The 126,151-nt window shown below is 37.5% G+C and overlaps 5 protein-coding genes across 12 annotated transcripts; 4 read left to right on the top strand and 1 right to left on the bottom strand.

Annotated features, from left to right (window-relative positions):
• Positions 1-71,837: 71,837 nt before the first annotated feature.
• On the top strand, positions 71,838-75,562 carry spdya (speedy/RINGO cell cycle regulator family member A). Of its 3 annotated transcripts, XM_066671626.1 has the most exons (8): positions 71,910-71,965; positions 72,158-72,249; positions 72,819-73,118; positions 73,222-73,280; positions 73,752-73,837; positions 74,149-74,320; positions 74,687-74,963; positions 75,065-75,562. In XM_066671626.1, the coding sequence occupies exons 3-8, from the start codon at positions 72,854-72,856 to the stop codon at positions 75,124-75,126; spliced, it is 921 nt and encodes a 306-aa protein (XP_066527723.1). In that variant the 5' UTR covers positions 71,910-71,965; positions 72,158-72,249; positions 72,819-72,853; the 3' UTR covers positions 75,127-75,562. The 3 variants fall into 3 exon arrangements, with proteins under 3 accessions (XP_066527732.1, XP_066527741.1, XP_066527723.1); XM_066671635.1 differs by having other exon boundaries at positions 71,838-72,249; positions 74,723-74,963; XM_066671644.1 differs by having other exon boundaries at positions 71,845-72,249; positions 74,687-74,967.
• A 64-nt stretch (positions 75,563-75,626) lies between these two features.
• trmt61b (tRNA methyltransferase 61B) lies at positions 75,627-81,673 on the bottom strand. Of its 6 annotated transcripts, none has more exons than XR_010802658.1 (11): positions 81,447-81,579; positions 81,180-81,280; positions 80,359-80,762; positions 79,401-79,786; positions 79,109-79,211; positions 78,172-78,362; positions 77,657-77,748; positions 76,925-77,124; positions 76,634-76,793; positions 76,291-76,374; positions 75,754-75,801 (listed from the first exon to the last, which is right to left on the bottom strand). XR_010802658.1 is itself a non-coding variant. In XM_066671588.1 (10 exons), exons 3-10 carry the CDS (start codon positions 80,711-80,713, stop codon positions 75,767-75,769), a joined length of 1,446 nt encoding a protein of 481 aa, XP_066527685.1. In that variant the 5' UTR covers positions 80,714-80,762; positions 81,100-81,280; positions 81,447-81,579; the 3' UTR covers positions 75,627-75,766. The 6 variants fall into 6 exon arrangements, 4 of the variants coding, with proteins under 4 accessions (XP_066527685.1, XP_066527676.1, XP_066527694.1 ...); XR_010802661.1 differs by having other exon boundaries at positions 76,634-76,775; XM_066671588.1 differs by lacking the exon at positions 76,634-76,793 and having other exon boundaries at positions 75,627-75,801; positions 81,100-81,280.
• A 392-nt stretch (positions 81,674-82,065) lies between these two features.
• Positions 82,066-97,864, top strand: wdr43 (WD repeat domain 43). Its single transcript, XM_066671564.1, has 18 exons — positions 82,066-82,357; positions 84,593-84,727; positions 84,815-84,933; positions 85,865-85,985; positions 89,001-89,119; positions 89,452-89,554; positions 89,746-89,810; positions 90,097-90,271; positions 90,945-91,031; positions 91,225-91,353; positions 91,443-91,592; positions 91,865-91,951; positions 92,037-92,068; positions 93,040-93,103; positions 94,890-95,003; positions 95,363-95,432; positions 95,997-96,055; positions 96,202-97,864. Exons 1-18 carry the CDS (start codon positions 82,133-82,135, stop codon positions 96,361-96,363), a joined length of 2,016 nt encoding a protein of 671 aa, XP_066527661.1. The 5' UTR covers positions 82,066-82,132; the 3' UTR covers positions 96,364-97,864.
• Positions 97,865-98,633: 769 nt separating this feature from the next.
• gjb10 (gap junction protein beta 10) lies at positions 98,634-104,853 on the top strand. The gene is made up of 2 exons (XM_066671558.1): positions 98,634-98,736; positions 99,488-104,853. Exon 2 carries the CDS (start codon positions 99,601-99,603, stop codon positions 100,387-100,389), a length of 789 nt encoding a protein of 262 aa, XP_066527655.1. The 5' UTR covers positions 98,634-98,736; positions 99,488-99,600; the 3' UTR covers positions 100,390-104,853.
• A 12,820-nt stretch (positions 104,854-117,673) lies between these two features.
• gjb3 (gap junction protein beta 3) lies at positions 117,674-123,314 on the top strand. Its single transcript, XM_066671554.1, has 2 exons — positions 117,674-117,808; positions 119,632-123,314. Exon 2 carries the CDS (start codon positions 119,720-119,722, stop codon positions 120,572-120,574), a length of 855 nt encoding a protein of 284 aa, XP_066527651.1. The 5' UTR covers positions 117,674-117,808; positions 119,632-119,719; the 3' UTR covers positions 120,575-123,314.
• Positions 123,315-126,151: the final 2,837 nt, after the last annotated feature.

Here is a 126,151-nt window from a genome sequence, read left to right as displayed (position 1 = left end):
CTTGTAAAAACTTTATATTTACACGTAAATCATTCATTCATTATCGGTAACCGCTTATCCAGTTCAGGGTCACGGTGAGTCCAGGGCCTACCTGGAATCATTGGGCACAAGGCGGGAATACACCCTGGAGGGGGCGCTAGTCCTTCACAGGGCAACACACACACACACACACACACATTCACTCACTCACTCACAACTACGGACACTTTTGAGTCGCCAATCCACCTACCAATGTGTGTTTTTGGACTGTGGGAGGAAACTGGAGCACCCGGAGGAAACCCACGTGGACACGGGGAGAACACACCATAGTTGTGTTAACATATAATCTTTTATATTGCTAAAGTATGATTCAAAATCCTGGGGTATTCATTCAAAAGGAATCTTCCTTAAGTCTTTGTCTTGTCAAGTGTCATAAATTGGGTAGAGGAAACATCCAATCAGGAGCAAGAGATGCTCCAATCCTCAATCCCTGAGGACCAATCAGGCATTCAAGGCAGGTTTCCTAGAACTGTAAAAAACTCAGGCAGAAAGGACAGAGGAAAAGGAGAAAATAACTGAAAGAACAGAAAAGAAAGAAAAATGTAGAAACAGGAAAGAACAGGAGAACTCAGAACAAAAGAAGAACAGAAATAAAATATAGGAAGAGAAGAACAGAAGACAGCAGAACAAGAAGAGATGGAGAAGCAAGTTTTTTCAGTCAGTTCAGGCAGTTAGACTCAGTTAGAGTTAAGGGAGAGCCCTGGCTCTCTCTAGAGCTCTCAGTTCAGAGTTCAGCTCTTCAGCACTCTTCAGGTGTCTCTCAGGCGTTAGACTCTCTTATGGCTCTCTCTTAAATAGTCTTGGGCTCCTCAAGCAGGGTCCAGACAAAACAAACCCAAAACTTCCAAACAGAAGTTTTATTTTATTTTTATTTCTAGTAGATAACCTATAGTTCAAGAAAAGCTACAGTTTAACTTCATGCCCAGAGCATGAAGGAGACCTCAGACCTCTGACCCTCAAAGTGTTGACAAGAGCTTTAGGATCAGCAACAGAGAAAAAGGCCACATGCTCCCTCAGAATGATTTTCTGAGCAAAAGGCCCAGGAAAGATCTGCATGGACGTGTTTCTCACCAAGAGGCAGATCACCGAGAATTCCCACAGAGACCTTCAGGACACCACCAGCTCTGACAGAGTGGTTGCCGTGTCTCTGGCCCTCTGCTGCAATGCTACAAGGCCCGCATCTGCAGTGGTCCAGAAAGCACCGCGCGTCAGTGTCATACTCCCAGCTATCTCCACTCCATCTCCAGGGATATGTAAGGTCACATGGTGTCATTTCTTTCATGGCTCAGGAGTGGTGCTGAATGCCTTGCTGGGATAAACTATAGCCTTTTTTTAGAATTTAGGGTAATTATCATATAGAAATTCCCTGATATATTAATCTCCCTTGGTGGCACGGTGGCACAGCAGGTACTGTCGCGGTCACACAACTCCAGGGACCTGGAGGTTGTGGGTTTGTTTCCCGCTCCGGGTCACTGTCTGTGAGGAGTTTAGTGTGTTCTCCCCTTGTCTGCGTGGGGAACTGGATAAGGGTTACAGATAATGGATGGATGGATGAATTAATCTCCCTCCTCCCTCATGTATTGCTGTAATCCATTTCATTATATAAATGTATAATCAATATTCATTATTTGATATTACAATTAATAAACCAGTTATGTGATAAAAATCAATTCTTGGTTTTTTGTTTGTGCACCTTTTTTGTATGGAATTATTACTTTTAGTTCAGATTCAATTTTGTAGCCAATAAACTACAGCAGATCAATTAGCATAATTCATTAATAATATATACTAATAATAATTACTTCTAGCTAATTCTGCTGTATAATATGTAAAGTCATCGAACATGCTGATCTACATGTCCGAGCTAAAACATGGACAGGTGACGACAAGTCTCACAGATGTGGTGTGAAGGTAAGGAGTGTGACAGATGCTGGGAATGGAGGGCAGATATGTGGTCTTAAGGCCCTTTGGGGTCTAAGGACATTTTCTCAATTTTCTGAAGTTCGTCCTTAAAGTACTTGTATTATAATTATATTGCCCACATGTTTTATATCAAAATGTTCAGAACAATCTCAGCTCTCTCGTTAAGAGAGGCCCATGTGACATAGAGCATTTTATGACGAGATAATCTGTATCTAACCCTGAAAAACTTAAATCTGATTTTAGAAAATCTTTAGATTTCTTACGAAAACATGTGGATGAATAGGTTTGGTGATTGAACTAGTTTTATCAGAGTCTTAAAAACAAGCGAATCCACCAGTTAGCCACGGCAAGAGGCAGAGGAGGCGTGTCTCAAGCTTATACATAGGCTCATAACTCAGAATGTACAGTAATTCAGGATGTCGCGTAAGAAAGAGCAGTTTCTGCACATTCACGGAGTGTTTGAACTGTATTTCTGCGCTGCGCTATTGCTAAGGTATTAATAGAAACATCGCAAATGGTCGTTGACGCGCCGGTGCGTTCTTCGACCCCAGTTACCGCCACCTTTGCTTTAGTTTCCAAGCCTGTGCTTCTTGGTCAAGATGGTGTTTTGCGACATAATCGGCTACATTTTGATGCTGGGAACGGAGGGCAGATATGTGGTCTTAAGGCAGGTGAGCAAGAGCCGTCAGCAGCCAATCTTCCCTCAGCTGTCCTGCCGGGCAGGAGGGCATCCGTTAACTCAGAAGGAGTAGAGGGGTGGCATTAGTTCAGTTTCTGTTCATGGATAATAGACTATATGAATATTGTCAGAGTGTGGCGAGCGACTCCGGCAGGTTTAACTACAACAGTCAGCCTAAAAGGAGAGAACCAGCAGGTTACTCTGAAACACTGGCATCTCCCTGCTCCAGCATCAACAAACCCGAGTGATCGTTCATGAGCAGTGGGACAACAGCACCAGTACCTCAGAGTACCCTGTAGTATGGAGGTATGCGATTTCGGATGCAGCCGTCTACTTGGGGGAATTGACTATCCCCGAGCAATCACTAACCCTAGATTTCTTTAGGTTCTAAATAAAACACAAGGATAATTCGGTGTTTAAATTAAAAATGACCGTTGGGGCAAGATATTTATCCACACCCAGGCTTTAGTTTCCATCGTTTAATTTCCATTTGAGAAACTCAAATAGAGAACAAAGCCAATACAACAAGAAACGCCTACTATTCTGCGGTTCACTAATGTATATCTAGGGTTTGGTGAACACGAGTTTGCCATTTCTGTACATCTCTAAAGCGCTCATTCAGCCGTAGGGGCTCCCGGGCGCTTCCTCCCTTACCCAACCCCAGAGAGTGAGTGATCTCTGCACACAGTCTATCTTTGTCTACGCCGGAGTCCCTGCTATTGGTCTACAGTTGTTCAATCACCTCTGACCCGGCTGCTAAGAGCTGTAAGCGAATCCGTGCGGAGAGTGCTTCGAGGACAGCGGCACTCATTGGTCCAAAATTAACACTGGAATCTAGGAGAAAAAAAACACCCTAACCTTTGTATTCACGAAGCTATCACGCAAAAAAACCTTCCATTGTCTGGGCGTCTTTACGTAAAAAACGTTCCATTGCCTGGGCGCTAGGATTTCCGGAATATTTCGTTAGCATTCAACGGGTTCTAGGAGCTTTACACCGCTGCAGCACCTCTCCTGCGACTGTAAGTGTTTTAAAAACAATTTCCGAAGCGATCTTGCATGTTTATAATTTTTTAAAAGGTGGATTTTTAAATGCGGAGCTGCTCCCGACGTAAGCCAGAGTAAACAGTGTGCTCGGTTTGGTTTTTCCCGAAAGCGGGTCGAGTGCGGACGGCTGGAAATCCGTGTGCAGATAGTTGGATTACTTGTGAAAAACAGGAGTCTGTTTTGTTTAATGTATGATTAAAAACGTTTGACGTTACCAAGTAATGAATTCTCATAAACCTAAAAGCGGAGAGGTACCCTGTTGAATGATAAATGCGTGGTTTGACATTTGACTCTAATCAAGCTAAACTACACTATGTGGTGATGTCCAACACGTAAAGTAAAATAAATTATGCTGTGATTTATATATATTTATATTCGGCGATAGAGAAGAAAAGGGGTGGAAAAAAACAAAACAAAACACACAGGAAAAAAAAAAAAAACCGGCTGCTCCTTCAGCAACGGCGTTTGTTCTGAGAGCGTGGATAGCCCGCTGGTCAGCGTCCTAAGCTAAGGGCGCGCTGGGTAGGGGTCCTATACTAATGAACCCAGCGCGCCAGACGAGGCAGTCCGGTCTCGAACCCAGGAGTGTACCATCCACTGATCTCAGAAGCAGCGCCTTAGCCCACTGTGCCACGGAGCAGCACTAACCTAGAGGCAACTCCATGCCTTATGACGTGCATACACCGAGCCACTGCGGCTCGCCTCGGATCGTCTCTGAACCTGCGTGGAGAACTACACACTGTCCGTTACTTTGGTCAATAAGACGAGATGGGTGGCAATAGCATGGGCAGCTAGAGTGAACAGAAAGACGAAAAACTACTTTGAATATATTAGTAGAACAATAAAACACAGAAAGAAACGAATAAATGATCGATTCTAAGCATTAGGCAGGTGTCATCAGTGTTGTTTTAGTTGGGGAGACATACGGATCTTCCCTTACCAAAAATATCAGAGTGCACAGACTAGTCACAGCAGTCAAATGACCACTATAGGGACAATTTTTTAAAAATGTAAATAAATAAATAAACAAACATACATTACACACATTGACATTTTTTTTTCTTATGTAGGATTTTGATATTTTATTACTTTATATTTTAAACCTGACTTTCATATTGTTGAGAAGTTTAGAAAATGCCCTATGAATTAAGCTAAAACTGACATTAGCAGTCACTGTATGACCTCTATGGTCACACACAAACACAAGTGGGAGGTGGGGGTGCAGCCAGGTTTTGTTGAAATAAATGTCCCGACCAGGAAAATAAATTGAATTGGAAAATTGTTGTTAATAGGTTAACTCTAAAATAAAACTGCATTTGTTTTCTCTTCCTTTTAAACATGGCAGACGCACGGGAGGACTGAACCATGAAGATGGATGCGATCCATAATCCCACGGTGCAACAAGATCCAGTAGACGTGTCCATTGTGACAGAGGTCAAGCAACTGCTGAATGTGTGTGGAAAGCAAACCAAGGCATGTATGCTGTGGGTGGGATTGATTCAGGACCTCAACCTTCTGTATATCTACAAGCTCCAAACGTGACATGTGAACATCGCAGAGGGCTGAGAGAGCCAAGGAGGTTTGTCAACCTGGCGAAATGTAGAACTCTAGCACAACCAGCCACTGGGAGCATCTCCAAACGACAACAGAGACTTTAAAAATAATTTTGTCTTTTCATTTATTTATTTATTCATTTACTTATTTATTTATTTTTGTGAGCTACAAGAAACGAATAAAATCTTCTGCTCTGACTGGATTTGTACGCGGAGCTGCGTTCATTCCCACTTAATATTTTCCCGCTTAACCCTTCGGGGTCTAAGGACATTTTCTCAATTTTCTGAAGTTCGTCCTTAAAGTACTTGTATTATAATTATATTGCCCACATGTTTTATATCAAAATGTTCAGAACAATCTCAGCTCTCTCGTTAAGAGAGGCCCATGTGACATAGAGCATTTTATGACGAGATAATCCGTATCTAACCCTGAAAAACTTAAATCTGATTTTAGAAAATCTTTAGATTTCTTACGAAAACATGTGGATGAATAGGTTTGGTGATTGAACTAGTTTTATCAGAGTCTTAAAAACAAGCGAATCCACCAGTTAGCCACGGCAAGAGGCAGAGGAGGCGTGTCTCAAGTTTATACATAGGCTCATAACTCAGAATGTACAGTGATTCAGGATGTCGCGTAAGAAAGAGCAGTTTCTGCACATTCACGGAGTGTTTGAACTGTATTTCTGCGCTGCGCTATTGCTAAGGTATTAATAGAAACATCGCAAATGGTCGTTGACGCGCCGGTGCGTTCTTCGACCCCAGTTACCGCCACCTTTGCTTTAGTTTCCAAGCCGGTGCTTCTTGGTTAAGATGGTGTTTTGCGACATAATCGGCTACATTTTGATGCTGGGAACGGAGGGCAGATATGTGGTCTTAAGGCAGGTGAGCAAGAGCCGTCAGCAGCCAATCTTCCCTCAGCTGTCCTGCCGGGCAGGAGGGCATCCGTTAACTCAGAAGGAGTAGAGGGGTGGCATTAGTTCAGTTTCCGTTCATGGATAATAGACTATATGAATATTGTCAGAGTGTGGCGAGCGACTCCGGCAGGTTTAACTACAACAGTCAGCCTAAAAGGAGAGAACCAGCAGGTAACTCTGAAACACTGGCATCTCCCTGCTCCAGCATCAACAAACCCGAGTGATCGTTCATGAGCAGTGGGACAACAGCCCCAGTACCTCAGAGTACCCTGTAGTATGGAGGTATGCGATTTCGGATGCAGCCGTCTACTTGGGGGAACTGACTATCCCCGAGCAATCACTAACCCTAGATTTCTTTAGGTTCTAAATAAAACACAAGGATAATTCGGGGTTTAAATTAAAAATGACCGTTGGGGCAAGATATTTATCCACACCCAGGCTTTAGTTTCCATCGTTTAATTTCCATTTGAGAAACTCAAATAGAGAACAAAGCCAATACAACAAGAAACGCCTACTATTCTGCGGTTCACTAATGTATATCTAGGGTTTGGTGAACACGAGTTTGCCATTTCTGTACATCTCTAAAGCGCTCATTCAGCCGTAGGGGCTCCCGGGCGCTTCCTCCCTTACCCAACCCCAGAGAGTGAGTGATCTCTGCACACAGTCTATCTTTGTCTACGCCCGAGTCCCTGCTATTGGTCTACAGTTGTTCAATCACCTCTGACCCGGCTGCTAAGAGCTGTAAGCGAATCCGTGCGGAGAGTGCTTCGAGGACAGCGGCACTCATTGGTCCAAAATTAACACTGGAATCTAGGAGAAAAAAAACACCCTAACCTTTGTATTCACGAAGCCATCACGCAAAAAAACCTTCCATTGTCTGGGCGTCTTTACGTAAAAAACGTTCCATTGCCTGGGCGCTAGGATTTCCGGAATATTTCGTTAGCATTCAACGGGTTCTAGGAGCTTTACACCGCTGCAGCACCTCTCCTGCGACTGTAAGTGTTTTAAAAACAATTTCCGAAGCGATCTTGCATGTTTATAATTTTTTAAAAGGTGGATTTTTAAATGCGGAGCTGCTCCCGACGTAAGCCAGAGTAAACAGTGTGCTCGGTTTGGTTTTTCCCGAAAGCGGGTCGAGTGCGGACGGCTGGAAATCCGTGTGCAGATAGTTGGATTACTTGTGAAAAACAGGAGTCTGTTTTGTTTAATGTATGATTAAAAACGTTTGACGTTACCAAGTAATGAATTCTCATAAACCTAAAAGCGGAGAGGTACCCTGTTGAATGATAAATGCGTGGTTTGACATTTGACTCTAATCAAGCTAAACTACACTATGTGGTGATGTCCAACACGTAAAGTAAAATAAATTATGCTGTGATTTATATATATTTATATTCGGCGATAGAGAAGAAAAGGGGTGGAAAAAAACAAAACAAAACACACAGGAAAAAAAAAAAAAACCGGCTGCTCCTTCAGCAACGGCGTTTGTTCTGAGAGCGTGGATAGCCCGCTGGTCAGCGTCCTAAGCTAAGGGCGCGCTGGGTAGGGGTCCTATACTAATGAACCCAGCGCGCCAGACGAGGCAGTCCGGTCTCGAACCCAGGAGTGTACCATCCACTGATCTCAGAAGCAGCGCCTTAGCCCACTGTGCCACGGAGCAGCACTAACCTAGAGGCAACTCCATGCCTTATGACGTGCATACACCGAGCCACTGCGGCTCGCCTCGGATCGTCTCTGAACCTGCGTGGAGAACTACACACTGTCCGTTACTTTGGTCAATAAGACGAGATGGGTGGCAATAGCATGGGCAGCTAGAGTGAACAGAAAGACGAAAAACTACTTTGAATATATTAGTAGAACAATAAAACACAGAAAGAAACGAATAAATGATCGATTCTGAGCATTAGGCAGGTGTCATCAGTGTTGTTTTAGTTGGGGAGACATACGGATCTTCCCTTACCAAAAATATCAGAGTGCACAGACTAGTCACAGCAGTCAAATGACCACTATAGGGACAATTTTTTAAAAATGTAAATAAATAAATAAACAATAAACAAACATACATTACACACATTGAAATTTTTTTTTCTTATGTAGGATTTTGATATTTTATTACTTTATATTTTAAACCTGACTTTCATATTGTTGAGAAGTTTAGAAAATGCCCTATGAATTAAGCTAAAACTGACATTAGCAGTCACTGTATGACCTCTATGGTCACACACAAACACAAGTGGGAGGTGGGGGTGCAGCCAGGTTTTGTAGAAATAAATGTCCCGACCAGGAAAATAAATTGAATTGGAAAATTGTTGTTAATAGGTTAACTCTAAAATAAAACTGCATTTGTTTTCTCTTCCTTTTAAACATGGCAGACGCACGGGAGGACTGAACCATGAAGATGGATGCGATCCATAATCCCACGGTGCAACAAGATCCAGTAGACGTGTCCATTGTGACAGAGGTCAAGCAACTGCTGAATGTGTGTGGAAAGCAAACCAAGGCATGTATGCTGTGGGTGGGATTGATTCAGGACCTCAACCTTCTGTATATCTACAAGCTCCAAACGTGACATGTGAACATCGCAGAGGGCTGAGAGAGCCAAGGAGGTTTGTCAACATGGCGAAATGTAGAACTCTAGCACAACCAGCCACTGGGAGCATCTCCAAACGACAACAGAGACTTTAAAAATAATTTTGTCTTTTCATTTATTTATTTATTCATTTACTTATTTATTTATTTTTGTGAGCTACAAGAAACGAATAAAATCTTCTGCTCTGACTGGATTTGTACGTGGAGCTGCGTTCATTCCCACTTAATATTTTCCCGCTTAAGTCTAAGGACATTTTCTCAATTTTCTGAAGTTCGTCTTTAAAGTACTTGTATTATAATTATATTGCCCACATGTTTTATATCAAAATGTTCAGAACAATCTCAGCTCTCTCGTTAAGAGAGGCCCATGTGACATAGAGCATTTTATGACGAGATAATCCGTATCTAACCCTGAAAAACTTAAATCTGATTTTAGAAAATCTTTAGATTTCTTACGAAAACATGTGGATGAATAGGTTTGGTGATTGAACTAGTTTTATCAGAGTCTTAAAAACAAGCGAATCCACCAGTTAGACACGGCAAGAGGCAGAGGAGGCGTGTCTCAAGTTTATACATAGGCTCATAACTCAGAATGTACAGTGATTCAGGATGTCGCGTAAGAAAGAGCAGTTTCTGCACATTCACGGAGTGTTTGAACTGTATTCCTGCGCTGCGCTATTGCTAAGGTATTAATAGAAACATCGCAAATGGTCGTTGACGCGCCGGTGCGTTCTTCGACCCCAGTTACCGCCACCTTTGCTTTAGTTTCCAAGCCGGTGCTTCTTGGTTAAGATGGTGTTTTGTGACATAATCGGCTACATTTTGGGGCTGGGAGTCTTTATTGGGTGAAAGCCAACCAGGAACCACAAAGGTAGAGCAGAGTCCAGTAGAGCAGATGCAGTGCAGGGGCAAGGTGTATATTGTGACACAGAATTGTTTGATTGATTTATTTATTTTTTATTTTTTGTTAACTTCAGAACAAATTTGAAAATTTACATCATCGCCTACATTAAACCTTGCTTCTGTGTTGTCTAATGAATGATGAAATTTGACAAATTTATTCAGAAAAATGAAAATTTTTAAAGTAAAGCTACTTACAGAAACCTACAGCTATTTCTGAACATTTAATCATATCCCCAAACATTGTAGTGTAGAACTACACACTGTCCCTTACTTTGGTCAATAAGACGAGATGGATGGCAATAGCATGGACAGCTAGAGTGAACAGAAAGACGAAAAACTACTTTGAATATATTAGTAGAACAATAAAACACAGAAAGAAACGAATAAATGATCGATTCTGAGCATTAGGCAGGTGTCATCAGTGTTGTTTTAGTTGGGGAGACATATGGATCTTCCCTTACCAAAAATATCAGAGTGCACAGACTAGTCACAGCAGTCAAATGACCATTATAGGGACAGTTAAAAAAAAAAACACACATTGACATTGACACATTGATAAAAACTGGATTCCAAATTATTAAGAGAGTTTATTTTCCATTAAAAAAAGACTGAAAGAGGGCAATAGTCTTGACTCTTATGTTACATTGTTCCGTGTGAAGTTGCATTTTTAGCGCATCGTAGGTTGCACAGATCCATGCTTGTTTGTTCAGTTCACTTCACTCAAAACTGCCCCTGTCCAAATATAATGGAGCCTGCAAATAAAGAGAGAAAATATTTTAGGTGACACCTTTCCAGAACAACACGTATGAGCACTTTTTTCATTTTTAATTCCCCATTTGATCAGTACTAACAGGTCATGACTTTGTAATTGCAATAAACCAAACAGTCATGGCACATCCATCTCTTCAATATTCTAACCAGTTTTCACCAAAGTTTGCTATGATTGTCAGCAATTTCTGCATATTGTTAATTATATAAACTTAGTGTGGAACTGTAATAAGCAGCAATCACCAACAGCTTCATAAACATGTACTGTCAAAAGTTTTACAAAGGTAACTGCTACCTGCCATAAGAGGGGAATAATTGAAATAATATTTATATTTACCTTGACTTACAGGCAGTAATGGAATCACCTGAGCAAATTTAAAAAAAATAAAATAAAAAACATCCAATACTGATCAATACCACATGTAAAAGTTTAAGGACCAAGATCAATAAGAATCTTATTCTGGCTGTGACAAATAATTAAAAAGTGCCAAATTTAGTTTTCTGTCTGGTTGTGTCTCTTAATATTGTTAGTTCTTTGGGTCCTTAAAAAAAAGAATTTGAGGTTTTTACAGTAGTGAGCCTTTCCCTTTTTCCCAATCACTGCCAGATGTTTTAAATGATCAATGTTTAATGTAATTCGTCCTGTATTTTGAAAATGTTCATGTGTATTGTGTTACAGAACTTCTGTGGTGAACATGTCAGAGAAAAAAAAACACGAGAGACAAGATGGAGCACAGAGAGGGCAAAAAAAAAAAAAAAATGCAGAGGGCCAAAGTTTCCACAGGCCAGTTTGTGCACATGCAGCTGTCCTGAGAGTGAAAAAACGAAACTGTGAAGAGCTTAACACAGTGGGTGTGAGGCTGCTTTCTCTGCTCAGAAAACCTTTACTCCACTATACATGTTCACTGAAATTAGTTGTTTGCTGCTACATTAATGTGTAAAATGTTGGACTGTGCACATTAAATTAACTGAAAGATTTCTTCAGAGAAACCAAGGTTAGCTGCTTTCTGGTAATAAAATGTAGAAAAACATGAACTAGCTGTTCAAAGAAACTAGTATTATTTCTGAATGAGATTAATATATTCCAGTCTTTGGTGATATGGGCTTGCATGCCAGGTAAGGGCACGGGGGAGATAACATCTTCAATACATGCCAATGTCTACATTGAAATTGTAGACACTTATTCCATCGGTTGAAAGAATATTTGATGATCAATTTTTCAAGATGCTAATGCATCTTGCCTTAGGGCAAAAGATGTGAAAACTTCAAGAAAGACATATAAGGTCAATGGCATGGCCTGCAAATAGTCCGGATCTCAATCCAGTTGAAAATCTCTGGTGGAAATGAAAGAAAATGGGCAATGACAAGGCTCCAACCTGCAAAGCTGATCTGGCAACAGCAATAAGAGACAGATGAAGCCGGAATGATGAAGAATACTGTTTGTCATTAGTTAAGTCCATGCCTCAGCGAATTCAAGCTGTTACAAAAGCCAGAGGTGGTGCACAGTTGCAAAATGGTACTAAAAGTTGCAGTGTTTTTCTCATTATTTCATAATATTTTCCTCAGAATTGACTGATTCCATGTTTTCTTTCCCTCTACTTGGTCTAGAAAAAACATTTTTGACTGGATAAAACAATTATATATTTTTTTTTTTGTTGTTTGATTTTCGTAATGGCAGAAGATCTGAATTTAAAAAAAGATTTTTGTGGCATGTCTCTGAATTGAAAGGACATCCTCATATAGTGTTGATTCCATAATCTTTGCCATACACAATTAAAATGCAAATAAAAATGTCCCTATCTGTTCTCAGTGCCATTTCCAAACTACAGCTTACGGTAACGAGGAAGGCAGTAGAGCCTTCAAATGTTTGTAGGTTTATACCTGCATTAAAATAAATAATTACTTAAATTATTTATATTTTATATTATTTATATGTATATGACGTTCGTTTATCCACAGCCCCAAGTCTACCCAGAGTGAGGTAGCAGCCTTATTTTTATAAACATTTTTGGGAGGTTTTGAGAGAACCCTTTTATCTAATGTTGACGGAAGCTATGAATAATTTATTCTTTCCTGCCACTATGAAGCAAGTTGTTATAACATTTATTCCTAAAACTGGTAAGGACCACACTATTTTAGACAGTTTAAGACCCATTTTTGCTGAATACTGATTACAAAATTATTACTTTGATATTTGACAATAGATTAAAAACTAATTATTGTTGATAATTGCACCCAATTATCAGTGACGCACAATCTGGTTTTATGAAGGGGAGGTCTGTACACAATAATACTCGCTTTATACAGGACCTCGTTGATTATAACTACCTTATCGACGACGGTTTTATTCTTTTCCTGGATTTTGACTCTGTCGAGCATGCTTTTATTTTCGACAGCTTGAAATCGTTTGGTTTTGGGATTCGCTTTCAAAACATCACTGAATGTTTATATGAGAACACAATTTCCTCAATTTTGCTGCCGAGAGAAACATCACCCCAATTCTTTATAAAATGTGGAATTAAGCAAGGGTGTCCCATCTCTCTGTTTCTTTTTGTAATAGCTACAGAGATGCTCTCTATCTCTGTTAAAAACTCAATATCGCTGCTCTTAATGTGTCAGGAAGACCGTTCATCATTAGCCAATTTGTGGATGACACCACTATTTTTATGAAAGATGTAAGCGAGACTCCAAAAATTCTTCAAATTATTAGTAGCTTTTCGAAAGCCTCAGGTCTTAAATTAAATCTGAATAAATGTGAAATTATGTCAATCTATCTTACTCACTTGACTGAGGTGTATCACATCCCAATCAAGAACTCTATTAAATATTTGGGTATACTTATTTCTAAATAAATAATGTTTTGTGAGAGTGAAAAACAAAATGTATGGAAATTTATTGAGAAATATCAATCCAGACTCAATTTGTGGTTGTTAAGACACATTAGATTGTTTGGTAAAGTTCGGTAGAGCTTTTCTGACTAAAATGGAATCAATTTCAAAGATGTATCTATCCAGCGTACTCCTTGACCATCCCAAAGAAAGCTGTTAAAAAAATTAATCAGATTAACAGAAAAAAAGTACACCACATCAAGAAAACAGATATGACTAAATATTATAAAGATGGGGGACTACAGACTATAGACTTTGATTTCATGAATGGAACTCTTAAAATAAATTGGTTAAAAATGTGTATAAACTCTGACAACTTGTAGATAAAATATTCCCCAAATTTTGTTTAAAAAAAATGGGAGGTTTATTTTAAGATGTGACTTTGTCATTCAACGTCTTCCAATCAAACATTCACAGTTTCTCCAGCAAGTATTGTTATATTGGAAACTTTTGTACAATCGCAACTTCACTCCACATATCTCACCTTTCTGGAATAATCATTGTGTTACAATAAAGAATAAATCATTGTTTAATAAGGACTGGATGGAGAAGGGCATTTGGTCAGTGTTACATTTAATTGATAGTAATGGTGGCCTATTGCCGTATGATGCTATATGTCATCGGTATAATTTGAAAACAAACTTTAAAACATTTAAATCTATTATTAATGCTATTCTTAAATCTCTTGGTTGTTTGATTGCCGGTGCTTCAGCTTATTCATCCGTTGTTCCCGCATTTACCACAATTAATGATTGGAAACTATTCATTTAAGGACTCCAAACATTCCAGTAAGGTTATCTGGCACACGTTTGACAATATTCTGTATCCCACTCTTTCATTCATAACTCCATTAGTATAATTTACCCAATACAATCAATTTATAAGTTACGCACCAGATACCTCATATATCCAATTGTTCCCGAAAGCCAAAGAAGTCCACTTGGTATATGCTCTTCCAGTCATTTTATTCTGCAACGGTTTGGTTTTGAAAAAAATAATTGTGTTTTTTGTGATGATGTTGAAACAACTGAGCATTTATTTTTTAATTGTTTATATGTTGAAACTTGGGCGGCACGGTGGCGCAGCAGGTAGTGTCGCAGTCACACAGCTCCAGGGATCTGTAGGTTGTGGGTTCGATTCCCGCTCCGGGTGACTGTCTGTGAGGAGTTGTTGTGTTCTCCCCGTGTCCGCGTGGGTTTCCTCCGGGTGCTCCGGTTTCCTCCCACAGTCCAAAAACACACGTTGCAGGTGGATTGGCGACTCGAAAGTGTGTGAATGTGTCTGTGTTGCCCTGTGAAGGACTGGCATCCCCTCCAGGGTGTATTACCGCCTTGCGCCTGATGATTCCAGGTAGGCTCTGGACCCCCCGCAACCCTAAAATTGGATAAGCGGTTACAGATAATGGATGGATGTTGAAACTCTGTGGTTTGATATCTTGGGCTTGGTTTTCCAAAGTTCCTTCCATTGAAGTATTTATGGTCTGAAGATAAAAATGTTTCTTTGGACCGTTCTCAAAGTATTTAAAATTGACCAACTCATGAGAAAATAACAAAAAGGTCCAAAATACACTCTCCCTCTTCGGGGGAGGCATGTCCGTTACGAGAGAGTCGCAGACACCAGTCGAGTGAAGTTCAAAGCAAATCAAAGTATTTATTTACCAAAATACTGGATCCAGGAGAATTTACACATTGAGAACAGTGTGATACCCCTCCCAAGTGAAACTCTGACCTCCCATCATCTGACTCAAAAAGTTATACCCATGATGACGTAAAGCCTGGTGGTGAGGCGTTTCTGGCTGATTAGCGTATATTAATATGCATAATTTCACGTGTTAGTACTCAGCTCTTCACGTGCAATATTCAGGTGCCTGTTGTGACCCTGAAGACATTCATTATCTGATCAGGCTTACAATGGGCCTCTCTTCTCAGCACTTTTTTTTCCCTAGAGACTAAAATTTAGGGAGTTAGAAATACACTTCAAGGCCACAAGAAGAAGCTACAGATCAGCGCCTCCATGCCCAACACTATGATGTCAGTGTGTTACAATCCTGGAGTGCACATCTGTTCAAGGTTAGACGTTAAGAATTAAAACTGTGTGTAAATATCAAGTTATCATGCCATATAGTGAAGTTAGCTTATAATATATCTTTAGGAGTAATTATCATATGAGTTAGTAGTGCAGAATCAAGCAAAAATGTTTAACTACATGTGTAAGTAATTCATAATGTAAATGCTGGTTAGTCATTCATATAAATGCATATAGGGTACAGGGTTTCACACCATGAGTATTCTAATTTAACTAATCATCATTTAAGGATATTTGTCAACAAACACAAAGTAATAAAATTGTTTTCTACAACAGGTCTTATTATGGACAATTATAATGATGACTTTCTCATAAAAACTATTATCATCCTGGGAAAACTTTTCATCCACAAAGGTAAATATTTAAAGTTAAAAATTAGTTTTTTTTTCACAATGACTTTATTTTGTATTACAAAGGTCTCAGACTGATGCACAATAAATACGCACACCAGCTCTGTTACTTGATTGAAAAGTATAAGCTACTATCTAATCCATAGGGTTTTTTGTTTTTTCTCTCCCCCTTCATGTTTTCTACAAACCGGATTCCAAAAAAGTTGGGACACTAAACAAATTGTGAATAAAAACTGAATGCAATGATGTGGAGATTCCAAATGTTAATATTTGATTCATAATAGAACATAGATGACAGATCAAAAGTTGAATCTGAGTAAATGTAACATTTTAAAGGAAAAATATGTTGATTCAAAATTTCACAGTGTCAACAGTGTCCCAAAAAAGTTGGGACAAGTAGCAATAAGTGGCTGGAAAAAGGAAATTGAGCATATAACGAACAGCGGAAAGACCAATTAACACTAATTAGGTCAATTGACAACATGATTGGGTATAAAAAGAGCTTCTCGGAGTGTCAGTGTCTCTTTGAAGCCAAGATGGTAAGAGGATCACTTATTCCACCATTGCTGCTCAGAAAGATAGTGCAGCAATACCAAAATGGTGTTACCCAGTGTAAAATAGCAAAGACTTTTAAGTTATCATCATCAACCGTGCATAACATCGTCAAAAGATTCAGAGAATCTGGAACAATTGCTGTGCGTAAGGGTCAAGGCCGTAAAACTCTACTGGATGCTCGTGATCTCCGGGCCTTTAAACATCACTGCACCTCAAACAGGAATGCCACTGTCAAGGAAATAACAGAATGGGCTCAGGAATACTTCCAGAAAGCATTGTCAGTGAACACAATCCACCGTGCCATCCGCCGTTACCAGCTGAAACTCTACACTGCAAAGAGGAAGCCATTTCTAAGCAAGCTCCACAAGCTCAGACGTTTGCACTGGGCCAGGGGTCTTTTAAAATGGAGTGTGGCAAAATGGAAGACTGTTCTGTGGTCAAATGAGTCACGATTTAAAGTTCTTTATGGAACACTGGGACGCCGTGTCATCCGGACCAAAGAGGACACGGATAACCCAAGTTGTTATCAACGCTCCGTTCAGAAGCCTGCATCACTGATGGTATGGGGTTGCATGAGTGCTTGTGGCATGGGCAGTTGCATGTCTGGAAAGGCACCATTAATGCAGAGAACTATGTTCAGGTTCTAGAACAACATCTAGACGTCATCTCTTTCAGGGAAGACCCTGCCCTTTTCAACGATATAATGCCAGACCACATTCTGCAGCAATCACAACATCATGGCTACGTAAGAGAAGGATCCGGGTACTGAAATGTCCAGCCTGCAGTCCAGATCTTTCACCTATAGAGAACATTTGGCGCATCATAAAGAGGAAGGTGTGACAAAGAAGACCCAAGACGATTGAACAGTTAGAGGCCTGTATTAGACATGAATGGGAGAGCATTCCTATTTCTAAACTTGAGAAACTGGTCTCCTCTGTCCCCAGATGTCTGTTGAGTGTTGTAAGAAGAAGGGGGGATGCCACACAGTGGTAAAAAACGGCCTTGTCCCAACTTTTTGGGGATTTGTTGACGCCATGAAATTTTGAAACAACGTATTTTTCCCTTAAAATGATACATTCTCTCAGTTTAAACTTTTGATCTGTAATTTTTGTTTTATTCTGAATAAAATATTAGACGTTGGCACCTCCACATCATTGCATTCAGTTTTTATTCACAATTTGTTTAGTGTCCCAACTTTTTTTGAATCCGGTTTGTATTTCTTTTGTTCTCTGGTTGCACCCTTCTTTTTTTTTTCTTTGCTTGCAGTACTATTTCTTAATTAAATTGTTCTTCTCTCCTCTTTTAATCCAATATTTTTTTTCTGAAAGAGAATGTTTCATTTGCTGCTCTCCACCCTCTTTGTGCACTGGTAAAATGTCTGTTGTTTATACAAAGCCCTGGCTACTGACCAACGAGTGACTTTGTATGTTTTTTTTTTTTTTTTTTTTTTTTTTAAGTGGAAACAATAACAAAAAAGCGTACGTACAGCATCAGTGAAGGGAAATCTTCCAAATGAGGCAAGGTGAATAGCTCCAAATGGAGATCTCAGGAGCATCACCCAGGAAGCAGTGCGATGTCTCTTGACCATCAGTTAACGATACTGACTTACTTTTGCTATTTCAGATCACTTAAGGAGGAGATGTCTCCAAAATTCGGGAGATGGCTAAGTGCATTACCGAAAGTCCTACAAAACATTAAAAAAAAGCTTCTATGGTCATTAAAACAGTGAATAAAAACATCCAGACAACTTATATTTCAACCATGTACAAACAGCTGTCGTTTTTTTCCTTTCAAAAAAGATGCTGAGCTTAGAAATGTGTTCCCCCACAATCAGACTTTTCCTTTAAATTAAAAAATTGTACATGTTTAGAAAATAAAATCAAGTTGATCCATGAAAAGAGCACATTTGTGTATTTTGCTCAATTAAATAAACATACATACATTATATATGTTGTAGCCCCTCACTTACTCACATTATTATTAAAAAAGCATTATCCACAAGTCCTCTTCACCTATTATATTTAAGTGCTTTGAGTTGATGAGAGTGTGTGTCCTTTTTAAGCAGGTGGCTTTATATGGTGTGTGTGTAAATTTAAATTAGCTGTAAAAGTAAAAAAAATAAATACACACACACATACACACACACACACACATATATATATATTAGCAAAACAAGGAGTGATAAACAGTCACTTTAGCACACTTTGGTCAGTTTACTGTGTCAGCAGCCACAGAATTACAAGGTAATTAACTTTTTCAGAACACATTTGGTGTTAGTGGGAGGCCACTCATTCCACAGTTAAAACTTTCACAGTTTATAAAGAGTTGCATCAGCTTAATTTCCAATTAAATTTTTCAGCCACAAAAATGTCACCCATCTTTCAGCTCGGATTTCTGCTTCTCTTTTCAGGTGAGATTCAGACAAAATAATGCTCACAGACATATGTAAACTATATGTTCCAGTAGGTGGGGAAATTTACTTTCACAGTTGTTAAATGATGTTTTACATAAAAAATAATCTGAAACTCTTATAATAGTGGTCAGTGTGTAGATATATCCAAATTGTTTTTTCCCAGTATATAAATGCAAAATACATTTTTGGGAAATTTATCTAATTATTTGCTTATTTCTGTAAATGATGTGATTCAAATTGATTTGTTCTACTGTTACATTTTCCTGGTTAGAGACTGTCCTGTGTGGAGAGAACAGTGTCCAGGTACAGGAGCCGATCACAAAACTAACCTTTGTTATTTAGTCTTTGGACATGTTTATGGTGGTTACACCACTGATATGTATATCAACAGTTTTCTGAACCTGATCACTTACAGTCCATTCCTTTCTCTCTGAGACAGGCAGAGGCTCCAGGTTACTGTAAAATTTGTACAATTGTCACCCAGAAAGTATTCAGCATAATTGGAAGTTCACTTTCTAAGGTATGTCAATATGTAAGATCAGATCTGCTAAAATAAAAAATAACTATAATAACTATATGACTCAATAAATAAATAGCTAAACTAAAATAATTATATGTAGGATTTTTTCATATCCACTTTTTTGCTCCTTTTTTAAATTTATGTATTTGAATATTTTATTCATGTATTATCATTTTATTTTTTTATTAATGCCTATATTATATTAATTGTCCATTTATATTTAATTTATTTATATTTATTATGGGTGGCGCAGCAGATAGCATCCCAGTCACACAGCTCCAGGGACCTGGAGGTTGTGGGTTCAAGTCCTGCTCTGGGTGACTGTCTGTAAGGAGTTTGGTGTGTTCTCTCGGTGTCCACGTGGGTGTCCTCCGAGTGCACCGGTTTCCTCCCACAGTCCAAACACAGATGTTGGTAGGTGGATTGGCGACACAAAATTGTCCTTAAGTGTGAGTGAATGTCCCCCATAAGCGCTTGCAGATAATGAATGAATGAATATATTTATTATCTATTTATTTTTATTTCATTGTCCATATGTTCCTGAAAAACAAGCCTCCTCTTTATCATAAGAATGAAGAAATACACAAATACATAAATAAATACAAATCAAATAATAGTTAAATATATGCATATGAAAAAAAAGATTATACTTGTATAACGAAAAAAGTGGATGCCACAGACAGTCAGACAGAGAGCAAGAGGCTTAAAATGCTCGCACTGGTGGTGAATTAAACCAGACATCTAAAACGTGCAATCCTTTTTACTGTTTTTTTCCTTATATTTATGTAATAATATGTATTGGCTGTGAATATGCTCCCTGATGTCTGAATCATGGTTTTATGGTGATCTGAGATAAAGTGTTGGCCTACAATGCTATTTATATATTCTTTCAAAATTATTCTTTAGTATCAACTAATGTGGTACACAGAAAATGAGAACAAAATTTGTGGAATTAATCTTTAATAGTTTAAACCACCTCTAATACACAATAATCAAGCAACGGGCAATCTCTTTATTTTTCCCTTTTCTTTCCCACAGCATGACATTGACGCAGCTCTTCATGGAATCTGCCTTAAACTGGGTGTGCTGAGACACATGTCTTAAATTTATTGTTATATACAAACCAAAACTGATTAATGCTATCGCTGCAGGACGAGGTGTGAGTGGTGTGTGCAGATCTCTAAAACTCTGTAAATATTCCACTAATATATTTATTCTTAATTAAATTCCATTGTTTATTTGGGACACAATATGACTGTTGAAACAAAACCCTGTATATCTTTAACAAAACACCTTACAAAATAATTCAAGATTTTATTCTTGATTTGATATTTTTTGTGATGTTTTTTTCGTTGATGAAACATTTTTCCAACTGAAATAAAACTGCTTAAGTGAGAAAGTTGCATCATTATTCTTTTAGTTGTACATTAAACAATAACAGTTACAGACATATTAAAAGCTTTTAAAAATCATTGTCTGATCTGTTCAGTGCAGAGTTTAATTTCAGTACATATATTCTCAATGTGGTTAAAATGACTTAATTAGTTCATAAAATGTCTCAATTAGAAAAAATGACACTAATCCGTATACTGTGGATAAAAGACGGAATAGTTACAAGTTTAGCAACACATACAGAAATAGCTACCTCAAAATACAGTACTTTTAGAAAAAGGTTTCAGTGTCAGTTCAGGAGGAGCTTAAGCTCAGTATTTGCACTTTGGTACAGCTCTATAATAACACAGCAATGTGAGAAACTCAGCTACTTCTTCAGGACAAGAGACAGTGTATATATCCTGAATCCTAATTGTACATAACATATTTGATTTTATTTGGAAGTTATAATTTGATAAAACTAACTTGGATTTAAATTACAAGTACAGGATCCTGAGCACAGAGATGAGGAGCATGTTTACAGTGTTTCATCTTGGATTTCTGTTGACATTTACAGGTCAGCGTCCTTCAAATTTGTACTTATCACACATTAAAATGGTCAGTTCAACCTAAAACATGACTTTGTGTCCTTATACTTAGTGTGCTGCCTTGCTCCCTATTGTCCACAGCAGAATTTGTACTTTAAATAGTTAAATGTACTCACATAATAATGTTCAATAAAAGGATTGTTACAAGTACAGACTTTACAAGTGTACAGCTAAAAAGGTTAAAAATGTTCATTTCATACAACGTAAGCCACTTAATACAACAGCAGTCAATAAAGTTACCCAGATAAACAACTGGAATCTAATAGCATTTTAAATTACCAGTATTTATGTGTCCAGTTCTGACACTTATACCTGATTTGATTTATTTTTTATTTTGGTTTTTATTTCCTCAGATTTGCAGTTTAAAACACTAGATATTTGGATGTAGTTTCATAGAAATGTTTTATAAGACATTTATCTTATTGTATGATAAAGATATAAACAAAAAATATAAATGGATTTGTATTAATATTGAGTATTTTCATTATTATTCTTACTTTAAAGTCATTCCAATTAACATATGGATAATTAATTAATTAATTTCTATAAAGTGTAACTCATGAGATGAAGAATCAAATTGCTTTGTAGTCCCACAATTAACACATTTATACTCCAACGAGAGGGTCCCCTAACTGTGGGTGGCCATGTTTAAAATAGATTTTGTGCAGAAATTCTGATACAACCAGCACAATGGTGTTAATTTCATAACGTGATTTATAATTGTGTGAAAATAAAGGATTGCTTCTAAAATACTGAAAGTGGAGATTCAGTATCTCCACTTTCATCTGCAAATTCACATAGTGTAAAGAACAGCTGAAAATGGATATACGTGTTTTCTTTTTCTACTTTTGTGCAGTGATTGTAAGGGGTGAAATTTTCCCCCATGAGACTCATCAGAAGAATGAGATCCAGATGTTACCACTGTCTACAAGTAAACATAACACATCAGGAACTGGATACCACACAGAGCAGAAGGTGAGAGTTAAAAGAATCTCCCACTAATAAATAAGAAAATAAGTCAGTAAATTCAGAAACAACCCACTGAATGACCAGTAAGATCACTACACATACTTTATTAATTGGTGTTACATTTATGTGATCATGGTAAAATAAAGCATGTTTAGTATATGTGCACTCTACAGAAATGGAAGGGCAGTAAAATAGCTGAAAGTAACTGAATATTCTAATTATCATGAGTGTCTAAATACTGGCTATACAGTGTATTGAAGGTGCTCTTAAATAAACCACTCCTGCTTTTGTTGTTTGCTGATAAGTATTCAGGTCTGAAGCCTCTAGGAGCATGTGCCGTGTGTAAGATTGTAGTCCGTGGTCTGAAGATGTTCGTGAAAAAAAGATTTCAGAGGGTACCATACAATATTTTAATCATACAATTTTTTTTTATGTAAGCAGCCACAAATAAATCATTTTCCTTTTTCCTTTTAAAAATATTCCTTTTACTACACTTTCTGCTGTAATTTCTCTTTTTTCTCTTCTCTTTTGCTGTTTTTCTCTGTTTTTCAGAAGTCCCATGCCCTGTGTAAGAAGTTCATCCCTGAAATGCACAGAAAATGCTCTATAAAAGCTAGAGAATATAGGAAAAAAGTGATTGCTTCCCTATTCCCTGGCAGTCCCTTGGCAACCTGCCAGAAGTATAAAGTATGCAAGAAAAAAGTCTTTAAATAATTTACTATAGGGCATCATCCTTAAGGCCTACATAAGCCTACATTAACTAGAACTGCTCAGTGCTCAACTGTCTCTCACTATGCTTTATTTACACAGATCTTTACCCACTCAGAACTTGAGTGTTAAAGTCTATTGTATACTTATAAAACCGTATAAACTGATGTTTATAAATCTCTTTATTTATATATACATTTTGCCTATATATTGCCTTTTGTTTATACACTATTGTTTACTGCTTTTTGCTTATATACTGATCATTGTTTATATAGTGTTTGTTTATGTATTGCTATTTGTCGACCAGAGGAGGCTGGATTCCCCTTTTGAGACTTAGTTCCTCATGTACTGTGGAAGATTTTGATGACAAATATGATTATACAAGATTTTGTTCTAACTTAACATTTAAAAGCTATAAGTAACTTAATAGATATTATCAACAATTTAATCATACTTGTAGGAGTGAGCTTGGTATGGCATTACCTCCAGACTGTCTGAGGTTTTGTTTTTACATAGTATTACAAATAAAAACAAAAAAAAATCATTATTGTCTCCTGTTTTGCTATATAAATATCCAAGTAAATTATTTAATGTTCAATAATAAATGTCACAATAAACCATAATATTCAATATGTTTCTTAGGTACGTCTAAAACTTCAAGTGACTCAAATATTTACTGACATTTTATGATAACTGACTACTGAGCTTTGGGGCACTCAAATAAATGTCATTAAATTTTTAATACAAATTACTTCATAAAAAATCCTGATTTTATATTTAAAAAGCAATTTGTAACTATTGTAATATAATATTCTGAAAACTTGAAAAAAAGTATATTATAAAAAGTAAGTTTGCTGTAAATATGGTTTATGTTTTTTAATTACCCACAAGAATTTTTCAGATACGTCTAGACCTTTGCTATTGGTCCAATCATAAATTAAGCCATTAGACATTGTCACATTATGTCAAATAATAAAAAATAGAAATACAAAGTTTTGTTTCAACAGTAGCAATGTTCATGTTAACATTTTAACATTGTTAGGAGTGGTCTATGTAACAGGCATGCATCAACTGTCATGTATTTCCCTTTTCTTGTAGTGTTGAGCATCAGCACTTTTGAAAAGTGTTACAGACTGAACTACACGTCAAAAAACATAAATGAAACAAATACTGTAGGACATAAAAATAACAATATAAGCTGATCTATTTTCAGAGGATAATGGCACATCTTTGGTCTTATACTTAAATTGCTCACATGAACATGACATTCAGAATAATATACAGGGTGGGCCATTTATATGGATACACCTTAATAAAATGGGAACTTCCTGTTTGTAGCACATTAGTATATGGGAGGGGAAAACTTTTCAAGATCGGTGGTGACTATGGTGGCCATTTTGGATCCAACTTTTGTATTTTTAATGGGAAGAGTGTCATGTGAAACAACATACTTATTGGGAATTTCACAAGAAAAACAATGGTGTGCTTGGTTTTAACGTAACTTTATTCTTTCATGGGTTATTTACAAGTTTCTCTTTGTTTACAGCCACTGACATGTCACAGAGGTTAACACGTGAGGAGCGGATAGAAATTGTGTTGATGTCTGGTGAACACAGTAACAGGGTCATTGCAGCTGATTTCAATGCAAGACACCCTACGAGATCACCCATCTCTCATGCTACAGTGAGCAAACTGCTTGCCAATTTTCATGAAACTGGTTCAGTGTTGGATTTGCCAAAATGTGGACGCATGAAAACTGTCACTAATGAAGAAACATCAGTGGCTGTCTTAGCTTCATTCAGCAAGAGCCCACAGCGTAGCACTCACTGTATGTCACTGGAGACTGGCATCAGTCGAACATCCCTTAGGCGGATATTAGCTACTCACAAATGGCACCCTTATAAACTCCAACTGCTGCAGCATCTCAACGAGGATGACCCAGATTGGCGCACTAAATTTGCAGAAGATTTTGATACACAGAAGATTTTGTTCAGTGATGAGGCAAACTTTTATGTGAATGGTTAACAAACAAACAAAAAGTTTGAAAGTTAAAAAACAAAACCAGCGCTATTGGTCTGACACTAACCCACAGTGGATAGATCCCTCCAAGACTGTTGGAACAAAACAATTGATGGTATGGTGTGGTATATTGGGTACAAAGATAGTGGGGCCATTCTTCATCAATGGAAACCCTAAGGCCACTGGATATGCAAAATTGCTACATGATGAGGTGTTTCTCTCTTTATGCACTGAAGCTGGCACGTTCCCTGAGTTTTTCCAGCAAGATGGTGCACCACCACGTTATGTGTGTCAGGTCCGAGCATTCCTAGATGAACAGTTTCCTGGAAAGCGGATTGGTCATTGTGGGCCAGTTGAATGGCCCCCAAGGTCTCCCGATCTGATCCCCTTAGACTTTAATATTTGGGGTCATCTGAAGGCAATTGTCTATGCTGTGAAGATACGAGATGTGCAGCACCTGAAACTATGGATACTGGAAGCCTGTGCTAGCATTTCTCCTGTGGTGTTGCTATCAGTGTGTGAAGAAGAGAAGGGAGAAAAGGGTTGCATTGACAATCCAACACAATGGGCAGCTCTTTGAACACATTTTATAAGTGGTCAGAAACTTGTAAATAACTCATGAAAGAATAAAGTTAAAACCAAAGCACACCATTGTTTTTCTTGTGAAATTCCCAATACGTTTGGTGCGCCACATGCCCATCTTCCCATTGAAAAAACAAAAGTTGGATCCAAAATGGATGATATGATTATAACTATGGGCGGCACGGTGGCGCAGCAGGTAGTGCCGTAGTCACACAGCTCCAGGGACCTGGAGGTTGTGGGTTCGTTTCGCGCTCCAGGTGACTGTCTGTGAGGAGTTGGTGTGTTCTCCCCGTGGGTTTCCTCCCATGGTCCAAAAACACACGTTGATAGGTGGATTGGTGACTCCAAAGTGTCCGTAGGTGTGAGTGAATGCGTGTGTGTGTCTGTGTTGCCCTGTGAAGGACTGGCACCCCCTCCAGGGTGTATTCCCTGCCTTGCGCCCAATGATACCATGTAGGCTCTGGACCCACAGCGACCCTGAATTGGATAAGCGGTTACAGATAATGAATGAATGAATGAATGATTATAACTGACAACTAATGAAAACCCCAAATTCAGTCTCTCAGAAAATTAGAATATTACCTAAGACCAATACGAAAAAAGGATTTTTAGAAATGCTGACCAACTGAAAAATATGAACATGAAAAGTATGAGAACCTACAGCACTCAATACTTAGTTGGGGCTCCTTTTGCCTGAATTACTGCAGCAATGCAGCGTCGATCAGTCTGTGGCACTACTCTGGTGTTATGAGAACCCAGGTTGTTCTGATAGTGGCCTTCAGCTCTTCTGCATTGTTAGGTCTGGCATATTGCATCTTCCTCTTCACAATACCCCATAGATTTTCTATGGGGTTAAGGTCAGAGGAGTTTGCTGGCCAATTAAGAACAGGGATACCATGGTCCTTAAACCAGCTACTGGTAGCTTTGGCACTGTGTGCAGTTGCCAAGTCCTGTTGGAAAATGAAATCTGCATCTCTATATAGTCGGTCAGCAGCAGGAAGCATGAAGTGCTCTAAAACTTCCTGGTAGATCCTTTGACCTTGGACCTCAGAAAACACAGTGGACCAACACCAGCAGAAGACAATCCTCTCCAGGGTGTGGTTATGTCTATTGCTTGTACACTTTTTTCTACCACATCTTTTCCATCCCTTTGCCTCTCTATTAATGTGCTTGGACACAGAGCTCTGTGAACAGTCAGCCTCTTTACAATGACCTTTTATGTCTTGCCCTGCTTGTGTAAGGTGTCAGTGGTCGTCTTTTGGACAACTGTCAAGTCAGCAGTCTTCCCCATGATTGTGTATCCTACAGATCTAGACTGAGAGACCATTTAAAGGCCTTTGCAGGTGTTTTGAGCTAATTAGCTGATTAGCGTATGGCACCAGGTGTCTTCAATATTGAACCTTTTCACTATATTCTATTTTTCTGAGATACTGAATTTGGGGTTTTCATTAGTTGTCAGTTATAATCATCAAATAAAAAGAAATAAACATTGAAATGTATTAGTCTTTGTGCAATGAATGAGTATAATATACAAGTTTCACTTTTTTAATGGAATTACTGAAATACTTTTTCATGATATTCTAATTTTATGACCAGCACCTTTATATGGTCATAACATAAGTTTATGTTATGCACCCATGGTGAAATGAATGATATGTTTTGTATGTTCTCATTTTACCAGTGGTGGACAAAGTACACAAACCATGTACCTGAGTAAAAGTACAGATACTCAAGGTAAAATATTACTCCAGTAAAAGTATACGTCCTCATTGTCTGTACTTTCCTTGTGCTGCCCCTCCAAATCAACAGAGGTTGCTGTCTCCAGAGTATTAATTAATGCTTCTGTGCTGAACCTATGCTGTAGGCAGCGCTGCCTGATGCGCACCTCTCCAGAAATGTAACTCGTCGCGTCTACGCAGACCACAATGACTGTGATTTATTTGCAGTCAGACAAACATTGTTCAAAAGTCCAGAAACAATGCACAAGTATAAACTTTCACAATGGCATAAGACACTTGTGCATAACAGTTTTTAACTCATTTAGGAACACTAAGCAATATTCAGGGGATTTTTTCTGCTCTTGTGCCTCCCCATAGTGCAATTCACTTTTACAGCACTGTACTGAAATTGGTATGGAGGGGGAGAGAAGGGGTGGTTTCGTACCCTCCTCCAAAAGTTACATAGTGCAGTTTCTGCAGTGCTGAGCTGAGAGAAGCAACAACAGAAGCTCCCTATTACAGGTCAGTGAAGCTTCACAATGATTCTGAAGCTGCAATTTTAAGGTTCAAATATTACATAGTGTTTGTTTAAACTGTTTTATCTACATAGTTGCAGAGCATATTTTGAGCTTTTTCTGCCATTCTAAGACACATTTCTTACAATTTTGATTTTCTGACTTTTTGCCTGATACTTTTTGTCTTTCAGACTTGTTTATTTCTGTACTGATTTTGGGGCTTGGAATATTTCTTCTGGTTTTGACCTCGCTTCATGCCTTCTGTTTAATAAATCTCCATCTGACTCTCAACCTTGGTGAGAGATTTGTTACATCTACAGATCTGTTAACAGTGTATATGAATGAATAGTAATTAGTGATGTAACAAAATTACAAATCATTTTGTTACTGACAGTGATTACTTGCAGTCTCAAATTCGCACAACACTTGATAAAAACAAAGTCTGTCTTTGGTATTCTCTCCTTTCAGCTCTTATTGCAGACTGAAGGAGAGAGCAAGATTTTTAGCCAAAGTGAATTTCCAAATTAAATTTTTAACATATTTAACTCCTTTTTTAACCCCTTCAAAACACATACTTAATGTCATAAATTTTACATGATGCAGATTTATATAAAATATGAAAAATCTGCTACATAAGCATGCATTTAAATGGGTTTAAATGTGTTTTCAGTCTAATAATCAGAAGAAATGCTTCTCAAATAGTAATCAATTAACTTGCATAATAATGCCATGTGTTTTGTTAAAGATTAGCTTATTTTTTTTTTTACTTATTTTTGATCCACACATTTTACACCTCTTTCTAATATCAGCTCATTTTAAACAGTTCTGGTGCAGAGTGAGAAATTCCTACACAACTCTCAGATGTACCTCCAAAATGGCACTGAAGAGAAAGTAAATGAGGGTTACAGTGGAACCCTCTATTTAAAATAAAATCCAGCTTTTTCTAAAAGCAGCTGCTTACTATAAATCCTTGCATATATTTCCCAGAATTCTAACAGAATCGTGGTCACCAGGTGCTTTTTGGGTCTGAAGATTGTGGCAGCAATTGAGGGAGTTGAATCCAACATTCAAATGGTAACAGCAAAGCATCATCCTTAAATATATTCTTACTTTTGTTCTCCTAAGCTCATAAAATATTAAAGCCCCCAAGCTTCTTAATCAAACTGTCTTTCCCACTTTAAATAGTTTAACAGTTACATTCTAGGTGCCTATATGTTCAAATACATTAGCTTAAAAAAATATTTGGTTATGAGTTAAAGTTATGAGTAAAGGTGATGATGATGTTTGTGTGTGTGTGTATCTGAAAGTATATGAAGATGATAAAATATATTAAATTAAATTAGTTTCTATTAAATGAAGAAGTATGTGTTAATTTTTCATTATTACTTCTTTTTGTAAAAGTGGGGAAAAAAACAACAACAAAAAAAAAAAAAACCCTAATCTCACTGTGCTCTTTAAGTTTTTTTTTTCTTCTCCAGAAGTCTGTTGCTTTTTGTATAAACTCTGACCTAAATATAAATTGCAATGTTTAAAGTGCACCAGACATTACAAAGTCAAGCTGCTGAGTATAATTTTCACCCAAGTGGCTTGAGGCACCTGCCACAGAATAGGCCTCTGCAAGTAATGACCAAAAGTGCTTGAATAAAAAGTTTTGAAACATTAAATACATTTACTGTGCCTATCTGTACTGTCATATTTCTGAAGGTTAAAAATGGAGTACTACATAATACTCAATATAAATGAGTGTTACAGTCCTATCTCTATTTTTGTGTATGGTGACCAGGGGTAAGAGAGGACATAACATGATATGTGTGAAAATCAGGTACTATTGATGACAGTTAAGACAAACAACACAGCTGCTGTGTTATTAATTGTAAATTATAAAAAATAAAAATAAAATTAAAAAAAAAAACATGGAAGATAACTAGACAAGTGAAGCTACATTTAGTGTCTACAAAGGTACAAAGGTGAGCTAATCCACTTGGCTAACACACTCAGGTGGACTACTGACGGTGCCAAAGGAATGAAAACAAAATAAAACAACTTGCCTGCCTATCTTACCATCTTTTCTAAGAAGAAAAAATACGTGTGGCACTCGCCCCTTTCCTAGTGTATATAACTGTCACACTCACGTCCCGTCTGGTCCGTTTTCTCGGCACATGGCTTTGTTTTGTTTATGTTCATGCCCCGCCTTTGTTCCGCCTCCTCGTCTTTTCCCTTGTATCCGTTTCAGGTGTTTCTTGTTTGTTGTCGTATTTAAGTCCCCTTCCCTCACTTCCTGTTGTCGTTCATTGTTCTTTGTTCCTAGTTTAGTTTCATCGTTCCGTGTTTCGCGTTCATTATTCTTCGTGTTCTTGGTAGTGTTGCTCGTCTCTCGTGTTCGTTTCTCTGGCTCGTCTCACGCCCGTTTCATGCTCGCTTCCTGTTCTAGTTCGTTTGTGTTTGTTTTGTTCAATAAGTCTGTGTTCTTAGCGTTTGCGTCCGCCCTCCGTCAGTCCGCACCCCTCATCGACCCTAACAATAACAAACGATTAACTATCAGTAGTGTAGGTTGTTTTTCTTGCCTATCCACACTGAGATAGTAAACTGAAGATTAACACACAATTATATTTGCAGGTTAGCAACAAACAAAATGTTAGCAACAAACAAAAATGCCTCCTCTACCCAGCACTTTCTCTCCTTTCTTCCAACATGGGCCACCTATAAACCTTTCATTGGTCATATACAGGGACTGCTGTTGATCACCTGTAATAGGACAGGATTAAGAGAGCAAGGAAAGGGGAGTAGAGAGAAAGAAATACAGATAGCCTTTCTGGCATGTAACATGAGTGAATCATAAAATATCAAGTTTATTTTTAGCTACAGAACCAATTTAAAAATGACTAAATCATATCACAATCGGTTATTTAAAAAGTTATTGAAAATTATTCTGTTTTAAAATATATAATAAATAGTGCTTGACTATGCGTCTTTATTCCTCTGATTTCTCCTTGTGCCTAAGAATCATTAAAGAATTACAATTTGGCCATATTTTACTGCGAATATGCAAAAAAAAATAAATAAATAAATTTGCAAATTATTTTTTGTAATTATAGTAAGAATTAAATTGAAGAACTATTTAATATTGCTGCTGCTGCTGCTAGCAATGATTTAAAGCATTGTTTTCTTCTTTGGTTTTATAATATAAAATAAAATCAAACACTGGATATGTATGTACACAGTTATTTGCCAGGCCACTTTTATTTCATAGATTAAAAATGCATTTAAATTACACACAGGCAAATAATAGAAAAGCAATTCCAAAATATATTCTTCCATTAAAACACTATTGGTAGTTAAATAAAGTGTAAGTTAAAGCTTTTTTAACAAGTTGATGGCTGCATTGGAGAACAGCAAACATGGTTATGTGTGGCATGGTGCCAAAATATCATAATTTGACTTGTTTAGTAGGTGTTGAGGGCTCAGTGTGTGAAATCACTGCTCCCACGTGTTTCCCTTAAACCCATTTGTAAACATACACTGGATAAGATGTAAAATATCCTATGCCACTCCATTAGAGCTTCACATAGGGCTCATCCTCCTCTCTTTCTACCTGCAACCACAGCATTCCTGTAATCATCTACCTTTTAATGGAGAAACAGTTTTTGTCTTCAGGTGATTTTCAGAAATATGTGTTTGTGTATCTCTGAGTAGTGCAATGAAGTGACTTCAGGCTGAAAGCAAGGTCTCATCAGTAATAGACCTGTTATTAAAAGAGTAAGATGCTGTATTCACATATTTCTTACCAGTTTCTGCCTTCATGTTCAATCACAGTTATAGTCTAACACAGTGGCTCACAAACTTTTTAGACCAAGTACCACCAAACCAAAACCTCCAAGTGCCACCTATGATTTTTACCACAGAAACATGTGCACCCCTGGTTCTTCCTCTGTTCCAGGGGCATACGGTAAAACCTTGCTTGAATTTTCCTCCCTGGAAAAAAAGCAGAGGAACACTGTTCCCCCACCCACCGTTCCCTTTCAGATGTAATCAACTACAGTGTATTCATAGCACGTTGTATTTTTCTACAACACAAATGATTTTCATTGTGGCATAATTATGAAAACTGAAATATTATGTAATTTACAGATAAACACTTTAGATTTTCAGTTATGAATAAGTTCCTTAATTTACTAGATATTTCTTCGAGGTCAATTGGCATATCACCTTTTGCTGCTTCACATACCACTAGTGGTACGAGTACCACAGTTTGAGAACCACTGGTCTAACAGACCTAATACAGATCTAATTGTATGTTCCTGTACAAGCTGGATCTGAAACCCACCAACACACAAACTGTGAATCAAGATCACCCAGTCATTTTTGGCCCACACTAGAAAATCCTAAATATGTGAGACACCCCACATATAATGAAAATTTTCAACTGTTTTTCTGTGATTGATAGTTGTTCGTCAAAAAGTCCCAACACTACTATGGAGAGGAAATAGTGCCAAATTAAAAAGCAATCACTGAAATAGGACAATATGAAATGCAATCAGTACACATCATTGCATTTCCACAGTTATATGAAGAATAAGTGACAAAACGAAATGCAAACTGTTATTACATTCTTTTCATGTGGCTTGACCTCTTCCGAATAACAATACACAATGATTTGCATTTTAAAAATTTAATGCTGAATTACTCTCAGAATTGAATAAAATCACCTCGAAATGTAACCAGTGATTAACTGTATTGCTTTACATTGTGAGGTACTTTAAAAATAAACATTTTATTGAAATGCAATACCCGAGAGATTACTTTTAAACAAAGACATGCGGAAAACGTGCCAAAATGAAAAGCAAATATTCAATACATTCATTTACTGTCACCTTGTCTCACAATACATGTCGATTTCCATTTAAAAAATAAATGCTTGTCAGAATTGAACACAAACCACCGAAAAAATCAGCTCAACTGTTCAGCACAAACACACACGAGTCCCCATTCAAGCAACGTGAAAACCTGGGCTGCCTCCAGCCTTGTCTTGTACTGGAGCTCTGCTTTGTGAATGCAAACCAGAAGAAAAATATCAAATATATATATTTTCTAAAAATACTTGGACTATAAAGACATATGAAAAAGCACAAATAAATATTTTTTATCACTTTTTTGGGCAATTGTGTTGACGGTTATAGGGAAAACTGTGTAGGAGATTTTGTCATTTATGGCAGGTATGTAACAGGGGTAATTTGTCTTTGGTTGGAATCACTTTTTGCAGGGGGAGAAATTGACACTTGTACATGATATAAAGCAGCTCCACCTAACACTGTTAGGAAAAGCAAGTCTGTACTTTTTTTGTAACACAACTCAAAGGTAAGTACCTTTTTGTGTTCTGTTTGTAAAAGGATGGCGGGCATCATCTCAAAGAGCAGAGCCAAGCGTGTTGATTTCTGTGGTGTATCTGACAATTATTATATAATTCGTTCAGATCTTGGCTGTTACATGCTCTCAACAAATTTCCATCAAGGAACTTGTCTCACTGTTTACAACCTGTATCCTTCATGTCAGGGTGGAGACCACTACCTGGCCTATAACGACAACAGCTTTTATATCACTAAGGGAAACTCATACCGCCTTGTGTCTGACCTGACCAGAGATTTCAGTTCTGTAGTTTATGAACTACACTCAAACTGTCAAGGTGATGACCACTATCTGTCTGCCTACGGAAATTTCTACATCATCTTTAAGAGCAGAGGTGTGTACCATTGAACTTCGGATATGAGCAAGGACAGTGATGCAGTTGAATACACCCTGCATCCAAACTGCAGTCATGGCCTGTACTACTGGGGCACACAGAGCTACACTTATATGCTAAAGCCAAAAGATCAGTGGGGGATCCAGTACCACAAAACAGATGATCTTAGCAAAGACACATCTGCAAGCATGTACTCAGTCCACCCTGATGTGCTGAACTTCCTTCCTGGAGGACTGGCTGAAACACATGGCCCAGCATTTGGAAAATGGGACCTCTTATAGATGATCAGCAATGACTCTGATACTCCCATAACTTGGCAAAAGAAGATAACCCGGAAAGTGGGCTACAACAAGTCAAAGTCTTTCAGTGTAGAGCACAACTGGAAAATATCAATGAGTGCCTCATATGAGTCAGGGACTCTTGCTGCAGCAATCGCCAAATATCAATTCTCTGTTTCAGCAGAGTATGGTGGCCAAAGTGTCAACACAGAAAATGAAAGCTGGGAAGAGGCCACAGAAGTGGAAGGAAACATTAATCTGACTCTGGAGCCTCACAGAATAATGTGCTTGTGGCAGTACAAGCTGGGCCTTGGAAAGGAAGATGTCCTCTTCTGTCGTGACATGAGATTTCACAATGATTCAACCCCCCTACCCACATTCCTCTTCCACCAGCAAACAAGTAAATTGTTGCTACCTGTGTGTTGCTATCTGAATTGGGGATATGTTTTTGCTGTCTTTTTCTGCAAGACCTGATTTTGTAACATGAGTGATTTTGCTAACTACATTTGAGTTGGTTTTTTATTTTTAATTGCTTTGTTTTCACAAATTGCATGGTTGCTTTAGCAACAGTTCAAGAATCAACACAATGTTTGCAATTAAATACATTTTTAAATTCTGATTTCAAATGATCACTTGTTATCTGGGCACTACAATGTTATACCTGCTTATTTTTCATATATACTATATGATTTATATTGGGGTTTTTTTTTCAAATAAATGATATTAAAGTAGCAATCTGTAAAATATTCATTGCACTAAATCATAAAATGACCAGGGTGTTTAATCAGAGATTAAGGTTGAAGTGCTACAGTCAGTATTATGTCCTTCTGTGAGGAGTGTATGTTCCAGAGCAGGTGTTTCAGCCTATGATCCCGCCCTCTGTCCAAACACAGTAAAGACACATACATAGTGTGCTGGAGACTTGGAAGTGAGCACATGAAACAGATTACATTACATTTTATTTGACCTAAAAAGGCATCCTTCTAAAAAGTTCCATGACCAGAGCAAAGTAAATCAAGAGGACATATTGGTGATGTATTTAGAAAATAGAGACAGCTTAGACCCCAGCAAAACAACAAGACAGATCCCAAGTTGGCCCAAGTGGGTAAGCTAGTCATTTCCAAAAATCTATAAAAGTACAGATGCCTCAGCATGAATTAAAAGAGTAAGCTTGGTGGAGTAAGCTCTTTAGCCTTTTATAGTCAAACATTTAAGGTGGATTGGAGAGTTCAAATAAGAAGCTGGCAAAAAACAAACTGACCCCTTAAAGTTGGAACTAAAGACAGACAGCTCTCTCCACTGTTTTTCATTTGTATTTTAATTCCCATTTTAAACGCTTAATGCCAGTTGTACAGACTGCTCCTTTGAAGAAGGATTTTTACATTTCAACTTGGTTTCTAAATTGACTCAATTTAGCTAAATTAGCAATTTAGGTTTGTGGGAAAACGATTGCAGAGGGTAACATACAATATTTAGCTTTGTGCATGAGTGGGAATGTTTTCGAGAAAGTGTGCATGCTACAAATATTGGTAGATGGGGTGAAGCACAAGATTGGAAATTACTGGTAGAAAAAAAGCTGCAGGTCCCAGAGTGCATTGTGTTAACTACACTGAGGCCAGACATGGTGCTCTACTCTGAAAGTAAACAGATTGCTTATTTCATAGAGTTAACGGTTATGTTTGAGGATGCAGTACTGTAGGATATAAAAATAACAATTTAAGCTGATTAATATTTAGAAAATATATATTTAATATAATATTTTTAAGGTGTGTATATATATATATAAAATCACAGTGACCCTGAAATGTATTAAGCGGCAAAGAAGATGATGAAGATGATATATATGTAAGTTTTAAATACAACTTACTTCACAAAAAAACCTACAATTTTATATTTAAAAACAATTTGGAACTATTGTAATATATATTCTGAAAACTGGAAAAAATGAAGAGAGTCAGGAAAAAAAATTGTTGGAATTTCAATAATATGTGCTTTAGAAATCACCTGGATTATAAGCAGTTAATTATATTTCTTTTAAATATTGTTAATGTGTTTTAATTACCCACAAGACGTTTTCAGCTAAAGCTAGACATTTGCTATTGGTCAAATCAAATGAATCCATCATGCATTTTCACATTATGTCAAATATTTAAAAATAAAAATAAACAATAGACATACAAAGTTTTGTTTTAACAGTAGCAATGTTGTAGTTAACATTTTAACATTCTTTTAGGAGTGGTCTATGTAACAGACATGCATAAATATGTGTCATGTCTTTCCCTTTTCTTGTGATGTTGAGCATCAGCAGTTTTGAAAAGTGCTACAGAGTGAACTACAAGTCAAAGAACATAAATTAAACAAATACATAAAAAATAACAATTTAAGCAGATTAATATTTAGAAAATATATATTTACTATAATATTTTTAAGATGTGTATATATATATAAAATCACCATGACCCTGAAATGTATTAAGCGGCAAAGAATGAAAAAAGATGATATATATATAAGTTTTAAATACAACTTACTTCACAAAACATACAAGGTTTTGTTTTAACAGTAGCAATGTTGTAGTTAACATTATAACATTCTTTTAGGAGTGGTCTATATAACAGACATGCATAAAGTATGTGTCATGTCTTTCCCTTTTCTTGTGGTGTTGAGCATCAGCAGTTTTGAAAAGTGTTACAGACTGAACTAAAGGTGAAAACACATTAATGAAATAAATAGTGTAGAACATAAAAATAACAATTTAAATTCAGAAGATTATATATATATATATATATATATATATATATATATACACACACACACACAGTACCGTGAAAAATTTAGGCACCAGAGACTGAGGTTTAAACAGCTATTTATCTGAGCAGTAAGTGTGATATTGTTGTGAATGTGTTGGTTTAACTTTTTCCAAATCTCTCCTCGTGGCAGTCCATACTATTTGAGGTTATCATCCAATACCTAGTTTTACCGGTTAATAAATAATGATTTTAAATAATGTGTGCTATTGATTTAACGAATTCATGCAATCAAGGAGAATCTGAACAAAACATTGTTCTTCACACCCACTCTCACCTACTACTTTAAACGGTCTAATATTTCTTATTTGTTTATATTATTTTTTTGTATTTACTGTGATTATACATAAATTTATACAAGCACCACGCTTACTGAGAAGGCAATAGTTTAATTATATATATAATTACTATATATACAGTACAATGTATATATATATATATATATATATATATATATATATATATATATATATATATATAAAGCATTTGGGTGAAGGAAAATTGTCTAGGAGCTTGTGGTGTTGTTTATGGCAGGTCTTGGGGCTTAGTGTCATTGGCTGAAATCACTTCCTGCAGGTGGAGATATTGATCCCTGTACATGACATAAAGAAGCTCCCCCTAACATTGTTAACTACTTACAGTAAGAAAAGCAAGTCTGTACTTCACAGAGTTTTGCAACACAAGTGAAAGGTAAGTATTCTTCAGTGTTCTTTTTGTTTTGTCTAGCATCAGTGTGTCTGCACTTTTACTTTACTTTTAGTTCCAATTTACAGTAGAATCTTTAAACAGTTACAAAATCAATCTGTGTAATGCAACTACATTATGCAAATTTATACTTAGGGCTAGACAGCTGCAAATTACAGTGTCAAATTTCCTTCATTCCCCTTTTCTTTGATTCAAATTAGTTAGAGAAAAAAATGTTTTTTGCAAAATTATTGTGTACATTTTAAATCAGTTATAACTTTACTCCATAAACCTATAAGTACTGCTAACAAAAGAGCATTTCAGAGGAAGGAAAAATTGAGGAATTAAACATTATATGTCTCAATGTATCAGGACTCCTCATTTAAAAAGTGAATTCAACCATTTTATGGTGCAGGTGCAGCCATTGGTGGCAGAGCTGTTTGGTTGGGCATGCTCATATTGTATAATCTCCATAAAAAGAACTGACTAAATGGAAGGGATGCTGGAGCACCTGCACGTGAACTTAAGGTCATCAGTTCCAGTCCAGAACATTGCCTAGAATGGTATAACTCCCCCTCTTTGATAAAATTGTACTTAATTACAAGTAAAATTACCAGTCTAAAAATGTACAGTAAAAAATGGAGTGCATTTGAAATTTATTCAGAGTAAAAGTTATTTAGTTACTTTATTACAGTGTGTGTGTGTGTGTGTGTTTGAGGCTGTCTCCTGTGTAGCACAAGGGGATATAAATTTTAAATTTAATTAAAGGAATTATTTTACAAATTAAATAAATTGCTCGTGGAGATGCCTGAAGATATGAACATGACTATTAAAGTAGTGGAAAGCATGTCTTTGCCATATTCAACATCATATTACTATTAAATATTATATCACAACATATATTTACATCGTAACATACAGTATATTGTTATAAAGCGGCACGGTGGCGCAGCAAGTAGTATCTCTGTCACACAGCTCCAGGATCCTGGAGTTGTGGGTTTGAGCCCCGCTCAGGGTGACTGTCTGTGAGGAGTTTGGTGTGTTCTCCCCGTGTCCGCGTGGGTTTCCTCCGGGTGCTCCGGTATCCTCCCACAGTCCAAAAACACACGTTGGTCGGTGGATTGACGACTCAAAAGTGTCTGTAGGTGTGAGTGTGTGAGTGAATGTGTGTGTGTCTGTGTTGCCCTGTGAAGGACTGGCGCCCCCTCCAGGGTATAGGCTCTGGACCCACCCCATATATATATATATATATATATATATATATATATATATATATATATATATATATAGTCAATACTGTTTATATTCTGTTTTTGATCAGGTCATGTAACATTCATCCATTCATTATCTGTAACCACGATGGGTCCAGAGCCTACCTGGAATCATTGGGCGCAAGGCGAGAATACACCCTGGAGAATACACCCTTCACAGGGCAGGTCATGTAATAGCCTAACTAATAACCTTATACTAGCAGGTTGCTAGCTTGATAGATAATTTTATGAATCTCTTGAGGGAAATTAAGTTGTCATATCAGCCTGGTACATTTAAATACAGAGCTACAATACCTCAAATAGAAAAATGTGCAAAAATTTCACTGAAGAACATAAGTACATACTTACATAGCACCCTCCATTCTCCCAAACATGTACTGAGTTACCAAACAGAGGGGCTCAATGGGTTCAATAAACCTATTAAAACAGGTACATTTTAATAGCAAAATCTTATTTCATTTAGGCTTCATTTACTTAAGGGTAAATTTACGATTTATGCAAAAAGTCTAATAACACAAACAAATTAGAGTAAACATAAAATTATTAAATGAAAATATCTATCCATGTTAGTAAACAAAATAGAAATGTTTCAAATATAATAATATTTATATATTTTGAGCAGACAAATATCAAAATATGAGCAGCTTTGGCCTAATGGTTACAGAAGAGGGATTGTCCCCCTCCCTTAATTCATGGCTGAGATACCCTTGAGCAAGTCTCTGAGCCACAAGCGAATATATGTCCACCACTCCTTTAACAAGGTTACACCTAGAATACTTAAGTATGGGACATAAATAAAATAAACTGGTACAGATCCGTACAGGCCAATAGAGCTAACAGTAATACCAACCAACAGACACTGATGTATTTTTAGCTAATTTGAGCCTCCTACTGAAATAGGAAAACTTATTTTTAACTACCAACGCAACAATACATGCATTATTTAACCTACCTGTACATGCACAGGTTTGATTTTGAGTTTTGATATTTCTGCCTTGGCAAAGATAGCGCGTACACAGTATTATGTTGCCTTTCCTGCACTTGAAGCCGAAATGTTCGTTAAATATGGCAATGGTTAATTTCCTTCCAGAGTAACACTAGCAATATTCTATGAGGTTTTGCACTCAGCTGGGTCTGCAGCAGTGACGGACTTATCTGTCTCTATATTGCTTGTGATTTTAGTGGTAGTTTGCACTTCAGCCCATCATTCACTTAAATAGTTTCCAGTGCACTTTTTTCTTGCATTTTTATTAACATTTTTACTTAGAAATATATGTGATTTAAAATGATGTGTAATACAATACTTTAAGCAAAATATACTTAAGTTAAAGTAAAATTACAGATTTTTAAAACTTCTTAAAAAGTACAAGTACACAGAAAAGCTACTCAATTACAATAACACAATAAATGTAATTTCTTACTTTCCACCTCTGTACAAAACTAATCTTCCAACATCAGTACCTGACCTCACTAAGGTTCTCATGGCTGAATGCCATCTAATCTGCACAGTAATGTTACAACAACTAGTATAAAGCCTTCCTAGAAGAGAATAGGCTTATACTGTAACAAAGGCAGAACAAACCCCCAATTAATATCTTTCCATTTTGGAAAAAAATTGGATCGAAATATTTCATGAGCAGGTGGAAAACTGATTTGATGTCCAGTGCTTGGAAACAAGTGTGAGGAGAAAAAAATATCTAGAGGAAAAAAGATCTTGATATGTGATTTTAACCAGTGTTTTTTCGTTATTACTACAAAACTAATGAAAATTCTGATGCTTCCAATAACAATTGTTCGTTTACTTTTCAGAAAAAAAGATGGCGGGCATCATCTCAAAGACCAAAGCCAAGGGTGTTGATTTCTGTGGTGTATCTGACAATTATTATATAATTTGTTCAGATCTTGGCTGTTACATGCTCTCAACAAATTTCCATCAAGGAACTGACCTCACTGTTTACAGCCTGCATCCTTCATGTCAAGGTGGAGACCACTACCTGGCCTATAACGACAACAGCTTTTATATCACCAAGGGAAACTCATACTGCCTTGTGTCTGACCTGACTAGAGAGTTCAGTTCTGTAGTTTATGAACTACACCCAAACTGCCAAGGTGGTGACCACTATCTGTCTGCCTATGGAAATTTCTACATCATCTTTAAGAGCAGAGGTGTGTACCATTGAACTTCGGACATGAGCAAGGACAGTGATGCAGCTGAATTCACCCTGCAGCCAAACTGCAGTCATGGCCTGTACTACTGGGGCACACAGAGCTATACTTATATGCTTAAGCCAAAAGATCAGTGGGGGATCCAGTACCACAAAACAGATGATCTTAGCAAAGACACATCTGCAAACACGTACTCAGTCCACCCTGATGTGTTGAACTTCCTTCCTGGAGGACTGGCTGAAACCCATGTCCCAGCATTTGGAAAATGGGACCTCTTAAAGACGATCAGCAATAATTCTGATACTCCCATAACCTGGCAAAAGAAGATAACCCGGAAAGTGGGCTACAACAAGTCAAAGTCTTTCAGTGTAGAGCACAACTGGAACATATCAATGCGTGCCTCATATGAGTCAGGGACTCTTGCTGCAGCAATCGCCATGAAATCGAAAATGAAAGCTGGGAAGAGGCCACAGAAGTGGAAGAAAATACTAATCTGACTCTGGAGCCTCACAGAATGATGTGCTTGTGGCAGTACAAGCTGGGCCTTGGAAAGGAAGATGTCCTCTTCTGTCGTGACATGAGATTTCACCTAATTTTGTAACATGAGTAATTTTTGTTAACTACATTTGAGTTTCATGGTTGCTTTAGCAATAGTCAAGGAATCAACACAATGCCTGCAATTAAATACAATTTAAATTCTGATTTCAAATTATCGCTTGTTATCTGGGCACTAAAATGTTATACTTGCTTATTTTTCATATATATGATTTATATTGGGTTTTTTCTTTTCAAATAAATAATATTAAATAAGCAATCTGTAATATATTCACTGGTAAATCATAAAATGATCAGGGTGTGTAATCAGAGATTAAGGAAACATGTAAAGTTGAAGTGCTACAGTCAATAGTATGTTCTTCAATGAGGAGTGTATGGAGTTCCAGAGAGGAACTCCATCTGCTTGTTAAGTTTTGTCATTTCCGGAAACAAAAGCGCCTTTGTTTCCATGTCATACATTCATAAGAGATGTGATTACGTTTGAATAAAGCTGAATATCTCAATCAATTGTTACGACCCAGTCTAGGGTTGAGCCGTAACAGAATGAGGTGTGTGTTGGAATTAATATATGTGAAGGGAATAACTGTAACAGAGATGTAAATGGTGAAACAAAAAGGACACAAACGGAAACACAGAATGAATAATGAATAGAATATATATTGTAAATGTGATATGTACAATGAAACCAAACACCAGTGAACTTCAGGATGGCCTTTAGCCGACAAAACAACAAACAAACACCCCTCCTAACTGACCTACAAACAACTCTAACTTATCTAAGTGAAACAAATGGAAAAAGACAACACCTTACCTTCCTCCCTGTCTATACACAAAACACACTCCCAAAACAAACGGCAGCCAACCCTACTCTGGTGAAATATATACACAGTGTTACAATAATTTACAAAAGATAGATCTAGCGTCAGTAATCAAAAAGGGCAAAAACAAACTCGTAGTCGTGGGAATGTAACAAAGTCAAAAGCAGGTAAACGGAATTCAATATACACAATACAAATCACAGCACAAAAATAAAAGCTTCCTAACAGCGTACACAGACACGTATTTATGATTCCCGCCGAGATGACGTAGACGAAACGTTGACAGACACAACACATGGACTGGATGAGGGACCGGACTCAGGACGATGAACAAACACACGAACTGGAAACTGGAATGAACTCTAGACGGGTGAACAAACATGGACTGGAACAGATTGCAGAACCTATAAATTTACAGAGATAGTGAGAGAGAGAGAGAGAGAGAAAACACACACATACACAGCGCAGCGTAACACAATTCTGTTCTGGGTTTCATTAAAAGGAATACATTAAACCTAAAAAGAAGCAAACGTGTCTTTGGCAGCACTGTTTGCACATTCAAAGCTCATTCTGATCTGTGTGATCTGCTGTGCGGACTGACCTTGCTGCTCCGTCTCTGGGAGCAGAGGAACTGCAGAGAGAGAGAGACAGTTTCCCGTTGCTTCGTCTCTGGAAGTAGAGGGGCCACAGAGAGAGACATGTCTCTCACTCACAGCCAGTCCCGGTATTCTAACGAGTCGTGCTATTTATTACCTAATATAAAGTAACTAAGGTTTGTACAGAAAGTCGCTAGATTTGGTGCTAGTCGTTTTTTTATCTTATTAACTTGCTAGAAAGTCTGAAAAGTCACTAAATCTACTGGCCATACTAAGCAGCGGTTTGGACCCAGACGTTACGTTTCACAAGGTCGATTCATCACAACTTAACAAGTGATCCCGCCCTCTGTGCAAACACAGTAAGGTTTACACAGCCCAGGTACGACACCCAATAGGAGACACATAAATAGTGTTCTGGAGACCTGGAAATGAGAAAAAAGCTTAATGGAAAAAAGCTTAATGACCAGAGCGGAGTAAAACAAGAGGACATATTGGTGATGTATTTTGAAAATGAAGACAGTTAAATGGCAGCAAAACTAAAGGAAAAATTGTACTACACTGCTCAAAAAAATAAAGAGAACACTTAAACAACATAATACATCTCCAAGTCAACCTGTCCAGTTAGAAAGCAATACTGATTGTGAATAAGTTTCACCTGCTGTTGTGCAAATGGAACAGGCAACAGGTAGCAATGAGAGGCAATTAACAAGACAACCCCCATAAAGGAGTGGTTCTGCAGGTGGTGACCACAGACCATTTCTTTGTTCTCATCCTTTCTGGCTGATGTTTTGGTCACTTTTGCATTTTGTCAATGCTCTCAACCATAGAGGCAACATGAGGCAATGTCTACAACCCACAGACGTTACTCGGGTAGTGCAGCTCATCTAGGATGGCACATCAATGCAAGCTGTGGCAAGAAGGTTTGCTGTATCTGTCAGCACAGTGTCCAGAGCATGGAAGAGATACCAGGGGACAGGCCAGTACACCAGGAGACGTGGAGGGCAACAATCCAGCAGCAGGACCACTAGTATCCATGTTTCTGCGCAAACTGTCAAAAAACAGACTCCTGGAGGGTGGACCTCCATAAGTGGGGCTTTTGCTTACAGCCCAACACCATCCAGGGCAATTGGCATTAACCAGAGAACACCAAGACTGGCAGATTCGCCATTGGCATGCTGTGCTCTTCACGGATGAGAGCAGGTTCACACTGAGCACATGTGACAGACACAACTGCTGCCTGAAACATCCTCCAGCATGACTGGTTTGACAGTGCGTCAGTAATGGTGTGGGGAGTCATGTGCAAGCCAGAGGTTCCCTGACTGCCATTAGGTACCGGGATGAGATCCTTAGACCCATTGTGAGACCATATGCTGGTGCAGTGTGCCCTGGGTTCTTTCTGATGCATGACAATGCTAGACCTCATGTGGCTGAAGTGTGTCAGCGGTTCCTGAATGATGAAGGCATTGATGCTATGGACTGGCCTGCCCATTCCCAAGACCTGAATCCAATCGAGCACATCTGGGGCATCATGTCTCATTCCATCCACCAACGCCACGTTGCACCACAGACTGTCCAGGAGTTGACTAATGCTTTAATCCAGGTCTGGGAGGGGATCCCTCAGGAGGACATACGCTGCCTCACCAGGAGCATGCCCAGGCGTTGTAGGGAGGTCATACAGGCGCATGGAGGTCACACACACCACTGAGCCTCATTTTAACTTGTCTTGAGGAATTTCCACTGAAGTTGGATCAGCCTGTAATTTGATTTTCCACTTTTATTTTGAGTATGATTCCAAATCCAATAATTTTGATTTATGTTGATCATTTTTATGTTATTTTGTTCTCAACGCACTATGTAACAAATAAAAATTTTCAATTGGAATATTTCATTCATTGACATCCAAGATGTGTTATTTTAGTGTTCCCTTTATTTTTCTGAGCAGTGTATTATTTCCTCAGATGCCTAAAACCTTTGTCTAACTCAGATTTTAGACGACATAATCCGTCTAATGCCTCATTATATGTTCCCATAAGAGAGTAACAAAGGTACATAGAATGAAAATAAAATTTGCAGATTTGAATGTATTTAAAATATATAGATGCCCTCTCAAAATGGTTTCCTTTTGCTTTTCTTTAGAGATTTTGAAGGCTTTTATTTGATTCCTCAGTCCGAGCATTTCCTAATATGGAGGTCATTTGAAATTCATGGTTGTGGATTTGTAATGGTATTTCAATTGTAAAGGAGCCCACATGCCCACCCAATTTAACAACATTAAGTGGCATTTTCGCTTACTGACTGACTGACACCTAATGTTGAAATGTGCTTGCGCAAGTAGGAATTGTTAGTTCAGCCATATTTCACAGAGACAACTTAAGGTCGTGCTACTACACCAACTGTTCTTAGTCCAGCTATACTTCACATTTCAGTTGGTGAACTAAATTTGTAACCGTTCTGTGTATTTCCACCGACATAAACTGGTTTGTGAACCAGAAAAATTAGTTCCCATTTGTGTGTGTTTCTGGGGCTGTGGGTGTTGGCCAGAGCCTCGGCTTGGCGTTGGTTAGTTCACAAGCTCAGCAGGACTGCTCATAACTCAGCAAAATTTACACACGTATTATATCTCACAGAGAGAGGAGGACTGCTGAAATTTCTCATTAGTGTGTCTCTCTTTGCCTGAAATATTGTTAAAGGAAGTGGTGGGGAGACATTTTTTGGCAATAGTGTGTTTATAACTCCATAGAGCTGTGCACAGCCACATTAAACTTCATGTGTTTCAACCTGTTACATTGAACAAATCAGTCAGTAATTCTTAAAATCAACAAAATGTTCTTGGTCTTTTGTTCTTTGGTGGTAGATCATTTTATATTTTTAAATAAAATGAACAAGAAAAACACTGATATCTTCTTTGTCTTTTGACTGCTCTGTTCCAGGGTCACCACAGCGGACTAACCTAGATCCGCACACCGATTTAGCACTGTTTTTACGCCGGACGCCCTTCCTGATGCAACCCTCCCTGGGCTTTTAGACCGGCGCTGCAACACGATGCATTCCAGTGGCTAGGTAGAAAAACACTGATGATGAGGGATTTAGATATCTTGGTGTATTTATTACACCTAAGCTTGATAATTTATTCGCTGCCAATTATCCATCACTTTGGGGCAAATTAGAACAGTTATGTGCCTGGTCTTCTCTTTTGAATTCATTCTTGGGCCAAATTAATATTATAAAAACGAATACACTACACCGACACCAACTCTTTCTTGCTATATTTCATCTAATTTTTAAAGAACATAAACACTAGTATAGCAGACTATATCTGGAACAGAAAGAAACCTCAAATTAAGTTTTCAAAACTTACTAAACCAAAAGAACTGGGAGGTGCTTCCCTAGCGAATTTCCAACTTTACTATTGGTTTGTGCAAATTAAACATATGACATCATGGTTCTTAGACAGGCCCAATTCTAGATGTGTTGAAATTGAGGCATTCTTTTGTAAGCCATTTGAATTTGAATCTCTTCTGTTTGTCAGTTAAAAAAAATTGTATTATAAAGGACAAATATATCATTTATAACACACTTCTGGCTTGGAAGGACATTAGAAGAAAATTCCACATTACATTTCATTGTACTGTCCGATTTCATTCAACCTGGATTTTCCTTCCCAGATTAGAATTATAGGACTGCATAATTGGTCTAAGTATGGAATAACTGATTTGCTGAGTATATACAAAGAATTTATACAGTGTATCAATTTTCCTTTGTTATAGTTGCAGAGAGATTTCTGTTTAGGTTTTTGTATATATATTTTTTATTAATTGCGTTATGGTAAAATTCAATAAATATATACAGTAATTGAAAAAAAAAAAAAAAAAGAAATACACCTCTGTGACAATAGCTATATGATTAATGGAGGTCTGGCAAAAGGCTTGTTCACCAACATACACACATTCTACTAAAAATATAGTGATTACACAGTATTCATATATCTATCGGAAAGTTTACTGGAAGGGCCATTTTACTCATAAATTACACACAATGTAATTTTGACTATTTTACCATTTTTACTGATTATTAAACAAAGAGGTTACTCAGCAGTTAATCAGTACTTGAGTATTTTTTTAACTTAGTACTTTTTTCTCTTACTTATGTAATTAATTGGGTGTGAATACATTTTAAATTTACTTGAGTGATATTATTCTAAAATTACAATACTCTTACTTGAGTACAATTTTTGGCCACTTCTGGTCACAATAAACCAGAATATTGAGTATTTTTCTCAGGCATGTCTAACTCTTCCAGTGACTCCAACATTTATAACATTTGATAATAAAAACTGCAATGGCCTGACTGAGCTTTGAGGCACTCCAAATGAAACATTCATTCATTATCTGTAACCGCTTATCCAATTCAGAGTCACGGGGAGAACACACCAACTCCTCACAGACAGTCACCCGGAGCGGGAATCAAACCCACAACCTCCAGGCCCCTGGAAGCTGTGTGACTGCGACACTACTGCGACTACCACCGTGCTGCTCCAAATGAAACATATAAAGTTTTAAACAAAAATTACTTCACAAAAATCTAAATTTTCTATTTAAAAAGCCATTTGAAACCAATACATTTTCTGAATACTTGAAAAATAACCAATGGACATATAGGGTTTTGTTCCAGCAGTAGTGCTGTTGTTGTCAACAATTTAACATTCTTATAGGAGTGGTCTTTGTAACAGACTTGCATCAAGTATCTGTCACATCTTCCCTTTTCCTTTTCTCACTTAGCATCAGCACTTTTGAAAAGATTTACATACTGTCAGAATACATCAACAAGACATTAGGGTAGAATATAATAATAGTAATTAAAAACTTAATTTTTTGCCATTGATTTGTCACTTTCTCAGAGGATAATGGCACATTTTCTGTGTTTTATTTACACTGGATTTCTCTTGACATGCTCAGGTGAGAATGAAATTTGCTTCTATTTCTATTAAAAAAAAGGTTTTGGCAGCCATGGTAAAATTGTGTTTATTGTATGTATTTTATACATAGATTCCTATAAAATCACATTTAAGACATAAAAGCATTTTATTTATTACAAAAAATGTCAGCTACATAGCTTTTTGTTCCTTTGTTGTTCATTTGTTTAATTTAACATATTGAAAAAAAAAAATCACACACAAAATATGGCCTGTGCAAAGGTTTTTCTCATTTTGTGTTTATTTAGTATTTTGTTTTATTAATTTTTTACACTGACATTTTGCATTACAACATGTAGACAAAATCCAGTTACTTTGTGTATTGAGGATGTATTTGTCATTTTTACTTGCTTTTTACTCTAGATATTTTACAAAGCTTTCTAATATCCAAATGTTTTATAGTCCTTGTACAGAGTGAGAAGTTCCCACATAACTCTCAGAGGTCCCTCCACAAGGATACTGAAGAGAAAGTAAATGTCATGGAGGTGAGTTTTAGTTTGATTCAAATATTTCAGCAGAAAAGTGAAAAAAACTGGCAGCCAATTCTTGCATACACTTCAACAAACTCTAAAAGCAGTTGTTCACCATAAACTATTGTTCCTATTTCTCAGAATTCTCAGAGAACTTTGATCGCCAGGTGCTTTGTGTGTCGGAAGATAGTGGCAGCAGTTGAGGGAATAGTTGAAGCCAACATTCGAAAGGTATCCACAAACACTCATCCTTAAATATTTTTGCCCTCCTAAACACACAATACACTCTGACAACCAAGCTTGTTAATTAAACGGTTCTTTCCACTTTAAATGGTGCAGCAGTTACATTCTATGTGCCTTTTTGATCTAATACATTTCCTTCCACACCCCTGGTATAGATGATTAAATGGGGTATTGTGAATTTCACATTTTGATGCTTCATCTCACCAAAACATATATACATTCATTCATTCATTCATTCATTCATTCATTAATAAAATACTCAATGTATATATGTTAAATAATTATCTCACTGTGCTTTTTCTTTACTTTTTTCTCCAGAGTACTAATGCTTTTTGTAGAAAACTCAAACCAAAATATGCAACTAAATGTATAATGTGCACCACGAAATACAAAGCCAAGCTGCTTGGCATAATTTTCCCTGGGGGAGCCAGAGGCACTTGCCACGGAATGGGCCACTGCTAATTTTGACCAAAAGTACTTGAATGAAAAGTTTCAAAACAATAAATAAATTTACTGTGCCAAACTGTACTGTCATGTTATTTAAACCTTACAGTAAACATTAATCTTGGAGAATACAGAAGGGAGGACTGGGGTTAAAGGCATTTGGTGATGTTCTGTAGTACATACATTTCAACATTACAAACAACAACCTCCACTCAGAACCAGCAATACTGTATTTAATCTTGACATTTCAAAACCCAAAAATATTACATTACATTGTTAAACTGTGTGGTGGAAAATTGTGACAGAAATAAAAAAAACTTTTGAGTCAGCATCAAGTGAGCAACAATTTATTGGAGGGAAAATGCAATGCGTAGCACCTTTTCCTCTCACTGAACAGCTTCTCAAACAAAACCTTTATACCTGTAGCCCCCACCCTGATTACCACAACTATCATTCCTTTACCTTATATGGCTACAAGCCAAGTTACAATTTGTTTACTTTCTTGCCTTATCAATCACATTCCGATGTATTCTGTTCTCAGTCCCCCCCACTCAGATCGGTTTCAGACAGTTTCAGTTATCTTCTCTCTGTGGCCCGGGGATAAATGGAACTGATGAACAGAATATGTCAGTGTACTGTCATCTGAAATGCACGCACACTCATAAGCCTGCTGTCCACACAGAGAATTAAACAATAAAACAATTCTAGTTACACAGGCATACATGGTCATTGCTGATTAAAAATAAACAAAAATACCTTTATTGCTTATGAATAATTTCAATTAATAAATTTCATCACAACTGGAAAATGTATTTTTAATGTAATCAGCATAAGCATCCATCCATCTATCTAGCTATGTGTGTGTGTAAAAACCACACAGGCTTTAAGCTGCCATGTTACATATGACTGCGTTAGAAAAATCAGTTGAGATTTAGAAAAAAATAAACATATGCCATATTATTTACACTAGGATTTTAACCTCACATTTTGGTGGGGGTGGCATAGCATGCTAGCTAAAACGTATTGTAAACATTTTAACATCTAGTCAATTATATGGCCATGTTTTGTGTTGGTCAACTTAACTAAAGCAAAGTTTCTAGATTGTAAGTTTGGGAGGCAACTGCCTGGGAAGGTCTCCCACTGAGAAGTACAATATTGGGAGTTTGGAAGGGGAAGCTTGCCCTCAGGCCTCCCCAATAAAACTCCAAAGAAAGTGGGAGTGAGAGAGTCTGTGAAATAGTGAAATAGATTTTTTTTTTAAGTCATGATAGATTGCACTTCATCTGTTGATTATGTGGACCATTTTCATGTGGGGTTTTTGGAAGCAGAGTAGTCCAAGTACCAACATGTGTCATCAAACAGATGCCCAAGCTAGAAATGAATCCTTTATTTGATTAGCTTTATTTTTGTGTCATGTGGGGCTCACACACTGAATCTGGATGCTGCTAAGAATTCTGTTAATGTGACAGGTTATTCTTATAAAAACATATTCCTTGATATCAACCTCTAAAATGTGAAAGATATTTATCAAAAAAATGTGGACATTGCTTTAAAGATGTGGAGGTTTGAGAGCAAAGTTAATTAACAACATCGAACCACTGATGTATCAAGCAGCAGCAATCAGAGAGCACTGAGATGAAGGATCAAACCAAAGATTTTGTGATAAAATTTGAGGCCCAGTTCTTGCGACAGCAGGTGGGCCCTTATTGCTTCTGCATTAGTGCAGAGGTGTGGTATGACATCTTAAGTTAGATCCAATGTGTGAGCGAGCTGATGCTGTCTCCCAGCACACCAAGGCAAGGGAAGGCAAGTTTATTTATAGAGCACCTTTCATACAAGGGCAATTCAAAGTGCTCAACAAGTCATAAGAAACAGTTAAATTAAGAGCAAGAATAAAAAATAGAAAAGTCATTTAAAACAATTAAAACTGTTCAATAAATGAAAACATGATTAAAATAATTAAAATGATACAATAAAATAAAAAACTAAAGTGCCATTACAGAATAAGAAGTGAAGAGTATTTTAAACTGAGCTGTAAGTCTATGTTTAAAATTTTGATTTGAGTGTCTAAAATGAGAGCTCTTCTATTTAAAAGTGACATAGCTAAATGCTGCTTCTCCATGTTTAGTTTTTATCCAAGGCAGGACTAACAAGGCAGGACTTCCTAAAGATCTGAGAACTCTGCTCGGCTCATATCACTGTAACAGATCTGATCAATATGCTGGTCCTACACTATTAAGACATTTATAGACCAGTAACAACACCTTAAAATCTATTCTGTAACAGATTGGCATCCAGTGTAAAAATTTAGGAACAGCTGTGATGTGATCTCTTCTTTTACTCCTAGTGAGAACTCTGTCAGTTGTATTTTGAATCAGATGAAGCTGTTCAATGGTCTTTTTTTGGAAATCCAGTTAGAAGACCATTACAGTAATCAATCCTCCTAGAAATAAAAGCATGGATAAGTTTCTCCAGGTCTGGTTTAGTCAGAAAATCTCTAATTTTACTGATATTTTTGAGATGGTAAAATGTTGATCTAGTAACTGCTTTCACATGAAACTGCTTTCTCACTAAAACTGAGATCTGAGTCAATTAGTCAACTGGCTATGTTTCTAGCTAGTTACTTCTCTCTCAAGTCCAGATAAGCAGCCAGTCTGTGTCTCTCATTGCTGTTTCCAAATAGAATAATCTGTTTTATCTTTATTCACATGCAGGAAGTTGTGTCTCATCCAGTTTGTTTATAGACAAGAAGCTAGTGATTTGCTTGAAAACAAATTGTATGGTAAATTAGAAATTGGTCTGTAGTTATTTATCTGGGATTATTCTAAATTTTTCTTCTTTAGAAGAGGCTTAGAAGAGTTCTCAGCAACTACAGTGCAACATGCTTTATTGGTGCACAAACCATGTTTCATATCTGAATTTATCAAATCCTAGCTGATGTCCACCATGTCAAAGAAATGCCTTAGTGACCTTGCTGTTATTAGCAATAACCATAGAATTACTGGGTAGATTTTTCTATGATGATTGAATGAATGACTTTGCTTCAAACAAGGCAAGGGATTTTGATTTCAGTTTTGACATTGTGTTTCTTTCTTGTTTTGAAGTGCACTATTGTAGTTTATTTTGTGAGAAAGTAGATGGGCACCATACAAGGTTGAACCACCACTTATAACCAGAGTAATGAACCCTGGGCTTCTACACAGAAGGTAGCTTTTTCCTTCTACATCACATTGATAATAAACAGATTAATGAGTAGAATTGGGTTGTTTGTAGAGGATATGAGCTTATTTACACTTACCAAACAAGTTGTTTGACCAGTGGTGCCAAACTTTTGCATGCAATAGTACAGTGTGTTATTTATTACTATTAGGCTGATTAGCAAAAAATAAAAGGTTTGCAAAACAATATACAAGCAAGTTTATCTGAGGTGTTGCTTACTCCTTTGCAAACTGGTTTACCATGGAAAACACTCTAAAACCATGGAAAACCACAGTTAACATCAGCACTTCTGAGAAAGAAAAGCCCAGTAAACACTTTTAACCTCAAATAACAGCCTGCAGTGTGATCGCTACTGTTACTCTAAACACAGGCTTTTCATTTATTGGGTTGTGTACTTTTGTAAAAATATTACTTAACAAATTGTAACTAGTGGAACTTTTTTCTAAGACATTTTACTATACTTTTTTAAGCTGGCATAATGTTCTCAGTAAATCAACTGGTATTCCTTCTGTTATGTTTAGGTGAGCCATATTTAATATTCTTGTACTAATTTTTTTAAATAGTTGCTTACGCATTGGATCTGACTTTATTTTTTGAATAAACCATAATAACATATTGTGTTCAGCAGCTGCCAGTAGCAGAGTTTCTCACCATCATGAGACTGAAAACAAAACTCAGATCATTCACAAAAACATACCAGACAAACAAAGAGACGACAAGGTTGGCATTATGTCTATTTAATGCTCATGTTGGAACTCTACAAAATACCACCTTTACAGGAGAGAAAAAAAAAAATTATTTACTATTCATCATTACCTTCACATTTTTATACGTAATGTTATGTAATAATATAATGTAACACTAACGTGTAAGTTAGAAAAAATATCTTTCAAAAAAACAAATTAATCTTTCAAAAATATCACAAGGCTTTGATAACTTAGGTTGCCATAACAATGTTGATGAATAATTTTCTGTTGGATCTTTTTGAGACTAAAATCTGATTCCAGTGAGAGAAATTTTAATACACTGAATGGTTTTGTTTACATTGAATGAATGAATAATGTTGACATTTAGAACAAGTTAATATTAACCATGAAAATCTCACTTTTTCAGGCAGGAAAATTAATCAGATGTATGGTGTGCAAGAAACTGGTATGGAAATTGCAAATTTCCATCACAAACAAACTTAAGAAGGTAACAAAATTCATATAATAATTTTCAGTTTTAAGCATTTAGTAGATGATTTTAGTGACTCAAAAAACCATTGTCATCTACTCAGTGAATTCATCCAAGCCAAAAATATTTAGAGTTCAAATACCTCTGAGTTAAGATACTAAGAGTCATTGTTGATACCTAGATATAATCCATGTATATGTGGCAAAACCTACTCTCATCGAAATGAATTATTCACTCATTGGACACTTTCATAGAAACCCTCTTTTTATTTGTAGCTTCATTTTAACCGCTGTATAGTTAGACAATGTTGCTTTTCTGTGGTCTTGTGGTTAGAAGGATGTATGAAGGAGGAGGTAGAGGCCTATTTACAGATTTTACAGCAACTGAGGGGCTTCAACCTGTGATTATATACCTACAACGTATGAAACATTTTGCCATTTGTTTCTGACTCTATGTAAAGGGACTAAACTATTTATAATAGAGTGCCCATTGAGTGCATGTTCTGCATTAATTTGTGATATGTCCTTATTGGCTATTGCAGAAGATGAATGCAGCATGTGCTACCTTCATTTCATCTCTGAGGAGACGCTGCATGGTCATAGCAAACAAACTATACCCCACTGTGATTAACAGCCTGTTTCCTGAAGGACCATATCATATATGCAAGACAATAGAGATGTGCTGGTGACAGAGATGCATTTTTTATTCTCCACTCCCTTACAACCTGTTTTTTTACTTTTAATTTCTCACAAAACGTTTTAATATTAGTATGTCTTATTGTTTGTATTGTATTGTTGAGTTTGGTGTAGGCAGTAGCCAACAGTGCTGCCTCTGTGTGGAAGAGCAGGGATAAATTCCCAGCTTGAGTAAGCACATCACATTACACCAGTAAGAGTCTTTTGGCAAGATTGCTAACAATGCATTTGCTCAAATCTAACTATATTTGTTGATTTAGATGAGGAATCATCAAAATAAAACAGAAAACATGAGGCTAATTATTGCTTTGCCTGTGTACTTATACATTTAAAAAAACATTAACTTTGCCATGTTTTGTATTATACATTAAACCAAAAATTAAAAATTGTTGATGTGATTTATCAGACTATTTGTCACACACACACACACACACATTATATATATATATATATAGGGTGGCACAGCAGGTAGTGTCGCAGTCACACAGCTCCAGGGGCCTGGAGGTTGTGGGTTCGATTCCCGCTCCGGGTGACTGTCTGTGAGGAGTTGGTGTGTTCTCCCCGTGTCCGCGTGGGTTTCCTCCGGGTGCTCCGGCTTCCTCCCACAGTCCAAAAACACACGTTGCAGGTGGATTGGCGACTCGAAAGTGTGAGTGAATGTGTGTGTGTCTGTGTTGCCCTGTGAAGGACTGGCGTCCCCTCCAGGGTGTATTCCTGCCTTGCGCCCGATGATTCCAGGTAGGCTCTGGACCCCCCGCGACCCTAAATTGGATAAGCGGTTACAGATAATGGATGGATATATATATATATATATATATATCTCAGTGGAGGGGAAGCTCAATTTTGGCCTACATCATAAAATGTAAAATGTGTTGGTTTATTTATACGTAAATTCTCCCCTCCGTTCCTTTTTAAGAAAATGATCTGTGACCCTGTCGTACCAACAAGGCGTCTTTTCCAGGGACTTGACTAGTGTCCTCTCAATGGCCAGCAGAGCTAGGCTGCTTAAACGGCCTTGGCCCATGTGAAGTGTGTCCGCCTGTGCTCCCACGGATCTTTACACCAAAGGATCGCTGATTCGCTCATTTCACTGTCAATCAAAAAGGGATTCAGCCTCAGACAGATCATCCAATCATCATGCAGAAGCTGAGCGTCCGGGCCCGCTGAGGCCAGCCCACTGCCCCATAGACCCCCAGAGACGCTGAGCGAAAAGCCCAACATTTATCCAATGACTCGTCTCGTTTCGCTGCACTTCGCTGATTCGCTATTGAACTCTGTGGACACTCAGCATCCACACTGTTTAAAGCACTGTGAAACTGCGGGAATGATTGAGAGGAAAGCCGTGTCTTTACCAGTGATAAGAAGCTGATTCTGAACAAAAGTTGAGCATGTTGTAGTGCATATTTATTCAATGACACGTACACACAACAGTATAAATTTGATCACTTATTTTTTTTACATTTCAGGGGAAGCTGAGCTTCCCTTGCAGGCTTAGAGCAATCGCCACTGAGAGAGAGAGAGAGAGAGGGAGGAGGTCCGGTCCAAGGGGGGGTGGGGGTGGAGATTAGGAGCATAGCAAAATTTAAGTTCTCTTAACACTACAAGATTTTTCTTGTAGCAATTTTTGCTCCACTATTCCACTGCAAAGGAAATAAATAAATGATAAATAAATAAATAAAAAACTGGAAAATGTCCTTAATTCAATTTGGCGTTCTGCTGATCATCTCAGGTAAGATCAGTGTAACTGTGTAAAAGGTTAGTTTTTTTATTTCCATTTAGTAACAAATGTTCACATGGACATTTAAAAGAAGATATGCTTATCTTCAGTGGATCTCAGTCAAATTACATATTTAGCTGTTTATCTAAATGAAAATAATGTAATGTCTACAGGGAATTCAACTAATATATGACATTTTTGCTATTCGTGAATTGCTATTCATTTGCTAAGGAGAATGGAGAAAAATAAAACAAAAAATATAAAAAGTACCATAAGTGTTAGATTCAGAGAATAAGTAGTAACTGTGCCAAAATATCTTTACTTTAGAGATCATTTGAAGTGAGGACTCCAATATTTTGCACAAACCCTTTTCCTGCTGTACCACACTTGAAACTTCATTTAAATATAGATTTTTTAATCAGGGTTTTTGTTCTCACCAAATGCATTTATTATGTTATGTTTAGCATTGTGGTAAAATTGATACAATCTGAGCCATTTTAATTATCCCAATTGGTCCACTGGTTATGCTATCCTGGGGAATATAAATGTAGTGCAAAATACCATATAACTGGCTCATACATCCCAATGTCCTAAAACATAATTAATAAACATTACTGTTCTACAATTTCTACTGTAATTTGTGACTGAGCAGCAGTGATGGGTAAACCTGACTTTCTACATAAGTCTGAGTTTAGAGCTGAGCTACAGTCGACACACAGCAGCCCTGGCATCAGAAAAGATCAAAATCACCCAAGAATCAGTGTAAGTAAAAAATAAAAATAAACATCAATTGAAAGAACCTGATACATATTTAGGTGAAAGAATAATAAAAACTCCCAACAGTAAATGCTCCATTCACATTTGTGTTTCATTTTTGTTTGTGTGCCCTGTAATCAGGAATCACTGACAATTCATATTGGTTCATTGATTAATGATTGATAGGTGATGGTATTCAATAATGAATTGGCAACACTTATCCCACAAGCACATTAGATATCTAAAAGAAATAATCTATTAATTTTAACAGTAAGAAAATACTTACCACAAATCATAAATCCATTTTCACCAGATGTCTATAGGTTTTAGAACTTCAATCTGTTTATATCTACTAGGGTATTAATAACCACTTGCTGATAATTTAATAAATGTTATATCTCTTGTCCTTTCCAGACTCTCTTGGTGTCTGCTCCTCAGAAGTGGCAGAAAAACCCAGTGTTCTGCTGCTCCTGCCAAGATTTCATTAAACAAACCAAACCTAAAATCAGTAACAAGATCCAGACTGTAAGACATCCAGCCAGTGCTTAAACTCTTCGAGTAATAGATCAATTTAATCTGAAATACAAAATGAGACTTTAAAACATCTCCAAATTCAGCAGAAAAATTATTTAGGTGGAAAGCTTAAAACAGGATCATGTGTTAAATAATATTTTAATCTTAATGAATAGCCAGCTTTTATAAAATTTCATCAATCTATACTATATGGCCAAATGTTTATGAACATATGCTCACCCTGTATGTCTGGAATAAAGACTGCTAATGACTACTAATCAGTAGGTTATCAAGACTTCATGTCATTCAATCACATAAAACATTAGTGAGGTCAGAGAACAATGCATGGCTTTATATATATATATATATATATATATATAAACCTTAATCATGTATAACTGTATCAATAACTATATTTCCTTCTCCCCTTTTTGTGCGGTTTTATCATTCTGATTGTACTCTGTTCTTTAAAATAAAAAAAAAACAAGATATTTGCCATGCAGGATGCTAACTTATTTTTCTTGCTCATTTACAGAACATAAATGGACTTTGCAACAAGTTTATAGTGAGTGTGAAGACAAAATGTCTAAATATTGGGAAGAAGATCAAGGACAAAATCCTTTCATCACTCTTCCCTGGACGCACCCCTAAAGACACATGCCGCAAAATAAAGCTGTGCATGTATAAGGTTTAAATTAGAGATACAATCAGTCGTTTCCCCCTCATAAACCAGCTAACAATATTGATTAACTGATTATGAATCACTTTTACTATAATGCAATTCCAATGACATAATTTTTTTTTATCAAATTGTAGTCCCTGCATGAATCAATACAAGTTCCATAGTGGTTCCCTCACAGGTTTACTACAAAAAGAATAAAACATAGTAAGAATATTAACAGAATATTTAAAATATTTATATACTGTTGTGAAGTGTGTTAGCTAAGTCATTGTTTAGTTAATAGAGTACTTCTAATATTTATGTGTCAGTTTTCTTTTGTCTTATTTGATGTTTAAAGTGACCATCTGACTGTAAATTGCGGACTTGTGTTTAAATGTCAGTAAACTGTAACTTGTAATGTTTAAAAAGATAGAGAATAAAATTACATGTTAATTCTTAATCAAACTTATTTAAAGTTCATGTCCATGTCACTTTGTCTGACTAATTGTCTCTATTTTCATCATAAGTAGAAACTACAAACATGATAAATTTTGCACAAACAGAAAATTAACAAGACAGATCTGCTAACATTTTTTACTCCTAGTCAAGTGATACATTGCTGATATATATATATATATATATATAAATAAAAATATACATATATAATAATATATGTAAAAAAACAAAAAAACACAACTCTTGAACATGCTTTAATGCATGTTTATTTACTTTTTCTGTAATTAACTTTCTGGGGGTGGTGTGGCTGGTTGGGTGGGGGCGTTATTAAACTAATAACATGTAGCCTGTAGAAAAGTTAAGGGATATTTTCTGTTTTGTTTGTCGTTTCCAATATGTTCAACTATTAACATATGTTAATATGGAAAAAGAAATTGTCCAGTAACTGTCAATTTCTGAGGTTGCTCCCTGAAGAGCATGTGGACCAAAACTGCCAAATTTTTTTGCACATAACCACAGAGAGGAAGGGCTTGAGTTAGTGGGGTTATTGTAAGAGAATCATAGTAAACTGCTCAGTGTTGTACAAATGAGAAAATGGTCATGCTGTCAGTTGTTTTTCTTGGAATTTGTCTGCTCTGCTCTGGTAAGCTGTTCAGTTTTTTTTAACAGCATAAATTATTATTTATTTGAATGCCTATAAAATTAATTAAATTGATATTCCATGGTGTATATGTAATTTCCTATTAAAAATGCATTAATGAATAAGTAAAACAGGAAATTGGGAATTAACTAATACATCAACACTATTTGTTCAAAATTTTGTATCTCCAAAAATGACATTTCAGGAGAAAAACAACAAACCTTAGGTTACTCAATAATGAATTCATGGGGGGGGGGGGGAACATTTGGATAATTTCTGAGAGTATGTTCATTATTACATGTTCATATAACGCAAAGCATAACTGGGGTTTTCAAATAAAAAAATGGAAATACAAGAATTTTGTGCAACTGTCAAAATATGGTGGTCTACTGTCTATAATAAATTATAAATAGTATATCTTAATTCTATGAACACTGAATATGCATATCCATAAATCAAAAAATCAACTACAATTTAAATCATTTGTGACTGTTGCTCTTTATGGCTCATGTGTATGACTGTGTAAAGGTGTTGTAGCAAATGTTTTGATTGTTATCATTAGGCTGTTTATGTCCACTTAAAAAAAAATCTACCTGATTTATTTCTTCTAATCCCTATATTAAATTGAAAACATGCTTAAGTATGATTAAGTTGTATCACTGTGTATAATTACCTGTCTACATCTACCAAAAGAAAGCAGTGAGTAGTACTTGTCAGTAATTTAAGATTTTTACGCCTGTAGTTACTGCTGCATGTGAGATGTCCTACCAAGAAACTGACATTCAGCAGGAGTTTGAAGAGCCGACCATGAGTTTCCTATACTTCCTTACTAACCAATATGGAAACCTCACACTGGTAAATATAAAGATATCATCAGTAAACTAAGGCCTGGGGGTCCATGACTTAAATGGCCATCATTCTTCCTTATAACTAAGCACAATGCCAACAAATGCAGACACAAACTGATCAACCAGGACATTATGATCAATTCCTCATTTCTACTTTCATTGTGCATTCTGTCAGCTCCACTGACCATACAGGAGCTCTTTGTAGTTCTACAATTACCAACTGTTGTCTAGCTGTTTCACTGCTCACTTATCCCCATTTCACCCTGTTTTTCAGTAATCAGAACGTCCAATACAGCCACCACAAAACAGGTATCTTTTGTGTGGTGAATCATTCTCAGCACTGCAGTGACACTGACGTGGTGGTGTATTAGTGTGTGCTGTTCTGGTATGAGTGGATTAGACACAGGAGTGCTCTTTGAGTTTTTAACCCCCCCAGTGTCACTACTAGGCTGAGAAAAGTCTACCTACCAAAAATATCCAGCCAACTGTATGCTGTGTCCCAGTGGCGGATGCTGGTCTTTCAAGGAGGGGAAGCTCAATTTCGGCGTACATCATAAAACGTGTCGGTTTATTTATACGTTTATTTATAATTCTACCCTCCGTTCCTTTTCAAGAAAATGATCTGTGACCCTGTCGTACCAACAAGGCGTCTTTTCCAGGGACTTGACTAGTGTCCTCTCAATGGCCTGCAGAGCTAGGCTGCTTAAACGGCCTTGGCCCATGTGAAGTGTGTCCGCCTGTGAGTGCTTTGTGACGGTGGAGGGGCTCAGCAGCACCCGCTGGACAGAAACTGCGATAGAAGTCAGTCTCCAAACACAAGCAGCTACAAAAAACTCCACCAGAAATAAAAGCTCGATTTGTCGCTAGTCGTTTTTAACAAATTAAATGCCGCTAAGAGAACGTAGAAAGTCTCCGGTTCAACTCAGAACAGAATGAAAATGTAATGCTCCCACGGATCTTTACACCAAAGGATCGCTGATTCGCTCATTTCGCTGTCAATCAAAAAGGGATTCAGCCTCAGACAGATCATCCAATCATCATGCAGAAGCTGAGCGTCCGGGCCAGCCGAGGCCAGCCCACTGCCCCATAGACCCCCAGAGACGCTGAGCGTCCGATGGGCGGGACAAAGCCCAGCCTTTATCCAATCACTCGTCTCGTTTTGCTGCACTTCGCTGCTTCCCAATTGAACTCTGTGGACGCCATTTAGCACCGTGAAGGTAATGATTGAGAGGAAACCCGCGTCTTTACCAGTGATAAGAAGCTGAATTTGAACAAAGGTTGAGCACGTTGTAGTGCACATTTATTCAATGACATGTACACACAACAGTATATATTTGATCACTTATTTTTTGACATTTTAGGGGAAGCTGAGCTTCCCTTGCAGACTTAGAACAATTGCCTCTGCTGTGTCCACTGATGAAAGACTACAAAAACAGAACAGAAATTGTGCAGCAATAGATGAACTCCTGTCTCTAACTTAGAGTGAACAGTGAGTGGACACACTATTAAACAAACATGCAGAGAAACAGAGGGATATGTAATTGTAGAACTACAATGCACACTCAGTGGAGTTGGGAGAATGGACAATGAGTGCTGAAACAAGGAGGTGGTGTTAATGATCAATGCATCTTAATGTAGCAGAAATAGATGTTAGTATACTCCTCCAAGTGTGTTGAGTTATACAGTAACATTGCACTGGAATTGCATTTTTAGTCTAAGGCCCTTTTTGTGGATAGTAGTGTCACTCCGCAGGCCCACAGTATGAAAACAGATGGCCTATGACATAAATAGATTAGATTTGCAGCAGAGTTTCAACTGACTAAGCTATTGAACTTATGATACCACTGAGAAACCTACAGCTTGTCTGTCTTCCCCAGAGTCTGCAGAAATTTCCATATAAATGCTGCATGTGTCAGGAGTCTGTGAGGGCTGCGAGGTTTCTAGTCATGAACGAAATTCAGCAGGTAAAGCACTGGTCATATGATATTACATTTTTGCTATATTGCCTTTCATTTATCTCTCACAGTGAGCTGATTTCATTGTAAAAATATTTAAATATATTTGGTGTATTTATAGCCACTTGATTATTTTCTAGCCATGAATATGTAACATCTCTATAATGCAGATTTCACACTAGAAGTTGCACAGTGCACAAGAAGCGTCTAAAGAATTCTGCAATGTTTGTTATTTCACCCAGAATGCGGCATCTCAAGGCAAATGCAGTTTCTCTTTGCCCTGAATTTTCCTATAATAATACCATCTACAAAAGCCTTTAGTGTTGTATATTGCTTAAATACACAATGTTGTCTAAAATATACGATTTTAGTGTGAAAAAGATCCAAAAATATAAAACTGACTTCCTGCCACATCAATTACTTGTACAGTATCAGGGTTTGTACTCTTGACATGAAACTAGTTTAAAATACAGCTGTTTGTTGACATGTTTATTGGACCAGATTGCACAATTATCAAGATTATTGATTACTTTATGATTTCTTCATAGAAAATGCTGGATTGTTTCATACAGCACACGTCAAAATTAGACCCAAAGCATATTTTTGTGTTTCATGCGTGGTGCCGCTGTGGTGTCATGCTATGCACCTGGCTGGTGTTGTGTCGACCACTCGCTGTTTGGGCACAAAAATGGGAGACTCTCTCTGTAGCAAGGGACAGTCAGCAAAAGATGCTGAAAATTAAAAATCAGACACTAATTGTAGCCCTCTGTGCCAAACATCTTGATAGGTCATGATAGGTTTTCAGACTGGTATCTTTAATTTTATATGACTCTGAACATAGCCTTTTCTCCATGTAAGATCAAACTCCCATGTACAACCACTGCTTTCCTATGGGCTGCCCTGACACTTGACCAAGTGTGCTTTGCACTAAAGTTTAAAACATTTGAACTGTATATGGTAGGGTGACCAGACATCCTCTTTTCGGGACATAAAAAATGTGTCTAGCCGAGATTTCTAAATCGCCAATAATGTCCAGGATTTTGCCATCCACAGTCTTCCACGTCCCAATTCCTACAATACACCCTAATTCCTTCCTTGAAGTGTGCAGTTCGGTGATGTTTGCAGAAATGAGACACACTTCACCGTGTGTGCTTTCTTGTGTTTATATCAGTACGATTAAAACACATTTTTACAGCCGAGCTCCACTCAACATCACAGCGTTTTAGTGGAGCCTCGAACAGAAATGTGTTGTTAAGAGTAGTTTTTAAAATGAGTTGTTTAAAGCTGTTAAGGTAATTTATCATAGTCTACTTTGATTTCTCTCATGATCATGAGTTTTCTGGTGTAAACAAGTCAATTTAATACAGGGCTTCAGTTTTGTAGTTTGGAATGAACAGAAAATAACTCAATGATAATAAACTGACAAAAATATGGCAGGGGGAGTCTTAGTTAACGGGGAATTAGCAATGACTTAATTGTCAGAAAATTGTTAGGAAAAAATGAATATAACATTTTAGTGTTTTACTTATTTTACTCTCCCCTCTTTTTTCCAGAAAATTGATGATATTTGTAATGTAATAAAGAGCATACGAGACCAGTGTATGAGTAAAGCAAGGACGTATCAACAAAAACTCATACGAGCTCTTTTCCCTGGTGGTCCCAAAGGCATATGCAAGCTAATGAAAATGTGCAAATAACTATGTTAATATCACATCACCTGCATATTCACAATAATAAACCAGCTTGTGAGAACACTCTTTGACTGCATACTTTGTAATTCTAAATTAGCTTCTGTCTGGGGGATTTTGTAAATGCCCTTCTATAGCTTAAATAAAAATAATTTACATAAAAATATTGATACTATACAGGTGCTGGTCACAAAAAAGTTTATCTCAGTAATTCCATTCAAAAAGTGGAACTTGTATATTATACTCATTCATTACACACAGACTAATATATTTCAATGTTTATTTCTTTTAATTTGATGATTATAACCGACAACTAATGAAAACCCCAAATTCAGTATCTCAGAAAATTAGAATATTATGAAAAGGTTCAATATTGAAGACTCCTGGTACCACACTCTAATCAGCTATTTAACTCAAAACACCTGCAAAGGCCTTTAAATGGTCTCTCAGTCTAGTTCTGTAGGCTACACAATCATGGGGAAGACTGCTGACTTGACAGTTGTCCAAAAGACAACCATTGACACCTTACACAAGCAGGGCAAGACACAAAAGGTCATTGTAAAGTGGCTGGCTGTTCACAGAGCTCTGTGTCCAAGCACATTAACAGAGAGGCGAAGGGAAGAAAAAGATGTGGTAGAAAAATGTGTACAAGCAATAGACATAACCACACCCTGGAGAGGATTGTGAATAAAAACCCATTCAAAAATGTCAGGGAAATTCACAAAGACTGGACTGTAGCTGGAATCAGTGCGTCAAGAACCACCACGCACAGACGTATGCAAGACATGGGTTTCAGCGACGCATTCATTGTGTCAAGCCACTCTTGAACAAAAGACAGTGTCAGAAGAGTATCGCTTCCAAAAAGGACTGGACTGCTGCTGAGTGGTCCGGTCCAAAGTTATGTTCTCTGATGAAAGCAAATGTTGCATTTTCTTTGGAAATCAAGGTTCATGGTTTGGAATGCCATGTCATCTGCTGGTGTTGGTCCATTGTGTTTTCTGAGGTCCACTGTCAATGCAGCTGTCTACCAGGAAGTTTTAGAGCACTTCATGCTTCCTGACCAACTTAATAGAGATGCAGATTTCATTTTCCAACCTGTACATAGTGCCAAAGCTACCAGTACCTGGTTTAAGGACCATGGTATCCTTGTTCTTAATTGGCCACCAAATTCGCCTGACCTTAACCCTGTAGAAAATCTATGTGGTATTGAGAAGAGGAAGATGCAATACCCCAGACCCAACAATGTAGAAGAGCTGAAGGCCACTATCAGAGCAACCTGGGCTCTCATAACACATGAGCAGTGCCACAGACTGATCGACTCCACGCTGCATTGCTGCAGTAATTCAGGTAAAAGGAGCCCCAACTAAGTAATGAGTGCTGTACATGTTCATACTTTTCAGTTGGCCAGGATTTCTAAAAATCCTTTTTTTTCTTGGTGTTAAGCAATATTCTAATAGTCTGAGATACTGAATTTGGGGTTTTCATTAGTTGTTAATTATTATCATCAAATTAAAAGAAATAAACACTTGAAATATATCAGTCTGTGTGTAATGAATAAGTATAATATACAAGTTTCACATTTTGAATGGAATTACGGAAATAAATTAACTTTTTCATGATATTCTAATTTTATGACCAGCACCTGTATTAGTGAATTTAGCTATATTAATGTGCACCTACTACTGATTGTTTGTATGATCTATTTAAACATTACCGCTAGGATTTGATAGCATGTAGCTTCATCAACACTGATGTCAGATATTTTGTTGGATGATTAGTTGTGGATCACAAACAGACTTCCAACTCATACCAGACGTATTGCATGGAACTCCATAACCACAGCTAACTGCATTGCTCCACAGGCCCATTCTTTGGGGTTTTTACCACTTCATAATTCCTGGTACATGGTAATTTTGTAAGTGGCTGCTCCAGAGTTTCTAGTGCCAGTGCTTTTCTAGTTAGATTATACAAGCTATACACAGGTTAAAGAAATGTTTTTGTTGTGTTGGGCCTCTTTGTAATGTGCTTACCAGCTTTCAGTTTTTCTGTGGTGTTGCTAATCAGAATGTCAGCACTTCACAACTAATGTGTGTTACCACAAACTGTCTGTGGGGCTTAGTTAGAGATGGAGACACAGAGAGAGAATGTGTCAAAACTGTCAGCAATTATGTCTATGGCTCACATAGTGTAAGGCTGTTGGTTCTACTAGGAAGTGTAAAGAAGAAACTGCAGTAAATACAAGACATATTTTAACTGAGAACAGAGCAGGCATCATGTCACGGGCCATGCTTACTGGTCTGCTCATAGCACTGTCAGGTAAGATTTTTTTTTTACTGTTAATTTTACATTAACTTATATTACAACTAGAGGAAAGTTATTCACTGGGTTGAATAGAAAGAATGTATATATATAACTAAATAATAAATAAAAATATTGTTAATTTATAAAGCCAGATTTTTGCAAGTAATTTTGAATGTTTCTATTGTTCTCTTCATTACGACACTTTAACATGATGCAGAGGCAATCCAGAGTTATATAAAAATAAACAATATCAATATTTGTCTTTTTTTCCTACACATTTATAATCACTGAAATACTATTTTTTTCAGTCCTATGTTTGTGTCATGATATGCAGCCATATTGTAATTGAGGTTCACACAGTTATAAATAAAGATTATTTAATGATTACTTGTTTCCAAAAAGCTGATATGAGTTACATTCGACCTGTTTTCCCCTGCAGTTTACAACACCAGTTTATTTAATAATGTATCAAATGTATTATTATTAGCTATTGTAATCAGCTTGACATGGGATTAATGAAACCAAAATTGAGACAAATTATGAGGCTTTGCTAATCTATTTAATCTTTTTAATTCTGGACTATAGGAATTTTTTTGAAAAGTTTTTTTTTGCCTATTACAGTGATTGCTAGATGTTACAGTGCACCTGCAGAGTTTAACTTACTGGACAAGACAGAACTCAAAGAACCGGAAAAAATCCAAAAACTGGTAAAAACTGTTTTTATATTTCTTAACTGTAACCTTAATCAATGTCTGTTGATTGGCACCTATTTGTATAGTAAGGTAATATGACATCATTAATACATACATAAATATTTTCCTTTCAGAATAAGGAGCTGAAGATAGGTATGTGCTGGTTGTGTGTGAGGACCATTAACCAGGTCATGTCTCTGGCTCGACATGAGATTGGAAAAGTAAGTGTAAACTGGCTGATATTTATTTTCCTGAGTATGATATAAATGAATGCTGCAGGAACATTTTTGACAAGGCCAACACATCTGAAAGAGAGAGCTTAGAAAATAACATGAGAAACATGGAAGGAGTAGGAAGAATAAGAGGAAAAATACTGAGAGAGATAAAAGGGTGAAGGAGAGAGAGGGAGATAGAAAAATATAAGAGAAACAAGTGTATAAATGAATGACAGAACAAGCAAGAAAAATAGATGGAGTAAGAATAGTATAAAGGCATAGAGGTGTAGAAGAAGGAAAATGCAAGGGACAAATGAACAAGAGAAAGTGAGTGAAACAAACAGAAGCCCAAAAGAGATAAAGTGTAAAAACTTAGAAATAGAACATGATTAAAGAACCAAATTGTAATGCTTCTGATTTGAAAAATGCTTCAGTATTCACTGAGCTTTTTTTCTTTACATATAAACAGAACTATTTATTTATTTATTTATTTTACAGGAAATAAAGGCAATGTGCAAGAAGTTTAAGCATTTTGAGCAAAGCTGCAGGCATCAAGGTTTTCACTATGAGGATATGGCCATCCACCTGCTGTTCCATGGAAACACTGCACGAGAGAGCTGCATACACATGCACATGTGCTGAGAGCTCATTTCTTTAAACTATGTATGTAAAATTACTTCATAACATCCAACATATATCTGCTGTTTGAATATTAAACTGTAACATTGAAATAAAAATGCTCTTGATACTTTCATAAACTTTCCACAGAGATGCATTTTGAAATGTTCTAGAAAACTCAAATGTATCATTTTATGTATAGATGTTTAATTTGTGCCATTTTGACAGGTGCCACCCATTTCAGACAATATAACAGGCTAATTGATATATGCCCACTATAAATGTAAACACAATACATCTATACCATAAACAGCTGACGCGTACTGCGCAGAAACGTTAACTACATACTATAAGTACATACATACGATACTCTTCTGACATACATAGTATAGGAAAATATATATATATATATATATATATATATATATATATATATACCTATTTTTTATTTCTTTTTGCCTTTTACATCATTTGTATCATAAATTTGTATCATCTAATAGGCAAAAATATTATGTAGGACGCATCTATTTTATATACTACAAACTACAATATGCAAAGATGTACTACAGTCTGTATTTGAAGAATTACAAAGTGCTCCACTGTGATCATTGGAGCTGTGGAGGTAAGACTAAGGACATTGGATGTGGAAACAAACCCCCCCATACTGACACATGTACAAATCTTTTTCTTCCAAGCTCCAATGGAATTTATTTATACATTCATACAAAACTGCAACTACTTATAGAAAAAAACGAAAATAATATGATTGTGCTTAATAGTCATTGCTCCTAATTGCTTCCCTGCACAAAAATATTAATTATTAAACAACTTCCTGCAAGAAAAAGCCTAAAACCTGAACATTTGCTCTGCATATGACACATTTAATCTCCACATCCCTTCGGTGACTGGTAAGTATGATGGACTTTTAGGGCCATTGCATTGAAAAAAATAAAAAATAAAATAAGATTCAGAGGATAAAGTCAGAATTCTGAGAATTATCTCTGAATAATACCAGAATAATTAGCTGCATGTATAATGGGACAGACACAACCACAGTGTAATTGTGGAATGCAATGTGTTGCTTAAGTCATACTATGGTATAGGGTGACTAGACGTCCTCTTTTGCCCAGACATGTCCTCTTTTTTAGACATAAAATAATGTCCGGGATTTTGTTTTTCTAGAGCTTACATAGAATTTTGAGAAGCGTTTTGTTCACAAACTAGTCCCGCCCTCCCCTACTCCGATTGGTTCACTTGAGTGAGAAGAGGGAGTGGTGAAGTAGCCTAAAATCTTTGGATTGCACGGTCTGACTGTAGAGCTACCGTTATTGGTCCATAACCTTCTCTGTAAACATTTAATTGGTCAGTCTGCGCGTCAGTAGTCCTTGTTTACGTCAGGTAAAGCTCATTTACCTACCCTCACCTCGAGCAACTATGCCGAAATATAAATGTAAGTTCTCAGATTAATTATAAAAAGAAATTCCCATGTTTTCGTCTTGGTTGCAATCCATATGAAGCTGAGTGCCTGACGTGTAAAGCTGGCACTTACATGTCTGTAGCAAATAAAGGTGTAAAGGACCTAAAAGCACACATGGGTTCAGCTAAGCATACAACGGCAGCGAGGGGCGAGAGCTCAGCATCAAAAGTCACTGAGTTTTTTGTAAGGGAATCCGAGAGTGCAGCTGTCACTGCAGCAGAGGGTGCCTACCCATTTCACACAGTTAAGCACCATGCAAGCTACAGGACTGCACATCGGCTTGTTAAGAAAGGTTTTCACAGACTTCCCAACAGCTCAAAAATTCCCAAGTTCTCAAACGCAGACAGACTTTTATTAGAAGAACGAGGGTGTGCAAAGTAAATTACTTGAAATGAAAAGAACCCCAAATGAATCAGTTGACACCATTGCACAGTACATAAAGGACACTGGAAAAGAATGGGATATTTTCTAAATGCACTGCATTTGCTGGTGACAACTGCAATAGAATGTTTGGAGGAATCCGATGTAATGAGGAAGGGAAGAATGTTTTATAAAGTCTTTGCAGAACACTGCTCTTATTGGTGTAGGCTGTCCAGCACACATTCTGAATAATTGTTTTCAGCATGGAGCAGACACACTAGATGTTGACATCAAGCACATCATTTTCAAAGTTTCTCAGCACTTCCACATCTACACTGTGCGCACAGAGAGTCTGAAAGAGTACTGTGAGTTTGTTGATGTCGAATTTAGAACTCTCCTCTCTCACAGCAAGACACAATGGTTGTCATTATTCCCAGGGATTGAGAGATTGCTTCAGATGTATCCAGCTTTGAAAGCATTCTTTTTGTCAGAGGAAAAGTCACCAATGCAGATCAGGAAGTTTTTTGAAGATAAGTTCAGTGAGATTTACCTCTGGCAAATGCATTCACTCGTGTGTATTTCGTTCGCATATTCAAGAGATGGAGAGGGAGAGCAATTCTGTGGTGGAAGTAAAGAGGACTCTGAACAGGGTCCAGAGTGTGCTTCATGAGCACAAGGTGAACAACGTCATGCCTCTTAAAGCCCAGAGCATGCTGGTACAAAAGCAGAAGGATGGGTGTGGTGAAAGGTGCGGCCATTTCAGTGCTCAAGTACAGAACCTGTACAGTTCATGTTTTGACTTTCTAGAGAGAGATGGATGGCACCCATGAAAGAGTTTTCCATTTTTATGTGGATGGATCTCAGTGAAATTCCTGACTGGAATGACATAGAGGGCTTTATCGGGCACTTAGCTGGGAAAGGAGTGAAAACTGATGATTCAAAATGCTTTGACCAGGTCACCAATCTAATGAAATTCATTGAGAGAAGTAACAGTGATGCAGACTTCAGTAATCTACAAGCACACCCGAGGTGAACCAAATTCTTTGAAAGATCCAAGTGTCGAGTTTCTTTCAAATTTGCTTAAGATGGCACAGTTTTTATTTTTTTTTATTTATTTTTATTTATTTTTTGCCATACCTGCTCACAGTGCAAATGTTGAGCATATCTTTTTATTGATGCAAGCCCAATGGACAAAGGAGAGGAATCGCTTGTCTGTTGTTTCACTGAAGGGGATTCTGTGCACCCAGTACAATTTCAAGAACATGACCTGCAGAGATTTTTATTCCTACTTAATGAATAATCATCAACTGTTGGGAAAGATTCAGTCTGCTGAAAAATATACCCAATATGACGTGGACTGAAACGTATCAGTCATAGGCTTAGTGTACTTTTTTTCCTTATTTTGTGCCTATACAAATATACGACGGAGTTTTAGGGCCACAGCGGTAAAAAAAACAAAACAAAAAAAACCCAACAAGATTCTGAGATTAAAGTCAGAATTCCGAGAAAAAAACTCCGAATAATTCTGAGAAAAAAAGTCGGAATTATTCGCTGTGTGTAATGGAGCAGACACAGTGTAGCTGTGGAACGCAATGTGTTGCTTAAGTCATGCTATGGTATAGATTTCAGGAATAAACGCTCTTCTCTTCCACATCAGGGCCACAGTGTGATTAGTGTTTAAACCCTGAATCAGTGCACGAACCCAGGGCATGTAGTTTCACGATACAATTAATGATCACGAAAATGATGGATACAGAACGAGTAGAACTCCGGCGCCCACGAGGCTCCATCGCGTTACGGCTCGGACTCGTACAAAAAAACTAAAGCCTTATGCATGAATTATTTATTAAACGCATTCACAGACATGACGCAGCCCCTGACTGAGAGGCATAAAGGCTTTAGTTTTTTGTCCGAGCCGTAACACGATGGAGCCTCGTGGGCGCCGGAGTTCTACTCTGTTACACTGTGTCTGCTCCATTACACGCAGCGAATTATTCTGAGATTTGTTCTCAGAATTATTCCGACTTTTTTCTCAGAATTATTCCGACTTTTTTCTCAGAATTATGACTTTAATTTCGGAATATTGTTTTTTTTTTTTTTTTTTTTTAACCGCTGTGGCCCTAAAACTCCGTCGTACAAATAACATAATTTTAGTTTGTATTTATTTTTTAGGCTACCATTTTTGTTTTGTAAGGACAAACATTGAAAAGAAAAACACTAACACTTCGACTTGGTCAGAAAGAACCACACACGTTTTATCACAGCACAGAATGTTATGGAAATGTATAATTTTGTTTTGGCATATTTGAAATGTAAAAGAGTTCAAACAGCCTTTAAGGGTAGTGTTTTTTCTGCATGTTAGTGTTGTTAAGGTCCAGTAAAGCTCGTTTTAATATAAGTATCAGTAATATGTCGCCCCCCCAGTCACCCTAATGGTATAGATTTCAGGAATAAACACTCTTTTACACTCTTCCACATCAGGACCAGATTGTGATTAGTATTTAAACTCTAAATTGGTGCAAGAACCCGTTTAATCCTGTTCTAATTTGTCATATGTTCTTGTTTTCCTTTGGAAGCTGTGGCTTGAGAAAACTCATCATCTGCTGCACGTTTAGCTCTCACAAACACGTCCAACTTTTTCTAGCAGTGCTCAAACGCGCGTTTGGAAACCACTGTGTTAGTGTATGCTGGGCTGGTTTCAGTGACCGTTGAATGGGGTTTAAGCACTGCGTCCACTCTGTTAGACACACCTACGTTGTCGGTCACCTTTGCAGACATAAGAACTGAGACAGTAGATCGTCTCTTGCTGCACAGTTTGTGTTGGTAGTCCTTAGTGGACAAGGGACGATGTTGGATATGATTCAAAATGTATTAAAATATGAGTCGACTCTTTATTTCTATCTTAAGAAGAAAAATATTAATCCTAATCATATGGCAAGGAACAGACATTGCTGTGAAATGTCCAAAACTACTTTCATATAAGTTTTCAAAAGTCACCCCTCTGAGCAGCGTCTCTACACGACGAGAGCGGGAGAATATAATCACAGCAAAGGTAGGTATCGACTCCCGGGATCAACTCTTAGCCAATGATCCAGAGAGAAAGCTCTTGGTATCGACTACGTCTCGGTTTGCGGGCACGACACAAGCAACAGTACCACCGCTAGACTCTGGGGTCTAATTTCGTATTAATTTCCAAGGATTATATTTTTTGAAACTCGGACCTCATGGTATAACGCAGCGGTGCTCGTGCACGCCTCCCGCTCCATTCCTGTACTTTTCTCACAGAGACGCTAGGACCAACACTAAATATAAACACTGAACTTGGCTATTTATTTAGCCAATATTTCATAGTTCAACAGACACCAGAAGACTGTATATTTATTTACAATACATGTAATTACATTTGTTTCCCCTCGCAGCAGTCTTAGGGATGTTTACTCTGTGATTTAGCCGTTAGCACCAGGCGGAATGGTCCATAAATGTTAGTTTAGCTGTGTTGTATGAAGCTGAGGTAAGTTATAACGGCTTAACAGAGCCCATAAAGATCTCATAAAAAAACTTATACCATATTGTTTTCAATTGTAACATGACAAGCAGTTAAATTAATTGTGAGGGGATTTAGCTAGCTAACAATGTAGCTAACCAACAATTAGAAATTCATTAAAAACCGTTTGTGTTCTTATCTGATAGATGCCGAGTTGAATTTTGTTCATATTTTGTTATTCAACCCACAGATATCTTTCAGTAGCATAAACCAAAATACCTTCTATCAAAATATCGGATGTTTACCTACCGAAATGCCTTTTCAGATACTAACACGAAAAAAATAAATTAAATAGAAATCCATGACTATATTATCAGAATTTATGGATGACCGTAGTTTCCTGACTTAATAAAAACACTAAATAGGCAGTAAGTTGTGATTTGGGATGATTCCTGAGTAAGTTTGGATGCCATGACTTATCGTTACCCAAATAATAGAAAGTAGCATTTTACTCACAGTGCTTATATTTATAATCCACCTCCTCGAATGAATTACTTACTTTGTATACAAGACTTTTTGTTCTTTACGTTTCACAGACTACGTGAACCTTTGTGAAAGTCCTTGTTAAATTATGATGAAGCACAGCTGGCGTGAGACCCCTCCCTCCATCACCCTGAGGATCAAACCCGCGGCGGCCCTCAGTCTCCAGCTCCGGAGAGGACTCCGCATCAAGAGGCCGAAGCTCCAGGCTCCACCGGGCAAACACAAGCCTGTGCTCCATCACCAGATTCAGCACGGCCGGTACCACGGCGAAATGCCCCGGCCATGCGAGCAACCGTGGGGCCATACTCTGGTCATACAGCGCAAGGAGATGGCCGCCTTCTTCAGGCTGTTTGGTGATTTGATTTGAGTTGGAAATCTAATGTGAACTCGTATCCTAGGCTTAAGTTTTTTTTTATACATATATGCACAAACATTTCATTTCGTCTGTTTTCTTAGATGACGACCTCATTCAGGACTTCCTGTGGATGGATTGTTGTTGTAAGCTTACAGATAAGGTATTTACAGGCCTAGTTGCACTATATGCCCAAAAGTTTATTCATGTTACTTATAAATGTATTTAGCCATTTTAAGTTTACAAACGTTCAGTTCAATTGTGCAAGCAGTTTCTATAATCTTTATATAATAACGTGAAAGACTCATTTTACTTTGGAGAAGCTCCATATGAGCTTAGGGTCATCAGGCTCAACTAGAGGAGTATGATCCACACTGCCAAGCCTTGATCTGTGGAACTGCATGCACTCAAGTTATAGCGCTCTCTCCAATATTTCTTGGATATGTCGGAGTGGCATTTGCATGAAAGTTGGATGTAACAGGTGTCCAAATACCTTAAGCCATGCAGTGTCTTGCATAATTCTTCAGTTGTGTGTCTCCTCTTGTAATATATGGAATACAATTACATATTTCAAGAAGAGCCATGCAGAAGTCCCTTTTTTTTAAAACTGATTTTGTCCCCCTTTGTGTTTTAGTATTTGCTTGCCATGACCTTTGTCTACTTTAAAAGAGCATGCTTCAGCGTCAGTGAGCACAGCAGGATGAACTTCTTTATCGCTCTGTAAGTTTCAGTATTTCTCATTTCATTCCATTAAAATAAATCTTTGCCCAAATGCTCAAGTCTCCAAGCAAAAACACTTATTTTCAATCCTAATCTATAAAATGAACTCACAAGCCCTACATTATTTACTTGAGATTATCTAATCCCAGGTTGATGTTTGTGATGTGTGTGCAATATATTGTAGAACAGTTTGTGGGATTTTTGTTCCAAGAAATTTTATTTGAAAGCAGCTGAAAAACCACAAAGCATATTTAACAGCCACTCTATTAATATTGCCATTTAATGAGTCTATTATTTGCTGTGTATTAAAGATACCTGGCAAACACCATGGAGGAGGATGAGGAAGAGACAAAATATGAGATCTTTCCCTGGGCTTTAGGCAAAAGCTGGAGGAAGTTATTTCCACGTTTCCTGAAGCAGAGGGACAAGCTGTGGGCTCGAATCGAGTATCGTGCTGCTGTGAGCCGTCGCTGCTGTGAGGAGGTACTCCAATCTGAGTTAATTCCCTTTGTATTGAAAGGGACATCCAGATTATAGGCACCAAATCATTATTTTGTTTCTCTCCAGACTCTTCTCCTTCTGAGGACCTGTGTTTTAATATTTGACAACTGTTAAATGTTAGTGTCTCAATTTTAAACTGCCAGAGGATTTGGTTAAAATATCTGGGATCTTTATGACAAATACTGAGGTGATTTAAATGTTATTTTCTGTATAGGCTTAGTGAAAATTTGGTTTGCCTAACTACATCTTTGACAGTAAATTGGGTTATTTCTTTGCAAAATACAACTGCAGTGGATCTCTCTGTGCCATCCTCAAGACCACTGTGTGTGTGTGTGTGTGTGAAATCAGGTGATGGCCATTGTTCCATCTCATTTCCTCTGGCAGCGAGAACGTGCAGAGCACCACAGTGGAGCTCAGAGACTGTACAGAGATAGAGAGGAGGTCCACATGCCCCGTGGTCCATCAGCCTCCCCTGAACCCTGCTCTCTCTGCACCAAAGCCTCCTGCCTCTCCTCCCCATTACCCCTTGCACTGGACCTCAGCCTGGAGACCACGCCACCCTCTGAAGTTCAGGCTTCACAGCGAACAAATAAGATGACCTGCTACTGCAAGAACAATCCAGCAGGTGGGTGAGTGTGGCGCATTCTGCTGGTAGCTTTTAGTCATACTATTGGATATTTTAGTGCTTTTACATGGATAAAAAACTGTTTATCTGTTTATGAATAGGAAGTGATGTGGATAGTGAAGCTGGTCATGACTATTCCATGGACTGGATCAACGAAGAGTAAACTCCAACCACAGAGGACAGTAATAGAGAGAATGTTAAATACACAAACACTGGTTAACTGGCAGCAACAGTAACAATGAATTCTAATACTTTACACAGGAGTTCCCCTATATTAATGATGAAATATTCAATCTGTACAAAAGGTTCCATATTTCAGGGCTGTAACATTAGAGTCTTGTAGATAGTCAGTGTTTTGTTTATCATATTGCTCTGTGTGATTCCATTGTGCAAAGCCTTTATGTTTATTCAACTGCAAAAAGACCTTATACCACTAATATATTTATGAAGTGTATTTAGTACTTCTCTGTATTCCATTAAAATGTTCACATTTTGTATTAAGATATGCCTTGTGTATTTAGAAGTGGAAATTATAACGACTTAAATTACTACTTAGACTGCTGATATTTTGGAAAGAAGTGGCACAAATGAATATTAATTCTGCAGATGTTTATTTGATGTCAGTAACTTCCTGACCAAATTCAGATATTGTATGAAAGCCAAATGTAACTACACATCAAACAACTGTTTGAGAGTTTTGAGTTTAAAAAAAATAATAATAATAAAATAAAAAAAAAAAATAAACTTCTGGAAAAAACACTATGGATTGAAACTTCAGAAAAATGACTCAAGCTGTAGATGTCCTATTTCTGGATCTTCCGTAATTTCACAAGGAAAGCTGAAATAAGTATAAAAAGATTCAATGAAAGAAACTTTAATTGAGAAATTTGAATTCAGGAAGTTTGAGAAATATTCCAATAATTTAATTTTTAAGAATAAACTTCTGTATGATAATTATACAGATGTTTATCCTTTAAATTAACTTAAATTAAGTTAAGGGGTTTCTGACACTGACATTGTTTAATATGTTGATGACTGAAACGTATTCTTTAAAAAGAAAAAGTAAATAAAATCAGACTGGTTACTACAACCAGTTTGACTTATGCAATTATGTTTTTATACCTAGACAACAATGTTTCAAACCATAATATTTGGTTTATCTGAAGACAGGGTAGAAAGACATATCCTTTGAAAATGTTTCAGTTCTTGGTACTGAATGTGCACTTCACACTTTTCAAAATCATTTACAAATTTGGTGAAAAAGACTATGGACAGGTTTAAGCTTCTAAAGGAAATTTCTAAAGATATAGAAACTGGCTTAACTCACCCGTGTGTGCAAGCTGTTCTGGGTGAGGCCGAGCAATGTATGGGACACTCCCAAATGAGGGCTCTTTTGGTCTGTTGAGTCCCTCTATAATGTGAGCACAAAGATTTTAGATTTTTCTCTCATTATATATACATTTATATTTAGGTCAATTTATTTATGAATTTCCCTTTAAGTTCCATACTGAGTTACCATCCTGTTCTTCAATGGTCAGGATCCCAGAGCAGTTATGATTTGGATTGAAAATTATTCTTAGCACTGCAGTGACACTAATGTGGTATTTTGTGTTGTGCTGGAGTTTTTAAACATTGTGTTTCTTCAATGTCTGTCTATCAGACACACCTACCTAGTTAGAGACAGTAACCCAGCTGTTGCTGCAGTTTGTGTTGGTCATGTTCTAGTCCTAAATCAGTGGCCACAGGATGCTGTTAGCTGTATATTTTTGGTTGGTGGAAAACGCCATCAGCACTGCTGTGTCAGATCCATTCCTACCAGCCCAACACACACTAAGACACCACCACTTTTGTGCAGTAAGGATTGCTTTTCAATTTGAATACTGTAAGCAATAAAACTCATATACACAACAATATAGTTTTAAAGTGACTATTTCAATAGAAATAAGAGGCTAAAGTTCTACCTCCTTCAGCATCGCTTGAGTCATCATTCTCACTGTCCTCAGACTCTTTGCTCATTGGCTTGCGCTGATTGAATGTGCCATCTTTCTTGACTGAAGGGGCCAGCAGCCAATCCCTGTACTGCACCTCAATGATGCGTTCACACACCAGAGGAAGACTGGAGCATCGCAGTCCCTCCATTAAATCAATGATCTGTGTAATGCTGCCATAAGAGAAGAAGGAGAAATGAAGTGGTGTTAAGAAACTACACTTTTATATATGCAGCTTTTCTTGTTCTTAAATGCTGTACAAATTAAAACCAATGATCCATAAAACAAGTATCAATTTCACCAATTTCTAACAAAAGAGTTTTGATGGAAAATGTTTGGCTGCTCGCTGTTTAGATCATAGAAATGTACACTATCTTAAACTTTAGTGAAAATTTAATGTGATATTAGCAGGTTAAGAAAAGGTTTCATTTTGAGAAAACATTTGGGTGATTATAGACTTTTAGTCATATCACTGCAACTCTAGTGCTACAGTAGTAAAATCAGTGGACACACAACATTTCCTTCGGGTTCACTTCTGGTAAAAGTGAAACATTGTGTTAGATTACTTGCCAGACCAAATTTTTTTTTTTTTTTTTTAATATACCCTAAGTATTATTATTCTGTTATGCCTATTAAACATCTGGTTATTTCCATATCTCAGATTTTGTAATGACTGATTTTAATTAATTAATACTTTTCACTCACTTAGCCAGGTAGACAGCACAAATTGCTCCATGATTAAGATGAGGAACTACTGCAGGTAGTGCCAAATGGGGGCTGATCATATCTAAAGCAACCTTTAAAAAGACAAACAAATATAAAATTGAGCTCTCTTATGACAACAGTTAAGAAATCTCAGATTCAAGCAAAGCCTTGATCTACTCACAAATTTAAATACAAGACTTCTTTTTGTAGATTAGGCTTTACTAGAATGGACTTGAGGACTGACTGGAGTAAAGGCTTGCTTAAATTCCTAAACAAGCTTACTGTGATTTACCTGTAATATGAGCAATTTGAAAATTGATATATAGGTACACTCTGGATAATGAAGAGTGAATAAAACATAGTGAATTATGCATGCCCTCCATTTATGATCATATGTTGCCATACACAGCTTTGATGAATAAGAGCCATTGTTCCATAAGTTACCTTAACTACTGTCTGTTGTGAACACCTAATTATCCCTAGATCAAATGAAATTTAAAAAATGCATTCCTTACTGAATTGAAGCTCTGCCCAGCAAGGAAGGGGGCAGAGCTTATCAAGTCGCCATGATGAAAATGCACATTATCAGGCCACTCCTTCCCTCTGCTGAGTTTCCAGTTGGAACGCCAGCGTTGATAATTTAAAACAGAGCGTTTGTGATGGTCCGCTCTCACCTCAACACTCAACACACTGCCTTTAGAGCCCACTAAAAAAATCATACATATGCAAATAAGTTATTTACAACAACCAGATTAGAACTTATATAGTAAAAAATAGATTGCAACGAAGATCTTAGTCTCATATTAAAACCCAAAATCTAATTTGTATTTTTGCCCTTAACCCCAATTTGTGGCATACTATCTGAAGTTTGCTTCTTGAAAAGTTGTTGTTAATTTAACTTTCAACTGATCTAGAATCAGCGTAGCACATGTATTATGCCTGATGACCTTCCCAAAGCAACCCTTCCATTCCACCTGCGGGTTTGACAAATGGAGGATAGGTCTCCTTGTGAATATTAATTCCTCCCGATGCTTCTTCCTCCAGCTTCAAAGGAGTTTTTCCTTGCCATTGTCACCTTTGGCTTGCTCACATGGGGTATTATATTTTCATTCAATTCTGGATTTCTGTAAAGCTGCTGTGCGGCACCGTCAAGTTGTAAAAAGTACTATAAAAATAAATTTGACTTGATCTGACTTGGGAGGATGTAGGTAGAAAGTAGAAAGTTAGCACAATGCTGATTAGTGAAGTGAAAGTTTATCAGCTACTTTAGCCTGTCAGTGCAGTGCAATTAAGTTTTTATTTTTTTCACCAGCCTACTGTTCACACCCACTAAACAACAGACATTTGCTGTTTAATTCATTGTTTTATCAAACACATTATGAGCTTTGCTGTACCTAAACCATAACACATGTACGCTAATTTTTCAGCCTGTGTTCAAATGGATTCACACACCTGCTCTGGAGAGGAACAGGCTCATAGCCCCTGATCCTGAGCCTGACTCTAGAACACAGTCTCCCTCACTCACATCCATCATCATCATCATGGCACTGGTGTCCTGCATAAAGACAGAAGGAGACCCTAAGATCAGCATGCCAACCCATACATATATATTATACAAACATAGTGTGAACAACTGAACATTCAACAAAGGGTGAACCATAAAATAGCTGACTCAAGTAGTCTCCACTGACATTTGTACACATGTAGATATGGAAACTTTATGAAAGACATGTAAATAACCTACTTTAGGATAAGCAATGGCAGGCCCTCTCTTCATGAAGAGAGTAAACTCCTCCAGACTGGGCCTGCGGAAGAGCATTGGGAGCCCCAGACTGGTGCGGAGGACAATTCCAGCTAAATGTCCAGCGATTGCCTGATGAAGTACAACACCCCAGTTACTCTGCAGTTTCTGTCCCTCCTGCAGCTGAAACATCTTCCTGAACTCCAGCCTTCGATTACGGCGATATTCTGCCATAAGTGTTTCCCCATAACACATGGTCCTCTCCATTCCTTCTGTTCTCCTGCTTTGTTCTGCAGTCTCCATTTCCTTGTCCAAAACACCATACTGTTCCTGGGCCTCCACTTCTCCATCGGCATTCCTAGATGTCTGAGTGGTGAGCTGGTCTTCACCTATAGGTAGGAGCAATAGTGAACTTGGGCATGGCAATGGCAGCATAGCACAATATGGGAGAGGGGTACTGGAGTTACCACTCATAAGTCTAGTTGAGGAATTTAAACGTGCAAAGGTGTATTGTGAGATAATTTTGTCAAAGTTGAAGGATACAGTGGTAAAAGCAGAAGCGCTGTTAACTACAAAGGCCAGACATGGTGCTCTACTCTGAAAGTAAATGGATAGTTTATTTCATAGAGTTAACAGCTCCAGGATGCAAGATGACAGGCACATGTAAGACCAATGGAGATAGGTGTTAGGGATTTGTATTTGCATTATACATACATAATGCATGTTACTTGTAATAATTCCACTTTTGTTCAATAATAATTTACAGTTTTGTATGACGTACAGTATTTAAAGTAAATTCCAGTTGGGTTTGAACGTAAAAGACATGTAGGTGTCAGAGTGTGGGGGTGTGAAAATTTTCTTATCTACAAAAGGGAGTTACTGCAGAAGGAATTTGCGAACCACTGATCTAATGATACCCATGACATACTAAGAAACTATACTGTGATCAGTGCACACTTACCGGTAGTTTGTGTCCACTCTGCTGTTTCAGGTTCAGGTTCCTCCAGGGATTTATTCCCTCTCAGTTCCCAGACCTCTTTACTCAAAGAGTCTTGGGGCAGTAGTTGACTGACCCTCTCTAAAGGTGACAAAGGTCGTCGCCTTTCAAACCGAGAGGCTCCTCTAGAGAAGCGTGAAAGTGTTGGACCAAGTGCTTCTGGAACTTCTGGATCTCCATCTGAACTTTTAGAACCTGTCCCAAAGCCTTTAAGACCAAATGTCAAAACTATTGGAGCTACTCTATTATCAACAAACTTAGTGTTAAAGGTCTTTCGTCTTAAATAAGAGGCCCAAATTCTGGCTAGTCTTTGTGTCATTGTGAATAGAACCTAAAAATCATCAGCTGAAATCAGGCATTGTTGAACCCTGCAAAGAAATGAGTATTATTAACATATTGATTGAAAACCAGGAATATATTACAGATAATGTTGAGACTTCTCTTGAACCAGAGCTATGTAGAGCAATGTAGCTTATTTTAAAATACCATTGGGTAAATGAGTTGTATATAGAAAATCTCTTGATAATTACATTTTATGTAAATAAAGGTGGACTATTCTGAGTTCAGCAGTGACACTGGGGAGTTTAAAAACTCCAGCAGTCAGGCTGTGTCTGATGCAATCACAACAGTGCAACACAAACTAACACATTACTACCACCTCAGTGCCCCAACAGCGCTATGAATTATCCACCAGCCAAATAATACCTGCTCTGTGGTGGTCCTGACCACCGGGCTGAAAAGGAGGTAATTTTACTGTTTTGCTTGATCAGTGTATGCAGGCTTACTGGTGGTTGTGGAGAGTTAACCATGTGTTCCTTTAAAGACCACTGTGAAGAAATCGAAGTTTGTAAACTACTCTTCAATGAACCAGTGATACTCATGAAAACTATAAGGCAAAAAACAGGATTAATAACTATATATTACAATATTGAATTCTTATAGAACTGCAGTAAAACGTATCCTTTACTAATAAATAAACTTCAACATAAATGCATATCCACCCAAATTATACTTAAGCACGTTTAAGAAAGGGTATTTCTACCTAACGTTACCTGTCTTTGTAATGACAGTTGTTATTAAAGTGGAGAGGTTAAACCGCACATAAGGGAAGAGCGATATTTCTCCAGTAGATTACAGGATAAAGAGATGATAAATACGTTAATTTCACTGAATGTAATAAACTTTAATGAATAAAAAATAGTAAAGAAAATAAAGCACAGCATGACACTCACAGGGCAGCGCCATGTTGAAATGGTTACGTTAATGTCGAGCGACAAATATCAAACATGTAATATCGATAATGACCGCCAGATGGAGACATTACTTTTATTCTTGTGTTGAACTTGTTATTGTTATTATAACTTTATTACCACCTCCTTGTCTCTACTCTGTCCATCTCTCACCTACACTGCCCATACAGGAGCACTTTGTAGTTCTACAATTATAAACTGTTGACAATCTTTTGCTCTGCATACCCTTTCACGCTGTTCTTCAGTAGTCAGGACCCTTGAATATGCACCACAAAGCAGATTGGGCTTTTAAATTCATGTTAATTTAATTTATTTTCGCTTATTTAACTGTATTTTTGTATGCACAATAATAGTTGTTGCCACGCCCACAGAACGTGACCGGAGGTTCCAAGTACACATGTTCATTTCGTGCGCGTGCGCGTTCTCTTGCAGTGCTCCGTAACACCCCACGTGTCTCTCGGCGGCGAGTGAGTGAGTGTCGCGAGACGATGGCGGTGCACGGCGGCGGTTCTGGTCCTGCTTCGTCTTGGCTCGCGTCTCCGTGCGCGTTTTCCCCGTTGCCGCGGCGGCAGTGCTTCGCATCGTGTGCTCGAGATGGCCGCGTGCGTGTCTGGGACTCGGACACCGGGAACCTGCGGCGGGAATATGCTCCGTCCGCGCGGCTCAGCGCTGCTTGCTGCTGCGTGGCGTGGGGCCCGTGCCGAACCAACAAGGTGCGCGAGACCCGCAATCACACACACCGTTATACCGATCGATTTTTCTTCTTTGATGAAGAGACGGGTTTTAATGATGTTAATCTCAGAGTCGTGTTTCTAAGGGAGCTAAACAATAGCTATAGCGACGGCAGACGTTCTTCGCGGCTACTTAGTTCGAGAATTCCGTTCCACCTTAACTGGTGCAGCAGTAAAACTTAGTGTAGCGCCTTTTAAGGTGGACCGTGAAAACTCAAATAAGTAGACAAGTTTAGCTGACTACAACCGGAGAATTGTTGTGCCATTTAAAGTGGAACGTAAAATCGCATGTAAAGCTAACGTTATCCTCTCATAACAGCTGCTGTATTTAAGGTGGAACGAAAAATATATAAAGCCAGTATAGCCTCTTGATGGAACAAAATTATTTGGCATAAACAAAGGTTTTACATGCGTTTTTCTTTTCGTACAAGGTTTGAAGATGTGATGTTAAATAAGTAACGCCGTGTTTATGGTGTTAGCTGTATGTTTTTGTTGTCCTGTGTGCAGAGTCCACAAATCAGTTCTTTGGCCTAGATTAGCATGATAGCCGTTAGCCTGGAAGTGTAGCGCACATGTGGTCCCGCACATGTTCACATGCTAAGATGGCTCCTGCTTCATTTTTAAGCAAACGAAACCTTCTTGTCGAAATTTTTGGCCAAAATAAAACCATGTAAATGTCGCTTTGCTGTAAACACTAATGTCTGGTTGTTATTTGTGAAGGGGCACTGTTTGTCAGAGGGATTTAAGGTTATGGGAACTGGTCACTTGGCTCAAGTTAACTCTTAGGTGCTAACATTATTAACCCTTCCCTCGGTTTAACGTTCACAATTTTTTTTTACTGATGGGGTAAATTTGAAGTAGTTCCAGATGAAATGTAAAAGTTTTGTTTGTAAAATTTCTGCCAATTTTAGTGTGAAATCCGTTGATGGACTCTCCATACACAACAGCTATTTGGGGCGCTTCTTAAAAAAATTTTGCATACTAACCGAAAGGCTTAAATTAATTTCTCAAAAATGATTGGCTATCATAGCCTGCTGCTGACAGGATTGACCTCTCTTAAATTCTACTGTAGATTATTCAGGACATGTCTTGGGTTGCTCTGTGGCATCTTTATTCATTGGTTATATGTAAAGTTCACCTTTAATTGGTGTATAATATTTTTCTCATGCAATTATTTTTGCTAACCAACAGTATGAAAAATATTGTGCTCTCGGATCATTGTACAGTAATTTGTGTTAAGTTTTTTCCATTTATATCAGATGCATGGGATCTAAAATCAGATTAGATTTTAGGTTGTTCCTTTAGGCTGTGATGAATACACATGACCAATAGTAACAGAGAAATTTGGTCTTTGTTTTAGTACATTTATCCAAATGATTTGTCCATATAATGGATTCAAATGGAATAAACTTCTTGACAAAATGTAATAAGTTCTTAATCTAAGTTATGGCTTGGGCTGAATGTTTTCAATCTTTATGTTCAGTGAAATGTAAGACAATTTGTTTTCATATGACTTGTTTTGATTTTGTGTTAAGCACAGCAAGATTTGTCACATTAAGCATTTTCACTCTAATTGTGTTACATTTATTAAGACAAAATTACTGTCACATTTGTTATAAACTGAACATCTTTAATTACTTTAGTAAACACAGCTGGGGAAAACTCCTTAAAACCTACCCCTGTTCTGATTTGATAAGTTTCTCCTGAAGATTGACCACTTGGATGTTTCAATTTTTTTATGGATTGTTTTTGTGTGATTTTACAAGGGGTGCTTTTTGGAACAGGGACCATACGTTTTAAGTGTTTATTATTATTATTTTGCATTATTATTATTATTATTTTTTTCCAACTTGGGCTGGGTTGTCTTTGGTCTGAGACAGTGTTAAGGGAGGTAGGATGTCAACTTAGGAGAAGCATTCCATTTTCATAGGCTGTTTCGCATGTCATTTCTCATTCTTGTAAAGTAGTAATTTAATAGTTTTGCTTTATTTGTGTGGATACTAGGTATGAGCATTTCAGTCTAACCTGATAAGTTTTAACGTTATGTTTTAAATATTAATTGAAAACGTGTCTGTCTCTAGAAGATACGGGATCATAATTTTAAGAAATGAAGCATAATGAAGCAAAGGTTCTTTTTTTAAGCTTTTACTCTATTTTGAATTCTCTTGAAACATAAAAGCAGATTAACGTTGGATATGTGTCTGCATGTGCGTATAGGAGGGTCCTCAGAGGAAGAAGAGGAAATCAGAAGCAGGACAACATGTGGAACAGTCAGATCTGTTGGCGCTGGGTACAGCAGCAGGCACAGTCCTTATCTACAGCACCGTGAAGGGCGATCTCCACTGCACACTGGTATTGTTAACATCATGCCCTTTCCATATGAAGGGAAAATGCATTATTTTTCCATATTGTACTAGAAACTGATAACCTCCTTTACAGGATGGAGGGCACAGCGGAGTGGTTAACTGTATTCAGTGGCACCCAGAACACTCTCTTCTCTACAGTGGCTCTGAAGACACACACATCATTGAGTGGGACCTGCAGACAGGCAAACCACAGTAAGTAACACTTACGTTGATGCCTAATTTCTTGAGTTGGTCGTTCACTCAATGCTTCCATATGATAGTTTCTCTTCATCAAAATGTATTTAGAAGTTATCTGAAAGTGTAACAACTTAATTCAGTTTGTGTGAGTCTGTGGATATGCAATTATGTACTGCCTTCATTTGCAATTACTCCACCACCACACACCTGCAGCTCAAATCCAAGTTGGTGGGACTTGTGTTTTAGATTTATGATGTAAGAAACACTGCATGTCTGAATACACACATCTGAGTCTTTGCAACACTGGAATTCCTATTGCTCAACAAGGGATTTGATTACAGAGTTTGTTCCTTACACATTTTCTAGCAGATAAAAAATCATTTTTGTTTTTTACATAAGGAAATCTAAGTATGAGACAGCAATATATAAAATTAATCCTATTGCATGTGGTTATACTGTATTATTTTGGCCAAGGTTTGGAAATATTTCAAGACTGTTTTTTAAAGATGTATTCTTCTGTAATACATAGATTGTCTCTGGAATGCAAGCCAAGGTCTAAATATCTCACATAATTTGTGAACCCTGGTACTGGTTTGTCATCAAACTTTTGATGCAAAATAAATAGCTTATATGGCAAGGTGAAGCTAGTCTTAAGCTGCTAATTTTATGTAGAGAAAATCAGTTTATCATATCTGTTTTATAGATTCTAAAGATACAAACCAGCATGTATTGCTTAGTATGTGTTGTTACTTCGCTTGTCTCTAGTGGTGCTTTGCTCAGTCTGTAAACCTAAAATTGTCCTAACATTTATCAGGGTCAGCAGTATGTATGCCCTGATAATTTGTTAAAAAAATTTTTGAATTCTTTGAATTTTACTGCCTGTGTTCAATTGAAGTCTAAAATGGTTATGATTATGTGCATATAAAATGTTATTTTATTTCCTTAGTAAATGGAAAGCAGACAGAGCAGCAGTGACCAGTCTGTGCATTAGTCCAGATGGGATGTTCCTCCTGTCTGCTGGAATGACAATCAAAATGTGGAACCTGGAGACCAAGGAAGTGTACAGAGTAAGTTTTAACACTGGTTTATCCACTTCCATTTTTAGTAGAATAAAGTAAAAATTTGATTCAAACCTCTTTGGAGATTAGGTTGTTTTGCTAAATTTACAAAATTTCAGTTGTTTACAATAAATCAATAATGCAAGAAAAATTTTAAATAGCCCAGCTCAATGAAAATAAGTGGTTTCTCCAAATTCAACACTTAAGTGCCACTTTTAATGACTTCTTCATGACAAGTGTCTTTAGTACTTGGTAGAGCATCATTTGGCAATCATAACTTGCTGCAAACATGATGAATAGACACCAGCTTCTGCAGGTGTTCTTAAGGAATCATAGTCCAGTCCTAATGGCCAATGCCCTCCAGTTCACTAGTATTCTTGGGTTTGCATGCTGCAACCGAGACCTTCAAACTGCACCAAAGATTTCCTTTGAGTTTCAAGACAGATAGTGGTCATGGCCACTCCAGCCTCTTCCAGGACTACTTCTGAAGTCAGGCCTTGGTTGTCTTTGAGGAATGCTTTGGATCTATTTGTGCTTTTTATGGAATCTTGGAATTGACTTCTTTTTGCATCTTTACTTTTCCACAAGCTAAATCTGGTACTGGGTACTTTGTTACTCTGTGAATGAGGTACTTTTTTGTCCCTGCTCGCACCTGGTACAAAACAAGATGAGTGGGTGCTAAATGTGAGGGGTAAACCTTGCAGAGTGCTGGTTGGCCAGAGAGACTTGTCAATCACCTCGAAATGCAGACCTCCAGTGCAAACTAACCACTTGTAAACTAATCAAAATCTCCATATATCTCCATGTTTTTATATGACTCTCAAAAGCAGCACCTAAAATTATGCTATGGTGTTTTGAAGAAGTTCAAACACTCCTTGGACAGGTATAATCCAAGAACCAGACACGCAATGAGGAAAACTGTGCTTAACTATGAGAATTGGGGTGCAAAAAAAAAAAACAACGCATGATACAGGTCCGATACAGGAGTAAATGGCACCTAATTTTATCACTGCTGCTGGTGTGGTTTCCATAGCCTGTAGTTCCTGTTAGAGGGTTTTGCATTACCAGTTATGTTTCATGGGGATGCCATGCAGTGGAAAAGCACCATTGCTCCTGCTATAAAGTCCAAAGATGCCCAAGCCCCAGAGCATCACTGAGCCACCAACTTCGAGTTTGGGTATGGGAACCTTGAGCGTATACTTTATTATTCACCTTACTTTGCAAACTGAAACCTCAGTGCCTGCTGCCACCAATGCTCGATGCAGGTCTTTTGCAATCACTCTGGATTTTTGACCCACTAACTCCTCAGGAATCTGGTGGAATAACTGCATAGCTCGTCTTTCTGCCAGGTAGTGGAACCAGAGCCTTTTTATACATGTAGTGTACAGCTGGAGGTTTTCCATGTCTTTTGGGCCCTTGCCACATGAAGCGGCCCTCATGGGTTAGACATGTGGCAGCATCTGTGTATTGCATACAGGAGACATGAAATGTGTTCGTTATGAAAATTGTCTGGAATATTACATGCTCTTTTTACACATGGGCTCACTATATATTATAGACTTTATAGTAGGAGCTGGCAGGTTAAAGTCTGGGTATTGTCAAGTACCAATGACTTGAACGTTCACATTCCTATATATGCTAATGTCAAGAAATTTTTTGGGATTCTGGGTCTGTTTCAAAGGTTTATTTCTAACATGCACTCAAACTTCACAGTCAAACAGATAGAGACAGCACCTGATTTAATGTATGCACTTATGAGGGATTCTGTTCAGGAGACTTAATAATTCTGAGACTGTAGTGGTCATTGAGAGGTATTTGTTGAATGTGGAGAAACTACATATTATATCGGGCAAACAATTAAAATTCGTTAAGATACAGATACAGGGTGGGACTTGGTAGACAGAATCAGTGTTCAGTGTTATGAGAATTTCAACTGGTAATTGTTCCTGGTTTTTGTCCTGAAAGTGTCCCAAAAGAGCTTTTATTACATCATTTGGGCTATTTTTACTGGCCCAAGGACAGCGGTGTCTGGAGCCCTGCTCGTTGTTTGTCACTCAATCAAGTCACAGGGCTCATCATGCGCAGATCTGACTGGCTGAGGTATGCAGAAACATGCGATCAGTCTGAGTTTCCTGGAGCGCTAAAATTGAATTGTAACAACTAGTCACCACTTAAAACAAACACTCAGTTAAAAAGAAACAGATCTTAATAGTTCATCAGTTACAGGTCCAGGTCCGGATAGGACAGAATCTAGATCCGTACCTGGGTTGCGGTCTGCCTATGCGTGACCCCTGTGTTCTGTGGTGTTGGGCATTTTAAATTGTTCTTGTTAAATTGAATTATTACAAAATGTTGTACAATTTACAAAATGCATAGTTTTCAGTGGAAGTTGAATCATTTATATTTCAACTGTAATATTAATCATTAAAAAGCAAGTCCTCATTTTAAACACACGTATGCTTTGTGTTAAAATATATAAGCAAAATAACCTATTGCATATACAGTGGAGGAAACAATCATTTGATTCCCTGCTGATTTTGTAGGTTTACCCCCTTACAAAGACAGAACAATCTAATGTTTATGGTATGTTTATTTTAACAGAGAATATCAACAAAATATCCCAACAAAAATATAAAAATATATTATTAATTAATTTGTATTTGATTACATGAAATAATTGTTTGATCCTCAAGCAAACTGTGACTTAATACTAGGTGGAGAAACCCTTTTTGGCAATCAAACTTTTTCATTTCTGCATTTATTAGCTCTGCCCTCAATTCTCTGTACAACACAGACAGATAATAAAAACCACATGTAAACAAAGACTTTGATATGAAGCACCAAAGCTTCTCCAGACCTTCCAATAACAAGGGTTTGTATTTTGGGTTTTCCTGTCTTTGACATTTCAGAAACACCTCTTACAAAGGCTATATGGCTGATGGTGGTCCGGCTAAACTAGGCTTACCTAGTTTTTTTTTTTCTTGTTCTTCTGTGTTTAACTCTGGGGATTTATCATGTTTGCAGAAATTCACAGGTCACTCCACCATGGTAACGACGCTGTGCTTCGCCACAAATCGACCACCAGACAGCAATGGGCTCTACTTTGTATCTGGAGCAGCTCATGACAGACTTCTCAGTGTGTGGTATGGAAACTAAATTAAAAAAGTTTATTATTTATATTATTTATTTTATAAAAATATATTGAAGGGTCAATTTGTTTCCTTTCATTTGCTGAAGTCAGTTGAATATCCTGGGTTCTATTATACTGTTGTACTGTTATCATGCTGCACCCCATGCATGCATGATATACTCTCAATAAAATAAAATAATTCCACAAAATACAAGGATTGTAATTTGCATGCACAAAAAGCATTTGTAAAAATAAGGACATTCATTTAGTTAAAAAAATCATTCTAACCTTTAAAATCAATCCACAATTGCTCAAAAGGTAACACTTTGATTTCTTCCTCCACAGGCAGGTGCGGTCTGATGGCAAAGACAAGATGTCAGTGGTGTCCTTCACATTGACAGATGAACCTCAACACGTCGACCTTCAGATGTCTAACAGCAAAGAAGAGGTTTGTGTCTTTTTGATTTCCTGAAGTTTGAGAAATATTTCAATTTGTATTCCCTGTAATACCAGTTTAATTTGACCACATTTTAGTAGTGGTACAGTATATTTTTATTCAATTGTGTGATTGATTTTATTTTATTATTAATGAATGCCAATAAACTGTGTAATATACATTCATATCCTAATGTTCTCCAGGCAGTGAGGTTAGCAGTTGTTTGTAAGGATGGCCAGCTTCACCTCTTTGAGCACTTCCTCAATGGGTGAGTGTGTTTACCCTGTTCTCTCTGCCCCTATTTTCTCTTAAAGAAAATAATCTTGGTTTTGTTAAAGGGCCTAACCTTGGTAAAATGATTTTAGTGCTTATATTAAGTCATTTTTGTAATAGACTGTAAAACATTTAACACCTCAGGTTATGTGTGAAATTGGGATCAGGGTCAGGTTCATCCTAGTTAAATTAAATGGACCAATAAGCTTGGAGAGTGAAGCCGTGAATATATTCTATCAAGTTACTCTTCTAACGGCAGCCATTAATTCTTTCTCCTGTAGGCCATGTAAAAAGCCCTTGTCTCCAGCTTGTTCAGTGCAGATGTCGAGTGCTGGAGGAAAAGTGGAGGAGGACACACCTGTACCTGTGCCCCTGCTGGCTGCATCATTATGTGCAGACAAACAGAACCTTATTCTGGCCTATGGAAATCACCTGCAACCTGTCATAGAGAAAATGGTAAGCAAATCTGGGGTGGAGAAAAGTTAGTGCTTATTCAGCTTAAGTTTTTCCCTTATTAAAAAGGATTTTGATAATCAGTCAGAAGACTGAGAACTCCCCTAAGAAATGGGGTGGTGTGTTGTGTTTTTGACAGTTGTGGGCATCCGGAATGTAGTCCTTTGTTTATGAGCAGCAGTTGTTTATAAAGGGGTCATTGTGAATGTTAATGGCTCTTAATCAAGAATTTTATTTTCAGTAGATTAGTGTGGCGCAGGCAGTTTTATATTTATTAGATAATCAGAAACCTCTCAACAGAAATTTTGTTTTGTTTGAACAACATTTGAAGTGTATAATGTTGCATCTGGGGTTCACGTGTACTTTAAAGAAGATTTTATTAATTGCACAGGGCATTACACTTGCATTACCACCACATTTTGAATGTCGTTACAATGAATATCAAATTTCAGTGTTGAAATCTTTAAACCATGCTAAACATTTTCTTGGGGAAGTCTTTTTCAAATCGCTATTCTATAAACTTTAGTGTTTACTTTTTTGTAGAGAAAGGTAAACACATGAATGCAGTTTTTTGTGCCTTTAAAAATGAATTGCTATTATTGATCCTTATTGAATTTAAGTCTTTCCTCTAGATATTTGTTTATTTACTTTGAATAATATTTGTGTATTCCCTTAGCCCATAAACACATCAGAGAGGCACACATGCCTGATCCGAGATTTGCACACCAGTCTTTCACTGTCTGTCGACACAGCTGTGTCCAAGGTAATATATTCAGTTCTGAATTTTTTTTTTTTTTTTTTTTTTTTTTTTTTTTTTTAGCCCATATATTCTGTAATGTATGATTAGTTTAGAGCATATTATAATATCTCTGGTGCAGTAAATATTTTAATACGATGATGTGTTGGAAGCATTTATGTCCTTCACCTTTTGACCAACTGAAATATTTCCCTCACAGATAAAGACGCCCATTGTAAATGATCAGAAGAGCAAAGTTCTAATCCCAGGTCTTCCTGGGCATCAAGCTCCAATCAAAGCAACTCCAAGCCAATCAGAAAAAAGGAAGCAAGGGTCCAGCTCAACAGAGGTAGAGACTGTTTACATATACAAACTTTGTGAAATAAGCTGTTTTTGCTGCTCATCTCACCCTCCCCCCAATTTTCTTTATCTCTCTAGATGTCTATAGAAGAACGATTGGAGCAGATTGAGTTGAATGTATCTGGAAGTAAAGGCTGGAATAAGAATGCTGCATCCTCCCTACAGACCGACAGTTTTGCTGTGCTTTTGGTGCAGGGATTGGAGAGCAAAGACCAGATGATTCTCAATGTGAGCACTCTGACACAATTATCCAGACACATTTTAAGACTAAGACTAGAGGTTTAAATTATTTAATTTAAAAGAACCAACATTGGCAGTGTAGTTGAGTAGAAGATTACTTTGATTTATGTTGAAGAAATTCTATAGGGGTGTGTTGCAATTTTTCATAAATATTGTGCACAATTTAGTGGTAGAGACACAGAGAAAACCATTTAGAATGATTACTGTGCTGCTGTGTTATGAGACGTACATTGTCTAATACTGTTTCCCCTTCAATCCAGAAAATCCTCCAAACAAAGAAGGAACCTTTGATAAAGAAAACAGTTGCCCGCTTACCACCTTCAGCTGTCTTGCCTTTAGTAGAGGAGGTAAGGGAGAGAAGAATATTTTTCAGAATCAAGAATTTCTAGATAATTTCTGCAATAACTAACATTTCACATGTGTTTTTTGTAGCTATCAAGAAGGCTGCAAGGACATCCCTATGGGTACGTCAATTCCTTCAGTTCAGATACTTGTATTAGTAATAAGCTTGGAAAATGAATGTGTAAATTTTTTTCTTATAAAATCTAAATTAATATTTTAGTTTGTCAAAGTACCTCTTCTGAGCAATACATAGATCTGAATTAATATTAAACTTTTCTGTAGGCTAATGAAAGCCCACCCTTGGTTTATGGCTGTTTAATACTGTGTTAATTCATGGCTGAAAATTTAGTTAAATATATTTGATGCTCCTCGGCAGCTTGAGATACATTATTGTTTCAGCCTAAAAGCTTATGTATTTATGAATAACATACAAAGGTGTTTACTGACCAACCAATCAGTGTTAAATCTTATTTGATAATTTGCAAATGGCAAAAAATGTTATGTAGATATCACTTAAAAATAAATATTAAGATACTGGTTTATATAAGAGAGTAAAGATCAACTGCATACATAGCTACATTCATGTAATAGTTTAAAAATAAAAACTACAAGTGTCCCTCAGCATGTTGTATTCATATGTAAAGGCAGAACATTGTGTCATGAAAATGTAGAATTTGCAGTATATGATGAATCAAGTTGCTAAAATAAATTTCATAGGAGCTTTAATAAGGCAGGGTATAGTTCAGCTTTAACTGTTAAATGGGGTTATTTGTTGCTGGTTATTTGTTGGGTTGGTTATTTATTTATTTTTACAAAAGCCTTAACTGTTCAGTGACATTAATTGACCAAAAATCTGACTATGGGAGCACTATACACCCTGTTTTTATTACAATATTATTCTTGTATGGTGATACACTATCTTGGTACGTTTTTAAATAGAAATTGCTGTACACCAAAAATAACAATTGCCATACTTTGCCTACACTAATTAGATCATTTAAAGTAGACCAGTAGGGCAGAGATTCTTTGCTGACGAATTTTTATTTTTTTTTTTATATCAATATTGTTATTCAACTGTTCTTTCTTTCCGCAGGGCAATACTTGTAGTCCAGTGGCTGAAGGCAGTTTTGACTCAGCACACATCATACTTGTCAACGGTAAGACATGTTTGTAGATGGAATTTTAGACTGTCAGAAGAATTCTACATATATCCAGTTGGGGAGAAAATACATTGGAAAGTTTAAAGCTATAACTGCTTTTCCTATAATATTCCAGACCAATTTAACCAACATTTATCACACATCAAGTCTACTGTAAACAATCAAACTCTTCTTAAGAATTATTGTTTTATTGATAAAAAAAAAATTATGTACAAATCCTGTTTCTGGAAACTCGTTTTTATGTAAAATGAAAAGCAAACAAACCTGTGATTCAAATTCTTTTGAATGTTAATTGAACTGAAAAACAGTTTCTGTATTTTTGGTTGACTTAAGTTGTATAAACAATTTTTGAAATGGAAATCTTCGGCATACCTGGTGGAAAAAACTGGACAGGCATAATAAGAGTGAAATGTTTATGGAATTTTCAAGCCACAGTTTTCAAAGGTTCAACTATAAGGAGGTGATTATAAAAGCATCAACCAAAGGTGGCTCACCATTTTGTGCCAAACGTGCCCAGTAGAGGCTTGTCAAATTTTCAAAAAGGACATTTCTCAGTGCAAGGCTGGTGAAAACTTGGGGCTTTCACCACGTAATGAAGGTAACTCTGAAAAGTTTCGGGGATACTAGAAAAATCTGTCCATTTAGGGCAAACCTGAAAACTACTGTAATATGTGTGACGTTTGAGTCATCTGACAGCATAGTATGAGAAACCTTAATCCTAATTTGACAAATATAACCACAATATAGGTGCAAAAACAGCATATTCTATGGTATTGGGCTGCATCAGGGCTAATGCCTGTTCTTTCTAGATCAGGGGTGTTCAAATCCGGACCCTGGCCCAAATGTGGCCCGCAGTAAGATTTTAATTGGCCTGTGGCTTCACTTTACAGAATACATCATTAGTGGCCTGCTAGCAATTGGCAGCATTTTCTTTCACAGGACGGTGGCAGTAGTGCGCTAATGTATAGGATATTGCACCACTGAGTGAACTAAGCTAAACCTAAACGGCATTAAAAAAAAAAAGACATTGAGAACCAGTGATTTCAAGAGAGAGGGAAGTATATGCAGTAAAATGTTAAAAATCAGAAAAACACAAATTTACAAAACTGTTTTAATATTTTTGAACATTTGAATAAAAAATATATTGGAAACTGAGACTGGCCCCTAATTTTGATATGATCCAGTTTGGCACCATTTGAAAAAACTTGGGGACCCCTGTTCTAGATGGGTTAGTCCATGGATATTTCAGCAAGGGTTACAACAGTATGGCTTCATAGATACCATGTGCTTTAATGGCCTGTCTGTTTTCCAGACTTGTCTCCTATGGTACATCATGATGAGGGAAATCTGACAACAGTTACAACTGACTTTAAAACAACTGAAGTCTTTCAAGCAAGAATGTGCAAATAGTCTAATGGCAAAAACAGCAACCATTTGTATAGTCAATTCCCAATTTATTAAAAGGTGTAATTAAAAGTGATGTGAAACAAACAAAAAAATACATGCCTCTGCCTTTCAATTGTACGGGCATCAAATTCTAAATTTGCTCAGATTTACAAAATACAATCAGGTTGGTCAGTGAAATGGGAAATGTTTAAATGAAGATTTGAGAGAAATATTAAATTAGATACTTATCATTGTATTATACAAAAAAATAAATAAATTATAAATTCAACATAGTCAAATATGTCAAAATACATCTGACACCGATCCCATCTTAAGTGTGTTGAATTGCTCTTCCACTAATGTTTTTTTTTTTCTTTCTTCCCTCTCTCCATAAAAGTTACCAGACCTGGTGTCTCAGTTAGGGATGCTGTATCACATGATCGAGAGCCGGGTGAAGTTATACCATCAACTGACGAGACTTCATGGCAAACTCTACTTGCTCATGACTCAGGTATCAACCAAATCAGCTCTCACTTTCATTGATAAGGCAGAGAGATGTCACTCAGGCTGCTATGTAATAGTTCAGTATTTGAGTTGTTCTCCACTTAAGACTCAAGTAGATATCAGTATTGTTTGAAGGTTTTGTTATAGCAGTACTTAAAAAATGAATAGTCTAATATTGTATACATGTTGTAATGGACTACTTTGATAATTATAAGCATTGTCTGCTGTTATTAGTGTTGATGCCTGTATGAAATAGGACCTAACGTTACTTGGCCCTGCATAAGTACAAATGTTTGTGGTTATACACAGAATGCCACGCATTGAATAATACTCAATAATATTACAAATTTTCATTCTCTCCACTAGGTGGCAACAAGTAGCAATGTCCCCAAAGCTGGCGAGCTGGACCACAAGGCCAAACTTGTGTATGAGGAAGGTAAGAGATCACTATCAATTATTACTTACTCACTGTTACAGCTTCTTAATGTTATACCGCATTCCAGTTAAACTCCAGTTGAATTCCAAGTGCGATATTTCAACTGGACCACTCCCTTTTCTTATTGGAATTTTGAGGTAGCCTCACTTGCCCCAAACTCAGAATCCTATAGAATCCAGGATGTCTGTAGTTCTTTTGCTCTGCATACTTTGTTTGCTCCCTTTCACTCTGTTCTTCAATGGTCAGGACTGTCAAATATCTCAATTGGTGTGTTAAAAAATTATTAAAATATTAAGATTAACTGGTGCCTGATAGCTTCACTACAACTATTAGTTAATTCCTAAGCGTATCCCCACCACCATATGATGTAGCAGAATAATGTTTTCTTGCTTCCTGAGGCAAAATAAAAAGTCTGTATTGGCACAGGGGCCCAAGTGTTGGAATGAGACACTGATAAATGTGCTGTCCATGTTTTGTACAGTCATTGATTTGTACTGTTTAAAAATGAAATAAATTTGCATAGTGTTTGTGTAATTGTGTTTATTTTATTTTTATCTTTTGCAGAGTCTTCGGATGAAGATGAAGACTCAGGAGCTGAAGGACTCCATGAGAATGACTCTGATGTAAGTTTAAGCATAGTCTTTTTTTAACGAATTTAAAAGAAATGTATTAATTGACAGATCTCATTCTAAATTACAAAGTGAATTATTATACTCCTTAGAAATGTCCTTGCATGCAGTAACCGTTAAAACTCTCCTGCCTCTGACAGGGCTGGGAGGAAGAGGAGGAGAATGAGAGAGAAATGGAAGTGGCTGAGGATGGGGAAAGTCATGCAGACATAGATGTTGATGACGAGGATGACATGAAAGATGAGTCTAAAGTGAACGGTGATTCGGACTTGGAGCCTGAAAATGAAAGCGAAGAGGAGTAACAACAAACAAAGCAAATGAACAAAAATAATCCGGGAAATTTATATATTTCATTTTATTTTTCTTGTTTTCATTTTATGGTTTAAAAAAAATATAAGAATTACAACAGCCGCTGTGTCCTGGACTTGAGCGTGGCCATTTCCCCAGGGTGGACACTAGGGCGGTGAAAGTGACAGATTTTCCAGGCTGAGAGAACTGCACTGCAAAAACCATTATCTGATCGCCATTCTTCTCACTGTTCGACCTTTGACCCCCACCCACTTTTGTGTCCCGGTGCTATGGTAACTGTACCACTGTATGACACGTTCCTTTAACATGTGGACTGTTGGTCAGGGCTCAGGTCATATATTGTATCCATATACAATATATGTATCTGTCCAGCACACTGTGCTTAACGAGTGTCTCAGCTTTATTGTATGTCCTGATTGCCAAGAAGTTCAAAGACCCAGATTTCAGATGAAACTGTTGAAGGTTAAGTAATTCTGCTTGGTTTTCAAGATTGCTGTGGTTCATCTGAGACCTGAATGAATACGAACTCTGGACAGACAAGTGCGTTTTTAAATCTGGTCAGTTTAATTAATTGCCATTTTGTTGCAAGATGGGTCATTCGTCCTGACATGAATAGGTCTCATGAAAACACAAGTCAACCAGAATGGCCCAGAGGACCTTTTCCATAAATTGTAATATTATGGCTCTATCTTTTATTATATTCGCTCCCATTGTATCTTGAGTGTACAAAGATGACATTGGGTCCAAAAAAAATCTTGTTACTCTGCTACACACTGAGCTGATTTTCCTGTCTGTCCATAAATTTAATCTGTATAACGTGCCTTTTGTGTTTCAAAACCACATTTCATTGTGTTATTCCACATCTCTTCCCTGTATGTCTGCTGCAGTGTTGGAATGGGAATCTTCTGTCCACTTTTTTTAGATGGCAAACTTTAGAGTGAGTGGATAACAATGTGAACATTGTTCAACCAGGTGAAAAAGAATTATTCAAGAGTTAATTCATACATCTCTTGGAGGTTCAAGAGGTGCTGCTTGATGATGCTCAAACAGTGGTTGTTGCAGAATAATTTGTCAGCCATAACCTTTTTCATGCAAACAATATCGACGACTGTTGTACAGTTTAAATGAAATAAATTCTTTTTCTGTTGTTTTCAAAAGATATGTATGGATTTATTTTTAGCTAATGTTTTTGTTGTATGTGAAATTTATTGTAGAGGTACTGAACTACTGATTTATTTTGCCTTGTTGGCCACAATTCAGGATATCTTATTTAGCAAGAAATCTTAAGCTCAAAGTTGAGGATCGCCCAGTAGGTGTGTCCCTCAGCACTTCCACTGTTGTACAGGTATGACTGGCTAAGTTAGGAAATCCTGCTTTCTGGAATGTCCACCCCAACCTGTAAGAACCGGTACAGCTGCACAGAGCATTTCACATCAAACCACTGATAGACTGTACAGATCATTAAATTAAGCAGAATTTTGAAGTAAGTTTTACCATGCAATGTTTAGTCCGTATTTAAGTTGTGGAACATTTTTTCTGTGCTGGACAGGAAATGTGTCTTTGCTTCTATGTTTGTTAAAGTACCAACATTTTAAAGAAATATTGAGTGATATGACAGGTTATTTCATTGAAATGTGATTTTTTTTATTCTACCTGTTGAACTATAATTTGTCGGAAGGATTTACTAACTTCATAAATATTTTTGACACCACTTTCACAGCGCCGTTTATATATTTACGATTTATTACCCGAACTATTGTATAAAAGCATACGAACGGCTCGTGCTTGCGCCGCATTTATATATATATATATATATATGTATATATTATACACACTTTAATCGTGTGCCAATATATTTTCTATGGTTTTATAAATTTACTCATAGCCAAGTATTAAATTATAAATGCAACGGTTGTATTCAGTGTTTCGCACACAGTGCAGCACGTGGCCAGTAGACGGCGCTTTCGTATCGTCAGTAGTTGGATAAAAAGTCTATGCTTAATCTGATCTCAGGAATTTTTATGCAGTCAGATTTTTCTTACCCGCTTTCCGGAGAAGACCATGTCATCTGGGATTGGCAGTACTGTATTTAGGGTATTGCCAATCCCAGTGCAGCGCGCGGGACTTTGACCAATTGTATTTTCGGATGCAACTGTAATGAAGGATGCAGGCCCTAGAAGCAAGTTAATGTGAACCAGTCAGATTACAGGAGATGGAGCACTCCTAGCCAATCACAGAACAGGAGGCGCGCCGTGTCGGAAAACGGGTGCGGAAAAAAAAATATGTTTCTAACTTCAACGCTTCTGTAGCAGAAAACGCCTGAAGAGTATGTCGTCAACTCAGCAGTCTACCGTCGTGTGGTAATTGTAAGTAGTTTCTTAATAGTTCATATTTTTTAAATGCGTTTATCAAGAGCGTCTATCCAGATGTTGTTGGGACAATACAAAGAAAATCAGAGGAGAAGTTAAGTTACACAGAGAAATTTCACGCGATTCACGCTTTAAAGTACGATTTATGTTTGCGTTTTATTATTATTGTACTATTTTACATTTTAGTCTCTTTCATTTAATGAGGAGAAATGTTTACGTGGACTTCCTATATTGATAAAAAGCAAAGAAATTCACTGAAATATGATTCTTTGTTGTGAACTGAAATGAGACAATAATGTTATATGCCATAGTTTAGACGCCGTTGAATAAACGACATGTTCTAAGTAAAAATAAGTAATAAACCTACTTTTTCACATATTTGTGAAAACAAGACAACATAAAATGTGTCATTGCCTTTAGACTAAACACATTTTTTGATTCCTTTGCTTAAAATGTAAAATGTCACGCAAACAATAGCTGTGCATTAAAATGAGCAGTAGTGTGTTTAATATAGAACACTTACAAAATCATTAGTAATTAAGGGCACCCAAACATTTGTATCCATCTCCATGATGATTGTCTGATGTGTGTTGAGATTGGAATGATTGTGGTTATGTGCATGCTTCACCGAAACAGCTTATATTGAGACAAAAACCTGTTTTAGAAGCACTATTCATCTCTCTCTCTCTCTCTCTCTCTCTCTCTCTCTCTCTCTCTCTCTCTCTGCCTGTCTCTGCTCTTTCTATAGCTTAATATGATCGCAGGTCTCAGATCTCCGGGTCTACCTAATCTCTGAAAGCCCCACGTCTCTATCCCACACTAGATTTTCTACCCCAAAGTGTTTCAGAATTTCTCTGGACCATGAACTGGGCCTTCCTGCAGGGCCTCCTGAGCGGGGTCAACAAATACTCCACAGCATTTGGACGTGTATGGCTCTCCGTGGTCTTCCTCTTTCGGGTGATGGTGTTCGTGGTAGCAGCGGAGAAGGTGTGGGGTGACGAACAGAAGGACTTTTCCTGTAACACAGCCCAGCCAGGCTGCCACAATGTCTGCTATGACTACTTCTTCCCCGTGTCCCACGTGCGCCTCTGGGCCCTGCAGTTGATCTTCGTCACATGTCCTTCACTAATGGTGGTGCTCCATGTGGCCTACCGTGAAGAACGCGAGCGCAAGCATCAGTTAAAATATGGTGAGGGCTGCAAACGGCTTTACCAAAACACAGGTAAAAAGCGTGGAGGCCTCTGGTGGACCTATGTCCTTTCACTGATATTCAAGATGGCTGTAGATGCTACTTTTGTGTATCTGCTCTATTACCTGTATGAAGGCTACACCTTCCCGTCACTGATCAAGTGTTCACAAGAACCCTGCCCCAATGTGGTGGACTGCTTTATCTCACGGCCAACCGAGAAGAGGATTTTCACGCTCTTCATGGTGATCACCAGTCTGGTGTGCATCCTCCTCTCGCTCTTTGAGATCCTCTACCTGATGGGTAAGCGCTGTTGTGAGTGTGTCTCAAGGTTCCAGGGCTCCAGGCAGGTGGCACGGGCCACATCTATCCATAACAGCAGCAACCTGCTGGAGGCCAAAAACAAACGACTGGAGAGTCAAAGAGACCCTGCTCCATCGTACATGGTGACAGTTGCATTATGAGGCAGCAAATGCAGAGATTTAAGAGCCAAGGGACCCAACAGCATATTTTGGTTATGATGATTTCTGACCAACACTGGACAATAATGGAATATTCAAAGATATTTAACTCAAAATGCCTTTAACGCATGTCTTTATCAGGATATTCAAGAGGGATCCTCAGGAAAGTGTCTCAATAGGAATCTTCAGGAAAGGGTCTCAAGATGGATCCTCATTGAAGCATCACAAGTGGCATCCTAAAGAAAGTGTCAAAAGTGGGGTCGTCTGAAAAGAATCTCAAGAGGGATCTTTTTTGGGATTCAAGAAACTCAAGGGCAAAATTTGGTCCAGAGGGGTTTCTGATCCGTGCTCCCTCCGGAGGGATAAAATAACCACAGAACTGAGAATGGGTTTAGTTTAAAGTCTATCAAAATGTTGTGCCTAAAAAATGACAAGTACCAGTTAAACCCAGTTCCAAGTATTGTCAAGTGCTTCGGCTGTCTAGAAAAGGAGCTGTACAAGTGTAATTGTAAAGTGTGAGTGTAAATTATCCATGCAACATACTTTTTTTTTGCCCAGGGACCCAACTGGACTATAATAAATTGACTGTAAGGGTATTTAACACAAACCCCTTCAGCCCCAGGCAAACAATTCTTTTATTAATTGAGATATTAAGATGGATCCATCGATCTTCTCAGTATTCAAGACATTCAGGAGATGTTGGTGCATAGTAGTTTTTGATCATTGCTCCTTCAGGAGAGAGTTGGACAGAAAGAGAATGAAGTTAACTTAGAGAATAAGAGTGTAAGTCAAATCCACTTCCATGTCTTGATCAGACAAGCCTTTATCGTTAGAGACAGGCTCGGTTTTATAGTTTACAGATTTGCCTCCTGGTGATTCTTTCTTCATGCCAGGAAGCTCTTCTACAATTAAAGAGTAGTGGAAAATATTTGTTTATCACTTGAAGATTGAACAGGGTGGAGTTCCTTTTCATGATGCGTACAACAAGTTCTCTCACGTCTTCCTGTTGCGTCTCTTCCACACATTCAGGATGGTTTGGGTTCTAAATCAAAGCGAACAAGAGGCAGCAGGCATGGCCTTTCCTTGTCTTTCAAAACCAAACTCAAATCCAGCTGTCACTCCAGACAAAATTGTGCAAACAGTGAACAATATTCAATGTGCAAATATTGAGCTGATGTATCAGCCCCACTCCCAGATACAGGTCGGGACAGATCAGTCCACACTGCCTGGATTGGCAATGGAACAAACAGATCCTGATTTTTTTCCCGTTCACCATGTTGTTTGTGCTGGTGGCCCAGTGGTTGGAGAATTTTGTTCTGATGAAGAAAGTTCTTCCATTTGATCCTAATCTGTTCTCCTGTACTGTACTGGAAACAATTACACAGTTTGTAGAATGACAGTGAGGTATTAAATACATTTACATTTGAAATGAGAACTAGTGAATGGACGTTGCTTATCTAGAGCTCTTATAAAACGCAGGGGGTGGAAAACATAATATGCTTGCAGAATGACCAATGGGTTGTGTTTCAAAGTGCCTAAATCTCAGTGTTTTTCTTATTCAGGTAAAGAGGGTACAGAAGTTTTTGCTATAAAATGGTGTTAGGAAACTAGTATAGGCAATTTTTACTGTAAAAGCAATTAGTAATTACATTAAAAAAAACAGTAATTTGGTTAATATTTCATGAGTAATGCATGTCATTTATATAAAAGATACATAGTGCATCTGAGACCACCATTTTCAGTCAAAAGTGACTATTAAATGAAAGTTATTTTTATGTACACCAATCACAAAATAGAACAGTATCATTGTGTCACTGCAGCTCTGCGAATGTTTCACCCCCTTATAATACCTGCTATCTGGTGGTCCTGTGGGTGTTCTGACCATTGGAGAATAGCATTGTAAAAAGTGTCATTGTAAAAAGTAATAAATGTTCAGAGGAGCTGATAACATGGACCTTGAGGCAATTTAATGTTTTGGCTGACTGATATATACATAGCAGAAAATTACAGTGAAAACTCAGAAGCTAAGGGCAGTATTATATTTTTCATTGTTTGCTATAGTTCTGAGAACACCAGCAGTTTCTTTGTTTGATTCATGCATGTTCTACTTTTTTTTACTTTTTTTTTCTTTATATCCTTTTCTGAGTGAGCTTTACAGCTCCACATCATTTCAGACCAATAGCATTACCAAATATGTTTCTCAGAGAAGAACATTTTAAATGCCGTTTATCCGATCTAACATCTGTGGTGGTCTATTTCTTGAATGATGTTAGGAATCCCGTTTTTATCTTTTTTTGAACTCCAGTTTGGAAACTGTTTTTTTCCCAACTTATTTTTCTTTCACCCTCCCCTACCAATTATATGTACATCATCATATATCTGATCCACAAAAATATCTGTTAAAGAATTATTACTTTGTATTTAGTGGCCATATAGACTGGAGATGATATACAAAGGATGGTCTCCAAATTTGTCACACTGTTCACTATATTGGGAACCATATTTTTCAAAGCTAAGGTTAATTTATAAATCAGTGCAGTGTACAGTTCAGCACATATTTCCTGATGAATCATTGTTTAAGTTTTTCTTTCTCACAGCTCGATCAATGTTTCTTTTGAAACAACCTAAAAATAAAAAAACTAAAAAAGGCTTCTGTTCACAGTGGCCTCTCCCAGTGGATCATCATTACATCCGCTCAGTAGTGACAGTTTTCTTTGCAACAAAAACTGAGACGTGTTTACATGCCAAAACAGTGGCTGACAAAGGCTTAACCACACCTTATTGTGAAAAAAAAAATATATATATATATATGCTTTAAAAAGATTCCATTATTTCTGTATTCCCATAAAACATTTCACTCTAACAGTGCTCCAGTTACTGCAAATCATCGCTGTTCGATTAAAAACATGTTTCTAAATTTTTGTTGAGTTTTAGTTTGCAAAATCATTTGAATACAGCAGCTGTCCTTCACACTGAAAATTCCATGATGAATCGACCAATGCTCCAAAATTACTTGGAATAAACTCTTTTTTACGTTGACGTCTTTGAAAATTTAGAAGTTTTATTCCTTCTCCTGGAAAGTTCCTGTTTTTGGAGATATATGTTTTTCATTGGAAAGCGATTATGTTATGTACTTAAAGGGGAATTTAATCAACATCCTTACATTTTCTGTTTAATTAAAATGTTCAGATGTAAAAAAAAATATTGAGAGTGGTTTGAAGTGAAATGTTTCATTCTCGAGAAACTTCCAGAGTCTGAAAACTTCACAGTGTTGCTATAAGAACCAGATGTCTGAAGAGTTTAATGATTGTACAAGCTACTTGACTGAAAAAAGACTATTAAGCATACATCTAGCCATTGCACCAGACTGAGGATTGGGACCTGAAAAACCGGATTGTCCGTCCTAAAACCAGACGTCTGGGCACTGGGTTAAAAGTCAAAGTTTTAGATTTTTCATATATTTCACCATTCTTAACAATACATGTACATACACACATACACATGATATACTGGTGGCTCTGGAGAGTAAAATAAAATTGCTGTATTTGTGTTGAAGCCATTGGGACATTTGGTAATTATCAACCAACACTGTTAAGAGATCAGATCCAGTAGGTTTCTCATCAGTGAGTCACTCTGAATTCCTGTGTTTACAGCTAAAAGATGGAATTTTGAAATATGTACTATCAATCTGTTTACATCCTGAGGATACCTGCTTACTTGTTGGTTTATAGACAGGTTTTATGTGCAGTTTAATTATTTTTGAAAGCTACTATACTAAAATTGTGCAGGGTTTCATTATGTGCTTTGTGCAAGAATCCTTAAGGATGAATTTAAGTTGTCTAAAGCCTTAAGCTGCCTTCGCAGTCTCCGACATGATGCCTTAAGACTTTTTCTAATGCCAAGAATTCAAGAAATCTGGTCTTTGTTTTGATACTGTCTTAAAGAACATGCCTTAAATATGTCTTCACTTAAGACTTGCCTTAAGATTTCTTAATATGTCTCCAGCAGTGTGTCCTTAAGACATACATGAGAATGTACAGAAATGTTTACGTTGTTTTTGCATTAAAAAATTCCTGCTCTCAGGGAATGCATGTTTGTACATATCTTCTAGGAAGGTTAAGGAAAACCTTTTTAAGCATGCATTGTGCCAGGTCCTGTCATGAACTCATGAATGGCTGGAGGCTTTGCATATGATCTCGGCTTTTTATTTTTTTTTTTAAATATGAGCTGAATTGTCTCCATGCCCAGACGCTGATGCCCAGACCTGCTCCAGCATCACATCCTACAGAATTGGAAAGAAAGCAAGTGATGAACACTTTAGACATTTCACTCATAAACACACATCCTCTGAATGTAAACCGTACTCGTGGTGGATTTCCGCTGTTTGGCATTTGTCTTCCCAGCATTCCTTCCTGCTTACAATGCACCTGTTTACATTTACAAATTCATTAAAGCCTGCTTTGTATTTTCTAAGAATTATGTAATCTGAGTTTTTTAATGTGCTCAAAACAAGAAATATGAAAGTTTAGATCTTGGAATTAGAAGGGACAAATAAAGTCAGCTAGCTCAGGCATGTGTTTGTTTTTGAGAGAATAACGTAATATTTGGCTCAGAAAGAACGTTTTCTGTGTCTTACACTGTATTTTGTAATTTTTACTGATATTTACATGGTTTTGGTATACCCCTCTGTCTGGCATTTAGCATTGGGCATGTTGATGTGATAAATCCATGCTATTCTATGGAGATTATGCAATTGGGCACTGTTGAAAGTTTGTTTAAAATAGGTGCCCCTAGGAATAATAATTTAACATCAGTATATATCAATATATAATGATATGATTTTTAAATACATTTTCAATATTTCTGGGTTGCCTGTAATTTGAGTCCAAGCACCCCTAAATATAAGAGGTAAGTCTATTTTTTTATGTAACTTTATATCTCGTAAACTGAAAAAAACTCACTAAATGGTATAATCCACTCTCTCCTCAACCTCCTGCGCCTATTTTCCTTAAACGGTGGGCGCACACATGCGAGGGGTTTGCAGGTGAGTTCAGTAAGTGATGTTAGTTCTGATGAGGATTTCAGTAGCAATACATTATTATTAACAGCAATCCTCATGTTTACTGAAGTGAATCACACATCACTCTTTCTGTTATTAATCTTAGGTAGGGGTTAGGTATCTGGCTTTTTTATCTAGGAGGTTAATGTTGCCCTTTGCTGGTTGATGCACCCAACTCCAAACGTGTATTGTGTGTGTGTGTGTGTGGTCAACTGGTCAGCCATGGATATTCTAATTTTTCCAAGAAAAAACAGCCAGGTTTAGATGAGAGACAGGTGAAAATGATGTCGCTTCATTGCCCACAGTAGGGTGACCCCTCAGTTTTAAAGTTAGTTTAAAAATAATAATATATACAAAGCCAAGTGGGTTTTTTTTATGGTGATGTCATGTTGCTTTCAGTTTTTTGTCAGTTTTCCCGTGGCTTTTTTATTGTTCTTATCAATTTTGGAATTATGTTGTATTGGCCAGAATTAAGAAATATATTGTGATATACATTTTGGCCATATCGTCCAGCTCTAGGCACTCCTTAAACTACATTTTGAGGCATATTTCTCCTCAGCTAGAGATGCAAAGAATGAGGTTTTGAAACAGAACCTTCTCTGAACAAAACAACGGCACTTACGTCTTACTAGTGCTAGTCCTCACGCTGAGGAATGCTTATAATGTCGCAATGTTAGAAATAGTTTATCACCAGTTTTTTATTATTATACAATGAGGAATAGACCAGTAACAATGCAAAAAGCTAATTATACATTCATAATTTAAGAAGATTTTGTACTTTCCTTCAAGATTACCATTTTGAAGATACAAGGTTTCACTGTGCTACACATTTTCAGCAATTAATTGTGATATAAACAACTGTAAAATGCAGATATTTTTTTTTCATTTTCAAATAAATAAATAAAGTTCATAACTTTAGGAGAGGTAGGGTGTGTACCTATTCAGTTCTCTGTAAACCTGTACAGCTCATTCTACTCGTTCTTGAGTAACTATGCGAAGAATGAGCCTGAAAGGTGAAAAGAAAGGCTTGAAACTCATCGTGACAGCGACAAAAGAGAAGTCAACCAGTGGCTGTTTAACCAGGAAATATTCCATCAATTTGCATAACAAGAGTTCCTTTTTGTTGGACAGGTTTTAGTTATTGATGGCTCCTCTTTTTAGAGGACATTCAATTAAACACATTATCAGCCCATCACCACCTTTTCTGACTGGTTTTATCTCAAGAATTTTAAAGTCGAACTCAGCAAAAAATACCTGACATTCTCTAAAGGATTGACAGATCCCATCACACAACAGAAAAAGACTTGGTGTCACCTGTGATGGTTTGGAATCTGTAGTACCATCAAACCCTCACCGTAAGCTCACCGTATCTCTAGATGTGTGTTGAAACCCCTTATACTTAGTCGATACATCTACACCTGTTCAGTGTGTGTGCATATAAATTGAGGAAACTGTAGCCCCTACCAGTCCACATACTGGAATAAGACCATCCAATCAGGTTTTGTGGACTGCCTAAATCAGAAAACATAGGAATACAGAGACTTTTGCATTGTCCTGCCCCCTTGTCTGGGAGCTGTCCATCAGTCAATCAGTGCAATCACAGAACTGAAACTGTGTGTAAATGAAAGTGCAAAGAAAAGATTAAACAGAGCAAAAGAAACTCAACGGAGCTATTTCTCATATACCATGAGCACGAAGAATGGACTTGTAGTCTCTAGAAAAACATTCATGAGAACACGCCCCCACGCAAGAATAAACCCATGATGCCACAGCAATTGATGGGACTATGAGATCATAGGCAAGTCAGGAACTGGTACATTCTCATTATTTTGGGTGGGGCACAAACAACATCCGGTAGTTTAACATTTCTTGTTCTGTTCTTGAGTAATAGAACATAACTTTGGCAGTGGAACATGACGTAAAACAAGAACATAAGAAAGTAAGAACACACAAGGGTGCAAGCTGAGAAACAGCCCAAGTGCTGGGAAGTAATAGTTTTGATTAAATATGAAGAAAATGAAAACGAAGCAGGGACAGAACCAAGCAAAAACAGCTTTAAAAAACACAGCTTTTGCTACTCACTCCCCACTTCTTGTTTCTTGCGCTGAGTTGTGGCCCATTCTCATTTAGAAGAACAGACACTGAAACCTGTCATTCTGAACAGGGCTGTTTAGACAGGGGGGGGGACCTTATGGTGGTATTTAATCCTTGTGGTACTTTGACTAAAGCATGACACACAAATTTCATTAAGACTCCAGAACTGGGTTCCCTTGGGGAAATGGGTAGAACATACCCCCTTTAAAGGGAACAGCTACAATTGTGGAGAACTGCAGTTCTCTCTGGTTTGTTTACCTTCAGAAGCTCTGCCACTTTTAAGGTGGAATGGGATATTTGAGGGGGAAATGACTCTTGTAGGTGGCTTAAGTTTAACTTGTCTCAAATTTTAAACTTGTTTAATTTTGAGTAAGTGTTGACACCCCTGAAATCTTTCCAGAAAATGAAGTATTTGTCCAAGAACATTATTGTTTTTCTTATTTTATTTCCTTTGTGTACTGGAACAACACAGAAAACAGAGATTAATATACCTCTGAAAACTCCACACCAACTCCAAGAATGGGCCTGACAAAATTATTGGCTCCCTCAACTTAATATTTGGTTGCACACCCTTTGGAAAAATGAACTGAAATCAATCTCTTCCTATAACCATCAAAAAGCTCCCTACTCTTTTTGCACTTTATATATATATATATATATATACACTATATATATATATATAGCTAGAGATTTAGTATTTAGTCCTCCAGCATTAGGCTGGGATAAATCTACATCTAAAATTTTTGGAATGAGCTTGAGTGAAATTTGTTTTACAATGTTAACCTTTCTGTCATGTTCATTTAGGAAACATCTGGAATTTTTTTTTTCATAAACTGCTGTCCGGATTGCCTCATATATTCCACTATCTCATTCACTCTCCCTGTCTCTCTTTCACTCTTTATGTCTCTTTACTCTCTCTGTCTCTCTCCATCTATCCTTTCTTAGAGATAAAAGAATAAGGGTTGTATTGCCTATGCATGTGTAGGCATGCAGTGTAGATGCTCTCTTCTTTCACCCGTTCTGACAAGCTTTCACAAGCCTCCGTCCCCACCCAGTGGCTTTCCTTTTGGCTTTGCCTGTTTCCTTTTGTCTGTCTGTTTCTATCCTATTCTCTCTCTTTGTGTCTCTCTGGACCACTTTTATTCAAATTTTTAAATAAAAATTTCAATCTGTTATATGTTAACAAATTATCCTGCCACTGTTTACTATACTTCCTGTAGTTCATAACTCAGACGGCTACATGAAACTTATGTTACCCTTTCATGACAAGTGACACAGACACAAACATCAATAAAGGCTTATTTTAACAAGCATCAGGTGTTATAACTCATTTTAAGGTGAAGTTGACGAAAGCAGCCTACATAGCAACTGGAATAAGTCTTTATACATGTGTATGTATATGCTATGGGTCATGTAGCATATGGACAATGTTGTAAATTCAAACAGTGAGTAAAAACTTACAGATGAGTTAAACTTCAGCTATGTACATCCATTATCTGTAACCGCTTATCCAATTTAGGGTCGCGGGGGGTCCAGAGCCTACCTGGAATCATCGGGCTCAAGGCGGGAATACACCCTGGAGGGGACGCCAGTCCTTCACAGGGCAACACAGACACACTCACACATTCACACACTTTCGAGTCGCCAATCCACCTGCAACGTGTGTTTTTGGACTGTGGGAGGAAACCCGGAGGAAACCCACGCGGACAACACACCAACTCCTCACAGACAGTCACCCAGAGCGGGAATCGAACCCACAACCTCCAGGCCCCTGGAGCTGTGTGACTGCGACACTACCTGCTGCGCCACCGTGCCACCCAGCTATGTACAAACAGTTGTTATTCTCCCTCAAACATACAGTTCCACCGTAAAAGACAGAGCTTAGAGCTGTGTTTCCCCACAATCGTTGATGTTCCCTTTAGTCAGATCACAGAAAAACTGGCTGGAATTTTTTCACAGTTTGACGGTTGATAGAATTCAGAGTCCCAAATTAATGTGCACATTGACTGAACAACCAATTTTACATAATATGTCCCATTTAATTAATTCCAGTGGTGGACAATAAAGATTTATAAAATAATTTAATTTGTTACTGTACATAAGTATGTTTTTCATGTATCTGTACTTTACACTATTTTCATTTTGGGTGACTTTTTACTTTAATTATAACTCCATTATATTTCAAAGTCAAATATCTTACTTTTTACTCCACTACATTATGATGGTTGATGGTTGTTGTTTGGAAGAAAGGGATCATTCCAAAAGAGTGGAGAAGAGCAGGCAGTAACCTTATCTCTAAGGAGAAAGATGCTGTGAGTAATGAACAATTTCAGCCCATAAGTCTTCTTAATGTTGAAGGTAAGATTTTCTTTAGTGTAATAGCACAGAGACTTGTTGTTTATTTGAAAGCAAACAAATTAAGGGTTTCTTGTTTTGCAGGATGTTTGGAACATAGCAGCATGATCTGGCATCAGATTCAGATAGCAAAGAAAGTTTACATGTCGTTTTCCTAGATTTAGCTAATGCGCTTGGTTCAGTACCACATAAACTGAAAATGTGGAAACTTTTGAATTCATGTGCCAGAAAGGTTACTCGGCTGGTTAAAGCATACTTTGAGGATATTCAGTTTTGCTTTAGTACATGGGAATTTGTTACATCATGGCAGCGATTAGAAATGGCTGGATGTAAGATTTCATCATTAGCATTTACAATGGCAATGGAGGTAGTAATTAGGGCCTCTAAGTGGGTCGTAGGTTAACCTCTATGAGGTTACAAAAGGTTACTTGGCTCCCACCAAATAGGGCTTACATGGATGATATGTTGATGCTAGCAACTACTGTGCTTTGCACGCAGTGGTTGCTGGAGATATTAAGTGATAGTCTAAGGTTGGCTAGGCTGAAAATTAAACCAAGAAAGTCTAGAATTCTGTCGATTGTCAAGAAAAAACTTGAATGTTTTTTGATGGAAGGAGAAATTATTTCTACAGTACTGGAGAGACCTGTGAAGAATTTAGGTAGATGGTATAGTACAGAGCTAAATGATACAGAGCAAGTTTTGGGACTAAAAGAAGGACTGGTGAAGGTGGTTAATAGCATTGATAGATTATGTTGGCCAGGGAACTTTAAATTGTGATGTCTGCAGTTTGACTTACTGCCTTGTATTAGGTGGCCATTGACAGTTTATGATGTTTCAATCACACAACTAAAGAGGATGAACAAGGCCATAAGGAAGTGGCTGCAATGTAGTGTGTCATGGTATGGGAGAGGGTTACTGGAGTTACCACTCACCAGTTTAGTTGAGGAATTTAAATGTGTAAAGGATGTAGTGGTAAAAGCAGCAGCATCAGTCACCAAAGCAGGAAGGAAGTGGAATCCGAAAGTGGCTGTACACGTAGCCAGGAGCTCATTAGAGATAAAGGATGTGATTGGCCAAGTAAAGTGTGGAAGAGCAGGCCTCGGGGCAGGTGATTTGTGGAAAGCTTTTAGTAAGGCCACATACCCAGGGATAAGGCAAATGACGACTAGTTTTATTCGCAATCATGAAGAGGAGGCACAGTGCGCAACAGCAGCATTTCAGGCAAAACAAGGCCAGTGCTTCGATGGGAGAATCTAGAAAAGCGGAAGATTTACTGGCCAGAATTGTGGGTGATGGAGGCAAGTTGTATAACATTTTTGCTGGGAGCAACTTATGATGTCCTTCCAAAACTGCAAACTCTTGGACAGTGGGTAGGTGAAGATTGGAATTTGCCGGTTGTATGTAGGTAAAAAAACTGCAGGTCCCAGAGTACTACACTGAAGCCAGACATGGTACTCTACTCTGAAAGTAAATGGATAGTTTATTTAATAGAGTTAAGAGGTCCATTTGAGGATGTAGTATGAAGCATTCGAAAGGAAGATGTTGAAGTACAGGGACTTAGCGGCGAGGTGAGGGAACGCAGGTGAAAAGCTCTAATGGATCTTATCCTGTGTATGATTATAATTAATAAACATCTGCTATTTCTTTTGGTTTATGTGTGAATAAAACATTAACATATCTGCACAAATCTCCCTGACCACTTCACTGACCTGTAATACAGAGAATAGGGCCTCTGTCCTTCTCCTCCCTGCCAATTTCAGTACAGTGCTGTAAAAGTTAATTGCAATATGGGGAGCCCCAGTAGCAGAAAAAAACCCCAAACCTTACCTAGTGTTCCTAAATGAGTAAAAAACTATAATATGTCTTACTCTAAATGTTTTTTTAGACTAATTAATGTCATTCTGTTAAAAATCTGGGCAACAAAGAGTGACACTAGAGTTTTTTCATTTTCAATGTGTTAAGCATGAGTCTTGTTACAAAAATTATATTAGGACATTAGAGCCATAATACGTCATGGTACCTTTACTTTTGATACTTAAGATAAATACTTTTGTACTTTGTGAAGCTCTACAACAAAGACTTCTACTTTTATTGGAGTAATTTTACCTTGAATAGCTTTACTTTTACTCAAGTATATGGAAGCAGTGAAAACTGTATCCAGAATAGTTAACAGAGCTGTGGCCCAAAATTGGAGATGGGGAAGTTATAAGAAAACATTCATTCATTCATTCATTATCTGTAAGCGCTTATCCAATTCAGGGTCGCGGTGGGTCCAGAGCCTACCTGGAATCATTGGGCACAAGGCGGGAATACACCCTGGAGGGGGTGCCAGTCCTTCACAGGGCAACACAGACACACATTCACTCACACCTATGGACACTTTTTGAGTCACCAATCCACCTACCAACGTGTGTATTTGGACTGTGGGAGGAAACCGGAGCACCCAGAGGAATCCCACGCGGACACGGGGAGAACACACCAAACTCCTCACAGACAGTCACCCAGAGCGGGAATCGAACCCACAACCTCCAGGTCCCTGGAGCTGTGTGACTGAGACACTACCTGCTGCACCACCGTGCTGCCCTTATAAGAAAACATATTTCATTAAAAAAACATATGAGAAAAAACATATTTCATAAAAAAAATGTAATGTTTATTGAATAAAACCACTGTACTTCACTCATTCATATGTGTTCCATTCCCAGCTTGGGCTCGAGCATCCAATTAGATTGGTGAATATAACTGTGATTGAATATGGAGACAGAAACTTGTCAGAATTTTTTTTTTTCTGGTCAGAATTTTCTTTCAGGCTGTAGTCACATCATTGTACTTGATTCCACATCTTCTCATCTGCACTGAGATACACAAACATATTTTCTGGAATTTGCCTCAAGGCACAAACTGTTTCTATGTAGAGTAAGGCAAGTTCAGACATATGATAATTACATAAGTAAATAAAATGTTGACAGGAAGATGACTGGAGCCAGGATGAAATTTAAGTATTCACTTTAATCTCCTTTCGAGCAACAACAACAGAACAATATTTCCCCACAGAATTCTCTTGGTCAGAGTATTAAATCAGCAGGGTGGAATAAACCAGTGATGTGTTTATGGACATCCTAGGCTCAGGGACCTGCGTGAGGGTTGAAGGATAACCCATCAGGTCCAGATCTACAAAAGAGCTACTGTAGCACAATCTGATGCACTGTGTGATCATTTTCTCTCAGAGCCAGCAAGAGCTTTTTCAGAAGTTTGTGCTAGCTCTTCTGTAGGGTTAGAGCAGATGGGCTAACCTTCCCTGCTCTTGTGCCTTCGCGAATCTTTTGTGCCCACAATACTGTTCACCAGTTGTCAATCCATGGACCAATTATGGTAGGAATTTCTACGGCATCCTAAGAACACCCCACAAGATCTGATGTTTTGAAGATGCCCTGACCAAAATCTAATGACCATCTTAATTTGGACCTTGCTTTCAAGAACAGGCTGTTAACTTGCCTAAAATGTATCCCCCCTTGACAAGTGCCACTGTAAAGAGATATATTTTATTCACTTTCCCTTGTATTTTCTCCTTTCACTGATAACAGAAGAAGTGTTGAATGAGCAGATATCTGTAATAAAATCACAATTAGAAGTTTGTCTAAAGACACTTAAAGGCCTAGAAAGAGTGTATGATGAATTATGCATGCAATTTGCCCACTGCTGACTAGGCCATCATGAGTTTGTTATCTACATTAGACTCAGCTTCAGTGCAAAACTAAACAAAACTTGATATATCAAAGATGTTTTATCTGACTGACTGCATTTAGTGAGAGAGAAAAACTGGAGCTAGTTTGCCTCCCATCTGAGAATCTTCATCAGGCTGAATTACTGGGTGGAAAAGTGACTAATTTCAGGTCTTTCCTCCACTGTGGCTTCATACAATTCAGAAGGCTTTAGTGGTGAGTCATCCGTGCAGAGATGATTATGTGTGCGTTTTCATGTAGACTTCAGGAAGGGAGTGGAAGGTTTAGGAACATTGGGGGATACTCACAGTTGGCTGTCCAGCAAAAAGCATGTGCCCTTTATGTGTAGTTTAAAATACATAAAAGCAATGCAAGAAGGTCTGCACCAAATTAAATTTATAAACTGAAAATTTCATTATGAACATGGCAGTGTTGTTAAACTACACTTTGTTGGCCTATTTATTTTCCCCCAGCTACTTACTTTCCCTCTTGCCCTTCCTGAAGGCTTAATTGCTATAAACAACAGCATTTCCTTGACTCTGCTTGGACCATTTTAATTTTGGAGGGTAGTATCAATGGATTTATATCTAGCCTTCGAGAGCAGTGATGAAAAGTGAAAGGTCTTGCTTTTGCTTGGTCAGTGAAGGCCTAACCTATAAGACATACTAATATTAGTTACTATATTACATTTTTCATTCATTCATTATCTGTAACCGCTTAGTTACTATATTACAGTGTTGAACAAATTTGTATGGAGTCAAATTAAAATAAACACCACAATTTTACTGGACTAGGGAGTATCACTACATGTAACTCCAACTCAGAGCAAGAGTAAACACAGCTTGTTCAGGTTATTATACACAGTTTATAAAGCACTCTTAGACCAGAGTAATGGAGGAAACCTGATCTACCATTCTCTTTACATTCTCAAAAAACTGAGGAAAAAATTAACCCCTTTCACCTCTACACCTGACTGACCTGCTGGAACTCTTCCTCCCACATTTATAAATAGTTATATAAAATCAGTATCCAAGCAACAAAAACAAAATCCTTTCCAGAATCAGTCAGCTGATGAAATGAAAAAAGCCTTTCATTTCTCAATAAGGCGTGGTCCCATTTTGCGTGACTAAGGTCTGGGGCAAGTTTGAACAGGGCAATATACAACCGTCTGGAGCAAAGCGCTGCTCACCACCGGTTTTTTGGCAGGAGATTCCAAACAGGACGCTTTGGGCCACACTCATGGAAACTCTTACCATGCTGAGGTTTTTATAAACCATGCTGATTTCTCTTACATCCAGGCGTTTGGAAACACAGCTAGTATTCTGTAAAATCAAGCTGTAGTATATGGCCAGTAAATAAAATTTTTCGGTACAGTCATTTTACAAAGCTGCCTGTACAACACTGAAACAGCATTTCTTCCTCGACAAGCAGACATTTTGTAGGTCAGAAATCAATCCACTTCAAAAGGCCATGGAAAAAAAACATTTGTTCACAGGAGAACACAGACATTTGCTAGTTTTCAAAGGCCCCTCTGGTGAAAAAAAATTATATATATATATATTCTTTTTTTTATGTTGTTAAGATGTGTGGTGTCTGTGTGGTGTTGTTTATGTGATATATTATGTATCATATCATGAGTGAAATGAGCAGTTATTGTCATGACTGAATATTTGTGCTTTTAAAGACAGATTCAGATAGCCATTTGAGTAGAGGATTTTGTAAGCTAAGTTTCACTCTTTTTTAAGCCTCTGAATCAGAGGTTTCTGTACAATGGTAGGGACCAGGGGTCACCTAACAAGAGCTGAGTTATTTCAGCCAGCCACTTTCACCCTGGTGGTACAACAGGAGAAGGAATACATTTCCTCTTTCTCTGACAAGTGTAGCTGGTATAACATTCAGATGTGGAAACAATTAGAAGGCATGTATGCATCACTGTCCTCAAGTGAGCCCAGGTGAAAACATGTATGAGGCAAACAGATGTAGAGCAGCTTTCTTCTGTTTCTCCCAGTACTGACTAACCATCATGGTTTTCTGAGAGTGTGGTGCGGAATGAGACTGAGTTTATATATAGCCTCAATTAGCTTATCTCCTGTCTGGGAACTAAACAGATATTGGCATGGTTTATATTAAAACCCAAGCTCAAGAGTTGATACAACAGAATTTCCGTCTTGTGCTAGTTGCCTCTTGCAAAAAGGTGAGCTGGATAGAGGTTTAAAATTACCATATCACTCTCATACCAGCCACTGCCAGGCCCATGGAGTACCCAGAGCCCTAAATAGTGCTATGTGAAGTCCAGAACACAAGATATGTGACCACACAAATGTATAGCCAGGTAATGATGGGAGAAACTCAAATCCCAAAACAGCTTAATTTCCACCCCATATTCTGTCAATATGAAGGGTAGCTGCTTGGAGGAAGCAGTCCAAACAGGCTTTCCTGTTGTAAATGTCATATTGCACTGTTCAGTCAATGTGGAGCTTTTCTACTGTTGCACCCCAACAAGGTCAAAACCTCTGCCTACTTCTAAGTGAGCATCGACCTCCATCAGCTCCTCATGTAGTAAGCAAGGCAAGGACAGACAAAGTCCTCTTTACAAGAATGAAAAGCCACGAGACTGCATGCTTACAGTAAAACTCCTGCAAGTAGGAAACAGCTTAGCTAGAGGGGAAACAGCTCACATTAATGTGCTAGCCTCAGGGGCTAGCTGACTTTGAAGGATTAGCTAGAAAGGAAACCTCATTTGAGATAACTCACTTTAAAACATTAGCTAAATGCGATAGCTCTTCATTCATTAGTGGGCTAGCTTGCCTTAATGCCTTATAAACAGGGTAGATAAGTTTGACACATCAAGCTACAGGGATTGTTCAGTGATGATACATTAAATAACAAAGGTGCAGTGGGTGAAATGGCAAACCCCACATTTGACAACCTGTCAGTGAAGCTGGCAGAATTCAATCTAATTTTGAGGAAATACGCTGATGGTCTTCACAGGGAAGAAAAACGAGAATTACTGGCACCAGAATGCCAACATGATATATAGGGGATGTGCACTTCCTATTTACCATCATTAGGACTGTCAGTTGGCACACTGCCTGACATGGTACCAAATTTAGTGCTTCCTTTATCACTCTCACAGGCCATTTCTCAGTAAGATACTAACAAACCCTGAAAAAGAAATGCAGGACATTAACCTGCTGTCCGCAAGAAAACAGTTACAAACCAACCTAAGGGGGATTTACTTTTACTGTCTCCAAGAAAGAGAAAACATAAATTGGCATCACAAACTGGCACACACAATAGTGTGCTAATTTTATTTGTATATTTATTTATATGCAGGACAGCACAGGTCAGTGTACGAATTGGTATGCTTGATTCTACTTTAATAAGCTAAAGGATAACACCTGAAAATGCTTCCTTTCATATACCATATGTCCAACGGTCTATAAAAATACCCTTTGTGAATCCAGCTGCTTTGGTGTATCCTCTGTAACACAGGAATAATTTTATAATCTGCCACAGAAAACATAAGCAGAAACTGAAGGTTACTATTCTCAATGGTAAGTGTGGGCTAGAAAAGTTCAAGTCACCCACTTCTGGGCTGTTGGGTAGTGACACTGGGTTTTCTGATTGCACAAGGCTTTTCTGGCTGAATGGCATCAATTACTCACAGAAATAACACATCAAGTGTAAAGATTTCCTAGACTTGTAGAGGCTGTTAGTGAATCAAAAGGGAAGAAAATGTTGGATGAGAACGTGTCCATACCACATTTGACTGCATCTCTTTGATCTACGATAGATTTTTTGAAGGAACATATTTGAATTACTCAAGTACTTTTAGCCACCACTCCTTTTCTCGAGGCTAAAATGTAACGTTGTCGACTGTTTCTTTGTGAATGTTTAATAAACTTATATAGGGTATATGTTCTAAAGTTTAGCTCGCTGTTGTGGTAGCGCTGGTATTTAGACCCGACCCCTGAAGGAGGAGACTCTGACAGTGTAGCATCTGGAAATCTTTTTTTTTTTTTTTTTTTTTCAACTCCTCCCTCACAAAGAACTGCCGCGTTCTATTTTGTAACTCTCACACGAGTCCTGTCGAACTTTCTACCGCGTTTTTAAATTATTTTTATGGCCGCAAGACCTCACTGGGAGCGGGGTTCCTCTCAGTAAAGCTAGCGAAATGTGCAGGAATTAGGTGAGTCCCGTATTTACACTTCAGCAGTGTATTCAGCGTCGTAGTGTGTAACGTTAGTGTGAGGGAATATCCTATTGACACCTGAATAGGAGTCTCACTCTGTAACACCTCAGACAGATCAAATACATAACGACACAGCTTCGTTTGTATGACACAGTGCGATTTTTGTTAAACGCTAGGACAGGGAATATAAAATATCTTACTAAATATCGAATTTGCGTCTTACTAAAAACTTTCCTCTGTAACCTTTTAATTCTGCATTTATATTTGCTTACAGTAGGAATAAAACGTAGATATTTTGTTCCCCTAGAATATATTCTGGATTTAAAGTGGGTTTTTATTGTATCAAGGCGTCTGTATATTTACAGTGATTTAGCAGTGGTACAAAGGGAGTGGAGAGCAGTGTTAAACTGGTCTGGCAAGATGTTTCAATATTTCTCTCCAGTGCAAACCTACAAAGGCAAACACATTATAAAGGCACACTTTATCAGTGTAGTAAACATCAAATATGTTTCAATTAATACTGTAAACGTACTATAGAACTACTATATGGTACCAGCTCCGCACAGCCTTCATAATTGTAAGTTCCTTTGTGAAGGCCCAGCATAAGTTTTAATATTAATGCAATATGAAAAATGTGTGCACTTGGGAATAGTTATGTTTTTAGCGTGTAACAATACACTTAAGTAGAGTTGGATAATTAAGTAATATGCTGAAACAGGGATGTGTGAAGTTAAAGGAGACCCCAGAACAGATAGTGAGTGAGGAATCAAGGAAAACCCAAATATAATCATCTTTCGTAGCTGTTTATGTTCCCTACAAAAGGCATATAAACAAGCTTTCTTCTCTTAGTATCAAAGCCTTAAGCAGGGCCTACCTGAAGCACACGTACAGCTGTGAACGTCTGTGCTGGCCTCTAGACAGCAGTAATTCTAGAGAATGTCTTGCAAAATTAAGCACCATTGTCTCCCATATTGTATAAGATTTAACAGCTGTAATAGTTTAAACTAATTCAAACAAAATGTTTATAGATGTCTCTTTTTGATCACTGAGTCTTAGTTGTTACTGGCAAAAAGAGATATTTTCTGGGATTGTTCAGAACGTTGTATCGTTGTGTTAGAAATTTCATATATGGCCAGTACAACCACTAGTTCATTATATCTTCTTTAAAGACATTAAATGAACAAATAAGCTTGTTGTATGAACACAACTGATTTTCATATTTAGTTTTTAGAATATATGTAGGCTAAATGGTGTTGAGTTGTTGAGTATTATTGGAGGCGTAATATAGTATTAAGCAGTTTGAAGCATTCTGACACTTATTTCAAAAGACTCTGTTTTTGGTCACTGTAAATAAGAGAAAGTTAAAAATAATTAATTGCAGCCCACTTTTCATTGTTATAAATCACTTTTACACAGCAGTTTTTATGATCGCACACAACTAAAATGCTGTTCTGGGCTGGATTTCCCCAGATCTCCTTAACAGAAATATGGCCTTTAAACAATAGAAAGAGAGCATAACATTTATCAAGTTTGGGATAATTTTTCTGTTCATGTAATCTGTACCTGTTTTCTTTATATTTAAAGCCCAAAGATTCTACTTAGTTGTCAACATTTAGCACAGATTAAACACAGATTACAATATAATTATAACTTGTGTTGTTAATTTAAACATATATTGTGGAAGCAACTACTAATCATCCAGTTCAATGTACGAAAGAAGACTATTTGATACATTTTCTTGTGTCGTGTAGAGTGGTGGCATATTGTACAATTTCATGGTAGATAAAGATGTAGTCATTCCTATTTCAATTTATTTCCAGTTTGCTGTGGTGTGTCCCATTGTCACTAAGAACTGAAAAGGAAAGAAGACGAGTTTGAGAAGCTGAGATAGTGAGAGATTGACTGGTCATGGACTGGAAGACATTCCAGGCCCTGCTCAGTGGGGTGAACAAATACTCCACAGCATTTGGGCGTATTTGGCTCTCTGTGGTCTTCGTGTTCCGGGTGATGGTGTATGTTGTTGCAGCAGAACGTGTGTGGGGTGATGAGCAGAAGGACTTTGACTGCAACACCAAGCAGCCAGGTTGCCCTAATGTCTGCTACGACTACTTCTTCCCCATCTCCCACATCCGTCTGTGGGCATTGCAGCTCATCTTTGTCACCTGCCCCTCATTGCTGGTGGTCATGCACGTCAAGTATCGGGAAGAGCGAGAGCGCAAGTATCAACAAAAACATGGCACTGATGCCAAGCTCTACAACAACACAGGCAAGAAGCATGGTGGCCTCTGGTGGACTTACCTGCTCAGTCTCTTTGCCAAGACGGGTATTGAGGTGGCCTTCCTCTACATCCTACACCACATCTACAACAGCTTCCACCTGCCCCGTGTGGTCAAGTGTGAGATCAAGCCCTGCCCCAATGTGGTGGACTGCTACATTGGCAGACCTATGGAGAAGAAGGTCTTCACCTATTTCATGGTCGGTGCCTCGGCCATCTGCATCGTGCTCAATATTTGTGAGATCCTCTATCTCATCTGCAAACGGATCTCCAGCTGCACCAAAAAGATCAAAGAGCAACGTGAGCACAGCATGGCTCTTTACCACCATCAGCATTACCGTGACCAGGACAGCAACTGCACTCTGCCCATGCACGAACTGGACCACAAGCCAGAATACAAGGCCAAGACCAAGTCTGAGCTCCAGCCTATTCCCTACAAATCAAGCGTTTGTATGAGGGCCTCTGCTCCCAACCTGTCCTTGGCCTAGGATTGAGATTTGCTCAGTGTTAGACTGAGATGTGGGACTCCAGGTTGAGCATTTTAAAGAAGCTAAAAATTTACCAGGCAAAACTCTGGACATTTAGCTGGATGTTTAAAACTCTAAATCCCGGGCCAAAACATTTTATGGTTTACAATTTTCTGGGCGCTAATGCCAATGCTCCACCTCCCAAACTCCATTTTCCAGGATTTCTCATGACCACTAAAAAGAGAAAGTTAAATATTTTTGGGGGTTTCTTTTCAAACTAACCTATTTTAAGAGCATTTCTGAAAAACTACAAAATGAAAGTGAATTAATCTGTTCATCCATTGACTGCTGTGAAAAAAGCAAAACATCATCTGAACATCAGGTGAATTATACAAATGTTTGGTCTGGGTAGAGTATTCTGGTGCAACCACAGGTAAAACCAAGCTGTTTTGCCTCTTTAAGAAGACTCCAGCCCTTTGGCCTACACACTGTTGCAAGAAGACTTGCACTCCCAGCCCTTTTCCTGGACTGAGATGGAGCATTTTAAGCAAAGGTTTATCAGTTTCAGCTATGGACCTGAAGCAGTTTTCTAAACCACTTGATCCAACTCAAAAGCTGAATATATTAAAAACACATGCACCTCTATCCCATTGAGAATGTTAGCTGTGCTCGTTGCAGAGCTTCAAGTGTTTACAAGAATATGTATTTTTGCTTGAGGGAATGACTGTACATCTGTATGCGGTCATTCTTATGTGCTACATTCATTCATGTTCTGTAACCTCTTCATTGTGTTAAGGGCCGTGGTGGGTCCACGGCCTACGCAGAAACATTGGGTGGAATGCAGGAACACACACTGGACAGGGCACCAGTCATTTTCAGGTCTCAAACATTCATCCAGACAGACAGACAGACACACACACGCACCTGTTTTTTATATGTTAATTCGTGACATTAATTAGTTGTTACCGATGTTTGCTGTTCTACATATGATAAGGATTTTTTAGGCAGCAAATGTGTCTTTCCGGTGTCAGTAACATTCCTTAGGAGATGGCAAATATGTTCCATGTAAGCAGTCAGAAGACACACCTTACTACGTGCATAATCAGTATAAGAAGAGAGACAGAAACTCTAAGCAAGGACATGAGAGAGAATGAAAGAGCACAAAATCACTGTCCTAGTAACTTTTCGTGATTAGATGTACATCACCAGTCAATGTTTGAACATGCCTTCTTGAATCAACATTTCACATGATTCTAAACAGTGTCTTGTCTAAAATTGTATCCATATATAGCAAAATATTCAGGATTCTAATTGTTTATGGTTAATTTGATGAATACCAGTTCTGGTTAATGAGTTTCAAGATCATTGTACATGTTGTAGAATGAAATGGTCATGAGTAATTTCATGCTATTTCACAGTGTTTTTCACTTCACTTTTACAATACAGTAGGAAATTTTAAACAAGACCAGGCAAGACTAGTTTTACCAGACAGTCAATGGCTGCACAGAATTACACAACATGTTTATTTCAGTAATGGTGAGAAAGGCATTCATGTGCTTCCCACATCTGCCATTTGATGGCCAAACCCAGTATAAGTGACACAGTTTTAATGGGAAATAAGATTTAAAAAATGAATTGACGTGAAATTGATAGTTGTTGAGGAAATATTGTTTATTCCATAATTTGTAATTGTACAAAATACTGACGTGTACAGCAGCATACTCTGTTCCTAAGTACTTAAGTACTTTAAAAGAAGGTTACACTAGGAGTTTATTTGGCTTATTTTCCATGGGGGGCCCCCTTCACTACCCCACAACATTTGTTGTATTTTCACACACTACACAGAATGACAAAAATAAAATAGCCCTTTTATGAGAAGGTATGTACAAACTCTTGACTATTTTAAAATAATGGTCTATTTGGTCATAAACCCTTCTTTATTGTAGGGATGCAGGGATGGAACTATGAGATGCTTTAGGATACAACTAAATATATACATTTGAATCAAATGCTGAATCAAAGTGATGGGAGTGAAAGAAAAGGAACAAACAAGCCTGATATTTGAAAGCTGTCTGGAGGTTTTAGAATTCCACATCAGTACAGACTTTGTACTGAACAAAGCCAATAACAATACTCGAACAAACAGAATCTGAAGTTATTTTCCAGTGTTACGTTTAATCAACGGTGATGTTTGCATTTCTTTGTGCTTGGTGAAAAGAGTCCACCAAGTCGCCCAAAGTCAGTGCAGTGTTGAGCAACGTGGAATGTGGGAATCTGTTATTTAAAAAATTGTGGCTTAAATGAGTGGAAAAAGAAAGAAAGCTGCCTGATCTGAAAGAGTTAAATACACTGTGGCCACATCAGGGCATTTTCTACATTGTGGTGCATGTATAAATATATATATATATATATATATATATATATATTTTGTACAAATAAAGTATGATGAAATTATACGGTGTGTCTGTTTGATTCTTTTGTTTCAGCCAAGTCAACAAAACAAAATCCCACCCAAAGCAATACTTTGGTCTAAAATCAGATTTACAGAATTTGTCCCTTATTCCAAATAAAGTAAATCGGTCAAGACAAGTTTAGTTTTTTTATGATGTGTTTCAAGTGTGGGTTTAAAGTGAGGTTTGGATTTACACAATTTTCTACCTTCCAATGTTCAAGCCACAAAATGGTGGAAAAAACAGGGATTCCTCCATGGTCAAAGTTATAGAATTAACCCACTACTGTTTCTAATTATTGATTGATCTGAAAGAAATCAAATTTAAAATAAGTGGTGCTTTATTATTGTTGTATAACCAGACATTTTCATTACACCTCATACACTAAATTTGTGTTGAGGAAAACAACATGACTTTCTGAGTAATCTTTCTTAAGAAAGTTTATTTTCTTTCATTTATCCTTTTAAATATTCTGATTTATGTGGCATTAGAAGGCATATATATTTGATATCGTTTGTAACAAAAGTTCATAATACCATTACACTTTTAATAATAATTTAGCAGTGTGAGTAACTTTGTTTTTCTTTAAATTACTTTTATGTTGGAAATATTGTAATAAACAAATGCTCCAACACCGGTTTATAGGTATAAACTCCAACGAATGTCGTTATGCTTTATTTTATGTTTTTATCATTTAAAAATAAATAAATAAAATACTGTAAAAATCCATAGAAGAAAAAATTGTGTAGTATGTGACTTACTGTATTTCAAGGAATAAAAATTAAAAACTTTAGCTGACATTCACCATTAACAGTTTTCGCCTTCGAACCAAAAACTTTGAAAATCTGAAAAGGTTCACCAAGAAACAACAAAAATAAGCTAAATAAAAAGTAACAAAATGTGAACTTTGCCACATCAAAAAGTTGGAATTTTTTAATCATTACGTTAAACAACTAACTCTATGACGCTTAAATGAAAATGGTGAAATCCAGATTTAAATCAGGTCATCTGTAATCTGTTTAAAAGTTATTCATCAACCTATCTTTACTGCATGTAAACTGACTTTACTTCTGGGCGTAAGGCATGGAACAACAAGCTTTTCCTTTATTTAACAGACATGCCAATGTGTATCCTTAAAATACTTTATTATTGTACCTCAGTTAACACATTATATCAATTAACATATTATTTTTCTAATATTTCTGGGTTGGAACTTATATAAATTATAAATCACAAAGGTAATGGATATAATAGCGATTTGACTGACAATTAAATAATCATCCAGTATCAGTACCTAATCTATGTATTCTGAATCCTCAAAGAAATCTATAGTCTAAAATTTACTCAGAAGAGTAGAGACATAGTTTTACAGGCCTAGTTTTGAACCTCTTGCTCCCTGAGCATGTTTTTCTAAAGAAACTGAGAGTCGATCTGGACTTTATTGCTGTAGGACACAAGTAGCTTCATAAAAATGTTGACATGGAATTCTAACTTTTAAAATGTGTATTCTTTAATCGCTTGCACCCTTGGCTACCTGTGTGTAATTTTTATCACTAACATTCCAAAAAAGGGCTAATCGCCATTACACAAATGAAGCCATGCTAGGGTCATAAACCATGTTTAATTATTCCCTTTAATCAAGTTAAAATATTTTTGTGCCTTGGTACTTTCAGGACATAATTATATTATTTCCTTGTGCTGAAGTAATTTTCAAATGAAATAGTATAATTTTTTATTTACATGATTTACTAGCAGCTGTATGTTGGTTATGTAAGGCTGACTTGGCAAAATGTCCTCATTGAAAAAGCATGTCCTTCATTAATATGTTTTCAGTGATCAGACAGACTGGTTACACAACCTAGTGCAGAAAAACTAAAATGGGTCAGTAACAAAATAATTTCATGGTGTTACTCAGATGTTTACTAGGATCTTTGTGTGGACATTTGTATTATTTGTGTGGACAGAAAAAAAAATTATTTTTCTAAATACATTATGTATTTAGAAGTAACAAGGGCTTAGTGTAATTTAAGAAAGGGTGTGGGGTGGGGTGTGTTTCAAACGCTGAAGGCTTCAATTGTTATTCTGAGTAGGTCAACTTTATCAAATGGAATGAACTTTCTCCTGAAGATGAACTGAAAACCACTAAAAACAACAACACCCACAACAAAATTAACCGTAGACTTTATAGTCATAAGTTCTTGATTGAACACAGTGATTTACATCAGTTAATCCTGTTTCAGTGGAGATCAGGTGCAGGAGCTTGGTGCCAAAATGTGACTGTTGCAGTTTTTAAATTGGAATGGAAAGTTTCAATAAGAATAACGCTGCTATTTAATAGAGATATCAAACCATAAACAAATGAATTGTCAAAATAGCACTATATTCAGAATGACTTCTCAAAAAAAAAGAAAAAAAAAGAAAAGAAAAAAGGGCCTCCTCCACGTGGAACATGCCCGGAACATCTCACCAACAAGTTCTACTGCAGACACTGCACCAATCTGCCTGTCAATCTCCCGCTACATCTTTCCCTCACTCGTGAACAAGACCCCGAGGTACTCCTCCACTTGAGGCAGGATCTCACTTCCAACCTGGAAAGGGCACTCCACCCTTTTCTGACTGAGTACTATGGACTCAGATTTGGAGGTGCTGATCCTCATCCCTACCGCTTCACACTCGGCTGCAAACTGGTCCAGCAAGAGGTCCCGGCTCGATGAAGCCAACAAGACCACATCATCTGCAAAAAGCAGACATGGAATCCTGAGACCACCAAACACCCTGACTGGAATCCTGGACACCCTCCGCCACTTGGCTACACCGAGAAATTCTGTCCATAAAAATTATGAACTGAACCGGTGACAACGGGCAGCCCTGACAGAGTCCAACTTACTGCCAGCCATATGAACCAGGTTCCTGCTCTGTTTATACAGGGACTGGATAGCTTGTAGCAAAGAGCCCAGTACCCCATACTCCCAGAGCACCCCCCACAGAATATCCCAAGGGACATGGTTGAATGCCTTCTCCAGATCCACAAACCACATGTAGACTAGTTGAGCAAGCTCCCACGCACCCTCCAGGATCCTAGCGAGGGTAAAGAGCTGGTCCTGTGTTCCACAAGCTGAGCGGAATCCGCATTGTTCCTCCTGGATCT

This window comes from Hoplias malabaricus, chromosome 1 (genome assembly GCF_029633855.1).
Source record: "Hoplias malabaricus isolate fHopMal1 chromosome 1, fHopMal1.hap1, whole genome shotgun sequence".
In the NCBI taxonomy this organism is placed as follows: Eukaryota; Metazoa; Chordata; class Actinopteri; order Characiformes; family Erythrinidae; genus Hoplias; species Hoplias malabaricus.
Note: the sequence above shows the minus strand (reverse complement) of the source record. Positions and strands in the feature narration are given on the sequence as shown.

What these genes read in the sequence shown, in the direction of transcription:
- spdya (XM_066671626.1), top strand. Translation starts at nt 72,854, where the DNA reads ATGATGAAGCACAGCTGGCGTGAGACCCCTCCCTCCATCACCCTGAGG. An exon ending in GCCGTCGCTGCTGTGAGGAG is followed by an intron (nt 74,321 to 74,686) that starts GTACTCCAATCT and finishes GTGTGAAATCAG; the next exon opens with GTGATGGCCATTGTTCCATC. An exon ending in CTGCAAGAACAATCCAGCAG is followed by an intron (nt 74,964 to 75,064) that starts GTGGGTGAGTGT and finishes GTTTATGAATAG; the next exon opens with GAAGTGATGTGGATAGTGAA.
- trmt61b (XM_066671597.1), bottom strand. Translation starts at nt 80,713, where the DNA reads ATGACACAAAGACTAGCCAGAATTTGGGCCTCTTATTTAAGACGAAAG. An exon ending in CCTGTTCCTCTCCAGAGCAG is followed by an intron (nt 78,363 to 79,108) that starts GTGTGTGAATCC and finishes TGATTTTTTTAG; the next exon opens with TGGGCTCTAAAGGCAGTGTG. An exon ending in TGTGCTGTCTACCTGGCTAA is followed by an intron (nt 77,125 to 77,656) that starts GTGAGTGAAAAG and finishes CTCTTATGGCAG; the next exon opens with CATTACACAGATCATTGATT.
- wdr43 (XM_066671564.1), top strand. Translation starts at nt 82,133, where the DNA reads ATGGCGGTGCACGGCGGCGGTTCTGGTCCTGCTTCGTCTTGGCTCGCG. An exon ending in TGTCTAACAGCAAAGAAGAG is followed by an intron (nt 89,555 to 89,745) that starts GTTTGTGTCTTT and finishes AATGTTCTCCAG; the next exon opens with GCAGTGAGGTTAGCAGTTGT. An exon ending in TCTACTTGCTCATGACTCAG is followed by an intron (nt 95,004 to 95,362) that starts GTATCAACCAAA and finishes TCTCTCCACTAG; the next exon opens with GTGGCAACAAGTAGCAATGT.
- gjb10 (XM_066671558.1), top strand. Translation starts at nt 99,601, where the DNA reads ATGAACTGGGCCTTCCTGCAGGGCCTCCTGAGCGGGGTCAACAAATAC.
- gjb3 (XM_066671554.1), top strand. Translation starts at nt 119,720, where the DNA reads ATGGACTGGAAGACATTCCAGGCCCTGCTCAGTGGGGTGAACAAATAC.